Genomic DNA, 144,179 nt, shown 5'->3' on the forward strand with positions numbered 1-144,179 from the left:
GGTGGTAAAAGTGTCCGAATCGGTCAAAAATTGCCAAAGTTACAAGCGTTTTAATTTGTGGGTACCCGGGTACCCTTGTCGAGCACTTAAAGGTGTTTTTTTTTTGTCGAACACATAACGGTTAATCTTATTCATTCGCGGGTTAAACTTTTTAAGCGTGTAGGCGTTGTTCACAAAGGACGTCCGATATTTTTCGGCGTTTAAGGGTACCGTCAGAACAGGCAGGTCAGAGTACACGCGACAGCGACGCGACACGACTTCGCTCTCATGTTGCTAAATGCACAGTCCTGCATCAGGCGAAACAGGGCTGCGCGTATAACTACAGCAAAAAATGTCGCGTCGCGTCGCATGTCGCTTGCACTCTGGCGGTACCCTTAAGGAAATGTCAAAAATGCTGTTTAAATATTACGAACATGTCCGCCATTATGGCTCGTAAAAAGCTGGATACAATTTTGACATTCAAGTTGTCACACAACCCAATCAGCGAACACCCAATTAACGAACCGCCCAATTAATGAAACTTTGCTGTATATAGAATGCCAGTGTCGCTGCAGTGCGCGTGGTAAACATCACACATGTTCAGATTATGTATTTACATTATATATGCAAATGTGTGTGTGCCTGAGATTCACCAATCTTTGACAACCAGTTTAAAATTTCAACAATGGCTGCCAAGTAATGTGATCGGTGCAAATGGGCGTAGTTTTGGGATTCTATTCATCCGGACGAAAAGAAAAAGAACGTTTAAAACCATTTCACTGGCATAAAAACACAGCGGAGAGCGCACTGATGACAGCACCAACCAGCGCACAGATAAAGAACAGATAAATAACAATGCGCAACTTTGAAAATGAAATTCCCGATGCACAGACTTGATACAGATTGTTAGCATCATGTTTACCACAATGAGTCCTGTAGGAAAACAGCGACACTGGCATTCTATATATATTGATTCTACTCCTTTGTCACAATCTTGAGTAGCATTTATATATTCGCCATCATTACAAATCAATTCGCTGAATACCATTTTGCCGAACACCAACTCTCGGTTGACCATAACGCGGAATATAGAGTTTCTCAGAATACCATTTCGTGAAAATCCTTACGGGGATGTACCATTTCACGGAAAATCTTTTCGCCGAAAGTACCATTTCGTAGGGGTGACCCAACTGAAGGAAAGTAATAGAGGTCAGTAGATCTAGGTAAATAAATAAACCTAGAGCCCACCGCAGTGGCCGGCGCTTCCGACGGCAGGTCGCCGGCAACACTCACGGCCTGTGGCCGTCTCGCGCTGAATTATCTAATGTTACTATCGATAGTGTCTGGTGGTCTAGTTATTGACTAATGTTTTATGAAAGAGTCTAAAATTTCTCGAGTTCGATTAGTTTTTGAGTTACGCAAAAATTTCTGTTTTATTTGTATGAGAGTCCCTATCCTCCTACCACAGGAGTCTCAAATCATCATTAAAAAAATTGCTACCTCCAAAACCCACCACATGCCAAATTTGGTTCTATTTGCTTGATTACTTCTCGAGTTATGAGGAAATTTGTATTTCATTTGTATGGGAGCCCCTCCTCCTAAAAAGGTAAGGGGTCTTAATTCATCATAGAAAAAATTTATGCCTCCAAAAACACCCACATGCCAAATATGGTTCCATTTGATTAATTAGTTTTTGAGTTTTGAGGAAATTTGTATTTCATTTGTATGGACTCACCCCACTCAGGGTCTTTTGCCATCGAGAGAACCTTCCCTGGCTTCAAAAACCCCTACATGCAAATTTTCACGCCGATCGGTTCAGTAGTTTTCGATTCTATAAGGAACATAGGGACAGACAGATAGACAGACAGAAATCCATTTTTATAAGTATAGATTGCACATTTCTCTATCGGCCCTTGCCACCCCATTGCGAGAGTTGCTAATTCGCGACCAAGTCCGCGACTATACTATGAAGTATTTTGCGGTTCCGCCACTAAACGAGTACACTGACACTGACGTCGCTTTTACGCGAATTTCGCGGTTTGTTTTTTAAACGACTATTTTTACGCGAATTTCGGTATTTACGCGTTTTCGCGACCATGATCGTGATTCATAACTGTGGGTTATTCACAATTGTGGGGTGACTGTGCTATGCTCGTTTTCTCTGTGGATAAAAGCTGGCATCTCTTCTGCACGAGCCGACGAATGACACCCGAAGTCGTGTAGAGAAGGAAAACGTCAACATCGGCTCGGCTTGGTAGAACGCAACCGAAGCCGGACGTTTTAAAAATGGATGTGTGGTTTTGCGGATCGGACGTTCGATTGAAGTTTTTTCCATTTTTGTATAAATTTATTGCAAAAATTTGCAAAACGGAGTTTTCCTAAGTTAGCTAGTGAAAGCAATTGCAACGCTATAGTGTGTGCAGATGAAAACCGCAAGTTATTGAAGTTTTAAATCGAATTAGTGTATTCAACTAACCGGCCAAAGTTTTGCATTCTGCCCCGTGAAAAGTTTTTCCCAACCCATAACCAATGAAAATGTGGCATGAGGCACGCAAGCAAGAGAAAAAGATCCGGGGCATGCTGGTGGACTACCGGAAGCGGGCCGAGCGGCGACAGGATTTTTACGAGCGAATAGTGCGTTTGTAGACGGAACCAGTTTATTTTTTGCATTACATTTTTGTTTTGGATTCTGCCGGCTGCACAGTGGGCTCATATTGATTAGTGAAGAGATGCGTGGTTGCAGTGCAGAGCGTTGTGTGAGTTAAAGGATATGGTTAATTACCTATTGTGCGGGAATTGATTTTTCAGAAGGCAACAATTCCAAATTATTTCTCCTTTTACTGACAGTATAACAATGCTTAATATGCTATCTCCGTAGGAATAGTTTCTACTTTAGTTTCAATGAAATTTATTAGGCCTAAAATTTGCAATTTCTTTATTGGTTTATTCTCACCCCTAGCGCCGACTGCTCAACAACGCATCTCTTCTGCATGTGCGCCATAGGCGGATAAACGTTTGTTTGTTGCTTTAATGCTTGTTTTCTACTTCCTGCAGAAAGCTGACCCGACGCAGTTCCTGCAAGTTCACGGTCGCAAATGCAAGATCCACCTGGACCCGAGCGTGGCGGCAGCTGCAGACAACCCAGCCATCATGCAAGTGATATTGCAAACAAGCAGAATTCAAAACCTGCTTGCCCTTCTACTACATTACCCATTCTTATTGTTTCCTGTTACGTTTACACAAATCCCCTCTTATAAGTGCTGTTCTTAAGAGGGGTCCATCCTCTTACAGGCCGGTTCCAAAAGAAAGGATTTGTGTTCAAAGGATGATTATTGCTGAATGAACTGTGTTGATTAATTGGTTCGGTTTGTTATCTCTTTCCTTCTATTTCTATCTTTTGTGTCCGACATGCGGTCAAACAGGATGCCATGGCAAGGTCACAAGGACAACCTGATTGATCGGTTCGATGTGCGGGCTCATCTGGACTATATTCCGATGATACCCAGCAAACCTGAGCAGCCGGCCGAGGATGATGTACTGGACGTTGAAGAACGAGCTATGAACTACGAGCGGTATCGCGTTCTTGCACAGAACGAGTTCCTCGGTGGGTAACTATGCATCCATGATTTGTCCATTATTCTATACAATTCGATTGCATATGGTGGTGCGACAAAGGGGCTTTCTGCAAAGGATAATTTCTTATTTTAGCAGACTGTATGAAATGGTTTTTTTTCTTTGGTAAAGACCAGTATAGGCACAGCATTGTTTCGATTTTATGAACTTCCGATTTTGCCTGTCGTGTTATCTCACAGTAAAGATTATTCCCATTATTTTGAGTTCTGCTATGTTTTAAACTTAACACAGGCATTTTTTAACACATTAAAGTTAGGCAGAAAAATACAGGAAAATAATATTTAAAAAATTCAAGGTCCTAAATTTTTCCAAAAAACCTTAAGGAAATGTTTTCTATTTTATTGACCATCGCTTATTTTAAAAAGTCATAATTTTTGAATCAATTATAAAACAAAAAGTTTTGTGTGCAAATGCTAGGAAATTTTCTGTACAATTCAGAAAAAAATCGCACGGATTTTTTTTTCATGACGGATAAACCCGCAGAGTAGTCGAGAAAGCTATGTTCTGCCTCATGCAAAATTTTCTATTTTTTCTCGCTCGTCAATTTATGCTGCTTTAGTGATAAAAATGTCGTATTTGTTGTTTCCGTTGTTCCTGTCGTGCTACCTACTACAAAAATTCATGTCTCATCAAGAATTAAGCATCGTAAAGAAGCCCTTCGGTTAACCCGCTCAAGCATGTGTCGGGAATAAACCAAATAAGACTTGAATAATAGCATAAGCAAACATGGTCATATATTAACCTCGTATTTTTGTCTTGACAATGAGGTCAATAAACCTTTATGACGGTAGTTTTTGACACTTAACGTAGGGGATAGTAGAATAATGTATTGAAACAAAAAAATATTGATAGTGTTCCTGACCTTTTTGTTAAGACCTTAATGTTAAGAAAGCACGAGGTTGGTCTATTTCATAGGAACGGAATCTTCCCCCACATGCGTTGAGAATCGCGGCTAACACACTAACGGACGAACAACGCATTGTGTAGTGCTTTTTGGTTTGGTTTGGTTTTTATTATAGAGCCTTTAACCTGAAGGGTCATTTAGCTCTTTACAACGTGCAGTAGGTACCTCGTATCGTAAATAGCATAGCAAGTACCTGCATAGTTTTTTCGTTCCGGTTAGTAAACAAGTTGGATTAAAACTTCTCGTCTGGCGGTGTTGGTGAAGTTTGAGGTACGCCGAACGCTTAACAAGGAAGATGTGGAATCTCTTCTTTGTTCGGTCCGCCGTGGAGTATCACTACCGGCGAGCCACGGGTCCTGAGAAGGAGTAGTTGCAGGTTTGAATGACCCTTCCTATCCTAATTTTCCGTTCTTTCATCTTCACGCCTTGTTCCTGTTCTGTTTGGAACTCTATCAATTTCTTTGTTTTATTATTTCTTCTACCGTCCTAAATTGTAAAAAACTACCGTTATAAATAATTGAAACATAATCAGCTTCTTGTGAGAGAGTAAATGTGTTTTTTTGTGGAGAACGAACATTGGAAGAACTGGAAAAAATGATACGCTTCTGAAAATACCAACTCTGCATACGATCTTTATCAACATTTCAATACATATAATTATCGATAATGTTTAAATGTGGCCATCATTCTATCCAATGGTATATTTCTGGCGTAATTTTGCACTCTATTTGTCTTTAGGAACGTTCATATTATTATCATTCATATCATATATGACGAATTATATCTGCTGGCGGGCAGGTCGCCCGATTTTTTAGATAATCGCTTATCCACTTCAGATTTATACCACCTATTCAATTGTTTGTAGGTCAAGATTTGGATTACGAAACGACTAACTAAGAAGTGGAAGTACGGATCTACAAAGACAAAGCTAGATTGTGAAAACTATCGAATGATCACTATTCTCAATGTCGTCTATGAAGTGCTTTTCCAAGTCATCTTCCATCAACTGTCATCGTTAGCCGGTAGATTTTTGGAAGGTTATCAATCAGAAGAATTGGTGTTCTGTACAGCATCAGTTTCGTTCGAATTTGCAAACTACGGGACTTAAACCGGCTACGCAATCTACAGAAAGCTCGATTTGCGGCTGCAATTCGTCGTTTTATTTCCGGTTTCATCGTTGTCACATGTTTCCAAGGTATATGATATTTTAAAATGGTGCAAAACAGAGGGCTTAAATGTAAATCCCTCCAAAACTGTTATAGTACCCTTTACTCAAAGGCTCAAACTAAATTTAACACGGCCCACTCTGAATGGAGTTCAAATTCAGTTTGCGGAAGAAGTTAAATACCTTGGTGTTATTTTGGATATAAAACTGAATTGGAACTCTCATCTAGATTAGGGCACAAATGCCCCATGGGTGTGTAGTAAAGCTGTGGGGAAAACATGGGGATTACGACCAAAAACGGTCCATTGGATCTATTTGGCAATAGTTCTTCCAAAAATTACATACGCTTCACTTGTATGGTGGCCCAAACTTAATGAGGTAACCGCTCAAAAGCTAAGTAAACTGCAGAGGCTTGCCTGCATATCAATAACTGGGGCAATGAAAAGTACACCATCAGTTGCTTTGGATGCCCTTCTTAACATGTTACCATTACATCAATTTGTAAAGCAACAGGCTGCAAAAAATGCTCTGCAATTCAAACGATATAACAAGATTTTAGACGGTAATCTGACAGGACATTTAAGTATCCTTAAGGATTCTGGGTTAAACTCTGATGTTACTACGATTGAAGATTGGATGACAGCAAGACAAACTATGACGTTTCCTTCAAAGTGGTTAAATCAAGCCGCTATGTTTGGGAGTCTGGTGGGCCTAGCTTGCGTCCAGGTTCTATTGTGTTTTACACCGATGGGTCGAAGATGGGTGAAAGTACTGGAGCTGGAGTTTTTGGCCCTGCTAGCAGTAAAGCTGTACCTATGGGCCACAGTCCAACAGTATTTCAAGCACAAATTCACGCCATTATTGAATGTGCGAATATCTGTTTAAATAGGAAGTATAGATTTGCAAATATCTGCATATTTTCAGATAGCCAAGTAGCTTTGAATGCGCTTAAAGCTTTTACATGTAAATCGAAGCTAGTGTGGGAATGCATTCTTTCTCTTAGAACATTGGCCAGTAGGAACGAAGTAACTTAACTGGGTGCCCGGCCATTGTGGTATTGAAGGAAACGAACAAGCCGACAGAAAATAGAGAAGGTTCTGCATAAAATTTTATTGGTCCGGAACCATTTTGTGGAGTCCCGGAGTGTGCTCTAAGGACCGAAATAAGAACATGGGAAACGTCCATGGTAGAATCAAATTGAAACGCCACGGATACATCCAGACAGGCAAAAAGATTCATAAGACCAAGTGCAGCAAAAGCCCGGATGTTATTAAATCTTAGTAAAAAAGACCTAATTACTGGTCTGTTTACTGGTCACTGCTCGAGCAGATATTACCTAAATAAAATGAGAAAAATGACACTGCTCAATGTCGTTTTTGTCAATTTGAAATGGAAACTGCTGAACTCTTTAACTGTGGAGTATTAATAAATCAAAGAATGTCAATATTTGGAAAGGGATTATTAGAGCCCCACGAAATTCGGCAAAGCGATCATGACAGGGTATTAGACTTTATAAAACGAGTCGTGCCTAACTGGGATCGTGTGCTATGTCAACCATTGTCCTTCACACCTTAATTGTGACAGGATATTTGACTAGCACCAAATCAAATATGGGTCATACAACAATAGTCCTTATAAATGGACGCAGTTGTGATATGGCTCTACAGGAAAGGAAAAAAAGGTATATGACACTGCTCTAAGGTTGATTCCGATGGTACTGACATCATCCGCAAAACCAAGAAGCATTTTGGAATTTCGTTCCCTTCCCCGTTTGTTCTTCGTACTGCATCTTGCAGGGTAATGATAAATAGCAGATTAGATAGTGCATGTCCTTGCTTCGGCCCCTACAACATCACGAAAGCAGTTAAGGTCTCACCCACTATTCTGACGCATGATTTCGACCCATCCAGTGTCGCACGAAGTACCTTAACTAGTTTCATCGGAAATCTATATTTTAGACAGCTTATTTTGTTTGAGCGTGAGCCGCCCTAAAATCTACAAACAGATGATGAGTCTGTAAGTCGTACTTCTGGAACTTGTCGAGTAACTGACGCAGAGTAAACATCTGATCCGTTATGGAACGACCCTCACGAAAACCAGCTTAATAGTCGCCGATGAAAGACTCCACTAATAGTCGTAGTCTACAGAACACCTTATAGGATATCACCTTATAGCTTATAGGCAGAATTGGGCAGTGTAATACCTCGATTGTTTTTGCACACGAGTTGATGTCCTTTTTAAAAAATAGGGCAAATGAGGCCATCTAATCACAGTTCTGGCATTTGTTCTTCCACCCAGATTCGGACAATAATCCGGCGGATTACTTAGTTTAGCAGCTCACTACCCACTTTCAGAAGTTCAGTTGGGATACCGTTCTTCCCAGCAGGTATCAGGTATCAGCATCTTTGGCTCGAGCAGCACGTTCCTCACAATCATAAAATTTAAGCTTGAAAAACAGTGCATAACTACCCAACGAATAAGATTCCTCCAATTCCAGCTCACGGCAGTAAACACCAGCACCCGCGCGACCTTCGTACAAGGAACCATCGGTATAACAGACCACATAGTCGGAAATTTTCCTTTCCATGTAGCCTGACATCCAATCCTCTCTAGGAGGAAAGTCACTTGAGAAAGTCCTATACGGGAAAGTACGCATGAGCGTTACATCGCTAGGAGCAAGGGCAAACTTGTCCTCAGCAACAATTTGCGACCACAATCGAGTATGACCAGTGGAACCGTCCACAGACTGCCAAAGGCCAATCGCGTGTAGTCGATAAGCACATATTAGTGCCTCTTGCTTCAGGTGGAAGTGTAGAGGTTTAATATTGAAAATAGCTTCTAGGGCGGCAGTAGGAGTTGTAGTAAATGCACCAGACATTGCCATTAAACACATCCTTTGAAGATGGTTTAGCTTTGTCTGGACAGTCACAACTTCCCCTCTCCGCCACCATACAAGACAACCATACACCAGTATTGGTCTGACAACGACCGTGTATAACCAGCGTATGTATTTGGGTTTAAGTCCCCAAGAGTTGCCAATTGCTCGTCTACATTGTCCAAAGGCCATGCACGCTTTTTAAATTCGGAAATCAATATTTGTGGACCAGTCAAGCTTGGATTTGAAGATCAACCCCAACGTACTTCACTTCATTCACAACATCAACATCCGAATCGTAAAAGCGCAGAGCGCGAGCTCCATTGGTATTTCTACGTATTGAAAATAAGACGATGGATGTTTTGCTCGGATTTACCGAAAGTGCAGTTTCTCGGCACCACGTTTCCACGACGCCTAGTGCCTGCTGCATTAAGTCAAATAATGTGCTTATGCACTTTTCAACTACTAGGATGAGATAGTCATCCGCAAAACCATATGACGGATAGCCTAGACCATTGAGTTTCCTCAGTAGGCCATCCGCCACAAGGTTCCATAAAAGAGGCGAGAGAACGCCACTTTGTGGACATCCACAAACACTTTGCTTCCAAATGCTTGCTTGCCGTAAGGACGAAAAAAGCAATCGGTTACTAAACATTTGTTCTATCCACTTTATGATTATTGAAGGCACATTATGATAACGAGCAGCCTCCAAAATGGAAGCGAAAGATACGTTATCAAACGCGCCTTCAATATTCAAAAAAGTTCCTAAGTAAGATTCCTTTTGTGAAAAAGCAACCTTAATTTTATCCACCACATCATGTAATAAAGTGGTTATAGGCTTGCCACTTTGATAAGCATGTTGTGCTGAATGCAGAGGAACTTCCACTAAGCTTGTTTCGCGGATGTCGTGATCAACAATCCACTCAAGTGATTTAAGCAAGAAAGACGTTAGACTGATTGGTCTAAAACTTTTTGCTCGCTCGTATGTCGCGCGTCCACCTTTAGGAATAAACTTAATGGTTATTTCACGCCATTGAGTTGGGATGTACTCAATGGCAATACTACACACAAACATCCTTCTCAGAATGTGTTTGAAGTACTTGAATCCTTTTTGCAGTAGAATAGGGTATGTTCCATCTGTTCCAGGAGATTTGTATGGAGAGAAGCTGTTCACGGCCCACTCAATCGCTTCAGTTGTGACAAGTCTCTGAGCAAAAACCCATGAGTCTAAGCCACCTAAAACGATTTCTGGATCGTTTCGAACTTCAGGTTCCACACAGCCCGGTAAGTGACTATAAAAGAGACATTCCAGGATTTCATTGTTATTCGAACAGTATTCACCGTTCGAACTTCGAATGTTATTAACCTGATAATCTTTCGATTTTGACAGTATTTTATTAAGTCGACTTGCCTCGCCGAAACTGGAAACGTTGCTGCAGAACCTGTGCCAGCTCGTGCGTGCTGAAGATCGTAGAGCCTTTGCATAGGCTTTCTGGGCCTGCTTGAAAGACTCCACGCCATCCCTACGACGTCTATTCCAGGCTCTCCTGCATCGTTTTTTTAGTTCCGCGAGATGAGAGTTCCACCACGGTGTTCCTCTAGTCGTTTAATAGTTTTTAGCGGGCAGGCCACTTCAAAAGCTTCCGCAATAAAAGATGTTGTGACATCTACAGCCACATCCAACTCGATCGATGGCTCAATCGCCGGTTCGAATCCTTGAAATTTCGTCACCAGTTCCTCCTCCAAGAGTTCCCAGTCGGAAAATCTCGGATTGCGAAATGTTGCAGCGTTGAAGGAGACCCACTTGGCGTAGAACCCATAAGGGAAATTGGGCAGGACTCCTTTATTGTTCCCACGAGACGCAAGGGACAACAAAGATCGACCGTACCAGAGCCCCGCATGGCACAGTAGGGGCAAGATGCCCAAAGCACTCCGTTCGCGACTGGAATGTTTTCACCCCTCCAGCCATTCAGTCTTCGGCACGGAGTTAGACCTTGTCTTAGAGGCTCCTGATTTGCTGACTCTCACGGCAGGATCACGTCCCGTGGCTCATTTTTTGCCCAACCGTACAATTCTGCTCCAACCGCCAAAGGGCATAACTGCATATTGTGTAAACAGACCGATTGAGAATCTCTCTCTCTGTGCTAAGCCAGCAGAGAAAATAACTCTCTCCCGCAGTCATGCCCTCCGAAAAACCGGCGCCGAACTGCATGATTAGGTAGCCGGAAACCACACGGCGAGTGTTCCACCTTCTCTGTCTGCGTACGACAACCAAGGTTGCGCACCACTAGGTGCGCAACTTTGGCTGCCGTACCCCAGCTGGCACTACGTACAGGTAGAGATAGGAGTTAGAAAACAGAGGTGATATATTTGCACATGTTCACTCATTTGCCAACCTAAAATCAATCGACTTCGCTACAGAATAGCGTCGTTTGTGTGCTGTTGACGAGGAGGCAGTAGACCGAGGTGTATGCTAGATTTATCATTTGGTCGGTAAATGGCGGTATGTCCGAAATATAAAGTCGATGGGTAGATTCTGGTCTAGGGCTTATTCAATTTTTAATAGACAGATCAAATTGTAAGAAACAAAAATCCACGTAATATCACAGCGTGAATTAGTGCCAATTTGCCGATTACGGAGCTAGACATAAAAACTTTCTGAATAGCATCTGTGAATGGATTTTCATGTTGAAGCTGCTTTTTGTTGGTATATTTAGTCAGAAATTGGCAGGGTCGTCGTACGTTTTGATCATTATGTCTGCAACAGATTTAGATGAGTTGTTGATTGTTATTAAAGTTGACTTGTTTTGCTCGTTTGAATTTTTTCTATAGTCGTCACTGAGTAAACGCTATCATAATTTAACTAATTATTTTTGTGCCTGTTTGCATTTGACGTGCATCAGAGCGACTGGCTGTTTCATGGCGGTTCATCGTGATATTGTAGCAGACCTGAGAATAAACCAATGCTCAAGTCACTCAACATCCACTAAGCATTATTCTACTAAGATACCAACCCACGACAATTGCTATAATCTACAACTGAATTTGATTGTTTGATGTTGTCGGGTAATGATACCTATTATAAATTGTTAAGCCAGATCACTTTATCAGTTATGCAATTTATATTAACCACAATGTCGCTATTGATTATAATATGTCCTTATTCAGTTCGAACCAATTCTAAAGTTTCATTCCTTGCAGGCATCAGCGAGGAAAAGTTTCTGCATCAGCTTTTCCTGGAGGAGCAGTTCGGTGTGAATGCACAGGTTGAAGCCGAACAGAAAGCATCCTCATCGAAAAAGAAAGCCGGCGGTGGAGTAGCGATTGGTTACACATACGAAGAAACGGAACCAACCGGCGTGGTTCCGTTTACACAAACCATCACGGCAATCGAACAGTCTGCGGCCGCGAACAAGTACGATGAGTGCATGAAGAGTGACTCGGACTCGGATTTGGACATGGATGTGTCCATCGACATCAATAAGGTGGGAAATGCCCAGGCCCATGAGATGAACGCTTGTGGGCGGCATTACGGAATGAAGAGCAACGATTTCTACTCCTACTTGACGAAGGATGCGGATGAAGCGGAAGCAATCCGCATGGCTCGTGAAGAAGAACAAGAGAAGATAATGTTTAGTGGAAGAAAAAGTAGGCGTGAACGAAGGGCGCAAAGAGAACGGAAGTTTGCTGGCAGACCAACTAGCCCCCCAAGCTATGCTGCTAAGGAAGAATTAGTTCCGAGGACTTACGATGATCCTAATGATAGTTCGAGATCTCCTTCACCTATCAATTCTGGGAAAATAACCTATATTACCTCATTCGGTGGTGAAGATGAACTCCAGCCACACTCAAAGATTTCGATTAGCTTTAACAAAGACAGTCAAGCCGGGAGCTCGAAAGGCGGTTCATATGCGGAGAAAGTAAAGCAAAATTTAGAGAAGTTGAAGAGCATGAGTTCTAAGCAGGAAGTACAAAAAATGCCGGCGCAATATCAGCGAAGGTCTCGAAGCTACAGCGATCGCAGCAGGAGTAGAAGCCGAAGTGGATCCCGATCCTGGCGGAGGCGAAGGAGTCGAAGCCGCTCGAAAGGAAAGCGCACCTATTCGAAGTACAGACGACACTCACGGTCGACTTCACGATCGTCCAGGTCAAGATCACACTCAAGAGGCCGACGTGGTGGCCGTCGTTCACCAGAGTACGGAACTCGCCATAGAAAGGCAAGATCATCCTCATCATCGTCTCCAGTTCGGAAACCTTCGCGAAAAACTTCCAGTTCGGATTCTAATTCCTCTCGTAGTCCCAGTCCAGTTGCGACGAAACCAAAGCGAACATCACCTCCATTTTCTCATAGAAAAGTCACAGTGAAAACAGAAGCGTCTGAAAAAGCTTCCGTTTTTGTCCCCGTCGAGCCGCCAAAGTTAGCTGCACCTTCAACCTCGATAGAACCGGCCGTTTCGGTCGTAAAAGAAGAAGCATCTACTAAAGTGCCTATACTGGTGGAACCGGAACCGGAAGTTCCTATTCGACGATATTACGGTCGGAAACGCGATGACCAAAGTTCTAGTGACAGTGAATTGAACACGGACAGTTCCGAAGATGACGAACCGAAAAAGGCGGGACCAACTGAGCAACAACCACCGCCGGCGATGGAATTTTCCACTATGTGAGTCCACAGACTGTAAATCGTTTTCAGTTCTAGTCTCCTCCTGCATATCTACCTTTAGGCCTACCGTGATTCGATGCAGTGTTGTCAGTTTAGCTGTTAAATAATAAATTTTGTTATCAAGAAAGCTGCCAGATCTGCATTGAATTTTGAAAAAATATAATCGTCTTTACCATCAGCACGCGCATCACATTTCTAACGATGTCTGTATTGCAGGGCGCCACAAACGCAATTGGAGAAATTCGGCGGAAGCTCACATTCCGGAACGTTCAGCTTCAAGCAGGAAAAGCCGGAATGCGCTCCGTACGGACCGTCCTCGTCGTCGGCAAGGTTTGGTAAATCAGCATCGGTCACTAGCGCCGGTGCTGGCAGCTCAATCGGCCCACCCGAGTCCAAAGTCAGTAAGAATAATTCAACTATCATAATTTTCCACAACAAAACTCAACTTCAACTTCACTTCTGCTACTACTGCTACTGCCTATGCTACCATCGTTGGTTTTTTGCAGTAGTGGACCTTTTTCGTGAGACTGGTTGGCATGATCAAAATTCGAAAAAGCAAAAAGCTCCAATTCACAAAGATTATTGGTCACTTCGTGTGTTTAGTGCACGTTCGTGGTTTAAGCGTCTTTCGGGAGATAGGTTTGAGCTGAATTAGGCATTTTGTAGAAATAACATTCAAAATTTTAGAAGTGGATTGACTAACATTTCGTAGGTTTTGTACCCAGAAAAACACCGTTTCGTGGCAATTATTGATATATACTTGATACTGCTGCTAGTAATGATTTAGCATGAATTTGTATTTTCAAGTGATTCTGAATATTATCGCCATGAAATCGTGTTTATGGAAATGTTGGGCATAATTAGAATAGAATTTAGATAGTCTCGAGTCGGTAGTACCTACATGAAAGCGTTTCCCAAAGCACTGGTCGAATGAGAGCTTTGTAACATTTTTTTTTCAACTGAAACCAACATTTTAACTTTGCAAAATGTAAATTTAAGCTGGAAAAAGTAATTCGACAAGTGCATATTAAACGTTACTCATAGCACATAGGCAGGCACGGCTGAGTTGTGGCCACTTTGCATCTAATCGTATTCATTCACGTATGTTTTCAGAGCGGCGATGGTGGTTCCGGTGCAGGTGGTGCACCCAAGTCACTTAATCCTAGAGATCGGTTAAAACGGAAAATGCAAATACTCTTGAATAAGCAGTGTAAGCAACACATTCGCATCTGGACATGCTTTTGACTAATAGATCGAATTTTTCCAGTTAAAGCAGACAAAAAGGCAGAAATCGAAAAGGTAGAACGTCAGATTCAGCAGCAGCAGGAACGAGAAGATGAAATGCGTGAGCTGGCGCTTAAACTAAGGCGCAGGTAGGATTTTCTTGTGAAACTAGCACTTTCTGGTCTTTGAACGAGCGTATTTTCAATTCTAGGCAACGTGAGCTGCGACACAAGTACGGCACGCCTGAAAGCGATAAGAGCCCGTCCAAATCCGCCGACAGTTCAGGGGAGGAGCATTACAAGGATACACGTTTGCCACCGGTCAAGGAGCCATCGCTTCCACCAAAGCCTCCCGCGGCACCACCGGCGACAAGTTCAACCAGTTTCAGTACTAGTGCAGTTATCGAACGTAAGCCGGTCCTCCGGCGAGTTGCGCAGGTGGAAACCTCGCGGTCTCCTAGTCTCGTTAGGAGCGTACAAAGGCGTTCGCGAAGCCGTAGCCGTTCACGTTCTTCGGCCACCGGTGGACGAAGCATTGTTGCCTCCAGCAGCGGTCGGCGTTACGACGATCGTCATTACAGGAGACGTTCTCCGCCATCTGCGCCACCTCCAGCACCAACCAGATCTCGATATCGATCACGCTCTCGTTCGCGGGATCGTGATCGTGACAGAGGACGTGAGCGACGCGGGGGAAGCAAAACTTATCGTGATTATGGGCGCGGTGGAAGCAGTCGTTACCATCGACGAAGATCGCGCTCGGTGTCCCGGGAACGACGCAGATCACGCTCGAGAACACGCCGATCGAGTTCGCGATCTAGAAGCAACGTAAGTGCCGGTAGTAACCGCAGGGATAGATCACCTAAGATAACGAAAAAGTTGGTTGACTATTAATATATCCGGTTTCCTATTGTGTATGGTTTACGTTAAGAAAATCAGTGTTTTGCCATATTATAGAGCGCGGTACCTACCTGAGTCTACCGCTTAACTCTTGTTATATCAGTAAGTGATACATTATGGGTTGTGCATGCTAAAATGTTGGCAAGCAATAGGATCATGGTAATAAAACCTACATTTCTCAGGACGATATGAATTTTTGTGGAACAACTCTGCTAAAACGGAAATAAAGTTGTAACGTTGAAGTGAAGGATTTGAATGGTCAAAAATGTTATTGTAACATTGAAATAAATTGAACCACTACCAAATATGTCTATGGGTGGCTGACATTTGCAATAATTTTATTATATATAGTAGGGAAAAGGCGGACATTTCGGGAAAGACGAACATGTGTCATCTTATAAACAATAATTTGTTAAAGTAAATTAATGATGGGCAATCTTTTTATAGAGTAAATGAACATTTTTGTATGAAACTGCTGATATTCAGTGAAAAGTTAAAGAAGCGTTCAGACCAAATACCGTACCAAAAAAGTAGACAGAGACAAATACCGATTCCGAAAATCTCCAACGCGTAGAGTACTGACGATTACTATAGGTGCGTCACTCTATGCTCGAGTCTGTTACAGTATACGGTCTATTCAAAAATTTTGCAAATCGTCTCAGAGAAGAAATTAATCTCATTCCAGCATACCAAATGGCGTTTCAAAACTAACGCAGTGCCCCAAACCAGATATTTGTTCTGCTAAGAATATTCGATGAAAGGTGGAGGAAAGGCGCTAGACCTAAAACAAGCGTTTGACAAGCTGGACATTTCAGAAGCAGGAATGAGTGCTTCAAAAGCACTAGTAAATCGAATCATCGCAGCGTGTCTTTATGAAAAAACTTCTGTCCGTGGTATGGACATAAAACTCCAATAATTCAAAAAACGAGAGGTGTGAGGCTGCCCGCGACTCTTCTTATTGATGCTGCATCATGTGCTTATGACAATAAAAAAACTCATGCCGGAACTGAAACTAACGCACGAAGCTACTACCATCAAACTTCCATTCCTGGTCTTGATTTGCAATGAGGTAGACGACATAGAAAAGTTACTGACGATTCTAGAACCGATGTTGCATTCGATAGGGCTTGAAATCAACGTTAAAAAACTACACTAATGTACAGGGATCCGGAATTTATTGATAATACCGACCCTGAGAAGATGGTAAAGATAGGTAAATACCACTGGTCACGACTCTAAGGTACTTCTGTGCGCAAATAACGAGCAAAAGGTGCCACCACATCGGGGAGAATTCAAATAACCTAGAAAGCTTTTCACCTTCTGTGCACATTCCTTAAGGAACATCCTATAAGGTGGTTAGTAGTTTCGAAACTCTATCACACCGGTGATCACATACTCTATGGAAGTAGCGATGTTCATTGAAAATAAAACAGGGATGCACTGCGGAGCATCGAGAACGAAATTCTCATCACCCTCCGGGGGCTTAGCGCAGGTCTGTGAATCAGAAGGAAGGAACGAAGGATCAAATGGAGCCACGAATAATGAAAACGAGGACAATTCACTAACAGCGCCGACGCCGCTGGGGGGCCACACAATCTACATCAAAATCCATGTAGTTAGGCTCAACTTCTATGGTCACATAATTAGAAGTGAGCACATGACACATTCCAGCGTTACAGGACACAATGTAACCATTTTTACTATGCAAATTTATTCTTGTTTCACCAAATTTTTAGCAAATAGATTGTAAAATTGTTGACTGAAGGGGACATTACTTTCCAGTTGTATGCCAGGGATTTGATTCAATAGGAACTGATTTGCGGGGTAGGGACAGTGTCCCGTAACGCTGGGATGTGTCACATGGGTATCTTAAAAACGGCTGTGGAGTTCAGAATTAATAAACCAAAGAAAACGGGAAGGCCAGCGCATACGTGGAGGACGTGTATTCGGCAGGACGTAGACAGGACTGGTGAACCTTTACATTATTGGCAAGAGATCACAACGGAGAAGTATAAAATAAAAGACCGCACAAAACGACTATATGCCGAAATGATCAAGTCGGAATATGAAGACGGCGGTGTTTCTGACTGGGACAGCGGCATTAACCCACAGTTCATTAACCCCACTCAGCGACGGCGTAGATACTTTTGTATGAACAGATAATATTTGATATGAAGAAATCAGTAAGAAGAAAAAGACAAGCAGAAATAAAGAAAAAGAACCAGGAAAAAAGAAAACGTATAATGAAGTTATGAAAACACCGACCCCCTCCAGTTTACCATATCATTAAGTATGTCAGTCATGCTTACCCCTCAATGCATTTGGACCTACACTAAGTTTATAATACCATCTCATTTTTCTTTTTTCTCTCCCTTTACATATATCCAATACCTATCCGGGGAGGAACGAGGGAGTATGGTTTAACGACCTATGCCAGAAGAGAAACTGAAGAACAACGACAAATTAAGGTAGGGTTAGGAGTCGCAGGAGTCTCAGGTAAACCCTACAAGTCCAAAGGTAAGAGAAGGTAAAGTGCTTCACTAGAACATTGAAGAGCAATATATGCAGGACCTTAAGTAAATTTTAATGGTGTTTATAAATTTTAATTTTTTGGAAAGTATTTCAAAATCAGTTAAGTACTACTAAGTTCAAAATTCAAATTTGTTGTCCTACCTGATTCTTAAGTTAGAAGGTAAAAACCTCGCACTACAGTCAATTTATTTTATTTTAGAATTGTGTTCAATTAGCCAACATAGGCTAGTCGGTTTGCTGATGCTGATATTCAGTAAAAAGTTGAAAAAATAGTATTCAAGAGAAAGACGGACTCAAAATGATTTAGAATTCAGTTAAACTATCTCACCGATTTAACTTTGTAGATACCGATATATTATATACTAGCTGACCTGACAAACTTCGTATTGCCACAAATTAAACTGTGCTGTTGCTTAGCCAGATAAATTAAAGCGGATAACACTTAAATATTCGCAGTGATTGTATAACATTTGGCCGAACACCATTTCGTGAAAAACCTTACGCGGAATGTACCATTTCACGGAAAACCTTTTTGTGGAATGTACCATTTTGCAGGGGTGATCCTCTTCTTACTCGATGTCGCTCGTTCGGACCCAACTGAAGGAAAGTAATAGAGGTTAGTAGACCTAGGAAAACAAATAAACCTAGACGGAGGTGATTTCTGCGGGAGGGCTGCCCCCGTTCGAGTTATCAAGAACTTTGTATTTCATTTGTGTGGGAGCCCCCCTCTTAAAGTGGGGAGGGGTCCTAATTCACCATAGAAAATATTTTTGCCTCCAGAAACCTTCACATGCCAAATTTGGTTCTATTTGCTTGATTAGTTCTCGAGTTATGAGGAAATTTGAATTTCATTTTTATAGGAGCCCCCCCTCCTAAAGTGGGTAGGGGTCCCAATTCATCATAGAAAAAATTTTTGTCTCCAAAAACACCCACGTGCCAAATTTGGTTCCATTTGCTTGATTAGCTCTCGAGTTATTAGGAAATTTGTATTTCATTTGTATAGGAGCCCCCCCTCCTAAAGTGAGGAGGGGTCCCAGTTCATCATAGAAAAAAATTTTGTCTCCAAAAACACCCACGTGTCAAATTTGGTTCCATTTGCTTGATTAGTTCTCGAGTTATGAGCAAATTTGTATTTCGTTTGTATAGGAGCCCCCCCCCCCTCTTAAAGTGGGGAGGGGTCCTTATTTACCATAGAAAATATTCTTGCCCTCGAAAACTTTCACATGCCAAATTTTGTTCTATTTGCTTGATTAGTTCTTCAGTTATGAGGAAATTTGTATTTCGTTTGTATAGGAGCCCCCCCTCTTAAAGTTGGGAGGGGTCCTAATTCACCATAGAAAATATTCTTGCCCTCGAAAACTTTCACATGCCAAATTTGGTTTCATTTGCTTGATTAGCTCTCGAGTTATTAGGAAATTTGTATTTCATTTGTATAGGAGCCCCCCCTCCTAAAGTGAGGAGGGGTCCCAGTTCATCATAGAAAAAATTTTTGTCTCCAAAAACACCCACGTGTCAAATTTGGTTCCATTTGCTTGATTAGTTCTCGAGTTATGAGGAAATTTGTATTTCGTTTGTATAGGAGCCCCCCCCTCTTAAAGTGGGGAGGGGTCCTTATTTACCATAGAAAATATTCTTGCCCTCGAAAACTTTCACATGCCAAATTTTGTTCCATTTGCTTGATTAGTTCTTCAGTTACGAGGAAATTTGTATTTCATGTGTATAGGATCCCCCCTCCTAAAACGGGGAGGGGTCCCAATTCATCATAGAAAAAAATTTTGTCTCCAAAAACACCCACATGCCAAATTTGGTTCCATTTGCTTAATTACTTCTCGAGTTATGAGGAAAATTGTGTTTCTTTGGTACAGGAGCCCCCCCTCTTAAAGTGGGGAGAGGTCCTAATTTACTATAGAAAGAATTCTTGCCCTCGAAAACCTTCATATGCCAAATTTGGTTCCATTTGCTTGATTAGTTCTCGAGTTATGAGGAAATTTGTATGGAAGCCCCCCTTTTAAAGAGGAGAGGAGTTATAATTCCCCTTATAAAGAGGGGAGGGGTCTCAATTTACCATAGAATAAATTCTTGTCACCGAAAACACCCACATGCCAAATTTTGTTCTATTTGCTTGATTAGTTGTCGAGTTATGCAGAAATTTGTGTTTCATTTGTATGGGAGCCCCCCCTCTTAGTGGGGGGAGGGGTTTCTAACCATCACTAAAAACTTTTCTGGTCCCAGAAAACCTCTACATGCATATTTTCATGCCGATTGGTTCAGTAGTTTTCGATTCTATAAGGAACATACGGACAGACAGACAGACAGACAAACAGAAATCCTTCTTTATAGGTATAGATTAGTTTCATAGATTTGGTTCCATTTGTTCCATTTGCTTGATTAGTTCTCGAGTTATGAAGAAATTAGTGTTTCATTTGTATAGGAGCCCCCCCCTTGTTAAAGAACGGAGGGGTCTCAGTACACCATAGAAAAAAATCCTGTCTCCTAAAACCCTCACATGCCAAATTCGGTTCCATTTCATTTGTATTTCATTTGTATGGGAACCCCGCTTCTTAAAAAGGCAGGGATCCTAATTCACCATAGAAAAAATCCCTGCCTCCTAAAACCCCTACATGCCAAATTTGGTTCCATTTGCTTGATTAGTTCTCGAGTTATGAGGAAATTGGTATTTCAGTTGTATGGGAGCCCCCCCATCCTCTTTGAAGAAGGGGTCTCAGTACATCATAGAAAAAATTCTTGCCTCCAAAAACCCTCTCATGCCAAATTTGGTTCCAGTTGCTTGATTACTTCTCGAGTTATGCAGAAATTTGTGTTTCATTTATATGGGAGCCCCCCTCTTATTGGAGGAAGCTTAATAAGAACCTTCTCTCCAAAAATCTCTACATGCAAGTTTTCACGCCGATCGGTTCAGTACTTTTTAATTCTATAAGGAAGAGAGAGAGAGAGAGAGAGAGAGAGAGAGAGAGAGAGAGAGAGACTGATGACCAGGCCAGGAGTCGTATGCTCACTGCGCTCAAAGAGCCCAAGTGCGGAGGGGCACGAGCGATTCGCACGACACGGAGTTTCTACAAAACGGCCAGATGCAAGAATTTCGCCATGTCTGTGATGTGTAATGATAGTGCTGGCAACCTGCTTAGGGGCCGTGCACTAATTACGTAAGGCATAATGGGGGGAGGGGGTTTCGCGAAATCTTACAAAATCTTATTAGGGGGGATCATTTTCCCAATCATTTCTTACGTAAGATTTTCACACACGAAAAATTTCATATTTTTAATAGCAACTCATGTTACTTGTTACATTTTTTTTAAATTGAAGAGTTAAGTTGTGAAGTGTCAAAATCCTTCATGCTGCAAGAAAATGTGTAGTAACCTGCTGAGTAGTTTAGCTGGGAACGCATTTCGATCTAATAATCATCTTGAGAAATCCTGTGATTTTAAATCCCATTTGAAATATTTCATAACCAAAACCAATAACCAATTTCGTGTTCCAGTAAAACCGATAACGTATACTCCAGAGGATCCAAGTTGACTAAAAATGTGTCTATATCAGTGATGGCCAAACTGCGGCTCTTTAATATGGTCGTTGCTGCCCGCGAGCTGGTTTGATGGATGGTGGACGGGAACTGTAGGTTGAATTTATTAACGTCAGGAAAACATATTGTCAGCAGTCATTTCGGGCCACGGATCTATGGAGGAGATCTGATTTATCCCGCATTATGCTTATACCGTGGCCACCAATGGTCTATATGTTTACATCTGTTGTTGTAATGAGTGTTCTGCTTAAAGGCTTCCGGAACAATAGAAAATGTCGTTTTTCAAGCCACAAGTACTGTTAGCTTACAGATATTTCTAAGCGAAGGTCCACAGTTTTATATGTTTGAAAATGTCTGTCACCTACCTTTAATGATTGTGAGGAACGTGCTGCTCGAACCAAAGATGCTGATACCTGATACCTTTAACCTGCTTCGTAGTCAAAAGTCTCGCTCGTTTTTCAGTACAGAACACTCCCAGTTTGCGACATCTCGGAGTGATTGCGGTTTTTGATTGTTTTAAGATCTTTTAATTGAGCAAAAAAAATGTTTTTAAGCATTTTGTCTTAAAGTCAGGCAAAAAAAAATTTTTTTTGCGTGGAAAATAATAATAAAAGCAAGAATACAATATTGGTTTACGTTCAAACCAATATTGTATTCTTGCTTTTATTATTTTCCATGCAAAAAAAAAAAATTTTTTTTTGCCTGAGTTGAGTTTCAAGCTTTTAAAAATAATTTGTAATGTCCTATTTGAGAATGAATGATATTATGATTTAAAATAAATTCTAGACTAATGTATCTAACTAATAGGTCTTGACATTATAATGAAATTTGTACAAGATAAAATTTTTTGTAGCTATTATCAGGATCACAAGATATTTCATGTTAGGATCAATTGCATAGGAAGACTTCAATGCCAAGGAAAAAGCGATGAACCTCAAAAAGCATACACATTACACACATTATTCTCTAAGCTTCCGGTGCGACAACAATTTTGTCAACCGTTATTGTATAAAAAAGACCTGTTTTCCGCGTTGAACACAGAGCGCTTATGTTCGACGACTTGTCGCTCCACCCTTCTGCATGGTGAAAAGAGTCTACTAAATTAGACTAGACCAAATTTAAGACTTTTATTGACATTGAACTGTACGCTGCTTAATTCAACTCAACGCTGAATAAATAGAGGCAGTTCCGAATGTCGATATGGGAAAACAGGTAGTTCGACGTCCTTCCTCTTCCATTGTTTTCTAACTTTGCTTATTAAGACGCTAACATTAGAACCAACTGACCATCAAAATTCCTTCGCCATTCGTAGCATTTGGATTCACGACGTCATTTGTGTACAAGTTTTATATCAAATTTCGCTAGAGCTGCTCTCATGCGTTGAACAATCGTACATCATTCCGTGAGTAGGGAGGCTTGAAAAACAAAGGCGCTTAGGTCCATCATAAATTATAATATTTTCGCCCCGGTTAGTTTGTTTTGATTAGAGCTGTCCAGCGGCGGTTTATCTTCTTGGGCTTGGGTTTGCCAGCTTATTCGTTCTATTGTCCACGATTTACGTTGAATTCCATAGCGCTTGCCGTGCCGCCGGACGGCGCTTGAGATCTTCTCTTTTCTTTCTTCTGTACCCGATGACCTTGACTTGCATACCTTGTACGGAGCTTATTTCATAATTATACGCATAGTAAACGCGGATGTCAGAGTTTTATTGCCCAGAACCGTGGACGGGTTGGGTTATCCGAACTAAGGCTACGATAAATAAAGCCATTCGATTTCGCCTTCGCAAAGTGCAATAAAATCATGCATGCGATGCGCGAAGAAGCAGAGTCTGGAAATTGCAGTTTTTCAGATGATCAATCTATGCGTGGGATTACTTCGACCTCTTGCCTCGCTGCGTGATGCCATTCATCCCTTTTTTCCTTAACTTAAATTATTAAATTGTCTTTAACACCAAGGTTTTATGCCATAAAGTGATTATCGCATGCTATCGGTCTTCTGAACGTTTCATTGTTCTCTCCTATCAGTTTATGATACATCATTTATTAAGGAATCAATTTAGTTAATAGTTAGTTGATAGATAACAATCTCCGAAATAAAGAATAACAAAAATCAGTCGTGTAACCAAAAATTCTCATACTTGTTTCCAGTATCAAGACAAAAACCTGAAATTGAAACCTGTTTGTAGCTTTGTCATAGCTTAAGCACCTTCACTGAAAAAGGGATGGTTGCACGTTGATCCCATTGATCCCTATCGTCGCTCATCACCAAAGTCATCGATATCCCACAATTGTTTGTACACGACTTGTTTAAACCATTGTAGACTCTTGGGCGACACGAGAGCGTTAAGCAATGACTGCTTGACAGATGACATATTTATGTTGGTTTGTAATAGAACTGTTACACTAGAAGTAGAGTGTTAGTAAAATCTTTTGGAACTTGCCAACGAAACTAAGGACTGTACTGGCGACAATCTGTCTCTAGTGGTTGTCTTCTACACTTTTGGGAACTCCCTCTAAGAGCAGATGGTAATCATTTCGTCGTTCCCAGCGCGAACGATCGCGCTGCCAGCTGTAAAATGATGAATGAGCCAAATGCTAAACGTGATTGAAGCGAAAGCATGGTGAATACGTATATCTCGATTTTCATTGAGGTGAATACATATTTTCATCCTGAAGTCTGTTATGTAATACTAAAATTTACGTAATTCATTTTTTTTCTAAGTTCTTATTTACTACAGCTGAAACGTTTCAAAAAGTGGCCTTTACATACTTTGGAATAAACTATTCCATGAATGGCTCTCTACTTCCTGCTGTGCTGGTGCGGTGCCTGGTAAGCATGTCATCGATCCAGCAAACGATCGATCAGGTTGGTCGAGTCGTCAATCATTGATGTGAGGACACTCAAATATCTATTGTAAAACGAACAAGTACCTGCGAATTATTATGGTGATTTTTTCATCTAACAAGTTTAGTTTATCTTGACGATCCTGTATATATGAAGAGCTAGCTATCAGAGCTAAGTGCATGATAAGTCGCGTATTTTTAGTGCTTTTGTTGTTCGATTAATCTGTACGATATCGCTTCACTTCGATAACTTGATGTTTTATATCATTTTGGCCAACTATTTTTAAAGGTAAAGGGCTCTTTATTCATATGAAGGTTCTTCAAATCACGTTACGTTACGTTACATTACGTTAAACTCATAAATTTGGCTGCCAATGCGAAGTCACATTCCTTGAAAGCCTTCTTGAGTGAGGATATTCCGGTTTGATAGTTGGCATCCTATCTTTTAGCAGATCAAATAAAATGTAAACCCATTTCCCCTGGGAACTTTTTTTTAAATATTCCCACAGTGCTAGAATGCTTTCAAGAACAGTTGGATAAATAACTCTCTAGAACACTACGAATACGTAAAATATTACTAGAAGAGGTTAAGGGTAAAAAACTTTTTATATGGATTTGTCCACAATTGTGCATTTGTGCCTGTGATAAAGTAATTTGTATTGACATTCACTGCAATTTTGTCGAAGCCACCAAACCTGTCACTTTGGGGGAACTTTTAATAGTAAGAAATTTTCCTAAAGACACCACATGTGAAAAATCACAAACGCCCAAGGAAGCTTTACGAGAATCTTCTGATGAAATACGATTGCGTCATGATGGACGATGAAACGTGCTGCAAGGCTGTTTCTAAATTCCATGACAAGAATGTCATACATCGTTATAAAGGCACTCCGCGAAAGATTGCAAAATAAAGAATAGGTCGAAGCTCCCAATAAAGTTCGGCGTTTGGCAATAAATCTGCAGCTACGGACCAAAGAAAAAGTTTTTTTAAGACTCGATCCTGTCCTGTCCTGTTTGTTGAGATAGATAAAGGGTGTCCCACATCAAATTGCACCACGGAAGAAACGCTGTAGAAAATTACCTATCGGGTATTCTCTGTGAGAGTGTATTGTTTACACGATATTTTTATCGCGGTCGGTTTTTCGAAAATTGGAAAAAATGGCGTCACCTGAAAAGCAACGTTGCGAATTTATTTTGCGCAAGTACACGGAAAATCCTCAACTCTCATAACAAATGATAAGAATTACGTCAAGGCGGACTTCCGGCAGCTTCCGGGACTACTGTACTTCATCGCCTAGCACAAGTTTGATGTTCCGGAAGAAGTAAGGATGCAGGAAATTTCAAAGTTTGCCAAGAAATACATGATTTGGCAAGCGATCTGCTCATGTGGCAAACGGAGTGCACCATTCGTGACTACCAGGACTGTAAACTGGCAGATCTACCTCAAGGAGTATATACAGAAGCGTCTGCTTCCTCTGTTGACGCAACATAAGGGCCCTATGATCTTCTGGTCGGATCTAGCTTCGTACCACTGTTCAAAAGATGTCCGGGAGTGGTACGAAGCCAACGGGGTCACTTTCGTTCCCAAGAACATGAACCCCCTCCCCCTCCCAATACACCGGGATTAAGGCCCATCAAAAAATACTAGGCTATTATCAAGCAGACATTACGAAAATACCCCAAGGAGGTCAAATCTGAGGAAGACATGAAGAAAAAGTGGGTTTCCGTACAGATGAAGCTGCAGCTAGGTTGTATAAAACTTTTTGAGTTAACCGTAAGGAGCGAGTATACGCCTATGGTACTAAAGTTAAATGAAACAAATGTGCCAAAAGCTTACTAACGAGTTATATTTTGTGGTTTGAAAGTTTGAAAAGGATCGGTCAATTAGGTAATTTTCTACAGCGTTTCTTCTGTGATACTATTTGATGTGGGACACCCTTTATATCAGCCTAAAGTCAGAGTCAACACCGCAGTGCTGAGAACAACAGATAGACCTTAATGCTGCCTCATGATAATCCCGATGGGTAGAACATAAACTTCTAACAGTCAAACCAAAATGAGCATGTCTAAATAATGACTCTATCCGCACAATTAACGATTTTCTGAATGAACAAAACACTCTGTTGCCAGTAGCAACATTATTACCATTACTTTAAACAAGCAAAAAATACGAGTAGCTATCTGTCAAACTTGGCGTATTTAGAGTCGAACTTTACGCGGAGGAATGGCTCCTTCCCACATGCGCGGTTCGGTTAGACGCCGGCAGAGGAACGTGGAAGTCCTGGAGAGGAAAGTCAAACAAAGCGTGCGAAAAAAGTAATGAACCACCGCGTCGCGTCGACGAGTGGCAATCAAGAAGCTCCTGCCGGAGCCCCGGCTCGAACGAACGCGCTATATGCACTACACTGCAAATCCATCGGTGGCGCGGTGGTCCCAAAGTAGCAGCAAAAGAGAGTGCACGACGAGGCGACGAGATGAATGCCATTGAAGAAATGGTGATTTAAATTTATGCTGCATGCTACAGCTACTATACAGCAGCATCATTAAACGGCAGGATGGGCCTCGGTGGCCGGCTCGATCATGAAGTGTTTACCTATCCGTGGTGCCAAATTGAAACTATACTGACGGCTTACGATCGTGCGCATCATGCTCAAAGGGGCAGAAAGGAAACCGTAGGCCGTAGGGGGTAATGTCAAGGTGAAAAGATTATGGGACATGCGACGTCTTACTAACACCGATTACCAAATACCCTGCTCATCAGGCGGCATGTTTGGGAGGATGCCTCAAGGGTGCATGGGCGCATTCGCAAGAATCGGTCGGGCTCAGTGACCGACACCGCGCGACCACAAGACCGTCCGCTTACAATTGCACCTTTATTGGCCCCATCATTGCAGTTGAAACGAGAGATCGTGATCGTTTCACCCGTAAGGCCATGCATGGTGAATCGTTACTGAGATATATTGCTAGCCGATCGTTAACGACGGCCGATAAGCAAAACGATGCGAATTAATGGTGACGTGGTTGCATAAAAAGTAACCATTTTCATTCTTTAGTTGCTAACGGGACTAGAGGTGACAATAGTGCAACTGCCTACTCCATAAATAAATCTAAGATTGGGTTATTTTTAAGAACACAGAAATACTTCTAACGACAGTCATTTCAAACAATGGAATTTTAATTTGCACCCCATTCAATCCACAAATTTAAAGAAAAAAAAAAACACTTCCGCAGTGCTGAGAACCATGAAAAGGTGATTAATGATTCAAATCTTCTTTGTTATACACATTTAAAAATGTTTGCGCATCACAGCATCAGCAAGTAATACAGTAAAACAGTCATGTTTTGTCAATTATCTACTTCTTAACTTTGTGTTACTAAGCAAAAAACATCCGAAAGATCAGCTGGACCTAGCCCGAAACTTGAGTTGCAGAAGTTGTATTACCATAAATGCGAGATAGTTAGACTCACGCTTGCCAGTTGGTTGAATCAAGATGAAACTCGCTTTCTATCATAGGTATGATTGAACTTTTAACTTGTTGATAAATCTCGTCGTTTCCACCCGTGGATTTGCATAGGCATGATCTAAGATTCGAGTATAAAGTAACATGGGAATTCTTTTTGCTGGATGCAGTAAGTTTAAATTGGCCAATGTTTCAAAAATGAATCTGACTTTTCGAGTAATGCAGTAGGTGCATAGGGTTTCCACATGCACCTGCCCCTTTTTTTGAAAAGGTTATTTTAGAGCTGAATTTAACCTTTTGCGTAATCGCTTTGAACTAGCAGCCAAAGCTAACATGTTCTATCTTATGAGACGAGGAAAAAGTCTATTAAATAAGACATCGGGCACATCGAAATTAAGTTCAAAATTTTCAATTCAAAACTAGCCTGAGTGTATGCGCTGATCGTCACGATTTCCTGAGCGTGTAGGGCATATCTCTACATATTTGCGTTGGTAAGAGGAAGTGCTTAGTAACTTAGTAACTAGTGTCAAGTATTGTGAACCAATTAGCAATGTGTTTTAGTCTAATTTCATTCTAATACGGCTATTCACGTAGTACTTGCTATGTTGCGTAAATGGTGTATTCCGTGTATATACTGCCGCAATTCGCATTACAGTTCCAGTTTATATAGAGATGGAACTGTAATGCGAGTAGCGGCATTATATATATGGAATACACCGTTTAGCGTTTACGCAACATTGGCAGCGCTACGTGAATACCCGTAATAATATATCAGGCCAAATTATTATTATCAGTTTTTGTTAGTGTTACTGAGGTGTTTGATTTCTGACTATTTTATTGTAAGGGAGTTCAGCATCGCTTGCTTTCGCGCCTCGTTCATTGTAAAAATATGGCACACCAATGAAAATTGATCTTATTACGGTTGCTTGTCAAATTGCTATAAATCTGTTACAGTAACACCCTCACCAATTAGTTTTATAGCTGCTAAAACTTGCTTCATTTAGAATCGGAACAAACTTTTACTCATATTGTGGCGCTCTTGGTGGACAGATTTGGAAGTTCCTGACGCCCACGCGTCGGACATTTTGTTAGCTTTACCTATGTATTATTAACATTCCGCGAAACGACTGTATTTTGTGCACAAACAACATGGAGGCCGAAAGGAGGGAAATATTTGTGCACAGTTATTTGGAAAATCCATTGTAGTCTGCATCTAGGCTAGCTAAACAGCTGAAATTGCCCAGAAATACCGTAAGGCGCGTTATCAAACGGGCTGGTAAAGGGTGAACATGTGCATTCCATAACCTTTGTTCGCTAACTCCCACTCGTACTTCGACCTGGTGCCGGCTGGGGTGCGCAACCTCGTTTGTCGTAAGCTAACAGGAAAGGGGGCACAGTAGGCCCACAGACTAACAGACGTAACACTTCGAACAAATTTTCTAACAAAACATCGTTTCAGTGACACCCCTAAAACTTGGAAAAAACATTAGCATCACCTGGTGCAGTCTTCGCGCTACGCAAAACAGTTTGCTATAAATTTGGCAATGCTATAACTTTACTTGTATATTATCTGACAACAGCGCCAGCGCAACGGAGCGGCGTTCTCGCGCAGCGACTGTTGTTTGAGTCTTAGCTTAGGTGAACATTTGAAATGATCGTTTTTATTGGCGATGGAATGAGGCTTCAGTGTTACGTCTGTTAGTCTGCGGCACAGTGGCTCCCGCCCACATTAAGTTGGCAGCCCCATCAGCGGGATAAGCACCTTAGGTTAACAGCCTGCTGTACCGGAACACATAAAGAAAATTCGGTGCTGCCCATAGTACCGTGAGGAGAATTCGACTCCGGGAAGGAATCAAGTCGTATCGAGCTAGCAAACAACCAAACCGAACCATAAAACCGAATAGTGTGGCCGAAATCCGTGCTCGAAAGCTATACGACCGGGTGCTAACCAAGTTCGACGGGTGTCTTCTGAGGGACGATAAAACCTATGTCAAGGTTGAAAATGCCAGGCCAAAAATTTTACTTGGCAACAGCTCAGGGGGATGTTCCAAGCAAATTTAAATTTGTTTTTGCCGACAAATTTACACGAAAATTTATGATTTGGTAGGGCATTTGCAGCTGTGGCAGAAAAACGAAAGTTTTCGTTACACATAAGACAATGACGTCGAAACTGTATCAAAAGGAGTGTCTCCAAAAACGAATTTTGCCGTTCATTCGATCCCACCACCATCCCGTGATGTTTTGGCCAGATTTGGCAAGTTGGCGTTATAGTAAAGTTGTTCAAGAATGGTATGCAGAGAAAGGGGTTCAGTTTGTTCCGAAAGACCTTAACCCGCTCAATTGCCCCCAGTTCCGTCCTATTGAGAAATACTGGGCAATCATGGAGAGGAGACTCAAGGCAAAGGGAAAAGTCGTCAAAAACATCAATCAGATGAAGACCTGGTGCAATAAGATAGCCAAACGATGGACGAACAAAGCGTGCGCCGCCTAATGAGCCATATTACAGGAAAGTTCGAGAATTCCTTCGAAACCGTGACGAATAATTTTATCCGTATTTTTTCTTAAAAGCATGAAGAAAATGTTACATTTGTGTAAGAAAAGATCTTCAAAAAATGAAAATACAATATATTCTTTTCTGAGTCAATTTTTTTGAAGCAGTGTTTATTGAGAACCTTTATGACGTATTTGGTGGAAGCCCCCCCCCCCCTACTTTGTACTTTATGACGAGCTTGAGACGTTTCTCAAAAGAATCACATGCGGCACGCACTTGATCCATGGGCATCTCGTCTCATATTTTGGAAATTAGCTTCTTAAATTGGTCCATAGTGCTCACTTTATGTTCGTTATGCTTGGCCAGCATGTACGACCATACATAAAAGTCCAGGGGATTAAGATCCGGGGAGCTGGGAGGCCACAAAGTCTTATCGAGAAAATCAGTCAAATTCTCCCGACACCACGCTTGGAAGATATTCGCCGTGGGGGCCATCCTGTTGAAAGACCTTATGATCTTTCCCGTAGAGGTCACCAAGTGCCGGGGCCACAACCTTCTCCAGAACTTCGGTCTTATAGTACGCGGCGTTGATTTTCACGTTTTTCTCGATAGACACGAGCGGAGGCTTCGCACGCGTGGATACGGGCCCCTAAACCATCACCATATGGGACGGGGGGATGCTGGCCAACGTCGGTGCCCGGCGGCCGATCATTTTGGACATTGTGCGGTTGTTACAAGATGAAGAGTTTCTCATCGGAAAACACGAACTCCTGACTAGCGTGCCGCGAAAGTATCAGTTTTGCTCTGTCCAGCCTCTTCTTCGTTGTAGCCTCCCGTCAACCTTGCGTTTCTTGTACGGTTTGCATCCCAGCTCTTTCGCCATGATGGTGTGGGCAGTCCTGATCGACACCTCCAGGTCAACAGCGGTCTTCCGGATTGAGCGGTTCATTTTTCGACGAACCCTTGACTTACCACCTTGATGGCTGCTGGCTTCCTCGCCGAACGCGGCCGCCCGGATCTAGCACGGTCCTTGGCTGAGCCCGTCTTCCGCTTCACCCCGTGGGATTTCAACCGCCGAAATATGTCGCCGGGTCGTTCACCTCTTGCAAACAACTTTACTACGACGTTGCGGTACTCCTTCATCGCGCGCGGTAAACAAATAACGAATGACATCTAGTCGACACCTTGCGCGTCGATTAGCCTATCACCCTTATTCTGCGAGGCGAGTGACGTGACTATTTGGAGTCGCCGCGAATCAGGTGACAATTGTCACCTAGATGACTCGCTTTGTCACCTAGGTGACACGGTTTGTCACTTAGGTGACAGGGGTTTCTTACCTAAGTGACTCGGTTGTCACCTAGGTGACTCGACACGGCGAGGGACAATTGTCGTATTGAGTCTTGTGACTCGCAGAATAAGGGTGTATATGTAAGGCTAAAGCTGACACCAATACCAATACACAGAATGCACATGATGCGCACCTACACAACGATGAAAAGTTGTATTCGAACTTATTGAACACCCTGTACAATAATATAGCTCTAAGATGTTGTACATAAAAGAGTCATAGCCTGAAACTGAAACAAATAGCTTTTATGCTCGTATTGGGTTTTATTTAACTGAATAAAAACATCATCGCCACTGCGCTGATTCTATAGGTGGGCAAAAAGGCTTTTTTATGTCAGTGACTGTGAGCCGTCCATTTTCTGCCTCGGACCGATTCAAATAAGCGGTACATTGATATCGCGACGAGCAATCGAGTCGAGCAGGCGAGTAGAGCAGTCGGATCAAGCAGCTGAGTCGAGCAGTTGAGTCGAAAAGCAGAGTTGAGCAACCAAATCAAACAATCTAACCGAGAAGTTGAGTCGAGCTGTCAAGTTGAGTAGTTTAGTCGAGCAGTCGGGTCGAGTAGTGAGTTTAGCAGTTGTTTTGAGCAGCCGATCCGAATAGCCTAATCGAGCAGTCAAGTCGATCTGTCAAGTCGAGCAGTTGGATTGAGCAGTTGAATCGAGTAGTCTAGTCGAGCAGCCGGGTCGAGTAGTAAGTTGAGCAGCCGATTCGAGCAGCTGAGTCGAGCAGTCGAATCTAACAGTTTAGTCAAGCAGCCGGATCAAGCGGTTAAGTCGAGCAGTTGAGTCGAGTTGTCAAGTCGAGCAGTCAAGCTAAACAGTCCAGCCGAGCAGTAAGTCAAGATCAAGTTGAGTAGCTAAGTCTAACAATTGAATAGAGCAGTTGGGTCGAGTGGTCTAGCTGAGCAGTTTAACCGATTAGTTTACTCAAGTAGTTGAAACCACCAGTCAAGACGAGCAGTTGAGTCGATCAGTCGAATCGAACAGTCTAGTCAATCAGTTAACTCGAACAGTCGGGTCAAGTAGTAAGTCGAGTAGTCGAATCAAGCATTCGGGTCGAGTAGTAAGCCGAGCAGTACAATCAAGTGGTCCAGTCGAGCAGCCCAATCGAACGGTCCAGTCGAGCAGCCCTGTCGGGCAATCAAATCGAGCAGTCTAGTCGACCGGTTGAGCAATCGAGCAGCCCAGCCTGTCAGGGGCCTGTTTTGAGTTACCGATAAACCTCTTATGACGTCCTCACCCATATTCTGTATTTCGAACGAGTTGAAATATTTCGATCGACTTGGCAAATATTTCGTTCGAGTTGTTTTTTCATATGAAGATTTTTCGTTCGAGCCGCTGCTTTTTCGAACGAAATGTCAGTTTCGAACGAAACATAAACCCGTTCGACATACAGAATAGGGTTGCCTGTCAGATACCTCGTTTTGGCTACAGACAAGCCTGTTATATATAGAAGATTATAGATTATTTTGACAGAGGTACCTTTTTTGTCTCTGACTTGTTTCATCAAGGAACTGCTTTATTGAAAATTCAAACAAATATAGACAATTTTCTAGAGAAATATACTACCTGTAAAATATTTTAAATGTTTTTGTCTAAATTGCTGAAAAATCTTTTCCTTTTTCATAAAAAAGTTCTTTTATACGATGATATTTGTAGCCAGAATACAGGCCAGTTGTGATTCCAATCTACGATGTTAGCGTTGTACCTCAAGGCCAACTGAGAGGCATATTCATGAGCTATGATTTTTTTACATAAGCGATGTCTCAGAAATTGAAAAATTTCTCTTGAATTCTTTTAGGAAACTTGGGAACCAAATTTAAATTTATTCTAATTTTTAAAATATTATTTTCGCTTATAAGTCCAATTTGGGGTCTTTGAAAACCCCGAATCAACGTCAAACACAGTACAGCAGTCATGCAAGTTTAAACAGAAAGTGGAGCATGTGCTCCAGTGTACCCCAGGCTAGGCACGCCACATGTGAGTGTTTGAACGAATCGAAGAATCGGTCGATTACAATTTTTTCATTATTTGCTGTTGACCATTGACGGTTGACGACTTTATAAAATTATTCTTATAAACAACTGCTCCTTAGTATAAAATTCTTTGCAACTGTTTTTGTATGAAATTGATATTGACGATGTATATTTTTTCCAGCTAACATTAATCATATAAAAGGTAATTAATTTCGTTGTGCCGCAAAACAAGAACTGCTTCGTGTTGAATCTTTTTTTTGGCAAACATCAAAATAATGCAATCGACACTTCAACCAGACAATTCAAGTGATTACCAAATTTGGTAACGAGGAAGACCGCTGAATGTCAGTTCAATCTGGTAACAGGTTTCGTTTATCATATTCGCACATCGTATAAGTATTTTGATGCCCCAAGAAACCAATACTAAATGCTGAACAAAAAACGTATCTTAGTTCGATTCGAACGTTAGCCGGAGCTTTTCACGTATGAACGGAGCACGGATAAAAATCTGTCTTCAAGGATGACAGCCACTTAGTAGTTAAGTTAACGCGTCATCTCCTAAATGCTCAAATTGTCGTTAAACATTTGTTCACAAAATTGATGCCTTAATGGGTTAGGCTGTAATTATTTCGACATTTTTAAAGCTAATTTTTCGTGATAATCCCAAACTATAGAAAATTGTGGATTAGTAAATTATGATGTGGTATTTTACCCATCTTAAATGACACATTTGTACAATTTCAGTACGATATTGTGATTCATCCAAATTAGCAAAATCCTACAAGAACATTTCATAAGAAACAGATAATCGCGACAAAGGCGGCGGCGAAACTAAAGCCCCCGTACCCACCTAATAAATTATGCTGAGAATAGCAAGCTTTTGCAGATGCTCACCTCTTGGCCGCAGATAACTTAACTCCTTCAAAAGAACAGCACGTATAAAGCACGTGTGTGTGTGACTCGGTGGTACACGCGGCGGTCATAAAGCGCGCCAATTTATGGTGGCGGTTAGTTTTGTGACGTTCGTCCGTTGGTTGGGCTCGCTGGGAAAGGCTTACTCTGGACTGGAGCTTAGAAAAACCACACACGAGCATCGATCACGCCCAAAAAGAAGTGCCTTTTTGGCAGCACGATGCTCATTACCATCATCCGTCATCATCGGAGCCGGCATGAAATGTCAAAAACGAAGTTGTTTGGCAATTTGACCCACTTTTCCGGTGCGCTATGGAGGCTAAACCGAGTGCACCTAGTTTGACCGCACGGGGGGCTGGTGAGGGTGATGAACTTCGGAATGCTCAAGCTGGAAGTAGGTGGTTCATGACTTAGGAAAGACGCTGATGAAGTTATTCCTCGAGTGAAGCATCTTCTCCAATGCATGGTTTGCGTGTTTTAAATGATGATTTAATTGATGGCCTTTGCACTCAACGTTCGGCCTTCGGACTTAGGTGCCCGGAGCCATGCGATGTAGCTTTACATGAATCGTGTGGTCAGACTCGTTGACATTCTGTGCGACATTTGATTCTATACCCATCGTTGTTGGGTCATATTAGCTGAGGGACGCCACCGAGGATGCGCTTGGAATCTTATGGGGTGTGATTGGTGAATAAACTGAAGAACAGTGTGTGATTTATTAGATGATTGATCGCACTGACACGCAGTGACGCAGGTTAGACAGAAGATTTAATATACTCGGTAAATTGAAAACGTGTCAGATGATTACGACACAATTGTTTGTTTCTAATGCTTATCAGAAGTAATCTATGGATTCACAATTTTTGCATAAAAAATTATCTTTTCATTTAATTGATAAAAGAATAACCACTAGATAGATAATCATAGAAGCAAAAATATGTTTATCACCAAAATGTTTTGTTAACGAACATCTATAAATATTTGAAAATCAAAATATGAATACAATCTGAATACTGACAAAAACTTTAAAAATAATTTGCAATGGCCTTATTCTGCCCATAAACGCATTACAGTCCCATATGACTTTTCACCATTTTTGAGATAAACCTGGGAATCATCTTTAAATTACTTATTCTTTCAATATTTCAAACAAAAAAGCTATGTTTGTTCCCAAAATGTTGAAAAAATATTAAACTATGTCAGTCCCATATTACAAATAAACGCATAACAGTCACAGTAGTGAAAATATATGAATAAGCATTTGATTTTAGAAATTCCTGAACCGATTTGACTGCAACTACTACCAAACGAAAATTTTATGGCCTACAAGAACACTATTGAAGAAAATTTGGAGCGGAGAGACGGTTCCGAAGCTATAGTCGGAACAAGTTCCGGAATATATGGAATTTGAACCACCTTGAATCACAATAATTCCATTATACGGCACCTCTGTTTGTTTGTTTGTAAACAAAGAGTATATTTGTGATCGGTACCGACGCTTGCTAATTTGTGATATTTCGCGATAATTGTGATACGTATGTGAATACTATTAATTGCTAACCATTCGCCATCTAATTTGACACCAGAGGAGTATCAAGTTTTGCTAGTGACCAGGAGTTATAACCGAAATCAACGATGGAGCATATTTGCAATGCCTGTGCTAACACCATCCCCGCCGATGCTAATATGGTTACCTGTCAAGGTTTTTGCAAGTCAACATTCCATATCGCTTGTTCTAAACTAAGCCCCGCGTTATGGTCGGAAATAAACTCAAGTGCCGCGATTTTTTGGATGTGCAAAGCTTGCAGAAAGCTCATGGGTAATGTGAGCTTCCGCGATGCTCTTAGTAATGCTAACGCTGGGATCCAAACTGTCTTGGGCGAGCAAACTAAAATGTTTGACGAGCTGAAAAGTGAAATAAAAAATAATGCCAATATGATTAATCGCATAGCACGCAAAATTCCGTTGACTCCTTTGTCTTCCCAGCTGGCTCAACCAGTTTCTGTGACGGAAAAAAGAGCATCTAAACGCCCTCGCATTCTAATTGATTCTCATCATGACGAAACAGACTCACCGCATGTGCTATGTGGAGATAAAGAACCCGAGCCCGGAATGTCCCTCCCTGTTATTCCACCAGCCGCACCGCGTGCGCAAATGTTCTGGCTGTTCCTATCTAGATTTTCGCCACAAGCCACTGTGGATGAAATTTCTAGATTGGTGCAGCAGAATCTCGAAACTGATGGTCCCGTCGAAGTAACTAAATTGGTTCGTAGGGATGCCGATTTGGATCGTATGACTTTTGTGTCATTCAAGGTTGGAGTTGACTTGCGCTATAAAGAAAAGGCGATGCAGCCCTCGAGCTGGCAAAAAGGTATCTATTTTCGCGAATTCATAAATAACACTGGAATACAGCCTTTTCGATTCGACGCCAAAGATAGCGATTCCAACACCGACAATTTTCTCACCCCGGTTGCCAGTCTTCAGTCAAGACAGTGATAACAGCTCTGTGAGTGTATCTGCAATAAGAATTGACTGTAATGAAATCTCTAAAAACAAAATCATAAAGGACGTACCTGAACCTAATCCCCGTATAAATGAAATTACCGCCGCTGAATGTATGTCGACACAGAGATCTACGAAAAGAAACAGAAAGATAGATATCTATTATCAAAACATGAATAGTGTAAAAGGAACCGAACGACAGAAATCTATCTTTTTATCTTCGATAGAATTGGATATAGATATTTATGCCTTTTCTGAAACTCACCTGGACCACAGTGTGATAGATTTATCACTATTCCCGCCTTGCTTCGCCGTCTATCGCTGCGACAGAAACATCTCCAATAGTGAAAAGGTATCCGGAGGAGGTGTATTAGTTGCCGTCCACAACCGTCTCACCAGCACTGAACATGCTAGGGCTGAAAACAATGAAGCAATTTGTGTAAAATTAGCAACAACGAATGGAGCTTTATTTTTGTGTTGTGGCTATATTCCACCTACCTCTAGTGTTGAACGGTATCGCTCGTTTTGTTTTTTTGTCGAATCCATCGTTGAATCAGCTGGTCCCGATGATGAGATAATTGTTGTCGGCGATTTGAACCTGCCGAATTTAAATTGGAATCAGCCGCACTGTGATTCGAATAATATATCTTACTTACCCGATCAAGTCAGCTCCCAGCGCGAGATGGTTATTGTAGATGGTTTTCTTTCTGCCGGCCTGTTGCAGATATGCAATATTCCTAACCACAATAACTGTTTTCTTGATTTGGTGTTCACCACAGCAGCAGATATCTGTCACGTAGCATTAACGGATCCATTGATAAAAAATGAGGTTCATCACAATGCGATGTTATTAACCGTCAGTGCAATCGAACCGGCAGAGTGCAAACAAGGGGTGCTCAAAAATCAACTAAATCTGAACGCAATGGATCTTGAGCGAGCTCGGTTAGACATTGAAAATATTGCGTGGGACGATTTGTTCATATCAGAAGACGTTTTTCAAGGTTGTGAGGAATATTATCGACAAGCGGAAAAAATGTCCGACTTTCTACGTTCAATAGACATTTTAAATGTTGATTGCGAAAGTGATGTAGTTGTTGAAAATTCAGTGGATTTTAATTCACTGCTATTTTATTATACCATTTTCGGCATATTTTCTCGATATTCTCCAACGATAACGGAACGGCGAAGTTCTACAAATAGCTACCCCGAATGGTTTACACCAGCGCTGGTCAATCTAATGAAAGAAAAGAGATCAGCTTTGAAACGGATGCGTCGTTCATCCTCAAGCGAAAACGTGGCAAACTACAAACAAATCCTAAGAGTATTTAAAGCGGTTCACAGAGAAGCGTATCAAGTTTACATCGCGGATATACAAACTCGCTTTAAGACTAACCCAAAATCATTCTGGAGATTCGTAAATGGCAGAAGAAAAGGATCTGGCGTTCCGGATTGTGTGAATTACAACGGTGTTACGTCTACTGATCTTCAATCGTCTTCAGAACTCTTCGCGGCGTATTTTAAAAGTGTGTTTACTGAGGTTACCGGTAATATCAGGGAATTGCTCAGCGATAATGATGAGGCGCCGTATCAACTGTCCGAAGCTTGTGTGGAACGCGGTATCTGCAAACTCGATGCCAATAAATCAGCAGGTCCAGATACGCTATCGAACAAAATTCTGAAAGAATTTCGGCAGGAATTTGTAACCCCTCTAAAAAGCTTGTTTAACGCGTCATTGGCTTCCGGTCACTTCCCAGGAATCTGGAAGATTTCGCACGTCATTCCGATACATAAAAAAGGGGCCAAAGGTGATGTAGAAAACTACCGTGGAGTTGCTATTCAATCGGCCATTCCGAAGCTTTTCGAGTCGCTGGTATATGGCCTTCTTTACGATAATGTAGCTAACCGTGTGTCTCCTGTACAGCACGGATTCTTGAAGAAGAAGTCAGTGGTCACGAATCTTTGCGAGTTCACCTCGGTGGTCACGGATTGCATCGCAAGTGGTTTACAAATGGATTGCATATACACCGATATGAGCAAAGCATTTGATGCTGTTAGTATTAATAGTATCTTAGAAGCAGTAGAAGACTTTGGCATCCGAGGCTCGCGATATAACTGGTTGAGGTCGTATCTTAAAAATAGAACTCAATTTGTAAAACTGCGCGGCAACAAGTCCGGTTCGTTTACAGTGCAATCAGGAGTACCGCAAGGTAGCCACTTAGGACCTTTATTATTTGTAATATTAATGAACAAATTACCTGAAGTTATTTCACACGCAACCGTTTTAATTTATGCCGATGACGTGAAAATCTTTTTTCCCATTAAGACAATGGATGACTGCCTGAAGTTGCAGCTTGATTTAGAGCATTTTGGGAGATTCTGTGACAGTTGCGGATTAAAAGTTAATACGAACAAGTGTTCAGTGATGACATTCACTAGGAAAGTTAGCCCTGTGATCTTCGACTACGTTCACCGAGGTAGTACTATCCCGCGTGTAGAATATGTACGTGACCTAGGGGTAACATTCGATAGGTCGCTTTCTTTTGTTAGACACATCGACAACGTGATTAACGAGAGCCTGAAACTTTTTGCGCTTGTAAGGAGGTTCGGCCGTGACCTCGATGATCCGTATGCAATACTGGCAATCTACAAAGGTCTCGTCAGAAGCAAACTGGATTTCGCTAGCGTTATTTGGCGTCCGCAGTATGTAACGCATATTCAACGCATCGAGAGAATCCAGAAGAGATTTGTAAGGTTTGCTCTCAGGAATCTTGGATGGAACGGAGAAGAGCTAGCACCTTACCATGACCTCTGTTGTTTGGTGGACATTGACACGATACACTCGAGGCATAAGACAGCAGATATCGTGTTCTTCACGAACATACTCTCAGGACGAACAGCTAGCCAACCATTGACCATGAGATTAATTTTCAACAATAGCCCAGTGACACTTCGACAACGTAGAATCTTCGATCCGCCGTTTCGTTCTAGGAACTACTCACAGCATGAACCCACTTCCCGTTTCATGAACGCCTTTAACGAGCTTCAGCAAATTATAACCATTGACATGAGCGCAAATACCATTAAACATAGGCTTAGGTTATACTACAGAGGACAACTGCTTTTGTGATTGTATTTTTATTTAATATTTAACTTGTTCCTATATGTAGAATTTGTCCAATAATTGTTCGTAAATTAGTCTTAAGAAAGGATAACGGGCTCATAGCCTATATATTCAAATACAAATACAAATACCTCTAAGTAGGTACTCGAATTTGCAAAACTAGACCATTGGTAGTTATATAAATTGTTCAAGACGTCATTGACCATATCTAACCACATATCCGGAAATGCTCCGGATACCCCTACGGGGATCAGTTTCTGAATAGAACTAAAATACAACGTTTGACATCTCTAAGTAAGCGAGAGTGCAAAACTAGCTCAAAATAGTTCATTTGTCGTCATATAATATGTCCAGGAACACATTGGTCACACTCGGACACGTTCTGGGAGTGTTCCTGACACAGGAAAGCGACCAGTTTCTGAGTTGAACAAAACCCCTTATGCGACCCCACGATGACAAATTACAAATAAAAGCAGAAAATGCCAGGAACTGGAAATTTATCTTCAGAGTTATCCTTACTCCCGTAAAATTTCAAATTGTTCTGTACAGATATTTGAAGCAGTTGAATTAAACGTGCACGTGAATTATCAAAACAACAACGGCACGTGGTCGTGAAAATACTCCACCGGCAGTCACCGGTTCACCGGCAACGCAAGGATCAAGGCATGCTGTGAGTGTGACTGTTATGCGTTTATTCTTGCTTATTCAAGCACAAATAAACGCATATCAGTAACTTCGGTAGTTTTTATAAGTTTTGGAACAAATTGTAGGTCACTTGTGAACAAATTGCTTGTAAAAGTATTCTATAGTGTACATTCAAGTAAGATTATGATGATTTGGACGATTTGTTTCCAAAATTTACTCAATATTAAAGAAAAAATGTAGCGGTTTCAAATGCGTTTTTCACCGCTGCAAGTTTTTGCATATGTGACTGTCTTCCATTTATGGGCAGTATTGGTGTCGACTAATGCACACTAATTTTTAACTCTACTACTAACTCTACTAATTTTTAGAGTCTTCAAATAACTTCTATTATTATTGACATTGAATTTTGGCTTGCTCTATTCATGGCATGGTATGAAGACTGACTTAGAAATAAGATAAGTGATAGCTTTCTAGAATGATGAATTTGATATTTTTCCTACCCTACTTATATGTAGCCAGCAAAAAAGTAGTGTTGGTTTATCCATGTTTATTTATACTACACTGATATGATCAAACCACGAAAGAACGGTAAAAAACGTAAATGTCGACGGAAACAGCGGAGGTGAATGTTATATATTTAAAGAATTTCCGGAGATTGCGATTAAGATTATGATGCGCGAGTTATTTCTCAACATTTTTAGTCTGTTTCTTTATAACTGGAGCTAAAATAAGGTCTCACACAGGTTCTGGAGAGTGCTCGGACCTGGTATCAGGAAAAAATCTCTCTGGGAAAGTGAACCATCGTATTTGAAACAGATGTATACGTGATATGCATTTAGGATAAGGCATCATCTTGATGACAGCCTGACACGACAAGGATCAGCTCACAGATTTATTGGTTCCGAGCCACGCCTCGGAATCTCTTCACACGCCGTACAAGAAAAATTATTGATATAGGAAGAGCTAAAAATAGCACTCCGTTTAATTCAAACAGAGGGACAGGCTAAATAGTTTATCTTGTAGTACAGTTTTTAAAATTAGTATAATATAACTCATAATAATTACGAGAGTTTTAACCGGACACTGTCCCGCTGCTGGCGAGTTCCTAACTTCAAATAACTGTTAATACCCAATAACCTTATGTCGTGATTTTAATAAGTGGCGGATGATGTTAAACAGAATACTTCAGTCCTTGTAATATGAACGCGTTTAGAACAGAAAGGTCTCATAGAAACAGCAAGCCTATTCGTATGTTATAGTAGTCGTATAGAATGCATGATAAAACAATTAAGGCGTTTGGAAAATGCATTCTGAAATCTAAAGTGGTGGACTGTAATCGAACAGAAACATTCTGAATTAGGAAGGGCTTACAGAAACAAAAAATCGATGTGCGATGTCATTATCCGATTTGAATTTTGTTCAATTACCTATAATGCCGCTACTCGCAAAACAGTCCCATTTTCTATGGAGTTTCCTATGTAAATGGGACCGATATGCGAGTAGCGGCAGTCTAGTCCGCTTTAAAATAACTATCCCTTCCAAAAATGTCCCTGTTTATTGACTCCTAAAATGTCTCAAATTATATGACTTAGTCGATGACCGGCTGGATAATGCGTAACGTCGGTGACGCGCATCCGGCTGTATAAAATAGTAGTCCGAAGCCCCTTATCTAGTAACTTCTATCGTTATATTCTTGTGGTGCCAGCCGAAATGTGAACAACCTTCGCGGAGATAGGGTAACGAGCCCCGTTGGAAACTAAGGTCGGATACCGACAGGGAAGGAGGTGAGCGTCTATTCCCATGCCAGGGGTGGCTCTTGACGATTTTTCTACCAAGTAAACGGTAGTAGGGGAACTGTGGGTAAGACGAACAGGTTAAGAAGAACAGCTAATATAATACAGAAAACTTATGATTTATGAAACCTAAATACAGTTTACTTTAGTTCAATATATTGTTTTCTTCTAAGATAAACAGGTATTCCAAATTGCCTCAACTGAGAGCATATTATTCTTTTAGACCCTTAACAAATTGAATACGTAAAATATGGTGGTGTAGCGTGTAAAAAATGAAGGGGGCAGTCCACCCCCTCCAGCTAGAGGCAGCCAATAGAAAATTGTTTGAGAGCGGCAATATGAACAAGCATTTCAAAAACTGTTTCATGCCTGGCCGCTACTAATTTGTTTGAAATTCACGTTTGCGGGTTAAATTTTCATTCATTTGCTTGAGATATCACTAAGAAGTAAAATCAACAATTTTGTTATAATATGTTCACTGACTATCTTACCCACACTAGCAGTTGTCCATTTCACCCCGTCATTATAAATTTTTTTAAAGCGTTCACAATTTTTCATACGCAAATGAAATTACGTATTATTTCAATGCAGACGTTACTTGAAAAGGTAATAAATTGAAATAATTCATGCTATGGGCAACATTTTGGAATTAAACCCCTCAAAAAGCTTAATTTCGATGGAAAAAAAGTTAAATCCAGACGCAGAATCATTTCCAATTTATAGTTTTTCTGTACTTTATCAAAATTGGAAAGTTCTAAATGATGATGAAAACGTTCAGACATCATGAGATACCAAGATGGTTGGATGCCCATCCAAATATTTACGAATTTTAATGCTTAACTGGTAGAATCAACCACCTGTCCGTCTTACCCACAGTTCCCCTACTCCAAATTAGGAGCAGCTCAATACAGCATTTGATCCTGAACCGGTGGTTGAATTAAGACATGTGTTGTCTAGGCACCACTAGCATTGAAGTTTTTGGAGCATCTTAGTAGTCATACTAAGAATTGAAAATAAACCTTCCAATTAAATTCTACTATGCATATTTATTCGCGACAGATGCGCATTTCGCCTACGACTTGCAGGTTTTATCAGTGTCTGTTTTCGAAAACTGGTCAGAAGGCAGTTTTATACCGGTCATCAGAAGATTCTAGTGGAGCTCACAGTTTGTCGCGGTTCGCTTTTATTCTTAGAGTAAGAAATGGAGGTATTTAACGATTCACAAAATGCACTTAAGTCTCAGGGTAACGTCCTGCCGAAAACAGCTTAGTAAAAAGAAATGACCAAGTGACAACTCACGGTTTCTAGTAATGATGTCGTCTGCAAAGGCTAGGAGTTGGCTACTCTGGCTGAAGATCGTTTCTCTTGTTTCGACGCCCGCTTGCCGGATCACACCTTTAAAAGCGATATTGAATAACATACAGGACAGTCCATCCCCTTGCCGTAACCCTCTGCGCGATTCCACAGGACTTGAGAGTGTTACTGAAACGCGTACGTAGCACATCACTTGTTCCAGAGTAGCTTTGATCAGCCGCGTCAGTTTGTCCGGAAAACCGTACTCGTGCATTATCTGCCATAGCTGTTCGCGTTCAACGGTATCGTATGCTGCTCTGAAATTCACGAAAATATGATGCGTGGGCACGTTGTACTCTCGACATTTCTGGAGGATTTGTCGGAGAGTAAAAATTTGATCCGTAGTAGCACGGGCCTCCATAAAGCCCGCCTAATACTTCTTACGAATTGTCTAGCTATTGGGGATAGACGACGCAACAAAATCTGGGAGAGCACCTTGTAGGCAGCGTTGACCAGCGTAGTTACAGCAGTCTAGCCGGTCGCCCTTTTTGTAGCTGGGACAGACTATGCCTTCCATCCACTCCTCCGGTAGTTTCTCTTCTTCCCTTAGCCTTGAAATCAGCCAGTGAAGTACCGTTGCTAAGGGTTCTTGGCCATTTTTGTAGAGTTCTGCCGGGAGTCGGTCCTTTCCGGCGGCTCTATTATTCTTCAGCACACCGATTTCTCGCCGGATCTCCTCGAGATCGGGGGCTGGTACGCTGTTGTCGTTTGTAGGTACTCCGAAGAACTGCTTCCACCTGTTGACCACCTCGCGGTCGTTTGTGATTAGATCCTCTCCCTCGTTCCTACACGTGTCAGGTTTTAGTGTGTGGGTCTTGCGAGTTTGGTTCACCTTCTCGTAAAACTTGCGGGTGTCATTAGCCCGGAATAGTTGTTCTAGCTCCTCATGATCTCTGTCCTCCTGGCGCTTTTTCCTCCTCAGGATCGTGGTCAACTCATTCCTCGTTCGTCGATACTTGGCCAAATTCTCTCTCGTGGATATCCTCAGATACTTTTCCCAAGCTCTTTTTTCCTCTCTATCGCTTCTAGGCATTCCCCGTCAAACCAATCATTTCGTGCACTCGAGGTTTCCACACCTAGCACCGCGGTTGCGGCCTCGTTGACGGCCGAGCGTATCCTACTCCATCCGTTTTCGAGGGTCGAAGCATCTAGCTCTACAGAGAAAGGCAGAGCTTCCTCCAGCACGCGGACGTAGTTTTCGGCAGTTTGCGGTTTGTCTAGTTGCCGAATGTTTAGCCGAGGAGGGCGACTTTGTCGCGAGGTACAAACCGTCGATAGTTTTGAGCGCACATGTACTGCTTCTAGGTAGTGGTCCGAGTCAATATCCACATTCCGTAGGGAGCGTACGTTGGTGACGTTGGTCAGGTGATCTCCAGGTAGCCTTTTGGATATCTTTGTGGGGAAAGAAGGTGCTTTTGATCACCAATCCTCGGGAAGCCGCAAAGTTGATGCATCGCTGGCCGTTAAACTTCGTGTCGATGTGCAGGCTATGGGGCCCGATCATCGGTTTATACATTGCTTCCTTGCCGACCTGGACGTTCATACCCCCGATGGCGATCTTGATGTTCCGTGGTGAGCAGCTGTCGTACGTTGTCTCCAGCTGCGCATAGAACCCTTCCTTCTCGTCGTCGGATCTACCTTCGTGTGGACAATGCACGTTTATGATGGTGTAGTTGAAGAAACGACCTTTTATCATCTACACGCACATCCTACCGTTGATCGTTTTCCAGTCCATTACGCGATCCTGCATTTTGCCCAACATTACGAAGCCCGTTCCCAGCTCGTTGGTCGCTCCACCACTCTCGAAAAATTGGGCTTTGCCGCCACGGATCCTCCACACCTTCTCGCCTTTGCCACAGATCTTCTGCAGTGCCACGATGCCAAACTTTCGGGGTTCTAACTGATCGAGTAGCACCCTGTCGCCACGAACGAGATTTAGCGATCTGCAGTTCCAGGTACCAAGTCTTTATTTCATGTCCTTATTTCGTCGCCTTGGTCCATGCCGAGCGTTCCGAAAAGATAATTCTTGACTCTTATTAGTTTTTTTGGGTTTAGATAGGAAGCCGAACTAGGGCTTACGCTACCGAGTCTCGGGATGGGGCTGCTATCTTACAGTGTCGAAACAACACTGTGCCTACTTCCCTGTTAGTATACGACTTTAGTTTCCACCGGGGTTGGTTACCTATCTCCGCTAAGGTTGCTCGTATTCCGGCTGCATGCAGCATCGGAGTAGGATCGGGGAGCTAGATAAGAGGCTAGGGACCACTATGGGGCAGTGTTGAAAAGTTCATAGCAGCAAAAAACTCAATGAGATTTCAAGCACATGAAATTTCAACCTTTGTCACAAGCGAGAAACTCACATATGAATTTCACTCGCTATTATACGCGATGTTTTTGTTGCTATGCGATGTGAACCAAATTCAGCTGTGAGCATTTTGTTTAATTCTTCCACAGCTGGCATTTCATGCAACCAACTATAGATCAAAAGAGAATCTACCGTCAGAAAAAACATCAGCAACGAGAAATGCAGCACACATTCATGAATTAAGATGGCAAACATATTGGCGGAATTTACGTTTTTCCTTCGCGGGAATCGGCACTAGTAACAACTAGTAACAATCCTAATAAGAATTAGATAAACATGTAATTTAAATGTGCGTTTTAGTTTAAGTTTGCGATTTATTTAGAGATTCATTCCCTCATGCTCACTCACAGCTACGTATCGCACGAGAGAATACAGTGGACCCTCGTTCGTTTGAACGATTCCTCATGCAAACTAACGGGGTTACTTTTTAATTTGAACAACTGGTAACCCGAAATATGCTGAAACCTGTGTGAACTGGCCGCCCTACTCTTTGTTATTGTTTTGGTGGTTTGTTTTAGTTGGCAGTTGCAAGTGCGAATATTGCATTTTCCGATCGGATTTCTATCTTAAACGTTAGGAAAACGAAATGTTAAACCGATTAAACACGCTAGGTCAGTACAAACAAATCGCTTATGTGCATTGTCTGCATAAACAAATGATGTCATGTTGAGAATGACGTTTGAACCATTTTTAATTTGCACGTCGTGCAAACTAACGGGGTTCAAATTAAAAAGTGTTCAGATTAAAAATGGTCAAACGAACGGGGGTCCACGGTACCTATGCTGTTCAAACAAGGAATTTGTATGTATATGTGCATAGCTCCAGGCAGCAGTTGAAGCAAAGCAGAATTTGATCAAGCGGGAAGAAATATGTGTGAGTTTTGTGCTTCTTGCTATGAAAACAGAAACACTCACGCGTGATTTTTTTATGCATAGGATCAAGCTGACATGATTCACAGCTGATTTTGATTTTTGATGAGTTTTGAGATTTTGAGTTTTTAACATCACTGCTATGGGGTTTGTTTTACGCATTATCCAACCATACACCAACCATATTTTCGAATCTTCGAATAAATTACGTCTCGCAAGAATTGGATACAGCTACATATTCAACTACATTGCATTATTGCGTAATTGCTCAAGAATTGTGTTTCATGTTAGCTAATTATGCTCTAAAAGTAATCTAATTTTGTTACGGTATTGTTGAATGAACCATTAGTAAAAACATGGTAAGTAAATGAGGTAAGTGGGACCTATCGCCATAATTTTGAAAATTCTCTGTAGATTCATTTCATGTAAATCGATAGCCCAATTTTGTAATTAAACCTTCAAAGTAATACCGCTGGAGAGTTTCTGTACTTCAAGAAATTTAAAATAATCACCGGTGTAGATTATACAGTCGAATAAACCCTAACTATGCAATTTTTAGGTACCACTTGTTCCGGGGTACCTTATATTTAGCATACGTTTGTCCGCGCTGACAATTATCCAAAAGTAAACTTGCCGTGCTGATGCCATTTAATTCTATTCTTTGTCATCTGAACATATTCGCTCTTGTCTGCTCTCTCATTCCGCGTTTGCAAACCGTCAAGGCACGAAAATAGATTTACATTAGCCAGTCCACGACTACATATGTCGCCTGTTTGCAGCGTTATGTAGCTAGCAAAAAGCCAATCGATAATGGCTTTGCTTTTCTTTTTACGTCATTTCAATAGTCTTTACATGTCACGAAGGCATTACGAATGCTCCTTCCCCGTTTGTTAAGGACGTTCTACATCATCCACCCTTGCTGGCTACTATCCGTCAACAAATACGTCATGACGTGACTATCCCCACTGATCGTCTACTATGATTTCGCCCGTGCAGACTTCAGGGAAGTCCAAAGAACCGTGACTAGTATCAATTGGGATGCAGTTTTGGACAAGGAAGATGTTAATTCTGCCGCAATGACATTCTCTAATATCCTGAACTACACTATCGTTCGACATGTCCCAAAAAGAACCATACCCTGGATAAATGCTACGCTACGACGTCTGAAATCCGAGAGGAAGACCGCTCTTAAGAAATTCTCCAAATATAGAACGTTGCCACTCCGTAACCACTACCTGTCGATCATCAGGCGTACAAACAATTGAGTCGCTCCTGCTTCCGGAACTACCTGAGCAACATCGAACACAGACTGAAAAGGAATCCAAAATCCTTTTGGAAGCACGTCAACGAACAGCGGAAGAACAACGGGCTTCCTTCGGTAATGTTACTGGGTAGTGAAACTGCCAGCAACATACAACAGATTTCCCAACTATTCGCGCGCAAATTCTCCAGTGTATTTACTGACGACAGGTTGACAAGAGAAGAAATTTCCGCAGCCGTCCAGTGCGTCCCCGTACTTAGCAATTGTTTAACTCACCTTTCCATCGATGACGCAATGGTTATATCAGCCGCCATGAAGCTAAAATCCTCTCGTTCTTCTGGACCGGATGGTATTCCGTCTCTTCTGCTTAAACAGTGTATCAACGCTTTGGCTGCTCCGATGAGCCACCTGTTCAGTTTATCAATCAGTACAGATGTTTTCCCAACAATATAAAAATCGACTTACATGTTTCCTGTTCATAAAAAGGGGAATAGGAGTAATGTGAATAACTATCGCGGCATCTCTGCACTAAACGCAATATTTATTTACCTTTATTTATTTATATTAATATCAAAACTCTTCGAGCTTGTCGTGTATGCACCTGTATTCGCATTCTTCAAGCAATACGTCGTAGACGATCAACACGGCTTTATGCCCAAGCGGTCCACGACAACCAATCTTTTAACTCTTACGTCCGACGTGATAAAACGTTTTGACGGCCAGTTGCAGACGGACGTTATTTACACGGACCTTTCCGTTGCTTTGGACAATAGGGATGGGAACTATCATTAAAAATCGTTACTGATAACTATCAGTAGTTTCAGTACGTTACTGATAACTATCAGTAAATATCAGTAATTTTACCCATCACGGCATTGTAGCAAAAAAAACAGGACATTGTTATACCGGTATTATTTTTTGTAACTTTACATTGTAATTTATCAGGTGGACTTCCTGGGGCCTCGCGCAACTACCGACCAGATTTTTATCATCCGACAGATTTTGCAGAAATGTTGAGGGTACATCGTGTCCTTGCATCACATCTTTATTGATTTCAAAGCAACATACGATACAGTCCATCGAGACCAGCTATGGCACATAATGCACGAAACCGGTTTTCCGGATAAACTGTCGCGACTAATCAGAGCTACATTAGAACGAGTAATGTGTTTCGCACGTCTCGGGGACACACTCGAGTCCCTTCGAGACGTGGCGCGGGTTGGGACAAGGTGACAGCTTATCCAGTATACTGTTCAACATTACTCTTGAGGCGGTGTTCCGACCAGCGGGTATCGAAGCGAGAGGCATGATTTGCATCAAGGGTAGAAGTATATGAATCACGACATACTTTTACTGCTTGAGAATCCCAGAGACTCTCATCTACATCTGACGAAGGTCGGTAGGCTACGGTGGGCCGGGCACGTCGTAAGGATGCCGGACGGCAGAGCAACGACAACAGTTCTTTTCAGCAACCTCACCGGCACCGGAAACACGAAGACTCAACATGCAAGATGGCATGACCAAGTCAAAAGTGATTTATGACTTTTGAGACGACTGTTAAATTTGTGACGAATGACCCTAGATCGAGTTGAATAGAGACGACTGCTTGAAACAGCACAAGCCACCCCAACTCGAAGCTGCTGACTACAACGACGACATACTGTGTCACTCTCGTCTATCGTACGCAACTATCGACCATTAACTTTAATCCAAATGATTTTTCTAACGGGACGACGTAACTGTATCAGTAAGCATCAATAGCTGCGAAACCTTACTGATACTTAGTGATATTATTGCTTACTGATAACTATCAGTAATTAATGATAGTTTTCCCATCCCTATTGGACAATTTGAACCTTCGAATCGCCATCGCCAAAGCGGACAAGCTCGGAATCGGAGGCTCGTTGCTACGTTGGTTGAATTCATACCTCTCGGACCGCCACCTAGAAGTTAGCATCGACGGTTTTACCTCCAGACCTTTCACTGCTAACTCTGGAATTCCACAAGGTAGCCATCTTGGACCTTTGGTCTTCCTCGTCTACTTCAACGATGTCAACTTCATGCTTAAACGCCCACGACTATCCTTTGCTGACGATCTGAAACTGTATACTAAAGTCGAAAACTGTGTCAAGGACTTAGGAATACTGTTGACAAGGCCTGCAGGAATTTGGGATTTATCATGCAGATCGCCAAGAACTTCAACGACATCTACTGCCTCGAAGTTCTCTACTGCGCTTTTGTCCGGTCCAATCTTGAGTACTGCGCTCCAGTGTGTAGTCCTTATTACCAGAATGGAGTTGATCGAATCGAGTCTGTGCAGCGCAGATTCATACGTTTCGCTCTTCGGAGATTGCAATACAACGACCACTTTCAGCTGCCTTGCTATGAACAATGCTGCAGACTCATCGATTTCGACCTTTTGAACATTCGTCGCGATATGATCAGAGCATTCACTCATAATCACGTCCTACGTAATGGTCCATTTTTACGTGTACCGCATCGGCGAATTAACTACAGCACCTTCAGCACAATCACCGGTCTTCCACGCCATTTTAATCGCCTTATACCTAGCTTCGACTTAAACGTTAGCCGCGAGGTACTGAAAACTAGATTCCTGGCAATAGCTGGCTTTACCTTGTTTTCACTGGCGGGACGACGACACTATGCAGGACCTTGCGACTTACAAGGTACTGGGCGTGATGCTGTTCGTCTGTCAGCGTGTTAGCCGCGATTCCTAGCGCGAGCTTTCGGGGAAAGGCTCCGTTCCTATGAAATAGACCAAACCTCGTGTTTTTAGTCTTGACCTTGAAATGCGGTCAAGCATATGTATTAATATTTTTTTTTTGAAACGGTGATTCTACAATTGATGAAGGGACGGTAGGGGAAAGTAATGAAAATTTTTGAAATGAAGGGGGAAGAGCGGATAGGATAGCGGAAATTGCTGAAAAACTTGAAAAAATTGGTGGCAATATAGTTGTCACTGCCCCTCTAGCGCAAAATGTTGGTGGCAATATGTTTGCCACTGCCTGTCTAGTGCAAAACGTTTTTGGCAATATAGTTGCCGCAGCCCGTTAAGCCAAAAAAACATGTTCTCGAATATTAGTTCTAAATTTTTGGATAAATCCGCATAATAATCTATCACAAAACACCGTAAACTGAATATTACCATCCAAAAAGTTTCCAATGTAATGGTTTTTCTACGAATTTTAACCAAATTTACTGTCGACACTCAAAAACCAAGATTTGTTTTTATAAAAGTGGTTCGTAAATTACCATTTTTACAAATTCAGCAATTTAAAAACATTGAGAATATTGCCAAAGGCTATCAGAACATATTGAGTACATAATATGCTAAAACGATATTGTTAGAAAAGCAAAAACAATATTTTTCGTTGGTGGCAATATAGTTGTCACTGCCTTGTAAAGGGTTACAACTATAATTTATTGAAGTGTTGAGTTGAAAAAGTCTTAAAATTTGTAGTCTTTTAGAAGACCTTCAATTTAAATGTGTAATTTGTAGTTCTAATTTAATTTTTTTTATTTAATGAGGGAAGTAATTAAATATAGATTTATTCATGCACATTGAATTTGAAATTCGAAAAATATTTGTAAATAAAAATAGATAAAAATAGAATTCATTGAATTTAAAAGCCCAATTGGCAATTCATTAGGTAGCGTAAAAAAGAACATAGCCAATTCACATACTATTTTTAGATCAATGTTTCCCAGGCTTACAGCTGATTGTTATTGTGCTAAATAATAAAATAGGGAAGATAGAGCAACGTCCATTACTTCCGAAATAATAAGCACCCTGGTCTAGTTCCCACCTAGCTATCATCGCACTTCGGTTGATCTGTCATTATCATATCACCGGTGCGTAAATTAAGAATTAAAAGTATCAATTTAAAACCGTAACAAATAGCCAATTTGCTGCCCTTGACGAAGTGTGTTCATTCTAAGGTTCACAAAATGGTTTGCATCAGCGTGAATCATGTAGCGAAGTAGGAACTAGACAGCTCAAATGCTGCATGTTGAATAATTCGTAAATATCAAACCACCCGGGCGTCTATCAAGATATAGTTCAAGCAGAAGGAATTTACTTCAATCAACAACAATGATCCCTTTGCCGGTGTGCGGTGGATCACTATTTGGTTACAAGCTAACGTCGGTCCGTCCGTCAGCACGGAAGCCACACTGGCCTTACCTTTGAATCTTCAATGGACTTCAGGTTCTGTGCTAGCCCACGTACCGGCCAAAGTGGCTATAAAGATGAAACATTACTTGACCTATCCGAAGCAGCTCGAAATGTTGAATGTTAAGCATCCATCAAAACAAAACGATGACTGCAGTGCAGTGTAAGGGCCAAGCGGCCAGTCTAAATACAGAGCACTCGATTACATGCTATTACACGTCAGATAGCCATTGGACAGGTATTATTATTAGCTCATTATTGGTTTTTGGAAAAATTTCCAACCGAACCAATCTTGTTTGACTTTATGCATTGTTGGTTCTTCTTACCGAAGATTAAATCCACTTTGCTCGGTGCTTGAACTGCAGCGAGCATGTAGTCTTGTCTCTAATAATAATTCAATCTTCCTGCAAGACCCTCGTGAGGTCAACATGGGAGGATTGCAGCATGCAATTATACTGCACCAACAGCGAGGAATGTCTGGTTAGGCGATGTTTTTCGCCAACACAATGTTGGTGGATGACTTCTAGCTGGGAAATTTTAGTAGTTTTGACTATTCGGTGAAACACTTATCTTTTTCTAAGCCACATGTAATAAACCCTCGTCTGGCGTCGTTGATTGTACTTAGAATGAACGATTCTCATTCTTGATTGGACATAAAATGATCATTGACAACGAAGACGGTAAAGGCACAGGTGTACTAGCAACAAAAACAGATAAAGGTTGGTTCAATAGCACCAAAATAATGGCATTTCCTAGTGATGACAAGTTCTTCACTTCACTTAACTTGTTACCCCGGGCTGCCTTGATCAGCAATTGCTTCTCACGGTGGTGGTGCGTCTCTGCTGTGGTTTTGTTTTGCTTATTTTTTGCAGAGAAACCGTGAGTGCGTGATTTCGGGTGGAAATTTAGCAGCGACCCAGCCGGCGTGCGCGCACGTTCGGGTGCTTCGCTCTCCGCTCCGCTCGGCTAAGGCGAGGTTCGTCGCTTTGCTGCTTCCTCGCCCAAATCTAAGAAGTCACCGCGCAAGAAATGCCACAAGATGAGCCGCTTTTCTCCGCGGAGAGGGAGAAATCAAGTCTGCGCGCGCCCGCGTTGGATTCAACGTTCTTTGCGGGATGCTCGGTGCGCTTTGTTTATTGTTGATGTTTTGCGTTTCGGTATAAAAGCATTTTCCCGTGCGCAAGAAGACACCATTCGTGCTGCTAAAGTAGCCTCAAACGGATTTGGGTCCCGTATTGTAGATTGTTTCGATTAAATCAATATTTTTAATCGGTTTTTGCTTTTGAGCAGGATTGAACAGTTTTCGAGAATATCGAAAGGATGAATCAGTTCGTGTTAAGTGTGTTCTGTGTTCTACTGTGTGGAAAAGTTCTTTCTGCACCAGCCCCGCAGAACCCGGAAGGAACAGCTCAGGATGTACAAACTGTTCGATATTATAGTGAGAATAATGGACTCGATGGATACAAATTTACGTAAGTGGTTTATCAGAAGTAGAGGAGATAAGCTGTCAGTAACACTTTCGGGGGGTCACAAATATGAACTAGCAAGTGAATATAAACAAGTGGTATTCCCAAAATAATAGTGCCTTCATGTTAAGAATAGTGCTACCAAGTTAAACTGACGGTTTACTGTAGTGATTTACCATAAACACCAAAGGGCTCTTTATTAGTGATGCTGGTCTAACAAAACTGTTACAAAATATTTTCTCTAATCAATTGGCAGTAAATTAGTGGTTTTCAAAATTGTTGTACAAATTGGCAGTTCCAAAATTTTATGAACCTTTATATGAGGGCTTAATATATGATGTATGCATGAAAACGACATTTAAAAGATTCAAAGATTCTAATTATTTATGCAAACTCTAATGAAGTTAGGTTTTCTTAGACATCACCTATTTTAAAAATTTAAAGCTCTTGAACCCAGGATCGTACAACAAAAAAGTTTTAGTTTGTAGTTTCCACCACAAGAAAAATTTCTGCAGCAAATTTCTCCCGGTAATATTTTATCAGCATTGACGAGAAAACTTTCTTTCACTCTCATAAAATGATTTGTGTTTTGCCTTAGTGGTTTGAGGAGTTATGTTTTTTTGAGTAAGTGGTTCCCGAGAAAATAGGAAAATTTGTATCAGTTTTTTTTGGGAAAATAAGGGACTTCGAATTTTTAAATTATTTCTTCATTTATGCAATCTCATTGTTTCAAGGATTTCAATTTAAAGACTGGTTATCAGTTTTCACATCTAGTTTCATTTAACTTATCATTTAAAATCATTCTTGCGTAATTTTTTTCCAAAAAGATCCTTGTGTTTGGAAAATTAATTTTGTAATTTATATGTGAAAAGGTAATAAAGGAGAAGACAACATAATTCATATTATGATGGCAAATGGCATCTTCAAACTTGGTAGGATGATTTATAGATATGAAGAGTAGAGCGAATGAGCTTGCACCGCTTCGTTTGTCTCAAAAGGTTTTCCGTGGGGCCGAATTTTCAGTTTGAAAAATATTGAAACGATTCATGAGCCACGTCTGATTTTGGATTTTAAGACCAATTTTGGTCTTAAATGCCATCGTAAGAGTGTAATAAAACCCAAAATGTTACTTGGGCTGCGTATAAGCTTCATTGGTCAGATTGTGATAAGATAAAAAGGCTAAATGCGTGAGCTATCCTGCAATAACTGTTCCCTTTTTCGATGTATATTCTTACGATATTTTTATTTGACGTACAATCACATCATAACCGGAAGAAAACGGAACCATATAGCAGACAAGTTTAGCATCATTAAGAATCTGAGGATGTTTCACTACCCAAGACCTACATATACTTCCAGTTATAGATGATTGCGAACCACTATATCTTCATTTATGGACATCTCCTCAAAACGATTTTTTTTATAACTGTTTTATCTCAACACGTCGCCTGGCACACGAACAAACGGACTTGACTTTTAAAAAAATTCTTTTAATAACAACGACAGATGTATTTTGTTTTCACATCAATAGAAGGTTCTATTTTGTATAACTGGAGTAAAGACGTGTCTAACATAAAAAATAAAAATAAAAATCCAACTTTTTCTCCGAATATCTCGAAAATGGCTGCATTTAGAAAAATAATTATTTTGACCAATTTTGTTGTAATGACATAAAGAATTGTTATTTGTATTACAAACTAGCTGATCCGACAAACTTCGTATTGCCACAAATTAAACTGTGTTGTACATAAATCGTGAATCTAGGATGACCTTTTTCACAATCTTGAGTTTTGCAAGTTTCTGGGGAGTTCATGGGTGTTTTAATATACAAATTTTCCTCACAGTAAAGAAGAAAACAACTCCTTCCATTGCTTAGCCTGATAAAATAAAGCGGACAGCATTTAAATATTCGTCATCATTACAAGCTATTTCGCCGAATACCATTTTGCGGAACACCAATTCTCGGTTGACCATAACGCGGAATATAGAGTTTCGCAGAATACCATTTCGCGAAAAACCTTACGCGGGATGTACCATTTCACGGAAAATCTTTTCATAGAAAGTACCATTTCGTAGGGGTGACCCATCTGAAGAAAAGTAATAGAGGTTAGTAGATCTAGGAAAATAAATAAACCTAGATAGAGGTGATCTCATCGGCGGGCTGCCCCCCGCAGTGCCCGGCGCTTCCGACGGCAGGTCGCCGGCAACACTCGCGACCTGTGGCAGTCTTACGCTGAATTATCTAATGTTACTATTGATAGTTTTTGGTGGTCTTGTTATTGGTTAATGTTTTATGAAAGAGTCTAAAATTTCTCGAGTTCGATTAGTTTTTGAGTTACGCAAAAATTTCTGTTTTATTTGTATGAGAGTCCTACCACAGGGGTGAGGGGTCTCAAACCATCATTAAAGAAATTCCTGCCTCCAAAACCCCTCACATGCCAAATTTGGTTCCATTTGTTTGCTTAGTGCTCCAGTTATGAGGAAATTTGTATTTCATTTGTATGGGAGCCCCCCCCCCTCTTAAAAAGGGAGAGGGGTCTTAATTCATTATACAAAAAATTCATGCCTCCGAAAACAACTATATGCCAAATATGGTTCCATTTGATTAATTAGTTCTCGAATTATGAGGAAATTTGAATTTCATTTGTATTGGAGCCCCCCTTCCTAAAGCGGGGAGAGGTTTCAATTCACCATAGAAAACATTCTTGTCTCCAAAAACACCCACACGTAAAATTTTGTTCCATTTGCTTGATTAGTTCTCGAGTTATGCAGAAATTTGTATTTCATTTGTATGGGAGCCCCTCCCCCCCGCCTAAAAAGGTAAGGGATCCTAATTCATCATAAAAAATTCATGCCTCAAAAAACACCCACATGCCAAATATGGTTTCATTTGATTAATTAGTTTTCGAGTTATGAGGAAATTTGTATTTCATTTTTATGGAAGCCATCCCTCTTAAAATAGAGAGGGGTCATAATTCCCCTTCTAAAGAGGGGAGTGGTCTCAATTCATCATAGAAAAAAAATTTGCCTGCAAAAACATCCACATGCTAAATTTGGTTCCATTTGCTTGATTAGTTGTGGAGTTATGAGGAAATTTGTATTGTATGAGAGCCCCCCCCTTCTAAAGTGGGGATGGGTTTCAATTCACCATAGAAAATAATCTTGTCTCCAAAACACCCACATGTAAAATTTTGTTCCATTTGTTTGATTAGTTCTCGAGTTATCCAGAAATTTGTGTTTCATTTGTATGGGAGCTCCCCCTCTTAGTGGGGGGAGGGGTTTCTAACCATCATATGAACCTTCCCTGGTCCCAAAAACCCCTATAAGCAAATTTTCACGCCGATAGGTTCAGTAGTTTTCGATTCTATAAGGAACATTCGGGCAGACAGACAGAAATCCATTTCTATAGGTATAGATTTGTATGGGAGCCTCCCGTCTTAGAGGGGGAGAGGTCTTTTGCCATCGAGAGAACCTTCCCTGGCCCCAAAAATCCCTACATGCAAATTTCCATGCCGATCGGTTCAGTAGTTTTTGATTCTATAAGGAACATACAGACAGACAGACAGAAATCCATTTTTATGGGTACATATAGATTTATATATTACTTGAAAAATCTCAAGTTGGAAAAAAAATAAAAGTCGTTGTACGAAGTCCGTCCATGAAAGTTGCTCCATCTCAGAATAACTTCAAATAGGTTGCAAATTACTTCTATTTTTTCCAAAAAAAAATAAAAATGTTCAAGAATGGTAAATTTTTGATATCTTGATTATGTTCAATTTTCAAATTTTTGAAAATATGGTAAAATATTTTTTTCAGGAATATTTTTTTCATGTTCAGAATTCAATTTTCTGCAACTTTTGCTTAGACATAATTTTTGTAAAATCGATAGTTTTCGAGATACAATCTTTCAAACATAATACACATGAAAACAAATACGCCCTTTTTAAAACCCTGTTTTGACCCTTCTTTATCGACAGACTTCGTAGCCAGTTATTAGAGTAAAGGACAATTACGGGCCTAGTGCATCGATCCTACTGCCTCTATAGCAGCACCTTTGAGCCGAGATTCGAACATACGACGACTGGCTTGTTAGGCCAGCATCTAGGCTCTAACTATCATAGGAAACTTTCCAGGCCCCAAAAACTTGCATGCAAATTTTCACGCCGATCGGTTCAGTAGTTTCCGAATCTATAAGGAACATACGGACAGCTAGACAAACAGACAGACAGAAATCCATTTTAATAGGCATAGATTGTTGTTTTTTATACGTGTCAGACTGTGTTCGTCGCACACGGTGATCTAATATGCTATGCGTGATGTATGAATTCTTGCAGTTTTCAGATACTAATTCAACACCCAAACACGATACGCTTAAAACTAAATTGCAACGAAACTAAAAGAGATAAGCGGTTCACATCAAAAAATGAATTGTAGAACAATACCTGAGCTTCAAATTGGTAAATAAAAGCAATCAGTTTTATCATACCGTTTCAGGAAAAAAAGAAGATAAAAATGACTTGAGTGACACTTATTTCAAAACTTTTTGCTTTTAAAATGTTTCTAAATTTCATGAAGTAGGAGGTTTAAGAACAATTTTCAGTACAAAATTTTCAAAGCTTTCGAATGAAAGTAACAGAATTGAGCTGAGTTAGCTAGCACAGTTTTTGTACCAGAGCTAATTTACTGAAACTTCCGAATCGAACCGAAAACTAAAAATGTTCAATAAAGCGGTAACGATTGAGATTTGACCATATGCGTAGAAAGATTCTTTTCGTCACATGTGGTCTTATATCACCCCCTGGAAATTTGTACTACAGGGTGTTCAATAAGTTCGAATACAACTTTTCATCGTTGTGTAAGTGCGCATCGTGTGCATTCTGTGTATTGGTATTGGTGTCAGCTTTAGCCTTACATATAGGCTAACCGACGCGCAAGGTGTCGACTTGATGTCATTTGTTATTTGTTTACGTCGTAGTAAAGTTGTTTGCGAGAGGTCAGCGACCCGGTGACATATTTCGGCGGTTGAAATCCCACGGGTTGAAGCGAAATTTCATCTATAACACCATCCGTCGGTACCGGGAGACGGGCTCGGCCAAGGACCGTGCTAGATCCGGGCGGCCGCGTTCGGCGAGGATACCAGCAGCCATCAAGGTGGTGAGGGAGCGGGTTCGTCGAAAACTGACCATCCAGAAGACCATAGTTGACCTCGATGTGTCCATCGAAACTGCCCACACTATCATGGCGAAGGACCTGGGATGCAAGCCGTACAAGAAACGCAAGGTTGACTGGGTAACGGAGGCTACAACGAAGAAGTGGCTGGACAGAGCAAAACTGATAGTTCCGCGGCACGCTGGTCAGGAGTTTCTCGTTTTCTGATGAGTAACTCTTCATTTTGCAGCAGCCGCACAATGTTCAAAATAATCGGCTGTGGGTGCCGACGTTGGCCGGCATCCCCCTGTCCCACATAAACATCCCGCGGTTCCAGAGCGCCGCGTTGGTGATGGTTTGGGGGGCCGTATCCAAGCGCGGGAAGCTTCCGCTGGTGTTTATCGAGGAAAACGTGAAAATCAACGCCGCGTACTATAAGTTCGGGGTTCTGGAGAAGGTTGTGACCCCGGCACTTCGTGACCTCTACGGGAAAGATCTTTACGTCTTTCAACAGGAAGGCGCACCGGCCCACACGGCGAATATCGTCCAAGCGTGGTGTCAGGAGAATTTGACTGATTTTCTCGATAAGAGTTTGTGGCCTCCCAGCTCCCGGATCTTTTTCCCCTGGACTTTTATATATGGTCTTATATACTGGCCAGGCATAGCGAACATAAAGTGAGCACTTTGGACCAATTTAAGAAGCTCATTTTCAAGATCTGGGACGAGATGCCAATGGACCAGGTGCGTGCCGCGTGTAATTCTTTTAAGAAACGTTTCAAGCTCGTCATTAAGCACAAAAGGGGGGTGCTTTCACCAAATATGTCGTAAAGATTCTCAATAAACACTGCTTCAATGAAAATTAATTCAGAAAAGGATATCTTGTATTTTCGTAAGCCGCCACACTCGTACAGTTATGTTTTTATGTTTCTTATAAACTGAAAATAAATGCATACTTAAGGTACTGGATTATGTTGGATCCACTAGCAGGCCTGTCTGTGGAGTTGACCGAAATGTGGTATTGACCAAAATGAAACGATTTGAAGAATGTTTCAATATTATCGATAAGAAATTACCTAACTAAACTAACCCAAAAATCCTGTGGCAGTGAATCTTTTTAAATGGAACCGGAAATTGCCATCGAGTAACGAGAGATGCCGCGAAAATGTCGGAAACTAGAAACGAAATGAGTTACGAATGACTGCTGACACACTGCATCGCTTCGCTAGCGATGATGAGGTGTAGGGGAAGGGCGGTAAAGACGGACACTGCGGGAAAGACGGACACTTGTCATATTTCATAAACAATAATTTTTTGAAGCAAATCAATGATGGGAAATGTTTCTATAGACTGAATTAACACTTTTGAATTGAACTGCTGATTTTTAGCAGCGCAGCATTCAAATTTATAAGCAAAACAAAGAAAAAATACGTATATACGCTAACCGATGTAATTTTGTGTGTGAAGAAAATAGCTAGTAAATCGTTAAAAAATAACATAATCGTGCTAAACAGACGACATTCCGTTAGTTTGATCCTTCACTGAATATCCATTGGAAACCTGGTAAATTTTTGAATATTCAGTAAAAAGTTATTGAAGTTTGAAAAAATGGTATCCAAGTCGGGAAAGACGGACACCCAAAGGTAGGGAAAGGCGGACACACAGATTTTGAACCCATTTTGCCCAACAACTATTTAACATTGCAAATACTTAAATATTTTGAATGTAAAAGTAATCAGAAGTCATATAGCAGTTGGAATAGGCCAACTTTTAGAAACGATTAATTCGTCACCAATTAAAATATTGAAGGGAACCATTTTATTTTCTCGCTCAAAGGGGGATCAGGAAGGGGGGTTTCCCAAACCAATTCTTTCCTAAATACATGATGATATATGTTAAACTTTCTTAATACTGATAATTCGACGACGCATGACACCTTTTTGCGAGTGTCCGTCTTTCCCATATCAAGTGTCCGTCTTTCCCGCCCTTGCGCAGAAACTCTGATTTATACATGATGTTTATAATATTAAAAAAAACATAAATTTTGGAAGAAATTTTCCAGCGCACGTTGTAACTTTATTAGACAGAGACTTAAAGGTTCAGTTTGTGCGAAAATTGCGATCAATACAGTTATATTTGAGTAGATATTGAGTGTTTACCTTAAGGTGTCCGTCTTTACCGCCCTTCCCCTACTGTAAGGTCATTTTGGACGTATTTCTGGACAAGAATTTTGAACCTCGTTCGATTGGCAGAGTATTTCCAACGACCGCAGTATAATAAAGCGGTCCAATTTCCCTAAAATAATTTCGTTTGCCAAGGAATTAACTGCTGCGTAAAAAATGCTAGTGAAAAATGCTAACTAGTTTATCAGAAAGAATCTTTCTGAATGTGGTTTTTGGCCTGACTCAGTTAACTTACTTAGCTGCCATTATTCAAACCCGATTGAACAAGGGGTACAGCGAAAATGGCGTCATCATGTATTAAAATTGTTTTCCTAGAGCTCAATTTTTTTATTCCAAAGCAAATAAAACTACTAAAAATTTGTTTGCTTGTTTATTTACTTATCCTCAAGTGACTCATTATCTTATTGAGGCGAATGGGAAAAACCAATTTGAGTTAATAGCATCATAACCTTTCTCAAATTGGCATAAAAAATAAAACCTCCATTGAATCTATTTTTTAATTTAATTGGGGTGGTTAAAGTGGAATATAAATATTTTTCGATTTATATTAATTTTTTGGAAAAAGCATTTCTTCGTACCGCTGGGCTAGACTCCATCTTTTGGTGTCAAAAGATGTTTTCATTTAGGGAAATGAAAGAGGCGTAAAATCTCAGAAGACTTATCTATTTGATCATTCAATAAAGTTAATTATTAGCGTCACCTTTAATACCGACAATATGTATCAGGTAAAGCATATTTGTCTCATATTAAAGTGTTTATTCAAAGGATCCGTCCAACGCATAATAATCTTTCAATATATTGTAAATGAATACTTTATATATCTTCAGCATAGATAAAGATATTCAGTTGATACGATTTCTTGTTTAGATCTGTTTACATGGGACATTTAATGTCAGCGTTTTTTTTCACAGTATTTTTAGCCCTAAAGCTTGAAACCCTTTTTAAGCTAAACTGTTCGGTAATATTATTTGTGTTCCATTGCACATTATGAATAAACAAGTTTGGTATGTTTCAAATCATCTTAAATTTGAGCCATCAGTGCAAATAGATCTAATCTATTTTTACAAACATTGTTGGTTTTTGGCCCAATCTCACCCCGTGGCCCAATGTCATCCCGGATGGTGGTAGCGCAACTATTGGTGCTACCACAACTATTGGAACAACTACCCTACCACAATTCTGTGACAATCTTCTTGGTTAATGTTGCAAAATTTTGGGCAAAATAATTTTTATTTGGTCAAAACTGCAAGAAAGAACTGAAGAAAAAAATAAATCTAGTCCAACGGAACCCAGAGACATTCACTTTATCAATGAAAACATTGAATAAAATGGAAAACATCAAAAAACGATCCTTTCCCTTATGCAAATATCCTGGTATCGGATTGGATATGAAAATAGCAATCTTATGGCGAAAAAGATCGTTTTTATAAAAGCGGAATCCAGAGATATCGACTTCTGCTAAAGTAATGCAGTAAAGCAAGTAATATTAGTATCAAGTAAAGTAGAGCCAAATATCTTTCATTTAGCTTAAATTACTAGAAAAAGACGAGTGCCGTTAACAAAAATCGCACCATTAGAATCCTTCTAAAAATATTGGTCTTTTCATTACAAAAGATTGATTGAACATATTTTTTTTTTGAAAAATCCCTACTGTAGTAGATGATTTTTTACGTATGACAGGCAGTGAATTTGCAATTAAATTCTAAATCTGAATCTTATTGTTTCTGTTGAATATCAATCAGTTTTAAATAATATTTCTTCTATTCAAACAGCTACGAGCTGAGCGATGGTCAGATCCGGTCGGAGGTGGGAACGTACCGTGATTCCAAGGACGCCGAGGGCAAGGACATCAAGGTACTGTTCGTGCAGGGTTCCTACTCGTTCGTCGGTCCCGATGGTAAAACGTACTGGGTGAACTACACTGCCGATGAGAACGGCTACCATCCGAAAGTTGGCACCGGTCCAACTGGAGGCATCCAACCCGGGCAGGATGCTCCGATCGAAAGCGCTTAGGAGGTGACATCGACAGATGTAGATAGTTTTCATGAGATTCCAAGCTAGTTAATACTTCGAGTCAAAAACGAACAATACTGCTTAGAGCTTAAGTGCAATGTAAATACAGTGAACTTCATCATAAAATGCGAGTGTAAGAGGGATGAAAAACGATGTGAAGAAAAAATAATTTGAAATTTGACTTATTATGTCGATGACAAACTCCAATAAATCTAACCTTGATAACTAAACAAGCTTTATTGTAAAACTTTCGAATAAGGATTGCACATTCACATGTCCACTATTCATTGATGTGACTTTCTCGCTGTTTTTTAAATAATCGAATGATTGATTTCCAATTCCAACAGTTTTACGACGGTTAAAAACATTTATTTTATTACGTAAAATGTGCCGCACGGTCTGCACTGACACGAAACGATGTCACCATCATTCTGATTACAAATATACCACTTTTTCCACTCGTACAGCCTTTGCTCGTTGAGATTTGTAGATGCTGGTAATCGAGTTTTTCTTCACCAACTCCCTTATTATCCGTTTGGCTGCGTCGGATTCTGTAATCGATGAAAGATTATTGCATGCAAGGTTTCACGCAACAAATTGAAGTTGGCTTGAAGCTTTCAATTGTGAGCTTTCACATGTTCACATGTTTGGTAGCCGATTATGATACAGCAGTAATTCGATTTGCTCGACGCTCGCGTAGGTACTTACTGTTGATCGTTTCCTCAAATCCTACCAGATAGATCATATCCTCTTCGGGGGCAAGGAAAACATACCGTCCGATAATCTTTAATTGTTCTGGGTTTACGTCGTAAGGTGTGATAGCGTGTTCGAGTATTCGGAGTGATATTCTGGAAAAGATAATTAACGGAATATTAACGGAAACAATTTTGATATACATGCTGGTAACGATGTGGGCTTTACCGATTATCTGTAACATTAGCGGCGAATTCTGGAATATCCGTAATTTTTTCAGTAAACACTGGTGGTGGATGAAAGAAGCAACTGCTTGCAGTTAAAAATACTGCTAGAGTTAAAAGGGTTGAAAATACTCTGGTCTGCATGTTTCCTTCCTGATCCCGGAGACACTAAAATTGGAATGCCCAAAAGTAGTCGTGGAGTTAGCATTTTATAGCCTTTTATAGGCTTGGCGAAAGCGAAAGTTCACGTATTATGCTTCCCGGAACCGCAAGTTTGACACAACAGGAGTATATCATTGGACAAGAATCGTCGTTGTGTAGCAATTTGTGCCAACTCTTTAACAGAGATCTGCAAATTGGATATTAATTCCTCCATTCTTTTAAAATCTTCTTGCAAAAATAACAGACTGGAGCCCAACAGCACACAAAACACAACGAATGCAGCGAGATTTTTGAACTTGTTAATGGCTTAAGAATGACGTAAATGTATTTCTCTTATTTATTAAGAAAAGACACATTTGCGTCATTCTGAAGCTGCTTTCACGAGACCGAAATTTTGGTTTTTAGGATCGCACGAGTTTATCTGATGATTCTCGAACTCTTAAAGGCGTTTCTTGACAGGCGAAGTTTATGGAACTGGTTCGTATTTTTTCTAATGAATTCAAGTTGAAATGTTCGATTATTTTTGGGCCTTTGTACGAGATTTGCATCTGTAAGTTTATTCTCTAATATCCAAATTACTGCTTTTGTACTACAAACTATTGCTCATCCACCTTTTTAGACCGAATGTTTTTCATAGAATTTACTGAAGCATTCTTTTTCATCCCCTCCCAGATAAACTAGTTTTTTTATCTATCGCAAACTGGCTCCTGTCCGCAAAAGGGACGATCCCTTCGAAGCACCGAAATCATCAAATTCACCCAAATTGCCTGCTGTTGATGTCCACTTACGAAACCGACACGAACAAAACGGACAGCACTTCGTTCGTTTCGATTACCTTCATTGAGCGGCAAAATAAACATACCTACTAAAAACTAAAAGTACGGGGAGATAATTTTTCCCTCCGCATTGATCGTCACCAGTTTATGACCAGTTTTTTTTTCTCTTCGTTGCAAAGCATGCACGATTTTCCCTGTACAGATCGTTACCGGTTCACCGGTCTCGAACTGCCGTTCAGGTATTCTTGCTACAGATTTGATCTTAATCGTTGTGTGAATTCAAATTAGCATTCAGGCGATGAGACTTGTCGGAGCCGGAGGGTAAACAGCATCCATTCGAGTGCTGATGCTCACCGGCGGCGGTGATGGGAGAAGTCAATTGACCTCTTGACACCTGGAATGATGTGTTGGACTGCTAGACAGGGTACTAAACGCAGCATCATCTTCCAGGTTCAGCGGTGGTCAATGTGGTCAGTCGGACCCTGATCTCTTTTACAAGATGTGTGACCATCGTAGGTTAGAAGGCACACACCATGTTAAGTAGGGAGTGATTTGTGAAACTTAGGGAAGTGAAACTGGACCAGTTTTGATCTTTTGTGTGGGGTTTATGATATTGTGGATGCTGCTCATTGTAATTAGAAAAACTTCATTAAAAGGGTCGCAACCTTTTGATAAAGTGGTTTGGCTTTATTTAAATTTACTAGTTAAATAAAATAATATAAATAAGGAAGAACAGTTAGAAACATTTTTTCGACAGTCTTGATTCCTCGCAACATTAAAATCATTCGTTAGCCTTTACCAACCAGTGATATCAGAACTTTTGTCGGCAGCATAGAGTCTTCAATGGAAGTAGACACATTTGTTACTGTAAAAAATGAAACAAATGTTAGGAAAATTTATTTTAAACAACTGAAGGATAATATTACCTGTGCTTCTGGCTTGATATCCATTTTCATCGGAAATGTAGTACACTTTGTGGATTAAATTGTCCGTTCCCACGAAGGAGTAAGAGCCTTCCTGAACGATGATCTCCGTTCCGTCCACAATTTTTGAGTAAGTTCTTTGAAGAACCATCGTTCCATCTGATAAGACATGTCTGAAAAAATGAAAACTTGTTTTATAAGTAAAGAATGCAGAAACAGAAGAAATTTATAGATTTTAATAAAAGAGTTTTGACTTTTTCTGTCTTTTTGATGTAACATATTCATCGACTTCAAGGCAGCATACGATATAATCGATCGAGATCATATAAGACATGCTTACTTTTCATTACTTTATTGGCGACGGTGCGTTATTCATCCATCGCTGAACGAATTATGGTCCTCCACTACTATCGAAGCTGGTCTGCCGTTCTCCAATTCCTTCGAAACCCAGCTGACCGTGCGTTGTCCTCGACAGCGCACATCCATCGGGTGCGGAATCTGCCCCAAAGTTTACGACCGCTCCCCGGTTGTCTGCTGAAAATAGTTTTGGCTACTCTTTCGTTGGGCATTCTGGCCATGTATCCAGCCCTCCATTTTTTTCCATGTGTGGACTCATTACTGCGACCAGTATAGTTGATCTATTGTAATATCGCCCGGGTGTTTGCTGTATGACCTGCACTGTATTTCTTTTTGCTATAATCGCTATTGAGTGAGCGATATGCCTATTAAATTTATGCGTGCTTGTGTGTATTGGGGATTACCCTTCCTTCAAAGCTTGAACTACTTTACCCACTTATTCCTCGCTGCCAGCGCTATCCCATATTATAGCCGTCCCTGGCGAGGACTCATTCGTACCTCTGACCAGTACACTTAAATATGGGAGGGACATTTGCACTGTCTGGAGGCTTCAGTGGGTAAATATGTAGAATTCAGCATGAAGGAAGGGTATATGGAGGGGCCTGAGAATTAATCCATGCTAAAGTCACTTGACATCGAATGGCTTGATTCTACTAAGATTTGAACCGATCCTTTTTTTCTACCGCAGTCACACCAAAGCGCATTCAAGTTCACACCGTCCGTTTAGAGGTGGAATACGAACGCTATGCATAACACAACTGGCAGTTTGCTCAGTCAAACGCCGATTGCACGCAGCAGAACGAACGCGTTCTAAATTTTTTTGACATTTTCGTTTCGTTTTGCGCTCAAAACCCCCAAGCACTCGTTGATCATCCTCTTTTAGCGCCCATGATGCATGTCCGTACAGGCTGGGCGGCTGCGTAATCCGTAGAAAGCCCGATTTGCGGATGCAATTTATTGTTTTACTTCACGGCTTACATCGTTGTCACATGTTACGTGTATACCAAGGTATATGAGTTCTTCCACTACTTCATATTGTTTTCCATCCAGCTACATCTCAGTACCAATATCGTTTAAACTACGTTTCCTGTCAGCAACTAGGTACTTCCCAATCTCGCTGCTTCCTGTTTAAAAGATCTAAAGGCCTCTACCACTGTTCGATGGTTAATACCAATAATATCGACGCTATCTGCAAAATCAAGAACGTGCTGATAGTCCAGTTTCTTTCCACGTTTGCTCTTTGTATTGTACCTTCCAAAGCAATATTGACTGGCAGGTTAGAGAGTGCACCTCCTTGCGTTAGTCTATCCGACGTATCGAAAGCGGCTTAGGTCGCATCCGCTATTCTGGGCATGATTTTGAGCTATTTAGCATCGTATCAATCAGCGTAATTGGCTTTGTAGGAAGACCACCCAAGCAACAATGTGAGTTTTATTGAACTCTTATGGCGGTATTCAAGACTAACTTTGGTCTTGAATGCCATCATAAGAGTGCAATAAAACCCAAAATGTTACTTGGGCATGTTTTAGTATTATCTACCACAGCTCATTGCATTTCACAGAATCGTACGCCGCCCTCCAAATAGAGTCCAACAGCAAACAGATGATGAGTCTACAAATTGTTCTCCAGGAACTTTTTCAATAACTGACGTAGGGTAAACATCTGCACCGGCGTGAAAATGCTTTTCATATTCGCGTTATTAGACGGTCGGTTCTTTTGACCGCAGCTTTATTCTCTCGATACGATTATTTGTTCTGACGTGGAGCCGCAGTGAGCATGCTGGCATGACTCATGGACTTCTGGCCTGATTATTGTCATCTGTCAATGCCACAGAATGCACCAGGTATTACGCGCTCTTCCACGCGTCGTGTCTCGTTCGTAATCGTTTCAATGGCACCGTGAAGGCTCCTCCACAGCATACTTACATCTGCCCTTTATATCTACTGTTCTGCGATTCGTTGATCAAGCTTGCTGAAATATGCCACTGCCACGCCATCTTCCGTCAGCCGCTGGAAAAGTGTTGACCGACAATCAAGACATGATCGATCTGAGAGCTAGAGTCCCCATTTGGATGCCTCCAGGTGTATTTACAAATATTCAGACGTGGAAAGTAGGTCCTACAGATGGCCTCTAAGCCATGCAAGATGCTCGAATACGGATATCAGGATAAACTGGCACGACTAATCAAATTTATGCGAGATCGAGTGGCGCATTTTGTGCAGGCCTCGGAAACATTTTCAAGTCCATATCCAAACGCAAATCCACATCCGCATCCACATCCACATCCACATCCACATCCACATCCATATCCACATCCACATCCACATCCACATCCACATCCACATCCACATCCACATCCACATCCACATCCACATCCACATCCACATCCACATCCACATCCAGATCCACATCCACATCCACATCCACATCCACATCCACATCCACATCCACATCCACATCCACATCCACATCCACATCCACATCCACATCCACATCCACATCCACATCCACATCCACATCCACATCCACATCCACATCCACATCCACATCCACATCCACATCCACATCCACATCCACATCCACATCCACATCCACATCCACATCCACATCCACATCCACATCCACATCCACATCCACATCCACATCCACATCCACATCCACATCCACATCCACATCCACATCCACATCCACATCCACATCCACATCCACATCCACATCCACATCCACATCCACATCCACATCCACATCCACATCCACATCCGCATCCACATCTACATCCAAGTCCACATCCACATTCACATCTAGATCTACATCAATATCCACGTGTGGCAGGCTGCTGTTGCTACAGAATTAGCTTAGCTGAGAATCCATAGCGAAGGTGAATGTCCGCGAGTTTTTCTCGAGCAGAAATGGAAAATCAATGATTTTGATCGAATCTGCGAGTTATCGTTACACGCACAGATCACGATCTGTACAGCTCACGACAAACAGTGAATCTTTAACTTTAATTACAAGATTTTGTTCGCTTAACCTTCTCAGCAGTCGATGCTAAAGGGTGTCTTTCATCAAATTGCATCACGGAAGAAACGCTGTAGAAAATTACCTAGTTGACCGATCCGTTTAAAACTTTCAGACAATAAAATATAACCCATTAGTAAGGTTTGGCATATTTATTTCATTCAACTTCAATACCATAACCGTACGCTCGCACGTTACGCTTAACTCGACTCAAAAAGTTTTGTATAACATCTGGCCGCAGCTTCTTCTGTACGGAAACCCGCTTTTTCTGCATGTCTTCCTCAGATTTGACCTTTTCGGCATGCTTCCATAGTGCCTGCTTCTTAATAGCCCAGTATTTTTCAATGGGCCTTAGTTCCGGTGCGTTGGGGGGAGTTCATATCCTTGGGTACTAAAGTAATCCCGTTGGCTTCGTACCACTCCAGGATATCCATTGAATAGTGGCACGAATCTAGATACGGCCAGAAGATCGAGATACGGCCGCCCTCGAGTTGCTTCAATAGAGGAAGCAGACGCTTCTGTAGACACTCCTTGACGTGGATCTGTCTGTTTACAGTCCCGGTAGTCACGAACGGCGCACCCTGTTTGCCTCATTAGCAGATCGCTTGCCAAATCACGTATTTCTTGGCAAACATTGAAAGTTTCGGCATCCTTACTTCCTCTAGAACATCAAACTTGTGCTGGGCAGTGAAGTACAGTAACCCCGGAAGCTGCCGGAAGTCCACCTTGACGTAATTCTCGTCATCCGTGATGAGAGATTTGATAAATTCGCGACACCCGCTTTTTGGGTGACGCAATTTTTTCCAATTTGCGAAAAACTGACCGCGATAAAAATGCAGTGTAAACAATACACTCCAAACTACTTCTACCCAAATTTTCAAGAGAAAATACCCAATGGGCAATTTTCTACAGCGTTTCTTCCGTGATGTAATTTGATGTGGAACACCCCTTATGTTCTTAATCGCTAGAAGCGATTTTTTGCCATCCCTGTTCCGGAGAATATATTTTGATACTGCAATCGTTTTCAGAAACGTCTTACACTCTTAAATGATTCTACCTGTAAATAGATCAGATTTAGTAAAAACTTGGTAGAAACTACTCAAAATGCCTTTTAAGTGTACAAACTCAAATTTTGGGTAAAAAATTCAACCAATTTTGGTTACTTGCTACCGATAATTGAATTGTTCTCTGTGACAAATAACGCACTTCCAAGTTCCTACTACCAATTTTTTGGTTGAAAAACTACTCAAAATCTGAGTTTGTACACTTTAATGGCATTTTGAGTAGTTTTCACCAAGTTTTAGCTAGACCCAACCAACTGACGGGTAAACTGATTGAACTCTTAAAGAGTGTAGAGAAACACAAGTCTCTTTTCTTGTTGTTTTCTATACCGGTAAGACCGTGTCCGTCGCACACGGTGATCTAATGTGCTATGCGTGATGTATGAATTCGTGCCAGTTTTCAGATACTAATTCAACATCTGACGCGATACGTTTGACTGAAGTTTTTAGAGCGTGTTTGTAGAATACTAAGAATCTTTAATTTCATGATACGTTTGAGAGGAAATGGCAACGAGACTAAAATAGAAAGGCGTTTCACGTCAAAGAACGACTTGTAGAACGGTATCAGAGCTTTAAATCGGTAGATAGAAGTAATCTACTTTATCACGCATTTTTGGGATGAAAATGATGAAAATGCCGTAAAAATACGTATTTTAAAGCATTTTACACCTAAAAAGTTACTAATTTTTTTGAAGTAGAAAGTTAATGATAGTTAATCGTGTGATCGCCGTTCTGAATGCTGCGTACAAAGTGCTCACCCAAATCATTTTTCGCCGAATCTCACTGATTTGTTGGAATTTACCAAGTCGATTTCACTGAAGAATGATGAACGGCAACTGTTAAATGACTCTGAATGCAGAATTCCCACGCATCATTTCTTCGAAGACTTCAGAGCTGCATATGATACCATCGACCGAAAAGAGCTATGGAGAATTGTAGACGAGAATTGCTTTCCCGGGAAGCTGATCAGGCTGATTAAATCTACGATGAATGCTACTGTGTTTTGACTTCGGGTGGAGTGTCGAGTTTATTAGAATCACACTGAGGGCTTCGTCAAAGTGATGGTCTCTCTAAGGATCATCATTACCGGTAAGCTTCAGGGCCTGGGAAGGAGCAGTGGGTTCGAATCCGGTTGTAATGCTCCGATTACGGTTCGGTTCGATTGACAAAAACGAACGGTATACAACTTCTTAAGCGTTGCTTCAATGATCCTCTCTTACCTAATTTTTCACTCTTTCCCTTTCCCATTTTATTCCCGTTCTGTTTGGAACATTATCAATATGTTTATGCAGTTACTTTCTTCTACCGTTCCTTCATCGTTTGTGAAAAAAACTATCGCTATAAAGAATTTGGGAGTCCCTCTCACTACATCCATCAAGATCAGGACAACCGTTGCTTGCTGGAAGGATTGGCGTGATTCTGTGTGGCCGACAGTGCCTGGAGTTGAGAACTGCGACATGCGGGTCAGAATTGTCCTAGTGAAACTTCTCCAATTTACTCGTCTGTGGGCTGCCCTTTTTCAATTCCTTGGACACCGTGTACTGACCGCCGGATCTCGCTCAACCAAACCAACTTGCGCTGGTCGCCTTGTTCCTAACGGATTTGAGGCAACTCCATCTTCGCAGGGTAATTGATAATAGTCTGGCATTCTTGCAATATGCTGTCCAACATACTATATATATTACATTTGTAAAAAATTAATTTTATGCCTGAGCCCATCCAAGATCAAGGTAAAACACAAGGTAAGTCTATCTCAACATTCAGCGTTTTTGTCAAGCGTGATATTTCCTTTAGCAAGGCTACTATTGACATGTGTCCCACTTCCAGCTTCATGCCGGATCCAGTGCAGAAGTCGTTCAAGCCACTATTGATCTACTACCAGAACGTGCGTGGATTCTGAACTAAATTTCATGTTTTCTTACTGCTGTGCAGATTAGAACTTCGGTATGATCGTCTTAAGAGGACATAAACGACCAAAAATTTTGAAAAAATCATAATTTTTTTATTTCAGATTTTGATTTTGCAGTCTTTTCCGCTTATTTTGATATTAAATTTGTAATGATCCTACCACGGGAAGTGACCGAAAAACGATCATACACATAAGCATTCTAGTGCGGCGTGGAACAACCTCGGTGGAATAAAACGCCGCTCCTGAAAAACTATGATTTTAAAACTTAATGTACCTTTTTCTCAGAAACTGCACAACGTATTGGAACAAACTTTTTTTTGTTTTGTTGGTAGTAGCTTGGCAAAGGCTTTTATAACTTTTCAGTTTCGCAAACAAAACACAGCTTGAATGGTCCCTAATTTGCCCTGTTCCAATCGAAAAAACAAACCGTGTAAAAAGTACTTGAGTGTAATTCTTTTGATTTGAGGGTCAATGTGTAAATACATAAGCTTGTATTGAGGGCAATTTTAACCACTAAATCATAAGCCATAGGCAAGAAAGTGTAGCAAATAATCGCTTGCTGGCAGGTCGTGACTGTAAGGTAGAGGGAATTTTCCCAACCAAGCTTCTTGATCGTTAGTGTGTGTTGCTCGGCTTTGTCTTGATGGAGCACAATTCCTCTCCTTTTCGCCAGAGCTGAGCGCTTTTGGCTGATGAATTCCTTTAGATGGTCCAATTGCAAACAGTACAGGTTCGGATTTAGAATTTGGTTGTAGAGAAATAGTCCAGAGTGAATCATTCACTGTCAATTTGATTAACGGGAAATTTGCAATCATTAGCTTTTCGTCGGAGAGCCCAATTTCGGAAGCAGTTTTTGGGCCCAACAGCGGGGTTCTATTTGTACAAATGTAAATACTGCATTCTTCTTGCCAATCTGAACACAGCGAATATACTTTCATGAACAGAATTTTCGTTTCTAACAAAAAAAACTGCTTTTGAAATTGACAGAATCGATGACTGCTAGTTTCACTTTAAACACACAGTTAAACCATCCTGACGATTAGTCGCAGTTTGGCATTCGTTTGCCTTGGCGGCTCACCGCAATTCGACCGCGATCGTTTTTGTTTAACGTCATCGTCACATTTGATTACCAGTTTAAAGCGGATAGAAATGGGTCAACTTTGTTGCGATTCGGCATCCTGTTCGCACATTAAAATCCGGTACATGAACTTTTATCAATAAGATGTGTGGCACTTTTGATATCAATTTCAAAATTACCGGAAAAGGATCGACATAACTAAATACATGTGGATGAATAATTGTAATAGTAGCTGACCGTTAAATCATAACTACCGTTTCAGCTTGCTTGTAAATTATACTTTTATTATACAAGTAGTTTTCAGGTTATGACTTTTCAAAGATCAGATTACTGACTTAATGCACGCTTTTGACAAGAACTATATTGCTACTATTTTGGCTGGCATCAGGGGGATTGGCAGAATAGATTGACGATTTTGCGTGGGATTTCTCTGAACACATTTATTACGAAGATATTGAGTGTCAATGAATTATAATTTATTAAAAATAATAATATATATTAGAGACTATAATTTACTACGAAGACTGCAATCATCTAGATGTGAGAAAATATCCGATTTAATCAGGTTTTAACTCACTGCTATCATGCAAAAAAAAAAAAAAAAACAATTTGATGCATATATAAACAACGATGCTGTGATACAGAAATCTGGTTTGAAACAAAAGAAGCTAGCGTAGAATACAGAATACAGCAACGTCCTAAGTGATTGAATGAATAAAAAAAATGCTAAAATGGTGTGATCGCAACATGGGTTGCATTTTATAGCAAAATTTGAATTTCTAAATATAACACCCTTGGGGCGTTTGAATTGCATTTAGCCATAGTTTACGGTTTGATAGATTTTAGTGTTAAGATGAGTAATCTTGTTCGGTTTATGGCGTGGCGATAAAGAATTACCGAATTTTTCGTTTAAGATCCCCAATGGTAGGAGTAATAAAAAGAGGTTTGCGAATGTTTACGATAGTTTCAAGGTGAAATTAGTCGTCATCGATTCTGCAAATTTCAAAAGCAGTTTTTTTGTTTGAAACAACAATTTTGTTCACGAAAATGTATTCGCTGTGTTCACATTGGCAAGAAAAATGCAGTCAATACATTTCTATAAACAGAACCCCGCTTTTGGGCCCAAAAACTTCCTCCGAAATTGGGCTCTCCGACGAAAAGTTAATGACTGCTAGTTGACTGCTTCGTTAGAAAATAATATAAATCTAAGGTGTGCGTCTGTGAAGCGACTCCGGAAATGCTAAATAATTCCACATACCGAAGCAATATAAATTATTTCAGCGTCATTCGGAAAACACAATCAACATAGCAGAACATGATGCACCAACGTTTATTGTAATTAATTATTCAATCAATTGATCTGATCGTCCCATTTATCAGCTAAAAATGTAGACCAACGACGTACTAATCGTAGTTTGTTGTCAGATAAATCGTTGCCGGTTAGAATAAATTATATCGGCCTTGACAGATTCCACGCTAGAGAGCGATAATAAGAAACCGGCTTTATACAGTTTCTAGTCACGAGATTCGGATTTGGTATGTACCACTTACGCGTAAATAGTTCCATTCCCTTCCTTGTCGTTGAGAACTGACACAATTTCCACGGGTTGATCCTCCTTAGCTGCGGGTCTGGGAAGTACCTCCCAAATGGCCATCACCAAAAAGCAACAGCATACTAGCGAGTTTCTCATTGTTTCGATAAGCTTCGGGCTCGTCCTTTAAAGGTCACTATTGTAGATATGAGAATACGATTGCAAGCCGCACAAGTGCTACACGTTGGTTCAATTGACAAGTTGTTTCACAAGCTACACTCGCGGGCGCTAATTAATGTTTCCGACCGCTTCGTCACGATGTTGATCTAAGACTGTTGGATGAAACACAATGTACACTCGAGGCGGGTTCGGCCGGATCGGATTGTAGCCATGACCATGTTCGGATAAAACCACAAACATAAAACCTGGCAGCTTTCATGGTTTCGCTAGGATCATCCGCCTCCGGCGCGGAGGGTTGCCGTCTGACGCGCATCCAAGAAATATGCGGCAAAGGTGGGTTTTCGTTGGACACACATTGATAGTCTGCGTTAGAACAGGTTTTGCTACTGATTCGGTGGATTGAGGAGATTGTCCAAAGTACTCACGATGACGACAAAAAGTGTTGAATCCGCATCAATAGACACTGCTATTAGGCAGGTGATTCATTGATAATAACTCCGGCCTTAGTGGAAGTGCTATGCATTTGACGTCATAGTTTTAAGTTCAAGCTAAGACTGGTCTCGATATTTTTAACTGTTTTGCTCCATCTCACTAGTCTTGTTGAATGAACACAAATAATAAACTGAATGTTATTCTTATCTTTTTACTAATTAATATTACTAACTATAGTTGCAGTTCACGTAGATAATGGTCATAAATAGGAACTTGCACTCCATAGAGATTGCAAAACCGGATTTTTAAATTCAACATTCACCTGTATTCTCCAGGTTAAAAATTTTGTGCATCATTTTCGGTTAAGCATCTCGATTGTTCATACGTAATCGCGCATCTTCTTTCCACAAGCTTATATTTTAATTGGAAGCTTGCTTATTCGTATATATTATAATGAAGTTGCTACTAGTTGCAATTTTGGTTCTAAAATTAAAAATATACGCAATTTATGGTTTTCCATTATCTAGTACTGATCAGCAACCTGAAGTTATCTATCAATTCGACAATCATGACACGGATACATTTAGTTGGGGGTAAGTCACCTTTCAACATAGCGTTTGACTGGAAGGTCGTTTTGACCAACTGTGAGATTAAATTTTAGTTACCAGTTGAGTGATGGTCGTTCAGTGTCTCAAAATGGTTATTTTAAAGAATTGGAAGATGGTAGCAAAGCGTTGGTGATCACCGGTTCATATAGTTACATTGGTCCCGATGGTACAAAATATATGGTTAAGTATCGTGCTGATGAAAACGGCTATCATCCGAAGGTGACCGGTAAGAGCAACTCGATCTAAGGTCTACGTTTAAAACACTAATATGTATAATTTAATTCGTTTTAGTCGGAGAAGTTCCTCCACCAACCGTTGGATTGGATCCAAAAGTTCTGATATCTCTTGTGGGATAGACTTTGAGCGTTGTTAGTTTAAAATCGCAGAGATTAGTACTAATTTGAGCACGCATTGCTGTGCTGAGCTGTCCGACATTCAGTATAAATGAAAACATTGCCGTATATTATGAGATTATCCATTTATTAATATTACATTTTGTTATTTGATTGTAAATACTGTTCATTGATATTCACAATTGTTTTTTTTTGTTTGAAAGAAATTCATTTCAAGCTTTTAAATCACGCTCACTGCTTGACCTTGGCTTTTTGACCAACATAAGTAGGAAGAGTGAAAGGTAAAAAACTGGGTAAACTGAAAAATTTTGATATTGTGCTAAAAATGTTGACCGAGCGTAGGTGGAATCTCCCATTTAGATACTCTTCTTCAAGAAAGAAAAGTAAAACCTGACCGCTATGGTGTCAATGAAAGAGAAAGTTGAATATTGTGTAAGTCGAAGAATTACTGTGAAAATATCTTTTAGTTTGATTGTGAATAAATGTGTAAACCTTTCACAGACAGGCTACAACTTACCTTTAGCTGCGGTAAAAAACGTTCCAACGCTATATTTTCAATCAAAACATAGACATAGGGCAAAAAGCAATCAAATTGAATGGAAAGTTTGTTTGAATTGACTGCTTTAAATGAGACCTGCTTGTACATATTTTTCCACAAAAGTTTCTCATATTAGAGTAAATGTATTTTTGTGAAAAACAAAAATGGAATGAAATTAGATAACTGATCGCCAAATTGTGAACAATAACTAACTGTCCACTTAGGACTTTAACCCACAACTCTAAATCTCGCGTCGAGTGCGTTTCCACTTACACCACCATCCAGTTTTCTTTTCGCTCCTCCAATTCGTCTCCTCTTCACACATTTACTCAGCAACGAGTACTGTTTGAGTTACTATATTTTTGCCGCAGCACGGTACGTATTCATGTAGAATGAGAACGATAGAGGATTGTTTGTATTTGTATTTGTATTTGTATTTGAATATAGGCTATGAGTTATCCTTTCTTAAGACTAATTTACAAACAATTATTGGACAGATTCTACATATAGGAACAAGTTAAATATTAAATAAAAATACAATCACTAAAGCAGTTGTCCTCTGTAGTATAACCTAAGCCTATGTTTAATAGTGTTTGCGCTCATGTCAGTGGTTATAATTTGCTGAAGCTCGTTAAAGGCGTTCATGAAACGGGAAGTGGGTTCATGCTGTGAGTAATTCCTAGAACGAAACGGCGGATCGAAGATTCTACGTCGTCGAAGTGTAACTGGGCTATTGTTGAAAATTAATCTCATGGTCAATGGTTGGCTAACTATTCGTCCTGAGAGTATGTTTGTGAAGAACACGATATCTGCTGTCTTATGCCTCGAGTGTATCGTGTCAATGTACACCAAACAACAGAGGTCATGGTAAGGTGCTAGCTCTTCTCCGTTCCATCCAAGATTCCTGAGAGCAAACCTTACAAATCTCTTCTGGATTCTCTCGATGCGTTGAATATGCGTTACATACTGCGGACGCCAAATAACGCTAGCGAAATCCAGTTTGCTTCTGACGAGACCTTTGTAGATTGCCAGTACGGATCATCGAGGTCACGGCCGAACCTCCTTACAAGCGCAAAAAGTTTCAGGCTCTCGTTAATCACGTTGTCGATGTATCTAACAAAAGAAAGCGACCTATCGAAAGTTACCCCTAGGTCACGTACATATTCTACACGCAGGATAGTACTATCTCGGTGAACGTAGTCGAAGATCACAGGGCTAACTTTCCTAGTGAATGTCATCACTGAACACTTTTTCGTATTAACTTTTAATCCGCAACTTTCACAGAATCTCCCAAAATGCTCTAAATCAAGCTGCAACTTCAGGCAGTCATCCATGTTCTTAATGGGAAAAAAGATTGTCACGTCATCGGCATAGGTTAAAACGGTTGCGTGTGAAATAACTTCAGGCAATTTGTTCATTAATATTACAAACAATAAAGGTCTTAAGTGGTTACCTTGTGGTACTCCTGATTGCACTGTAAACGAACCGGATTTGTTGCCGCGCAGTTTTACAAATTGAGTTCTATTTTTAAGATGCGATCTCAACCAGTTATATCGCAAGCCTCGGATGCCAAAGTCTTCTACTGCTTTTAAGATACTATTGATACTAACAGCATCAAATGCTTTGCTCATATCGGTGTATATGCAATCCATTTGTAAACCACTTGCGATGCAATCCGTGACCACCGAGGTGAACTCGCAAAGATTCGTGACCACTGATTTCTTCTTCAAGAATCCGTGCTGTACAGGAGAAACACGGTAAGCTACATTATCGTAAAGAAGGCCATATACCAGCGACTCGAAAAGCTTCGGAATAGCCGATTGGATAGCAACTCCACGGTAGTTTTCTACATCACCTTTGGCCACTTTTTTATGTATCGGAATGACGTGCGAAATCTTCCAGATTCCTGGAAAGGGACCGGAAGCCAATGACGTGTTAAACAAGCTTTTTAGAGGGGTTACAAATTCCTGCCGAAATTCTTTCAGAATTTTGTCACCTGGACCTGCTGATTTATTGGCATCGAGTTTGCAGATACCGCGTTCCACACAAGCTTCGGACAATTGATACGGCGCCTCATCATTATCGCTGAGCAATTCCCTGATATTACCGGTAACCTCAGTAAACACACTTTTAAAATACGCCGCGAAGAGTTCTGAAGACGATTGAAGATCAGTAGACGTAACACCGTTGTAATTCACACAATCCGGAACGCCAGATCCTTTTCTTCTGCCATTTACGAATCTCCACAATGATTTTGGGTTAGTCTTAAAGCGAGTTTGTATATCCGCGATGTAAACTTGATACGCTTCTCTGTGAACCGCTTTAAATACTCTTAGGATTTGTTTGTAGTTTGCCACGTTTTCGCTTGAGGGCGAACGACGCATCCGTTTCAAAGCTGATCTCTTTTCTTTCATCAGATTGACCAGCGCTGGTGTAAACCATTCGGGGTAGCTATTTGTAGAACTTCGCCGTTCCGTTATCGTTGGAGAATATCGAGAAAATATTCCGAAAATTGTATAATAAAATAGCAGGGAATTAAAATCCACTGAATTTTCAACAACTACATCACTTTCGCAATCAACATTTAAAATGTCTATTGAACGTAGAAAGTCGGACATTATTTCCGCTTGTCGATAATATTCCTCACAACCTTGAAAACGTCTTCTGATATGAACAAATCGTCCCACGCAATATTTTCAATGTCTAACCGAGCTCGCTCAAGATCCATTGCGTTCAGATTTAGTTGATTTTTGAGCACCCCTTGTTTGCGCTCTGCCGGTTCAATTGCACTGACGGTTAATAACATCGCATTGTGATGAACCTCATTTTTTATCAATGGATCCGTTAATGCTACGTGACAGATATCTGCTGCTGTGGTGAACTCCAAATCAAGAAAACAGTTATTGTGGTTAGGAATATTACACATCTGCAACAGGCCGGCAGAAAGAAAACCATCTACAATAACAAGGGTGAGGGAATAGTAGCTGGGAAGTTTTATTCCATCCGCCATACTCACTAGAATTGGCACCGTCCAACTACGATTTGTTTCTTGTCTTCTAGAAAATCTTTGGTAAAAGTATTGAATTGTCATTTTGGGTGTAGCACAATGGCTTTGAGCAAAATGAAGCACAGTAGATCCCAAGATGATATTGTATTGAAATAAAAAAATTTATAATCCTTTTCCCTAAGCGTTGATAGCCAAAGATGTACTTAAAAAATAATTGATTTTGATGACAGGTAGATGACAGCTAAGTGACCGAACAGATAAAAACAGTGTTCAAAACCTGATTAAATTTGGAAAATCTATGACATCGAACTTTTTTTTCTTGGGGAAGAGTAAGTGTTTGATACGAAAAATATAAATTTAAACGAACTGAAAAACTTTTGATATTAAACTAAAAAATATAGACCTAGCGAAGGTGAGAGTCGAACTCAGAGTTCTCAATCTCTAGTTAAGCGTATTGTTTAACCAAGAATCAGGAACATTACAGTCACAAGAATATAGGGTAAAGTGGTGCAGAACGCACCGCTTAAGTAAACCATCATTTTGCAGAGCACCGGTGTGCTTGTTCCACGTTTTTCAACTTCTAGAAGATTTTGGCATGTTGTATTTGTGTTTGAATATAGGCTATTGTGCCCGTTACCCAATTTTAACCTATTTACAAAATATAAAAAATACGTTCATGAGTCACTTTTCTTAAAATACACATTAAAACTAAACAATAGAAACATTAATATAATTGTCTTTTAAAATATATCTAAGCCTACTTCTTATTGCATCTGGGCTTATGTCGATGGCTATTATTTCCTGAAGTGCATTGAAACTATTCATGAAGCGTGTAGTTGGTTCATTCTGTGAGTAATTTCTGGTCCGCAACGGTGGTTCAAAAGTTCTGCTTCGTCGAAGCGAGACTGGGTTATCGTTTAGTACTAATCGACTGGAAAGTGGCTGACTGATCGTTCGCCCTGCAAGGATGTTCGTGAAGAATACGCTATCAGCTATCTTATACCTCGAGTGGACCGAGTCGAGGTCGACCAAACAACACAGATCATGATAAGGTGGTAGCTGTTCTCTGTTCCATTCGAGATTTCTAAGAGCAAATCTAATAAATCTCTTTTGTATTCCTTCTACTCGCTGAATGTGGGTAACGTACTGCGGGCGCCTCGCGATATCCAGTTTGCTCCTAACAAGGCCTTTGTAGATTGCCAATATAGCGTGTGGATCATTGAGGTCACGGCCAAACCTCCTAACGAGTGAGAACAGCTTCAAGCTCTCTTTGATCACGTTGTCATTGTGTCTATCGAAGGAGAGTGTGCGGTCAAATGTTACTCCCAAGTCGCGAACATATTCTGTACGCGGTACTGCTCTATTCCGGTAAGCGTAGTCGAAGATCACGGGGCTAACTTTTCTGCTAAATGTCATTACTGAACACTTGTCTGTTCACTTTATATCCACGATTTTCATAGTACATTCCAAAGTGTCCTAGGTCGAGCTGTAATTTCAAGCAATCGGTCATGGACTTGATAGGTAAAAATATTTTTACATCGTCGGCGTAAATTAGAATACTTGAGTGGGAGATACCATCAGGCAATTTGTTCATTAGAATCACGAATAACAGCGGTCCTAAGTGACTGCCTTGCGGTACTCCTTATTTTTGACGAGTTTTAGCAAGAGTTAAAATCATTATGTGGGGAAAAACGCCAAAACCCGTGGGCAAAACGCACCAAGTTTGCACAGCCAGGCGTTAAACGCAACCAGCAAATTTACATATAATCACGTGTTGTACAAACTTCTAAAACTAGGCTGCTAAAAAGGTGGGAGGTGTTTGTTACAGCGTTTGTTGGGGTTCATATCTCAATATAATTGGCAATAAAATTTATTCATTTATTTTTCTCCAACTGATGTGTGATGAAATATTCTAAGTTAAACAATGGCCATTCAACCTTTAATTTGTCGGGTGTGCCTCAAGGCAGCAACATGGGACCTCTACTGTTTGTGCTGTTTTTCAACGATATCGCCCCGCTGGCGCTGCTTGGAATTGGATGCAAGCTAATATACGCTGATGATTTGAAAATGCATTCACCAGTTCGTTCTACAGATGATTGCATGCGGCTTCAGAGGCTTTTGGATATATTCGCTGACTGGTGCAGGAAAAACTGGCTGGTCATCAGCATCCCGAAGTGCCAAGTAATGGCCTTTCATCGCATCGCTACTCCAATCTTCTTCAACTACCAAATAAATGAAGGGGTAATTTCGAGAGTTGACCAAGTCTATGACCTCGGAGTACTGCTTGATGCCAAGCTGACGTTCAATTTACATCGCACCACTGCAATATCGTAAGCTTCCCGACAGCTTGGCTTTATCGCTAAGATTTCTCGTGATTTATGTGATCCTCATTGTCTGAAGGCGCTACACTGTTCCCTGGTACGTCCACTGATCGATCGATAGTTTGGTGTCCTTATCAACTGGCATGGAATCTGCGTATGTAACGGGTACAAAAACGTTTTGTCCGGCTTGCGCTACTAGACTTACTTTGGCGTGATCCAGCAAATCTACTGCTGTATCCCGAACGTTGTCGTCTTCTGGGTCTTCAAACACTCGAGTGGCGTAGGAAGGTTCAGCAAGCTGCATGTATAGCAAAGATCCTAAATGGTGAGATCGAATCACCGACAATTCTATCTGATTTGAGCTTCCGTGCGGTGCACGGAAGTGTCCGACGAACCGAACTTCTACAGCCGAGCTTTCATCGAACAACTTTTGGATGCAACGAACCATTCGAACTTTCTCTGCAGTTGAAACCCTTTTTGAGTTCGGCGAACCTTCACATAAGTTTGCACAGAAATTATCTAATAGCAGTTTTTTATAAGCATGACTACAATATTCAATAAGATAACAGTGTCAGTTGAATTTCACAATCATATAAACAAATAAACAAATCTCATCCATTCCATACTCTGCGAAATGCAAGAATATGTTATTTTTGCCCATTGTGCGTTGGTTCAATTGACAAGTTGTTCCACAGGCTACACTGGCGGGCGCTAATTAGTGTTTCCGATCGCTTCGTCACGATGTAATCCTAGACTGCTGGTCCGATTAAGATCAGGTTCGGATAAAACCACAAGCATAAAACCTGGCAACGTTTAATGGTCTCACTAGGATTATCCGCCTCCGGCGGAGGGTTGCCGCCTGGAGGGCATCCAAGAAAAATGCGGCGAAGGTGGGCTTTCGATGGACACAATGATGCTCTGCGCTAGAACATGTTTTGCAACTTATTCGGTAGACTGATGAGAGTATCTAAAGTATTCACGATGACGTCAAAAAGTCTCGACTTTGGCTCAATAGACACTGCCAATAGTCACCTGCCTATTCATTGATAATAGTTCCGGCCTTAGTGGAAGTTTTATGCATTTGACTACGTCAGAGTTTTAAGTTCAAGCGAAGGCTCGTCTCGTGATTTTGAACTTTTATGCTCCATTCACTGGTACTGTTGAATGAAGACAAATAATAAAATGAATGTGCCTCTTATCTTTTATCGTAAGATATAATCTACCTTGGAAGCTGGTATTACTAGACTAACGTTCCATTTTACGCAGATAATGGTCCTAAATGGGAACTTGTACTCCATAGAGATTGCTAAACCGGATTTTTAAATTCAACGTTCATTTATATTCTTCAGGTAAAAGATTTTGTGCAACATTTTCGGTTAAGCATCTCGAGTGTTAATACGTTGTTGCGTATCTTCTTTCCACAAGCATATATTTGTATTGAAAACTTGATCATTCATACATATTATAATGAAGTTGCTACTAGTTGCGATTTTGGTTTTAAAACTAAAAATACACTATATTTCTAGTGTTCCATTATCTAGTTCTGACCAACAACTCAAAGTTGTTGATCAGTTCGCGAATCATGAAACGGATAAATTTAGTTGGGGGTAAGCTATCATTTCAGCTAGCGTTTGACTGGAAGGTCGTTTTGATTCGCTGTGTGATTAAATTTTAGTTACGAGTTGAGTGATGGTCGTGCAGTGTCTCAAAATGGTTTTATTAAGGAGCTGGGAGATGGTATTCAAGCGTTGGTGATCACCGGTTCCTATAGTTACATTGCTCCCGATGGAACAAAGTATGTGGTTACCTATCAGGCTGATGAAAATGGCTACCATCCGGAGGCCAGGGGTAAGAACCGTTCGATTTTAGGTTTGCAGGTATATAAAATTTCATTCTTTTTAGTCGGAGGAGTTACACCACCACCCGTTGGATTAGATCCAAAAGTTTTAATATCTCTTGTGGGATAGACGTTGAGTATGGCGTAAAATCGCAGAGATGGGTGCTGTCCGATATTTAGTAAATATGCGCAAAATGATAAGGCTGCCGTATATAACGAGATTATACATTTCTTATTAGATAGTAAATACTACTCACCGATCACTGATATTTATGGTTTTTTTTGTTAAAAAGAAATTCATTTAAAACTTTTGAATCACGCTTGCTTGTAAAATGATATCTTTTGATCATCATAAGCAACTCTAAAACGTGAAATACCTTGCTTTCTTGGGGTAGAGTAAAATGCTTGATGTGCAAGTTTGATATTGGTTTACTCTATTGATATTGGGCTAGAAATATTGACTAAGCAACGGTTGGATCCTCTATTTACTCTTCCCTAAGAAAGAAAAGTTATGCCTGACCGCTATAGTGTCAATAAAAGAAAATTTCAATATTTTGTAGGCCGAAGAATAGCTGTAATAATTTCTTTTAGTTTGTTTGTGAATAAATGTGTAAACCTTTCAGAGATAGGCCACAACTTTCCTATAGCTGCAATTAAATGTGCTAATTCTGCTGCGGCCAATAACTGCAAATAATGTTTTTAATCGGTAAAAAAGCAATCAATCAGTTTTGATTTTACTACATTTAATGAGAGCTGATATTAATTTTTTTCTCATAATGTTAATTGGATAAGTCCAGGTTGTGGTTTGAAAACTATGTGGAGTTGGTTCGCCGTAGGGGACTGTACGTAAGGGAGTTAATCGCTTCCCTGTATTCGTTTCAAAAAGTTGGTAACATCAGTGCTGCTCTTACTATGGAGATTTAGTCGAATGCTCACCTCTGCAGCTAAACAGCTAGGCGAATCAGGTCTGGAAGATTTTACTGGAACTCCATTTTTCATGGAGACGAAACTCGGACATTTTACTTGCCACCTCGCTCGCTGTGCCCCTTTTCGTGTTGTTCCTACCGGATTCGATGCGAAGACCGTTTTTGCAGGATAGTTGTCCGGCATTCTAGCAACATGCCCTTCCCAACGTATTCGTCCAGCTTTAACTACTTTCTGTATAGTGGGTTCGCAGAGACGCGCGAGCTCGTGATTCATTCTTCGCCTCCATACACCGTTCTCTTACACGCTGCCAAAGATAGTTCTTAGCATCTGCCGTTCGAAAATTCCGAGTGCTCGTTGTAAAATATTGCATAATTTATTAGCTATTGGTAGTTTTCAAACCCACTCTACAACGATCATCAGCTTAACTGATGACCGCGAGAAAGGAACTCACTCTCGGCTTACCATATATTAGTCTCAGCCGATCTCCAACATTCGGAAATAGGAGAGTAGGGACAGCAGATATCAGCATCTGATAGCTCTGATAACTAATGACCTGCATGAGTTGAGTCAGTTGTCTCCAAGTACGTACATAAGGAAGGTGCAATATACAACCACTTTGTCGTCTCACAATAAATGTGTTATCTCTTCAACAAGCGTCGGCCCGTTCTGTGCAGTGAAAGAAAACCCCTCGACTGTGCATCGTGAAGATTACGATTTGAACCAAGTGCGCGAAGGTCGAAGACGGAAAAATTTACACTGGTCCTTCGAACCGGATTCGATCGAAGCGACAAGGGACCACGGTGAGCCGGAGTGAATAATTCTAATCGCTGTGCGACGGTGTGGATCGGCTATTGTGCGGAGAATCTAAGGCGGCATTGTGCTGCTTTCTGCTGCTTGCTTGCTGCTCGGTGTGGTTGCGGCTGATATACGAAAACGTGGTTGCGTTGCTGATTGGACACGGATTTACAGCGGTGACTGTTAATTGTTCCCTGCCGCATACGGTTTCTACAAAGAAATCCAAGCTAAGTACCTAATAATAAGGAGAAAGTCAAGGGTGGCGTTAAGAACGCATGATCTTACGCTGATTAATTGCATGTGGCGAAAAAGAAAAATCGAAAAATAAAATACTCAATTATTGCATGACTGTGTTTCACTTGATTTGGGTACAGATTTGGTTCGCTGGTTTAAGATCACCGTGGGTAGTTGGTTTTTTTCTGAATGAATTAAAGTCCCTGATAGCCTGTCAATCTGTGGGTTCTGTCAAGCGCGAAAACGTTCGATTACGCGGCGTGAATTTGTGTGAAGTGCAGTGGTTAGAATCCATTTTGTAGCTAATATGACTCGCTCCGACTTGCGAAAGCTGACGAAAAGGGAACGTCAATTGCTAGATGTGATAGAATCCATTGAAGAATTTGTGCAACAATATCAAGATGAGCGTGACAAAGGATCGGTCCTGGCGAGATTGAAAAAGTTGGAACAAGTATATGATGAGTATTGTGACGTGCGCGGTGATATAGAAATTGTACTGGAAGAATGCGATACCGATGACGATACCGGCAAGGATGAGGCAGCTGCAACATTGTCGGCCGTAACTAAGGCTCAGCGAACTGCGGCTAAAATAGCAGATAGGAGAGCGCAGAATTCAAAGATTCTGAAAGCATTTGTAAACCGCTACTTCAAGTTAAAGCAATCACTAGAAATGGTTTTGCACGAGGCTAGTTCAGGTGTTCAGAATACTTTATCTACACCGACTAACACTCCGGCAACAGCATCTGCCTTGCGAGTCAAGCTACCGGAACTGACGATACCGACCTTCCGAGGAGCTCATATGGAGTGGATCACCTTTAGAGACACCTTTAAAAACCTGATAGGTGACAATCCGCATCTATCTGACATCGACCGGTTCACTTACCTTCGCACTTCGCTAGCAGGAGAGGCACTCCAGCAAATCGCATCGATTGATCTCACTGCAAACAATTACTCTGTAGCGTGGAATTCGCTTGAGTCACGTTACGAAAACAAAAAGCTGCTGGTTAAATCCCACCTAGATGCTCTCTTTGCAGTCAATTCAATGAAGAAGGAATCATTCGAAGCACTCAATTATGTCATTGGAGAGTTTGAAAAACATCTCCAGATGTTAAAGAAACTCGGAGAAAACACGAACGCTTGGAGCACGCTTTTGGCATACATGCTCGCAAGCAAGCTTGATTCAACAACGCTACGTTTATGGGAAACAGAGCATCGATCCACCGATGTTGCCACATACGATGATATGATCAAATTCCTGTCGAACCACAGGACAGTGTTGCTGTCGATTTCGGGCGAAAATCGGGTATCAGCAGAACCAAAGAGACAATTCAAGGTCAGCAGCAGTTATTCGGTCCAGCAGCAATCGTGCCCTTTCTGCGACGATGAACAACATTTCGCGTACCAATGCAAACGGTTTAAAGCAATGAGGGTGGATGAACGAAGAAATGCAGTGAACAGTAACAACTTGTGCTTCAATTGTCTTGCTCACGGCCACACTTCCAAATTTTGTTCGCGAGGCACATGTCGTGTTTGCGGACAGCGGCATCATTCATTGTTGCATATCAACATTCGCACTAATGAACAGCAATCATTGGAATCGAATAAGCGCTCGCAACAAAATGAACAGAACCCACAATCAAATCAGACACTCTCAATCGCACAACAACAGAAGCCAACTCTACCCAGTTCCCAGCAATCCTTTTACCAATCTCCCGAACCTTACGTTCCTGTTACAGGCCCAAACATGCAAACGCCACCCCATACTGACTCTCCTAATGTTGTACTCACTGCCCAAGAAATCAAGTCATCGCGATCAGTCTTGCTGGCAACTGCGGTCTTGATTCTTGAAGATAATTTTGGAAATACTATGCAAGCTAGAGCACTACTTGACAGCGGCTCTCAGCTCTGCTTTGTTTCAGAACGCGCAGCGCAACGATTGAAATTCAAGCGTTCGCGTGAAACACTCTCGATAAGCGGCATTGGTCAAGTTTCAAAACAATGTAAACAATCCATCTTTGCTCGGATTCGGTCTCGTATTTCATCGTTCATTGGAGAGGAGATTTTCTATGTGCTTCCACAAGTTACGTTGAACCTTCCCATCCGGAGGATAGATTCCACTAGTCTACAACTTCCGGACGGCATCGCCCTTGCAGACCCACACTTTATGGAACCTGGCGGCATTGATGTTATCATCGGGGCAGGTTTATTCTTCGATCTGTTACACCACGAAAAGATTAGATTGGGTGAGGATGGACCAATCGCACAAAACACAACGCTTGGTTGGATTGTTTGCGGAAACCTTCCTGTCGAGACCGACGCTCGCAGACCACATGTCGCAAACGCATGCACCGAGCGACTAGATGATTTATTGACACGATTCTGGGAATTAGAGTCATGTAAAACGAATAGTATATTGTCTCTGGAGGAATACGCTTGTGAAAAACTGTTTGACCGCACGACAGTGCGTGACGCAACTGGGCGGTTCATTGTTACGCTTCCCAAGAAGGATTTTCTTATTCGTCAACTTGGAGATTCAAAATCTTCGGCGTTGCGACGCTTTTTGTCTCTGGAACGCCGCCTAGATCTAAATCCCGAACTAAAGCTGATGTATAGTGAGTTCATCCATGAATATCTTCGCATGGGACATATGGAGGAGGTAGTTGCTGATGAAGAGGACGCTGCGTTGCCACAGTACTTCATCCCGCATCATTGCGTTATTAAGGCCGATAGTACTACCACAAAACTGCGAGTCGTTTTCGACGCATCGTGCATCACGTCGACCGGGGTATCCCTCAATAATGCGTTAATGGTTGGACCTACGGTTCAGGACGACATCATCTCGATCGTTCTTCGTTTCCGACTCCATCGGATTGCCATCGTAGCGGACGCCGAAAAAATGTATCGCATGGTATTGCAACAATGGGCGGACCGAAAATTGCATAAAATCTTCTGGCGAGACCATCGAAGCGATGACATTCGAGTGTTTCAGTTAAATACCGTCACATACGGGACAGCGTCGGCACCCTACTTGGCAACAAAATGTCTCAAGCGACTAGCAGAACTGGACGGACATAAATATCCTAACGCAGCGAGAATCTTAGCCAAGGACTTTTATGTCGACGACATGATGACCGGCGTTGATTGCGTTGAAGATGGGGTCAAGCTGTGTAGTGATATGCAACAACTGATGAAAGGTGGAGGGTTTAATTTGCGAAAATGGAGTAGCAATTGCCCCGCCGTTCTGGTAAAGATACCTGCGGAGTTACACGACGACCGCGTCTCTTTCGAACTCGATGATTCAAGTGCCACTATAAAAACCCTAGGACTGATCTGGGAGCCCAGAATAGATGTATTTCGTTTTAAAGCTCCGGAATGGACTTCATCGGCAATATGCAAACGAACGGTCATTTCCGACTTAGCAAAAATATTCGATCCTATCGGACTTATTGCTGTCGTGATCGTTTCTGCTAAAATATTCGTCCAAACTCTCTGGAAGCAGAAAGTTTCTTGGGACGAACCTCTGCAGGGCGATCTCCAAACCCAATGGATCGAGTTTCGAACCAGTTTATCAAAACTAGAAATGTTGCAGATTCCAAGATGGATCGAATTTCGGAAGGATTGTCTCTCGCTAGAACTCCACGGCTTTTGTGATGCGTCAACGAAAGCCTATGGAGCATGTATATATGTACGATGTAGACATACTGATGGAACAATCACGTCTAATCTGTTGGTAGCCAAATCACGAGTTGCCCCACTCGCAGAACTGGAAAAGAAGAGGAAACAACTGACAATTCCTCGATTGGAACTGTCTTCCGCCGTTTTATTAGCTCACCTTTACGAGAAAACGGCTGCAAGTATTTCGGTGTCTGCTCAAGCATATTTCCACACCGATTCTATGATCGTGAGGTATTGGTTGTCATCAAACCCATCCCGCTACCAAATGTTCGTCGCTAACAGGATTTCTGAAGTGCAACATCTCACTAAAAACGGAACATGGAGACACATAGCCGGCACAGATAATCCCGCAGATTTTCTATCACGCGGAGTTTCACCTTCTGATCTAGTACATAGTTCATTGTGGTGGGAAGGTCCCAATTGGTTAAAACAGGAGAAACTCTACTGGCCACAGGCGCAAGAAGTAGTATTGGAAGAGTTGAATCGACCCGACCTCGAAGAAGATTCCACAGTGTCATCTGTATGCACAGTCTCCCCACCAAGTGACATTTTTAGTTTGAGATCTACACTTCATCGCTTGGAAAGGCTGGTCGCATTATTGATGAGATTCAAGCACAATGCCCTTCATGTACGCGAAACGAACTGCAAGATGTCGGGTCCGGTGACACTTGGGGAAAGGGAAACCGCCCTTCTGCATCTAGTGAAGCTTTCGCAACAGGAATGCTTCGCCCAGGAGCTTGAAGATCTTGCGAGAAACAAAGAAGTGAAACTGACATCTCGCATCAGAACACTACATCCTAGGTTGGTTGACGGCGTGTTGCGAGTTGGTGGTCGGTTAGAAAATGCGGATATTACAACGGACAGAAAGCACCCGATACTATTGGATAAGAATCATCCGTTGACGACCATGATAATGCGTCGTTATCATTTCGAACATCTCCACGCCGGACCGCAGCTGTTGGTAGCTAGCGTTCGCGAACGGTTTTGGCCTCTCAGCGCTAAAAGTCTGGCTCGCAGTATCGTTCATAAATGTATCACCTGTTTTCGGAGCAAGCCTACCGTGCACGAGCAGCTCATGGCAGACCTTCCCGCGGAGAGAGTCACTCCGGCGCCGCCATTTCTGCGTGTTGGCGTTGACTACTGCGGTCCTTTTTTGATTAACTATCCCAATCGAAGGAAAATCCCCATCAAGCATTACGCCGCAATCTTTGTCTGCTTGGTGACGAAAGCAGTGCATATTGAAATGGTTGCTGATCTCACCACTCAAGGTTTTTTGGCCGCTCTAAGACGGTTCGTGGCAAGACGTGGAAAACCCGCTCTCATTATGTGTGACAACGGTACCAACCTCGTTGGAGCAAGACGACAGCTGGATGAACTGACTGCACTATTTAGGAATCAAGAGAGTCAACATTCCATTTCCTCTGGAGCAGCGGACGATGGAATAGCATTCAAATTCATACCTGCCAACTCCCCCAATTTCGGAGGTTTGTGGGAGGCGGCGGTCAAATCAATGAAACAGCATTTGCAGAAGGTGATTGGTCTACGGACGGTTGCACCCGACGAACTGAATACAGTTTTGACGCAAATCGAAGCGTGTCTTAATTCCAGACCGCTTACGCAAATGAGCAACGACCCTAGTGACCTTGATGTGTTAACACCAGGCCACTTTCTGGTTCAACGACCACTAACGGCAGTGGCAGGACCGTGGTTGCAGCATATCTCTGAGAACAGACTCGCCAGGTGGCAGCAGACTGAGGATTTCGTACAACGAGTGTGGACAAGGTGGTCCACGCAATATTTGTCCGACCTTCATAACAGGACTAAGTGGACAAAACAAAGGAATAACCTAGCCGTAGGCGCCATGGTACTGATCAGGGAAGATAATCTTCCACCCCTCAAGTGGCTTCTGGGGCGGGTGACGCAGGTCCTTCCAGGAGCTGACGGAAACGTCAGAGTTGCTAGAGTCAGAACCAAACATGGGGAGATCGTACGTGCTATCTCCAAAATATGCATTCTACCCATCAGCGACAATGAGCAACCACCATCTGGGGAGAACTAGGCCTCCCCCAACGAAGGCGCAGGGCGCCTGCGGGAGCCAGGAGGCTCCCGCATACCACCACCTTCTACCACGGCGGTCGGCCGATCCACGATGTCTTCTGTGAAACCTGCCAGCGCCAGCGTACTTCAACCATGTCTATATCCGGGTGAATCCTGGGTCGGTTCTGTGATCAACACCACGTGAGTCACGGGATCTGGTACTATTCATTAGTACCAAAGTTTATTTACGTCCGCCTCGTCACTACCAGAGCATCCATCAGTCTACAGCGGTTCAAAGAACTACACAACGTTCATTGCCATTAAACCTTCATTCATCTCAACGGATCAATGAGTCTAGTAGAATGATGGAACCACGTTCAACACCATCGGCGCAGGAGCGTCCGCGGAGGCGCGCAAGCCTCCGCGACAGGGAAGTCGTTTTAGATTTGTTTTTGACTCGTAAAAAATCGCTTTTCATCGTTACAGTCATCCATCCCCCACGTTGCCGGGCGGCAACCTGGGTACGCAACCAAGCAGAATTCGATGCGTTCGATCTTGGGTGGTCATGCATGTCCAACTCTGACGATTCCAAGATATGACGATAAAGAGGGCTTCAATTCACACCATTAAGACATCCAGTGACAGCATTCCACGCAGCGGGCCTCGAGTTGATTCGCATCCCATACACCAGAGAATTCCACGTGTTGTTGACAATACCATTAATTGCAGAAAATCATTAGTTGTAGCATATAAGCGTAGAATTTAAATTGTAGATTAATTCGTTCGAAATACCGCGTATTCCAAGGCGGCCGGTATGTAAAATATTGCATAATTTATTAGCTATTGGTAGTTTTCAAACCCACTCTACAACGATCATCAGCTTAACTGATGACCGCGAGAAAGGAACTCACTCTCGGCTTACCATATATTAGTCTCAGCCGATCTCCAACATTCGGAAATAGGAGAGTAGGGACAGCAGATATCAGCAGCTGATAGCTCTGATAACTAATGACCTGCATGAGTTGAGTCAGTTGTCTCCAAGTACGTACATAAGGAAGGTGCAATATACAACCACTTTGTCGTCTCACAATAAATGTGTTATCTCTTCAACAAGCGTCGGCCCGTTCTGTGCAGTGAAAGAAAACCCCTCGACTGTGCATCGTGAAGATTACGATTTGAACCAAGTGCGCGAAGGTCGAAGACGGAAAAATTTACACTCGTAGTTCTAGCAGTGTCCACGTTTCATGTCCGTAGAGGACAACCGGTCTAATAAGCGTTTCGTACAGTGTGCACTTTGTAAGTTTGTACGGGGGCTCAGATTGCTCGAACGCAAGTGTTTGTGGAGTCCGTAGTAGGCCCGATTTCCGCTGATAATACGTCTTTTAATCTCACGGCTGGTATTGTTGTCCTCTGTTGCCAGTGAGTCAAGGTATACGAACTCGTCGATTACCTCAAACTCATCCCTGTTGATTACAATGGTACTGCTCAAGTGGGCCCTGTCGCGCTCGGTCCCGCACGCCAGCATGTACTTCGTTTTCGACGTATTTTTCTTCAATCCAATCTTCTCTGCTACGCATTTTAGTCTGGTGTATTGATCTTCCACAATTGACTGGATTTATTGAAAACCGTGCCCCTTATTTCGATCGCCGCTCGTGTTATAATACCTTCAAGCGCAATGTTGAATAGCAGGCAGAAAAGGCCATCTCCTTGTCGAAGTCCCCTGCGAGATTCGAATGGGTCCGACAATCCACCCGAGATTCTCGCACAGCACTGGATCCCATCTATCGTAGCCATGACAAGTCTAGTAAGTTTACCCGGAAAGCTGTTTTCGTCCAAAATTTTCCACAGCTCTTGTCGGTTTACACTATCATATGCGGCTTTAAAATCGATGAACAAGTGATGCGTGTGGACTCGGAATTCGCGGCACTTCTGGAGGATTGGCCACAGGGTGAAGATTTGGTCCGTTGTAGACCGACCCTCCTTGAAGCCGGCCTGATAACTTCCCACAAATCTATTGACTATTAGCGATAGTCGATGGAAAATGACTTGGAACAGCACTTTATAGGCGGCATTCAGGATAATGATCGTTCGGTAGTTCCCACAATCCAGCTTATCGCATTTCTTGTAGATAATCAAATAACCCCGTCTTTTCACTCCTCCGGTAGTCGTTCCGTATTCCAAATCTTGACAATCAGTTGATGCAGACATCCAGCTAACTTGTCCGGGCCCATTTTAATAAGTTCCGCTCCAATGTCATCCTTTCCCGCTGCTTTGTTGTTGTTCAGCCGCTGGATGGCTTCTTTAACTTCCCTTATCGATGGGGGTGGCACATCTTCGTTGCTTGCTACACCAATGTGGTCACTTTCTCCGCTATCATGGTCTTCTGCCTGCACGCCATTCAGGTGTTCACCGTAGTGCTGCTTCCACCTTTCGATAACCGCACGGTCGTCAGTCAAGATACCTTCATTTTTATTTCTGCACATTTCGGCCCGCGGCAGATAGCCTTTGCGAAGTCCGTTGTGTCTCTGATAGAACTTCCGTATGTCGTGAAAGCGGTACAGCTGTTCGAGTTCTTCGCACTTCTTCTCCTCTTGGTGGCGCTTCTCCTCCTTGAAGAGTCGGGTTTGCTGCCTCCGCTTCTGTTTGTATATCTCTACGCTCTACGCAGCATTTGTAACCGCGCTGCGTTCAGCTCAGCCAATATCTGCTGGCATTCCTCGTCAAACCATTCGTTACGTCGATTCGGTGCCACACGGCCTAGGACGTTCTCCGCTACGCTGTTAATGGTTGTTTTCACGGCATTCCAACAGTCCTCAAGACGGGCTTCATCCAGCTAACCCTCTTCCGGCAGCGCGGTTTCGAGAGATGACGCGTAGTTTTCGGCGACCTCCGCTTGCTTCAGTCACGCTAGATTATACCGTGGTGGGCGCCGGTATCGTATGTTGTTCACAACAGATAGTTTTTGACCTATCCTTACCATCACTAGGTAGTGATCCGAATCAATTTTAGCGCCCGGATAGGTTCTGACGTCGATAATGTCTGAAAAGTGCCGACCATCCATCAGAATGTGGTCGATTTGTGATTCTGTCTGGTTGGGTGATCTCCAGGTGTACCGGTGGTAGTGGTTATGTTGGAAGAAGGTACTACGTATAGCCATGTTCTTGGAGGCGGCGACGTCGACATGTCTTAGGCCGCTTTTGTTCGTTTGCGGGTGTGCGCTGAACCGCCCAATAACCGGTTTAAATTCCTCCTCCTGACCAACCTTAGCATTACAGTCCCCGATGATGCTTTTGACATCATGTCTTGGGCAGCGGCCTCATTCGTGCTCCAGTTGCGCATTAAATTCGTCTTTGTTATCATCGGTACTTCCGAGGTGAGGGCTGTGCTAATATTAAAGAATCGGCCCTTAATTCTTAATCTGCGCATTCGTGGGTTGATCGGCATTGGCGTAGCTAGGAAATTTCCCTGGAGGGGACCTAGGGGGTGCCTTCCAAAAAAATTTTGATTATGATCTTGTTTCTCTGGCTGTCATCGATAGCACAAGCACGAACACGGTTTTCCGAATAAACTGACACAACTGTTCAGAGCTACATTGGAGAGAGTGTTGTGTTTCGTGTGCATCTCGGAGATACTTTCGAGTTACTTTGAGACGCGGCGAAAGTGGGAAAAGGTTACGGCTTGTTTTGTATGCTATTCAACATCGCACTTGAAGGGGTGATCCGACGAAATCGGAATCTAGGACGAGTTTTCTAAACTTAAATGCGGCCAAGACCAAACACTCAAAGGAACCAAACGCGTGCGTCTCGCGGACGGAAACTGTTGATGACGACGAACTATAAGTGACAGATGGGTTCGTGTATTTGGGATTGCTGGTGCACACGGACAACAACACTAGTAACGGGATCTAGTTACGCATTTAAGCGGGAAATTAGGCTTCCTTAGCCCTTCGCAAAACGCTACGCATACGCAATGTTCGAGCGGAAGGTGCTACGAACGATATTTGGTGGAGTACAAACTGAAAGCGGAGAGCAACGGAGATGTATGAAAGTCAGTAGGCTACAGTGGGACGAAAATAGTTCTCTTTAACAACTGTACCAGCATCAGGAACAGGGTGGCTCAACGTGCAAGATGGCTCGACCACGTTGAAAGTGATTTGCGACTTCTGTGACTGGGAAATTTGCGACGAGTGGCCCATGATGTAGTTAAATGGAGACGAACACTTGAAATAGCATGAGCCGGAGTGGCTACTAAGCCACTGACGACGACGACAACTACGCTTTTTTTCTTTAATTCTATATTAGAGAGGTTTTCAGCCTGTGGCTGGTTCGCCTCTTCACTACGCTTTTATGGTGCCTAGTGAAAAATAAAATATCTGCACAGCGGGAACATATACACTGAGTTTTTTTTCCCAGTTTCCAATTCCAATGAGGAAAATTTCTGGAGGGGGCCTGCAGAATTCTGGAGGGGGCCTGGTACCCCAGGCACCCCCTCTAGCTACGCCAATGTTGATCGGCCTCCACTCGAATACCCGCTTCTGCATCTCGCCAATCACCATAAAAGCTGTGTCCAGCTCGTGTGTATTGCTGCAGTTCTGGTATACCATCTATAGATGGTATAATCAGCTTTATACGTACGTACCATATCGTTCCTTTCCAGCATACCTTCTGCAGCGCTACGATGTTGAACTTGTGGTGTGGTTCTTTACTTCTTTAGAAAGCACGTGGGTACTTAAGAGGAAATTTAGAGATCGATAGTTCCATGTTTCTAATTTCCGAATGTTAGTCCGTTTCTGTGTTCAAATATTTATTTAAAAGAGTTAGATCAATTATAATATTGGGGAACATCGTATTTGGTAAATGGTTTTATCCAAATACACCATAAAGCGCTAATCAAACTAATATTTGTGACACAAAGCTAAGATTTTTTTTGAAGAGGGCGATAAGTTCATCTTTACTCATCGTATTCTTGAAGAAGACAAGCTTCGCTTGAATAAATTTTGTTTGAATTACTTGAAGTAATCTAATTTGGATGGGGAACTGCTTAGTAATGCGTTACATCGGCGTGCCTGTAAGTATAAAATATACCGCGACGGACTACCGACCGTAACTTTACTTACGGAAGACATGCGTGCAGTCAGTTTGCCAATGAAATGTTTCGATACGTATTTCGATTTTTTTCATTTTTATTCCTTTTTTAAACGATCATTCACTTTGAAGTTATCTTTTCCGGTGTAAACTCCGGTTCTGGGATTTGTTGGAAATCTGCTTTGACGTATGTTTACCCAAGTAACCAAAATTTCAGCCAACGAAATGATCATGAATAGAACTCTATTCAGCTCAATTTTTAAGTAATTAACCGTACTTTCAAGTTCGTATTTGATGATTAAACTTCGAATGGAATACAAAGCAATTTCTGACAGAACTAAAAAGTTCGCTAAAAGTTCACTTAAGTCGCAATATAGAACATTGGTCAGCTCAAAAAGAAACTCCAATAAGCTTAAAAACAAAAAACAGTGGGGGAATTTTCTCACTTCTTTCCGACTTTACAGCAGTTAGAAGGAGGCGGAGGTAGAAAATAGAAAAGTATAAAAATAGAACTTATAGTGCTATTTTATAAATTTTTGACAAAGTTTCTTTAGAAGCTACTTAGCGCTCTAAGCAGCGAGCTGAAGGCAGCCTCGAAGTTCGGTTAATTACAGGTAAAGCTGCTTAACAAGTTATAGGTCCATAGACATAAAGCTTGTTAACCTTCCTTAGACACCATTATCCGAACTCTTAATTACTTTTAAGCTGCGTGCTGAACTTTCAAGCTGCACGCTGAACTTTCAAGTTGCTACAGATATTAACGGTACTTTATTGGGAATAAAGTTCGGTTTATAAATGTAGTGTCTGGTTGTTCAGTAAGAAAGTTCTGGGGAACTATATTTGAACCAAATAAGAACTTCCAAGTTCGTTCCTTAAGTCAAATTCGAACTTTTGGTTGCTTGGGTAGTTATTCATCACGCAACAGTTGTTCCGTGAACCTCCGCTAATATAAATGGGACCACATTCAGATTAGGCGAGTTCATTTCTAATAACACGTGTCGTGGATTCTTCTCGATGAAAAAAAGACTCTTTACCTTTCCTGTGTACAGCGAAGCTGAATCGTAAATTCAAAGCACAGTGTAACTTAAGGGCCATCCATATACCACGTGAACAGCTTAGAGAGTGGTGAGGGTCTGAAAATGTCCACGCTTGCCCACGGAAGGGGGGAGGGGGTATGGAAAATGTCCACGTGGATAATTTTTTTTTCCACTCAAAAAATAGAAATTAGAAACAGAAATATTGAATTAGTTATACATATTAGTATTAACCGTCAGTGACTGTTTTTGGGCTCAAATAACGTTTTCTCTTCTAAGGCATATATTGACCTAAACACATGAACCGACCATTACGAGAGCACATATCTGGCATAAACCTTGTTGAAAAGATTAAGCCTGCGCTAGTACTCATAGGTGTTGATTGCCTAGCCTGGCATTCGATGAAATGCTATAATAAAGATTGTTATTTTTTACAACCCTTGCCTCCTTTGGGAAATGATAAAGGTAACGGAAGAATCAACGAATATTCACCAGTTACGTGTCTCATTTATCATTTAGGTCGCGCTTGCACCGAATTTTGATTGCATTTGCATCCATGGGTAACGTATTTCCAAAAGGATTCGCCTTCAGAAAATTTTACGAAGCACATCGCTTCGGGAAGGTGTCTTGTAGTGTTGAAGTAGACGGCCAAGCTGAAGTGCTCCGGTTAGACAAAGATACTCTGTACAGAGAAGAATCGTACGTTGTACTGGAATATCTTAATTACGTGACAGTTGTTTGAGTGTTAGTAGTTTACATTCGACAATCTAACAATATTTTTTTTTTCGTTTGTATAGATTCCCAAAAAAAAAAGTTTGATTTATATGTCAGCTTATGTGCTTCAACTAAGTAGACTAAGTTGACTGTACAGTTGACTCGAGGAATCCTTTTTCCTTCATGGTCGGTAGCATCTATTAACACGTAACATTGAGTCATAATTAAAGATTTCTGATGCATGTTCAGAGTCTGGCTGCAAATATTGTCTCTCAAATTGGATTTTATCTCATCGAAGTCGCAACCCGGTAAGAATTATCGGTCAGACGTCGTTCGACACAAGTGAACTTATTGCTTGCATCTGTCCGACATCGTCGGTGACATTCTTACTGAGGTGGTTCTCCAGCTTCGGGTGGAACTACACTCAAAAAAATCAGCACGTCAAGTTTACGTGAAAACATACGTAATTCTCATCCATCACCCTTTTCATGTAATTTTCACGTAAATTATTGGTAACACGAACTCATACTAACTAACTTACTCATACTAGTTTACGTGCGATTCTGGTAAATTTTATCAACTTTCTCATTAACTAGTACATGAAGTTCACGTAAGTTGCTGTACAGAAGTTTACATGATTTTTTACATGGAAGCGACGTGTCGATTTTTTTGAGTCTAAACTTCTCGTTTTTGCTCGTGAATCGCTTCCGACCTGGAGACTGAATTATTGCTACTCCGATAAGGTAGGCTGGTTGACCGTTTCCAGACATGGTTCGAATTTCAGGATTACCTGTTTCTGTTTAAGCTTTTATTCTTATAATATACCGTTAGAATTCGAAAAGGGCTATATTCCTGAACAGGATCATAATTTTGCAAATCTACCACATAGTAGCATCAAGTTTCATATGATTTCGCTTTGTTTTAACAACCATTCAATGTTTGAAACCGTGCAAATTGGCGTTCTGATAGTGCATCTTATCCCACCAGTGAAATTAGCAACTTAGGATCGACGTATGCCACCTCAGGAGGAGCTATTTCGCCAACTGAAAATAAAAATACATTTGATTAATTACCATAAACGAGAAATCCCCAGAGAAGCTAAACACCAGTCACGTCTGCGTGGTATCCATTTTCATCCGCATAATAGGTCACTGAGTATTTTTGTCCATCGGGTCCTGTGTAGCTGTAGAAGCCATTGAACACTAACACTTCTGTTCCATCTTCTAACTTCTTTTTATATGCATTCTGCCGTACTTGACGACCATCACTTAGTGTGTACCTTAAATCATCCAAAAGTTTTATACGCAAAAGTTTCTGGGTTCGAATGAGTCTACTTACTCCCAGTCAAATTCATCTGTTTTGTAGTTATTGGACTGATGAACTACCTCCAACTGTGCATCCGATTTATCCACTGGAGCGCTTCTGACAGTCACTCCTAGCAGTACGAGGCTCAGTACACTCACCCACAAAACTAGCATTATAATTGCTTATTCAACAAAAACAGTTGCAGTGTGTCAACTTTTAAGCTAAACTAAATCTAGAAAAAAAGACTAGTTCAGCCGAACACACTGAGAGATACTTTTTAATTGGCTGCTAAAAAGTTGAAAACAACACCCTTCAAGGCAACCGGCGGCACGGCGCGCGGTAGAGATGAATTAGTGTAGCAACCGGTTATATCCGTTGTGGTCGTGAAGATGCTTAGTATGTTAACCCTGGAAATTATATGTTTCGGTTTTGCCGTGCACTCTAGAGTCTAGACGATCGTAAGCAGCTGTCATCGCTTGGAATCGTTTTATTTTTCTCATTTATTCTAGAGGCTATTCACCTATTCACGGTTTTAATCCTTTTCCCAATGATCCATGCTCAATTCGTCGCCCGTGCGGTCGCCCCTAATTTTTAGCATATTCACCTAGCAATAACACTTACCTCAACCTGGGACGGGATAATTCGATTTATGCATGCATCCGCCGGGCCGTTGCTTTACGTTCAAATGCACATTTTTTTTTGGGGTAAAAAATATAATTATGAACCCTTCCCGTTTTGTTACTGTACTTCCGCTACTGCTTGGGCAGAGCCCAACCGTAAAAGTACGCTCGAATACGCAAATCAATATCCTGATCAATATGTCACGCACATCTGCTGCTATCTGTGGCCACGTTGGGTGGTGTGTGGAAAGCAAAATAGAAACATAAATCGAACGGCTTTAGTTTGTACTGAAAGTCGTGAAAAATAACTGTAAGTAGGTATACCGTTTTAAGTAAAACAAACTAAAAAAATTCCATCTTGAGTCACACTGAATGTCACCATGAACAAGTTCTTGGAATCTTTTGAATTATTGTTTAAAACATGATTTAAATCTAATTTTAGAATCCCAACTAGGAACAAATATATTTTGACTTAGTTTGATTGTCATGACATTCAACTTCACCGGAACCGAAGCACTCGTCATTCAGTACTACCTGTTTGTTTGGTTTATCCCACTATTTCTAACGTCACCACTACTGACAATAACTATCTGGTGCTGGTCGGCGGGATAGGAACTAATTGAAAACATAACTACCATTAGAGCTGTTCTATTCTTGCCTACAGCTATCGCTACTGAATGGCAGGCAAAGGTAACTACTTCCTGGGCAGTAACGGGTTTTCAAACGGTGACAGCTCCAAAATAGGATATTGTTCGAACCGAAGGGAAATCATTTCATTTTAATTTAAACTGAAAATAAACAATTGCTGTTTCGCTCGTACGCAGAAGAAAATAGACTTCCTTCGTAATCGATGAGGATCCGGGGAAAATAGCCAGATAAGCAAACAATGATAGAGGAAAGCGAAATGGTGGGGCGGTAATGTCGTGGTGGTCTCACCGGTGGTGGTGATCTTACAGAACAGAAGGATGCTGGCTGATACAATAATGGTTGAGCAAGGGAATGGGAGCAACGCAAGCACAAACACAGTCCGGAAACCAAACATGGACATAAAAAGATGTCTGGCTAGGTTCGGTCGAAATGTTGCATCCTCTTTTGCTTCCTTCTTGCTGCGGTTAAGCATGTTCTCGTAAATGTTTGCCAAGCAGGATTTACCCATGGTCCAGCGCATGATAGGAAAGAAGGGAAAATATTGATCCATGGTTACTGACCAATACACAAGGAGGACTGTTTTTATACCCGTGGCCGGATGATGATTCACTGCATAAATTGCTGTAAAAATATTGTAATTCTTGTGTTCTTTCAGGAATAAAAAACAGTATTATAATTTTTAGGATAGACTGTAGAAGATGTGGTCTGTGTACAATAACAATTGTGCAAATTTTACGCCGAATCGAAGAAGATAAATTTTAAATTTAATGTTTAGTCGGGACGAGGTAAATATTTTTCCCCTGGAAGGTCTCGCCATGATTCGAATTTTCCCTCTGCACTTTGGGCATTTACCCCCTCCGGTGAGTGCCCGCTCGTTACGTTGACCACTGTGATTGGAATTCCTAATGAAGTACCAATTTATCCTCTGGTAGTGAGATGATAATAAAAAGCCGTCTGGCCAACAGGGCGAATTATTTAGATCTGCTGGTCATGTTTGCTGACCGAGAAACCTGCCCCGGCGGCGTAGCGTTCCTTCTGCGGGAGGGCCAACGTGATGTGTGTCGGTCGGTTAGCCGATTTAATTTCATCTATTTGAAGAAATTCAATTTTACTTGGCTTCGAAGTCGGTATGTAGTGGTCTCCTTCTCTACCAATTTTCTTTCGACTTGCTATTATAAGAACCGTTTGCAATGGTGGACGAAGCGGGTAGAGTAGCTCTAGAAGACTTTCTGATCCCAGTCAGTGTCGGCTCGAGTTTTACCTATATTGAAAAATCTTCGTTCTGCCTTTGTCCCTTCTTTGTATTACGGTAGAGAAATTGCTGGTCCATACCTTTATGTTGCTTTCGCCAGAGAGAACATTCAGTGCGTAGTTTGGGAACTACTTCACGAAGTCGGTGCGGAGCGGTAGACAACGATATCTAATCGGTTGTGGAGCATCATGCAGCAGAATAAGGAAACCGACAGCAGGCAGGGACCAGCAGGGGAATTTTCGGCTTGTTGTTGCTTCAAAGAAACACGAGTTCATTTGTGTGTGGAGAATGGAATTTTGTTATAACAAGTTCCTCATTCTGTCCGCCTGAGCTTGGCGCTGCAGGGATCTTTGGTTCAGCAGCCGAAGTTTGCCCTGGTAAGCCAGAAGCGGAAGAGACGAATGCAGGGCAACAACGATGGGCTGATTTCCGGCGGAAAAAAGAACCACTAGCTAACGGGTGATCGGGCGGGCGAGGCAAGACTTTACGCTTGCCTCCTGCAACGCGGGTGGAGAAAGGATTTATCTCTGGGAAATTTTTGTATAATAATATGATGCATTGAGGCACAAGAGGATTATGTTTATGAATTGATTAAATCTGCTTACCTTCATATGAAGCCGGACGCAAAGCAGTGAGTTTCGTTCGAGAATATGATATAGCATTTCCCAGCAGAATTCGGTTGAGGAAAATAATGGACGAGAAGTTCGTCGAAGTTTGCCCAACAAGGTCGATATATTGACGGAAAATAGTAGATGATATATATCGGTGTAGATTATTATGATTGTCAATGGTAGAATGGTGTTCGAAATAATCGTTTGCTTTGGTAGTCGGAATGGTTTCGGAAATTGGTTTGGAAATTTTCGATCAAATGCGGTGTTATTCGAAATCTTGAATCTTGAATTGTAAAATCTTTTAGGCGCATTTTGTGCGGTTCTCACGCAACATGGACTGGAAAACTGGTTTACTGGTTTACTACTGGTTTACTAGTTTACTGTTTACTGTTAAAAAGCTAAGTTAATTCAACAAGAACAAGAACAAGAACAAGAACAAGAACAAGAACAAGAACAAGAACAAGAACAAGAACAAGAACAAGAACAAGAACAAGAACAAGAACAAGAACAAGAACAAGAACAAGAACAAGAACAAGAACAAGAACAAGAACAAGAACAAGAACCAAGAACCAAGAACCAAGAACCAAGAACCAAGAACCAAGAACCAAGAACCAAGAACCAAGAACCAAGAACCAAGAACCAAGAACCAAGAACCAAGAACCAAGAACCAAGAACCAAGAACCAAGAACCAAGAACCAAGAACCAAGAACCAAGAACCAAGAACCAAGAACCAAGAACCAAGAACCAAGAACCAAGAACCAAGAACCAAGAACCAAGAACCAAGAACCAAGAACCAAGAACCAAGAACCAAGAACCAAGAACCAAGAACCAAGAACCAAGAACCAAGAACCAAGAACCAAGAACCAAGAACCAAGAACCAAGAACCAAGAACCAAGAACCAAGAACCAAGAACCAAGAACCAAGAACCAAGAACCAAGAACCAAGAACCAAGAACCAAGAACCAAGAACCAAGAACCAAGAACCAAGAACCAAGAACCAAGAACCAAGAACCAAGAACCAAGAACCAAGAACCAAGAACCAAGAACCAAGAACCAAGAACCAAGAACCAAGAACCAAGAACCAAGAACCAAGAACCAAGAACCAAGAACCAAGAACCAAGAACCAAGAACCAAGAACCAAGAACCAAGAACCAAGAACCAAGAACCAAGAACCAAGAACCAAGAACCAAGAACCAAGAACCAAGAACCAAGAACCAAGAACCAAGAACCAAGAACCAAGAACCAAGAACCAAGAACCAAGAACCAAGAACCAAGAACCAGGAACCAAGAACCAAGAACCAAGAACCAAGAACCAAGAACCAAGAACCAAGAACCAAGAACCAAGAACCAAGAACCAAGAACCAAGAACCAAGAACCAAGAACCAAGAACCAAGAACCAAGAACCAAGAACCAAGAACCAAGAACCAAGAACCAAGAACCAAGAACCAAGAACCAAGAACCAAGAACCAAGAACCAAGAACCAAGAACCAAGAACCAAGAACCAAGAACCAAGAACCAAGAACAAGAGCAATGTTAAATACTAAATTTCAACAAATTATCTGATCAATAATGTTTTTTATCTTTATGAAATACAGTTAAATTTATCAAATTTATAGAGCAAAATAGCAGGAAGCAGTTTTTGGGTCCAAAAGCGGGGTTCTGTTTATAGAAATGTACACAGCGAATATATTTTCAAGAACAAAATTTTGGTTTCAAACAAAAAAACTGCATTTGAAATTTGCAGAATCGCTGACGACTAGTTTCACCTTAAATAAAAGCAAAAAAGAGAATAGGAAAAAAGTTTCGCTTTTCACCCTATTTGGGCCACTGTGCAATGTTCTAAAATTATCGTAAATAACTCTTAACAAATTTGAAATTGTACCTAAAGCTTAATAAAGTGCACTCAAGTTAAATTTCATTCGTATATAATGATAATAACTGACACATATACGATTTTCAGCACAGAATCATGTAGCAGTACGTAGAGAGTCGCGCTCAATCTATACCTATAAAGAAGGATTTCTGTCTGTCTGTCTGTCTGTCCGTATGTTCCTTATAGAATCGAAAACTACTGAACCAATCGGCATGAAAATATGCATGTAGAGGTTTTTTGGGGCCAGGAAGAGGAAAGGTTTTAGTGATGGTTAGAAACCCCTCCCCCCACTAAGAGGGGGGGCTCCCATATAAATGAAACACAAATTTCTGCATAACTCGACAACTAATCAAGCAAATAGAACAAAATTTGGCATGTGGGTGTTTTCGGTGACAAGTATTTATTCTATGGTAAATTAAGACCCCTCCCCTCTTTATAAGGGGAATTATAACTCCTCTCCTCTTTAAAAGGGGGGGCTTCCATACAAATTTCCTCATAACTCGAGAACTAATCGAGCAAATGGAACCAAATTTGGCATGTGGGTGTTTTTGGAAACAAAAATGTTTTCTATGATGAATTGGGACCCTCCCCGTTTTAGGAGGGGAGGATCCTATACACATGAAATACAAATTTCCCCATAACTGAAGAAATAATCAAGCAAATGGAACAAAATTTGGCATATGAAAGTTTTCGAGGGCAAGAATATTTTATATGGTAAATAAGGACCCCTCCCCACTTTAAGAGGGGGGGCTCCTATACAAACGAAATCCAAATTTCCTCATAACTCGAGAACTAATCAAGCAAATGGAACCAAATTTGACACGTGGGTGTTTTTGGAGACAAAAATTTTTTCTATGATGAACTGGGACCCCTTCTCACTTTAGGAGGGGGGGCTCCTATACAAATGAAATACAAATTTCCTCCTAACTCGAGAGCTAATCAAGCAAATGGAACCAAATTTGGCATGTGGGAGATTTTGGAACCTTAAATTTATTTTACGATAGTTAGAGACCTCTCACCCCTGTGGTAGGGGGATATGGACAAATATCATACAAATAAAACAGAAATTTTTGCGAAACTCAAAAACTAATCGAACTCGAGAAATTCGAGACTCTTCCATAAAACATTAGTCAATACAAGACTACAAAAACTATCTATAGTAACACTAGATCATTCAGGACGAGACGGTCGCGAGTGTTGCCGGTGACCCGCCGTCGGAAGCGCCGCCAACTGGGGGGCTTGCCAAACTCGAGATTGTGACAAAGATCATCCGAGATTCATGATCTATGTACAACACAGGTTAATTTGTGGCAATACGAAGTTTGTCGGGTCAGCTAGTACTTATATAGATGAAATGCGTAATTATTCTTAATCACGTATGCCGCCTCCAAAATAGTACGGATATGCTAGTTTTGCGCATCAAATACGATTTATTAGCGTGCATATCTGTACGTAATGCTGATTTTTAACTTTTATTCTTATATATAAAAATGGATTTCTGTCTGTCTGTCTGTCTGTAGGGATGTTCCTTATAGAATCGAAAACTACTGAACCAATCGGTATAAAAATTTGCATGTAGAGGTTTTTGGGGCTATGGAAGGTTATCATGATGGTTAGAGACCCCTCGCCCTACTAAGAGGCTCCCATACAAATGAAACACAAATTTCTGCATAATTCGAGAACTAATCAAGCAAATGGAACAAAATTTGGCATGTAGGGGTTTTTGGAGGCAAGAATTTTTTCTATGGTGAATTAAGACCCCTCCCCACTTTAGGAGGGGGGGGGGACTCCTGTACACATGAAAAACAAATTTCCTCATAACTCGAGAACTAATCAATCAAATGGAACCAAATTTGGAATGTGGGGGTTTTTGGAGGCCATATTTTTTTCTGTGATGAATTAGGACCCCTCCCCTTTTTAGGAGGGGGGCTCCTATACAAATGAAATACAAATTTCCTCATAACTTTAGAACTAATCAAGCGAATGAAACTAAACTTGGCATGTGGGTGTTTTGGGAGGCAAATTCTTTTTCTATGGTGCATTGAGACCTCTCCCCTCTTCAGGAGGTAAATTATGACCCCTCCCATACAAATGATATATGTATAAATTTCCTCATAACTAGAGAACTAATCAACTAAATGGAACCAAATTTAGCATGTGGGTGGTTTTGGAGGCAAGAATTTTTTTTTATAATGGTTTTAGTGGCCTTACCCATGTGGTAGGGGGATGAGGACTCTTATGCAAATAAAACAGAAATTTTTGCGACAGCAAGTAAGGAGAGAATAACCCCCGCGAAATGGTACTTTCCACGAAAACATTTTCCGTGAAATGGTCCATCCCGCGAAAGGTTTTTCACGAAATGGTATTCCGCGAAACTCTATATTCCGCGTTATGGTCAACTGAGAAGTGGTGTTCTGCAAAACGGTATGCGGCGAAATGTTATATAATCATGGTGAATCTTTTAATGCTATCCGCTTTATTTTATCAGGCTTAGCAATGAGGGGAGTTGCTTTCTACTTTACTGTGAGGAAAATTTGTATATTAAACCACCCATGAACTCCTCAGAAACTTGCAAAACTCGAGATTGTGACAAAGGGCATCCGAGATTCACGATTTATGTACAACACAGTTTGTTTTACATATAAAAATTACTAGTTTACATATAAAAATGCCAGCTGGGTATATAGCGTGGTATAGTTGAATATAACTGGACTCGATTTTTGAGCAAACGAAATTGCACAACACTTTTGGATACTGACGCTTAGTAGATTTCTGGAACACCACTGCATAAAACGTCCACTAAACGCTGTCTGTCTGTCAGTCTGTCTGTGGTACTTCTAAAAATCTTGAATAGTTTGATATCGTCTGCAAACAGCCTCCGACAATTCCTGTGAATTGCACAACATTTGTAGCAATAGAGCGTTTTGGATAAAATACGTATTGACCTAGTGAGACGTAGTGTCTACTGCAAATGTTATGTTTCATTGTATGCAAAAATGTCTCAACTTTTTAGCTGCAAAACTGTGATTTCGTTTGACCATATTAAAATTGAGTTTCAAAATTTCACATCACTGATTTTTACCAAAACCGACACATCAAGCTATTGTGGAGATTAACAAGGCCAATTGCTTAAATGCAGCACCTCCCTCGTTCGATATCCTTCCGGGCGCTATTTATGTCACAGATGAGTAGCTACCGAATGGCATAGAAGCATAGTGATGATACCGGATTTGGAAAACGATAGCAACTCACGTCGGCGGCTTTAGCTTTAGGATCCGAGCCTGCCTTTGTACCTACTGGTTCAATCCACTCCTTACATGATACCGACGACATCGCCATCGACTGACATCATCATCATTGTATTGTGCTGATGTCTGACGATGTCGGACGAAACATTCTTTAGTATTTTTTTCCCTGCCATTCCGCCTCGTGTGCACGTTTCCATGGTAAGGAGTCAGCCAATATTCCCTACCAATCTGGTCACAGTAAGGAACGGTGGCCAGGCAGGATGTGTTCGTCTGATTGGAATTGGCATTCGGTTTTTATGTTCCCTATAACATTGGGATTTCGGTGGGCGCGATATTATAGCAAAGATAGTAGCCAACTTGGCGACCCCTCTCCCCGGTTGCGCCTGAATGGACAGTGAGCATATAAATATATATCAAAAGATAAGTACGTGGATTTATTTTTATTATCCCTGGCGTATTTTCCATCTTCGATTTTCCATTTTTGTGCAATACGAAAGTCCAGGATGGCCGTGATTTCCCCTGTCGATTGGCTTTCGAGTGTGTACGGTCGCAGAAGGAACGAGTACGCCGGCCGGTGCTTGCTGTAACCTGATGACAGCGAGCGACCAGCTCAAAGGAGACACGCCGAGGGAGACGTACTTGTACGGAAACACACGTGCAGGGAAGCGTTCGATTTCAAAGCGGTAATTTCCAACCCATGATTGGCCTGTAGTCCGCTGAATACCACGGCTTTGCGAGTCCTTTTTATGGAGTTAATATATTTTGGGATTTGGTTTTATCATTCTAATTCAGGCGAGGCTCTTTTTCGTGGCTTTGCTGTGGCTTGTTGAATACGACATTTGCTCAGTAGCATTAGCATATAAGTCATAGGCGATGAATGACTAATATGATTGGTGAATGGCCATTTTTTGCTGTGTTCCTGTAACGTCACCAACCACTTCTCTGTCATGAATTTAAAAATACACAATAAAGAATGAGTAAGCTGTTATTTTATAAGAAACTAAAGATAACACCTACTTCTTGTATGAAAAATGCCGTTTCCCATCCCCCCTAACCATCACAATCGGTCCACAATAAATGTCACCAACAACGTTCCGGGAAAACTTGTTCTTTCGAGATACGTGTGTATACGAAAGGAGACGCCACCACTCTCTTATCCCAGCAGGCAGACGTGCTCGAATGTAAATAATGTCCTACTTAGAAGTGGCCTAGGAAAACATCGCTCGGTCTGACCCTTTAACGATAGCGAAACTGCCCTAAATCAAAGCCAGCTTGCCTGGTCATCAGGCATCCTTATAAATCATACAGCCAACAAACGGGCCCGGGCGAGGGTCGAGTCGGCACAAAGAGGCATCAGAATGAGAGAAAATAGTTTGCACAATGGCCCCCTTTGTCACAGTGAAATTCCGGCATCCGAACGTAACCATGCGCTAACAGTTTTGGTCATCTACATTATGTGTTCTGGATTGAACTTTGCATTTTTGAATATAAAATTGGCTCAATTCTGGTTGACGTAGAGCAGCCGCCGCGCCGATGCCGGTCGGCAAGAAAGTACAGGGGGACAAACAGAAGTGACAACGTCCAGAACGGTGACATCCGCCTCTGGTCCGGGAGAAGGATTAAGTGATCTTTCCCAAGCCCCCTTGACATGAGCGATAGCAATAAGGGTTGACATGGTCGAGAAATCAGAGCAATTAATATTCCTGATGCTTAAATCCCCTTCCTGCCGGAGGAAGTAAGTAGGAAACCTAGGCAGAAGCCACGCTCGACATATTTAAGACTTCAAGTGATGCCTCTCGGAAGGGAATTAGAGACCTTTCAACCATGCGACAGCAGGAACGCGCACGTAAATCCAAGCAGAATCGGAAAAATCGCTGGCTTTTATCATTCGAATGAGTTCAAATAATGAGCGCTTGAGGAGTGTGGTAAAGAGAAGTTTTTCTTTTTACCAATGGTATAGTGTAAACCAAAATTTTAACATTTTGTCATCTAAAATAACCTACAGCAAATATCGAGCAAGCCGACCAGAAAGCAAAGACAAACGTGGTAGGCAAACTTAGAGTGGGTTGGAAATGTCAGATTCTCTCGTACGATAATAATTTTAAAGTACGGTCAAGTTAGTTCAGTCACGAATAAATTTACTATTATTAATTTTATTCAATTAAGTTTCTCGTGCGTTGTGGGTGATGTTTGCCGTGAAAGCCGCACATTCAGCCCGATGCCCGACAGTGTTCAGGTGTGATGGAGGGGTAAAATTTTCACGCTGGCCACCGCCAAACTTCTGTCGAGGACCAATGTTTATTATAGCTGCCGCTCGGTGGAGTTCGACCTACCGGAATATGTTTCTTTGGAGTAAGAAAGGGAAGAGGACCCACAGATCAACGGCATTCTTAATTACAGAAATGGGTAGATTAATGGGCATCGGTCGGAAAACTGACAACCTTTGTCAGATTTCCAAAATAGATAGAGGGTGTGGAAAGTCAGCGAAGAAGCGTTTTAGTGTCAAGTAAGGTACCGGTACTAACATTGTTTACCGCAATAAATTTTAATTGGATTTGTTTGATGAACCGACACCGGTATCAAATAATTATATATTTTCCCAGATTTTAAAACTAACTTTATTAAATTGACTAAAAACTTGATTCAATTATACTGCATAATAAAATCTTATAATCTTTACAAGTTTAACCAGTTTTAACGGCCAAAACAAGAAAATATTGTGATTTGGTTTGACTAGGCACTAGCAGCTGAAGTCAAAAAGAATGATTATAATAGGGTCCGATAGATCACTGAGAATTAGAAATTTCGAATACTTCATTATAAGAGTATTTTGAATTGCAATGAAATGGTAGGGTAGGGTTGCTACATCGTCGTAATTGCCTATTCCCGTCCTATCCAACACAAATTATTAAAAATATCAGCATTTTTATGACACACAATGCAAAACTAGTTATTCCCTAATATTTTAGTTAGTTGTCTATCATACGCAATCAATCAAAATGAGCTGAGATCTATTTAAATGCTTTTTATCAATAAAGAAGTCCTACCAGCCAAATTTCCTACGTTTTTTCGTGCGACGAAGAAGACAATGTCGACTAATCGTTTTAATTTCCCTCATTCATAAATGAAAACAACTCACGCAAGGCATTGTCGTTATTCTACAGCCAGAAAAACTTGCCTGACCTGCAGAAATTTTGTAGAATAACATTTGGCATGCCGTCCTACACAAATACATGCGCGTTAGCTTCGTAAACATTGTTGTGATTTTTAGTTCGGACGATGAAAAATTTTGTTGGACGGATTTTAAAACGGTACGACGAATTTTAGCAATAAAGTCAGTTGCGTAATTTCAATAATATGCTTTAATAGTCGCTTTTCAGTGATTTCAAAGTTCACGGATCGGAAGGTAAGTGTGTTAGAGTCAAATCAGTACAAGAACTTTTGGAGTATTCACTAAATCCATCCAGCAAATGATGAAAATTAGAAAGGCTTTTCTTATTACGACGGGAATTAGAAAAAGACCCTATATTCTGGGTAATCTAAGTGAAGAACAGCGTGCAAGCCAACAGATGTAAATATAAAAACCCGAATTAATCCACCTAGCGGCGTGACCTAGCCTTTCTACTGCCACAATAATCTTTATAAAATTTCTCAGGAACTTAATTGTAGATGTATCGATGTTATATTAGACTATATTTTTAAATATCCGTTCCTTATTCCTCAAAATCCTTATTTGCCAGTAAAATTCACAACGTATTGTGTAGAATAATTATATTTTCTTTCCTTGGGTGCGTAAATATGTAAGCGTCATTTATGTTACTTGATGAACACCTTATTTAGTTTTATAATATTTATTGAAAAATAATGTAAACACAAAAGATAATTTTTACAGACTTGAATGAATATGTATAGAAAATTAGAAATTAACCCTCTAACGGGTCTACAGATGGCCTTAACTTTCGGGCTTCAGAGCCACATACGAAACTTGTTTTGAATTGACAATATGAAGTATTTGTTCATAGCAGATTTTTTGATATTTTGATATTAATACCATGCATTCAAAAGTTAGCATCTTTGAAAAGTTGAAGAGTTCAGAAAAATTATTATTATATTTCGCTTTTGAAGAAAAAGGATATCTACAACAAAATGATTAATCTCAAAATTTTACTATTGGTTTGCTTGGCTTCAATTTTGCAATATATCTGAATTAGAAAAAAATTACTGAATAGAGCATTAGATATGAAAACGAGAAATGGAACTATTTCTTAGCTAGCGCTCCTTCAGATATTTATTTTTGCATGAAAATCAAAACTTAAGCTTCTTTTGAATGTACTTTCATGAAAAGATAGTCATTAGCTTGATCGCATCGTTTTTACAATGTTAGAGGGTTAGGAAAACAAGATGAGGTCGAAAAATAGTGCCAAAGCTGCGCCATAAACATGCTTGAGAATGGGAAATACGATCGATATGATTCCCAGTGCTTGTCTTTTTTTGATTTATTTATTAAAACATGATACATGACGATAGAATTTTTGTAAGATTTGTTTTCGTTAGTGATATTTTAAAGGACAGATGTCTTATGTCCTTTAAAATATCACTAACGAAAACAAATCTTACAAAAATTCTATCGTGCAACGTTTACTTCCTATTTTTCATATAACATTTCTAAGCTCTGGGAATGGGAAATACTATTGATTGAAAAGAGCATCTATTGATGCGCAGAATTTGTTTGGAATTTGTACAAATTTATTTGGAAAAATCAACTCACTAGTAATTTTGATTCTATACACCACTATACCTACATGCTTAAATAAACTGCTTTTCTTGTACAATTGTGAGTAACAGTAAGTGAAGAAAATGACAATTGAAAACTGAATTCAAAGAAAAGAAAAACTTTTCGATTGAATCCCACTATTTAATATTTATTTGCAACAGATACGTAGTTCCCCTACGACGTGCAGGCTTCTTCAGTGTCTTATTTCAAAGCGTATACGTATCTGTCGCGAATAAATATTAGGTAAATAGTGGAATTTAGTCGGTAAAAGTTTTTTCTTTTCTTTAATTTCAGAATTCGTATTCCACTAAGAGGCTTCAAAAACTTCAGACAATTGACATGTTTCTCACTTTTCTTGAATTTCATTGCAAATTTTAAAATTGCAAATTGTCATCACATACATACATACATACACACATACATACATACATACATACATACATACATACATACATACATACATACATACATACATACATACATACATACATACATACATACATACATACATACACACATACATCACACACATCTCATACATTGAATACAATCAACATTTGATTGACATGTTTTGATTTCACACGTTTTAACGGTTTAATATACGGTGCTTAAGGGTTAAAGTTTGAATAACTTTTGAATGAAGCGTTCGATTTTAAATAACTCGGTTTCGTTTAATAGATCTCAGCAGTAATTTTCAAATAATCATAAAATGTGTGATGTTTTTCATTAAATTAATGCTTATATGTTACATAAATATGTTTTAAATACTATTTTTTCACATTTCTTTATGTAACTTTCAAACTACAAGTCCAATCGTCATGAAATTTGGAAGTTAAGGGTTTGCAAGGCTCCTCTTTCATATGCAATCAATTTTGTTCAAATCGGTTAAGAGACTTATGAGATAATGAAGTCCCATATTTTTCGTATTTTTATACACAACTTTTGAACTAAAAGTCCGATCAGTATGAAATTCAATAGCGACCAATGGGACACCTAGACCTTTCATTTGACACTAAGAACATTAAAATCGGTCCAGCCATCTCCGAGAAAAGTGAGTGAGATTAAAAGCGTCACATACACACACACACACATACACACACACACACACATACATACACACACACAGAAAATGACACAGGACAGATACGGGGCTAGTGCAACAATCCTACCGACTCAATGCCGACCAGTCAATGTCGGTTTTAAGGCCCGAAAGTTTTTCATAGGGGTACATGACCTAAAGCTCTCTTCCATTGCTCTCAACGTAATTTTCATTGTCATTCGAGCTCTCGTGATGATACTTAATCATAATTTGTGAAAGTTCCACTCAATTTTGAGTGAAATGGCACTCATTTTTAAGTAAAATGTTACTCATTAGAGAACTTCTGCCTTGAATTTATAAAAGGAGTAAGAGTTATTCAAAGTAGTGTGTAGAAAATTACACATATTGGAGTTGTACCGCTTTTTGTGACAATGAATTAAATTTTTTAAGCGTGAAGCTAACGACATTCTCGAAATAAAATAAGAACCATTCCTTCATTATGAACTGCCAGTAACGGCAAACGAAATGACAATAAACGTAAATATTGCAACGAAGTTTAAATTAATTTCCTTTTTAAAAAGCAGGCGGTTTGAAAAACTAAACTTTGAAATCTAAAATGTCAGTCAAACGCAAGAAAATTGACTGACAGGTTAGTCGTGCAATCGTTCAGCACTGCAATTTTTAAATGCATTGTATTGAAGGATAAAAAACTGAGAAAGGTAAACACTGTCAGCAGTTCAGTAGTCATGTCCATGGGCGTATCAATAATCGGGTCAGGCAAGGCCAAATTCCTGTTCTTAACTGTTTTTTAGACAATCCCTGCGTCATTCTTGAAAAATCGTTCCTCTTCGCTGGCGAGCCCATGCTCATTGTTCTCGCGCATTTTTGAGCAGCTCTAGCTTCCCTGCACCTTTCTCGGTTCTGATGTCTAGCTACTACATTGAACGTGTGACTTCTGGCCTGGTTCTTGTCATTTGTCACTCTGCGGCATTCGGTATCAAATTAGCAAATTTGCACGAATCTTATTACAGGAAATCAAAATATCATTGTTCATATCTACAAATAAACGACAAAAACGAAGAGCGATAAACTAGTTATTCTCTGCCTATAAAACAAACATACGTAGCACTCAGAATGTATCACGAGAACAAAATAAAAGGACAAATAAATGCTTCACAGGTATGATCAGGATCACTTTCGGTGAGAATATATTTTAATACACACTCGCTTTCACAAGCGCTTGTTTTGGTGTTGCAGGTATACAATAGGATATATGTTAAAGACAATACTTTATCACTAACTTGAACAAAAGGGACAAACAGCAAAAAACTTAAGAAAAAGATTAGCTTGTTTTGATCCGGGGTCTGGCGTACAATGGTTACTACTGGTAAATTACCAATGTTATTCTGACCGCTGCCGACACAGTATGACATGATTAGGTTTGCTTTTGTTGCGTACAATACGTATTGTATACAACAGTGTGTCTCTTTCGCAAGTAAAAGCATGGTTGTCATGAAATATCTGTAACCATGGTAAACAGCTACGATATCTTGTTGATTTCTCAACTCATAAGAATTATACTTTTGATACCTCGAAATAGTCGACCCCTCGTTCGCCAAGGGGCCTAACAGATTCAAAAAAAGTTGAATTTTGAGCAAACCTTGAGATCTATATCATGTGATATTTCATAAACCATTTCATGAAACCAGGGCTTTGATCGATCCTTTTTTTCTACCGCAGTCACACCAACGCGCATTCAAGTTCACACCGTCCGTTTAGAGGTGGAATACGAACGCTATGCATAACACAACTGGCAGTTTGCTCAGTCAAACGCCGATTGCACGCAGCAGAACGAACGGGTTCTGAAGCTTTTTGACATTTTCGTTTCGATCAAGTTGCCTTTACCGTTTGGAGCAGCGAATGACTGCAAAACAGTCAAATGACTGGCAATCACCACGCTAACGAAAAGTAACCGCACAATCGTATGATTTAATACTACAAAAAAAAACAACCACTACATGTGCATGGTAGAAGTCGGTCGGACTCCGTCCAATACAAACGAATATTTTGCTTGCGTCCGACCGACGTCCGGGTGATAAACTATTCCTGTGAGCAGCCGATTTGGAGACAAAAAGAGAAACGAAAAAAATACGTCACCGTATACTTTCAGTCAGTTTCAGGTTTATATTCTCAAAGCGCAAAGCAACACGGGAGATCGACTGTTTGCTCTTGCTGAGATGCCGCATGAATTGTAAGACGGCAGCAGCGCAAGCGGCAGATTGACTGGATTCAAAAAACAGTCAAATGATCGTTCAAAAAGCGGAGTTTGAATGCAGAAAGTTCGCATTCACGGCAGTCACATTCAACTTGCGATTCCTTTTCAAGCCCTGCATGAAACAACTAACAAATAGCCCGGTTCTGTAAAGAAGAAGAACAGGGCTTTCAAATGAAGTAAAAAAAATTTTGGGGCCATTTTGGATTTAGTCGCCATATTGGATTTTATCGAATCGCCGTTTTCACCACGAGCCCCCCCACCGATTTTCATTTTAAGACCACCAGCTGAGCTGACTGACAGGAAAAATGCTACAAGAAACATTCATAAAATTAGGTGTGCAATGGCATTAATTGAATAAAACAACCAGTTATTTGTAGTAAAGTTCATATTTTCATATAATTATTATTGTTTGCTATGAAACAAACTATAAACGACATGGTTTTGTAAAAAGGCGAGATAGCGTTTATAAACGAAGTGAAAAAAAAATCGGCGGCCATCTTGGATTTGGCCACCCAGTTGGATTTTATAAAAAATCGCTGTTTTGGCCATGATCCTTCCAACCGATTTTTATTCTAAGACCACCATCGGAAAGCTGACAAAAAATGCTATAAGGAACATTCATCAAATCACTTGTGTATTGGCATTAAATAAACGAAATAATCCAAGATGGCCGCCAATTTTTTTTCTCTTTCTTTATAAGCCCTATCTCTCCCCTTTACATAACCGGGTCGTTTGTAGTTTGTTTGATAGCAAATTTTGGAAATTTCACAATAATTATATTAAAATTGTGAACCTTGCTACAAATAACTGGTTGTTTTATTCAGTTAATGCTATTGCACACCTAATTTTATAAATGTTTCGTGTAGCATTTTTTTACCGCCCGCCCAGTTAGCTTCGAGGTACGACGCTGGTCTAACAAGCCAGTCGTCGTATGGTCGAAACTCGGCTAGGCGGTGCTTGCTAGATAGAGTTAGTAGGATCGTTGCACTGGCCCCGTGACTTTCCTGTACTCTAACAGCCGGCTGCGAAGTCTGTCGATAAACAAGGATAATGTCTAAAGACGGCCCAAGGCTTTGCTCTGCTTTGGGGAACGGCAATTCGGTGTTATTCGATACCGCAATTGAAGGCGTGATCCGGCGAGCGAGAATCGAAACGAGAGGAACGAACTTCAGCAAGAGTAGCCAACTTCTAACGTTTCCACACGACCTCGACATCATTACTAGAAACTTTGGGACAACGGAGGCAATCTACGCTAGTCTAATGACGGAGGCTAGGAGGATTGGGTTACAAATCAATGCGTCGAAAACCAAATATATGGTAGGAAAAGGCTTTAGAGAAAACAATATTTGGTCTATTTTCACAGGAACAGGGCCTTCCCCCGAAAACCCGCGCTGAGAACCGCGGCTAACACGCTGGCAGACGAACAGCGTTCACACGCAGTACTTTGTAAGTCGCAAGGGCCTGCATAGTGTCGTCGTTCTGCCAAGAAACACAAAGTTAGATTTAACTTCTCGGTCGGTGGTTTCTACAGTAGGTGGAGGAAGAGACACAATTTGTGTCTAAAAATAGCCCAACCCATGTCGCTACATTAATAAGAGGGGTTGTGCAGTCTCCTTTTGTCCAGCGCCTCTGTTGTTCATAGGTACACGGGTACCAGCGACCCGTGCCCTGGCGGGTGCTGTGGGTTCGAATCCGGTTATAATCTTAGATTATAGCTTGGTTCGACCCATGCACCTTCCAGCATTGGACAAAATATAGGAGTCACAACGACTACTTGTTAAGCGTAGCTACCAATAACCCCCCCTCACCTTCTCGCTCTTTCTCCACCACTCCAAAAATAAAAAAATTCATTGCTTTCCCCTACCGTCCCTCCACCAATTGTAGAATCACCGTTTCAAAAAACCGCATTTCAAGGTCAAAGATTAAAAACACGAGTTTGGATGGTAGTTTAAGGTAAAATAGCAAATCGGAAGATGTTTTTTAACAAACTTTCTTTACTGTGTCTAAAAGTAAATTCTACACATCTGTACTTGTGTAACTATTATTGGTGTTATTATTCATTTTAGGGAACGAGCTGTATTCCTTCCATAAACAACCCCAACCGGATATTTGCCGGGAAGTCGAACCACAACAAAGGAATTGTTTTTCAAACATCCGCCCAGATATGGCCCCAAAACCATTTTCTACTGTCCTTTAACTTCGATGGGATAGGACACGCCGAAAGAAGAAGGGAACCGAAGAAAAAAATACATAAATATAAATTTTTCTGTAAATATTTCATTTTGGGCTACCTCCTGTGTTGCTGTTTCAACGGAAACACTGCCCAGCTAGTGTCTACGTCAGGCGGACGAACGATTTTGGGCAAAAGGGAGAAAATTGACCAAACTTTTTTCTCTATCCAGTTTTCCCGGGTTGTTTGAGGCATAACACAATGCCCAATTTTGGTTGAATTTTTTTTCCTTGCCGGAATGCTTTTCACCACATGGTTTGATAAATTTATATATGCGCAAGAGATGAAGACGGTCAGAGGAAACGATTTTGCTGGGTCGATGTAATGTGGAAAGCGAACGCAAAAATAAACGAATCGGAAAGGGACTGTGGAAAAGGTATATCATCCTATGACCAGGGGAGGAAAAGGATATTTTTCTTGTAAAATTAATAGAAAATGTGTGTGTGTGTTTGGATAGATGTGGTTTGAGACGCCCGCCGGCCAGGTCAGATGCAAAATGGCACTGTGGGGATTCCCAGTATCCGCCCGTCCTGTGGATATGCTAGGGAAAAAAGGGCAGCAAACGTTGTTAGCGTTCGACCGGCAATTGCGAACCGAAGAGCACCAGAAAAAAAGGTATTCTTCATCTTGAACAGATTGGATTGAGCAGAACTAACCAATCCCCCCATGTCTTTTATTTTCCGAATACAATAACGAGGACGAAGAAAAGAAAGGACCTTTCTCACACATGCCCGAATAGACAATGGGATGTGACGAAGAGTTGAATGAAGTGAAAGAGTGAAATTTATATGTTTAGAGTAGGATAATCAGGGGCTAAGTCCCGCCGTAAGCCGCTCAGACTAAATGGAACGGTGAAAAGTTAAAGGATTGGAAAAATTGACTGTCAGTTTATAGTGAATCATTTGATGTATGGTTTAAGTTTGGAAAGTAAATTAAGCTTTTTTTCATAATAGTGCAGAAGCAGTCGCTAAGGCCTTTTGCGGAAGCTCCAGAAATTGCAAAATTTCGCTAGTGTAACACTAGTAGTTACACTTTAGTTACAATAGAAATAAATGTTACTGCGGTTGTATTTTATGAAAAACAATACTTCTACCAATTAGTAATTATGGTTCTAGTGCAGCACTCATATTGGCTCAGAAGACATTGAAGGCTTTGGCCTTAAAACTCACGGGAATAATTCTCTGCTGTTCTCTCACTCTATATCAGTACTGAGAATAGTTATTGAAACCTAACACAGCAAATGCTTTTGTTACGGTAAAATGTTATATCTAGATCTATGATGGTCTATATTCGGTGCAGATCAGTGCATCACATCGAGTAATTGAAGATGATGCGTTGTCATGTGAATGGTACGACGCGGCACCCTTTATTCCATTTCTTTTACTCCATTCAAGAAACAGGGTCAATGTATTCCTAGAATGTAATACCTGTACAGTTTAATGCGTTTTCAGCAAATTATTTGTATTAGCAGATGTAAAAGTTTGACGAAACTTTATACCGATCCTTTCGTATAAATTGGAAGGAATTTTTTCCCTGTTGCGTAGAAACTTGACAACTTGACTGCAATCTGAGCTTTTTCCAGACTCCAACACTATCGATTTCCTCAGTTGGACCATTGCGAGAACCAATCACCGCATCGGGACGGCGGAAGCAGCGGTTACGTTTGATTGCCACATATTTACAATAGTAGCGCTCGCTGGACGCGAAGACGTGACAATCTCCGGGGAATACACATATATCGGCCGCAGGCACGGGGCTCATCTTCTATGCATAGAAAACAGCGCAGAAACACATCGCATCGGTGTGTGGTGTCACCGCACCGTCACCGCCCGCACTCCTGGCGAACACGTGTGCTCCTTTGTCCATGGCGGGCCATCGTTCGATGTCATCGCGGTTGTAGTGCGTGTCGATATATGCGTTCGCAGCCCATTGCCACCGCGGAAGTCCCCAGTGGCGACCGGGGTTTTTACGTTCCGCAGTTCCACCCTCTTGTGCGGTGGAATTTTCCGACTGCGTACCGGGTCGAGGGTCGCATGTGGATTTTTGCGTTTTATGGCTCTCGGACAAATTTGATTTTTATTTTTTTATTACTTTTTGCTGTTCGTGGTGTCACTGGAAATAGAACGCGGTCTGGGTATTGACTTCCGAGTGGTGGAAATAAAAATGGATTTTCTTCAAAACATAGTATTGAAAGTTGTAGTTAAAAAGTTCTTACAGTTCAATCTATATTTTCGCAATAAGTAGAAAATATTTGAAAAATGTTTTGGAAATTTTTTAAACTGTTGTCCAAGCATAATAAAATAAACTAAAATAAAAATAAATAAAGGGTTAATCGATTAACTGGAAACCAGGGGGCTCCGGAACCTTTAGGTTACCGAGTCTGCCTTGACAAGTGAGTGGTCGTGGGTTCGAATCTTAGTAGGATCAGGCCATTCGATGTCAAGTGACTTTAGCATGCGTTTATTCTCAGGCCTTCATACTAAATTCTATATGACCCCCATAAAAGCACTCTTGACAGTGCAAAAAGTTACTCTTATAGTTAAATGTACTGGTCAGCCTCGCCAGCGATGGCTGTAATTGGAGATAGTACTGGCTTTGAGGAGCAAGGTGGGTAACGTAGAGCTAGCATTGAAGGAAGGGTAAACCGCACTACTCGCAAGCACGCATAAAAATTTAATAAGCATATCGCTCATTCAATTGCGATTATAGCAAAAAATGCAGTGCCTCTTATACAGCAAACACTCGGGCGATATCACAATAGATCAACGATGCTGGTCGCAGTGATGAGTTCATACAGGAAAAACAAACTGGAAACTGGATGACATCTTTTCCACTTATCATATGCAAAATAACGAATTTCTAAAGCCGGTTTGTTTTGAGAATTGATAAAGGGACAGAATCAAACTTCGGAACAGACCCTGATGAAGTCTGCATGTCAGAGGTAAAATGCGTATCTGTCAGAATAATAAGCATACATAAATTTAACAGCTCCACTTTTGATTTCTTATACTAACCATAAAAAGATTTGCAAGTATCCTTGGTAATCATAGATTCATGGATTCATGCATCATGTATTCGACATCGAGGAATTAAAACATAAAACGAATCAATTTCGCACCGCCAACGATATGTCTGCGGTTCATGCAAAGCTGCTCTTTTCCGAAAGCACCCTGCACCCACACCCGCACGTTCGCGTTTGTCAATGTTTACCGAAAATAAACCATTTTGTTGATAAATAACGCCAATATGACGCAAATTATGATGAAAATCACCCCCTTTCCGATCGAGCCGAATCGAGCCGGGATCGGCGCACAAAAACATCATTTAGGGCATATGTGACACTCATCAATTCGTGTATTGGCAAGGGCCATCACCGTGCCGCCGTGTGTGATCTGACTCGATTCCTCCGCGGTCGCCGAACGCCCAGCAACGTCGCCATTTATTGGCGGCAATTCCCGCTCGCGTGCGTGCGTGCGTTGCTATCCTCATCCAGAGGACGACAGAAAAAAAGGAACGAAATCCTTTTGCTGAAAAACGAAGCCAATTCGCGGACGTTGAGCACAAGCAAGGGGGTGAATTTGTGCGTCGGATGTTGTAGGGCGCAGAACAAAGACTCGGCTCGGCTGGAATTGAGAAACAAGTCCAAAATCCACAACATAACCCGTACGACGGAAGGGAGGGGTGTAATGTGCGTTCGAGCGTGGAATTGGTAAAGGTTCGCAGAAATCGATGGCCATAAGTAGGATTATGAACTCACCCACTCAATTTGGCAGCGACCGTGGGGTGGAGTTGAAACAATTCCAACGTGGGGTGGCGTTTTTTCCAGAATCATGGCTGGTAACGCTGGTTTGGTTCGACGATGGCCACGCGTGGTCAGTTGCTGGCGTGGTTGCAAATGGCGAAATATAGGACAATGCGCCTTGATAATAATGAGAGAAAACGTTTTAGAGAAAATTGTTCAACATGGTGTATGCAAACAGAAGCAGGAAAGACTGCCAAATAATTATTTTTAATCTGTATTCACGAATGTAACGGGCAACCGACCAAAATCAAATACAGAAAAAACTCTCACGGCGCTTGATTTTCAAAAAACCGGGCCTTTCCATAACTTGACTGCTATCAGAAATCAGTTGCATTTTAAATTTCTGTATGATCTGTTATATTGGATTTACTAGATGAAACTTTTTCTTTGATACAACTGTTCGATAACGGTGAGTACATTAATGAAGATGACGCATGTTAGTTGTCAGAACGCATGTTGCCTTCGCACGTTTCTTTCGAAAAAATACGTCGTTTATTGAAAAGAAAAGAGAATCTCAAGAATAAATGGTATTCACTTACAGTTCTTGATGTTTGACCAAATTATAAACTAACAAAAAGGCCAGCTGTAGTTACCGCGGCATTACGCTGATCAACGACGCCTATAAGGTGCTCTTCCAGATATCTTGTCTTCTATTCCCAATAGACTGAGGATTTGTAAAACGATTACTGTCGAATCGCGCCAATAATTGCGCAGCAAGGAGCTGGAGTGTCTTGAATATTATTCAACATTGTTATAGTATCCCAAGCAACAATATAAGATTTATTGAACTCTTATGGCGGTCTTCATGATTGTTCCGGATAGGCAGAGTAAAACGCCAGATTCTGAAAGGTTTATTATAATCATATGCTGAAAGGTTTATTATAATCATATAATATTTCGTAGTGATATATTAGTTTTACTCACAAATTCTGTGCGCGATTATATTTAGCTTCCCGAAACAATGGGTGAAGCGGAGACGATAATCACTCTGTAGTTGAAAATATATGCGTAAATTTTATGGAGCTTTTAATGTAATGTTGAACTACAACCTCCTATATAGTACAATTACTTAATTGAAAACTAGTTTAACTAGCAATTGGTGATCGTAGCTTATTCCGCGTTCAACGCGGTCTCGCGGGTTTATAGCTATTAATATAAAGAAATTCGGTCATTTGCCTCGAGAATATTATTTGTAACTCTTACCGATCTACTATTACTGTGAACTTAGTATAATATAAATTTATAAAAAACAACTATTTAAGAAAATTGATCGCGATCATTTCTGTACTTGGATTTCGCGCTATTTATGGAGTGATTTTTTTTTCTCTTTGCACTTCACGTATCGAGTTAGACTTCCATTCGATTGATAACGGCCGTTTTATCTCTTCTCCTCGGCTCACTATAATCAAGGGTTGCATTCGTTGATCAAGGTTGCCAGATGAGCTGCTGTAGTGGCAACAATGATCAATTTTGGTCTTAAATACCATCATAAGAGTGTAAGAAAACCCTAAATGTGTTAACCGACGAGCGAGCATTGAAACAAGAGGCAGGGTCTTCGGCAAAAGTTGCCAACTTTTAGGTTTCGTAAACGACTTTGATGCCATTACATGAAAATTTGAAAAGGTAAAGGTAATCTACGTCGGACTAAAAACAGAGGCTAGAAGAATTAGGCTAAGAAACAATCCGTCCGCCGGTTAACCTGTCCGTCAATTGTCCTCATCCCCCAAACATTGATTATTCATGGTGACAAACTAGTAGTAGCTGCTGGGTGCATATATTTGAGATCTCTGATCATCGCTGATCACAACGCGCAACGTTTTACGAGAAGATGATCAAACACACCGCAGCTGAAATGTGCAGGGACTAGGGATGTTGAACTAATCACGATCGAATCAAAAAACGAGCGCGAGATGGTCGACAGGTGGAAGCAATTCTACGAGGACCACAGCAATGGTGAAGTTACAGAAGGAGGCGGAACGGAAGTTAACCAAGGAATGCCCATTGAAGATAGTAATGTCCCAGCACCTGATATCCAAAAAGTCATACGAGAAATCGGGTTGATGATGATCAACAACTAAAAAACTAACAACATTCAAGCATATACGGAGCGGAATATTCGGCATCGACCTAGGCGACGGAATAAGGACGACGAATGGAGACTCGGGACTTGGAACTGCAGATCGCTAAATTTCGCAGGTTGCGAGCGGGTGCTGATTGAACAGCTGGAACCCCGCAAACTCGGCATCGTAGCTCTGCAGGAAATCTGTCGCAAAGGAGAGAAGGTATGGAAGATCCGTGGCGGAAAGGCCCAGTTTTACCAGAGCGGTGGCGCTACCAACGAACTGGGGACGGGCTTTGTAGTGCTGGGCGGAATGCAGGATCGCGTGATTGATTGGAAGGCGATCAACGAGAGAATGTGTGTATTGAGGAAAAAGGGCCGTTTCTTCAATTATAGCATCATTAACGTGCACTACCCGCACGAAGGTAGACCCGACGATGAGAAAGAAGCGTTCTACGCGAGGCTGGAGGCAACGTACGACAGCTCACGGGATCGTCACGGCATATCAAGATCGTCATCGGGGATATGAACGCCCAGGTCGGTAGGGAAGAAATGTATAGACCGGTGGTAGGACCCCATAGCCTGCACACCGACACAAACGATAACGGCCTACGATGTATAAACTTCGCAGCTTCCCGAGGCCTGGTGATCCGAAGCACCTTTTTCCCGCGCAAGGATATCCACAAAGCCACCTAGAGATCACCTGACCAACGTACAATGAACCAAATTGACCACGTTCTCATAGAGGGCCGGTTCTTCTCTAACATCACGAACGAACGCTTCCGTCGGGGTGCGGATATTGGATATTACCTAGTAGCAGTACATGTGCGCTCAAAGCTGTCCACCGTATACCGGACACGTCAAAGCCGCCCTCCTCGGCTGAACATCAGGCAGCTAGACAACCCACAAGCTGCCGAGAACTACGCGCGAGTACTGAATGAGGCACTGCCTTCTTCCGAGGAGTTAGGTGCTTCAAACCTCGAAGACGGTTGGGGCAGAATATGCTCGGCCATCGGAGAGGCCGCTACCGCGGCACTAGCTATTGAGCCTCGGAGTACACAAAATGATTGGTTTGATGGGGAATGCCAACAAGCGGTGGAAGAGAAAAAAATATGCTTGGAGCAGGGCTTAAAAAGGGATCGCAAGTTGAATGTGACTGCCGTGAATGCGAACTTTCCGCATTCAAACTCCGCTTTTTGAACGATCATTTGACTGTTTTTTCAATTCAGTCAAGCTGCCGCTTGCGCTGCTGCCGTCTTACAATTCATGCGGCATCTCTGCAAAAGCAAACAGTCGATCTCCCGTTTTGCTTTGCGCTTTGAGAATATAAACTGCAAACTGACTGGAAGCATACGGTGACGTATTTTTTCGTTTCTCTTTTTGTCTCCAAATCGGCTGCTCACAGTAATAGTTTGTCACCCGTACGTCGGTCCGACGCAAGCAAAATATTCGTTTGTATTGGACGGAGTCCGACCGACTTCTTCCATGCACATGTAGTGGTTGTTTTTTTTGTAGTATTGAATCATACGATTGTGCGGTTGCTTTTCGTAAGCGTGGTGACTGCCAGTCATTTGACTGTTTTGCAGTCATTCGCTGCTCCAAACGGTAAAGGCAACTTGATCGAAACGAAAATGTTAAAAAGCTTTAGAATCCGTTCATACTACTGCGTGCCATCGGCGTTTGACTGAGCAAACTGCCAGTTGTGTTATGCATAGCGTTCGTATTCCATCACTAAACGGACGGTGTGAACTTGAATGCGCGTTGGTGGGACTGCGGTAGAAAAAAAGGATCGGTCGAAGCCCTGGCTTGGAGAAATTATCTAAGTATTGTCACTAGAGAGAACCTGGCCAAGTACCGACGAGCTAGGAACCAGTTGACCACGATCCTGAGGAGAAAAAAGCGCCAAAAGGAGGACAGAGATCGTGAAGAATTATAGCAACTATTCCGAGCTAATGACACGCGCAAGTTTTATGAGAAGGTGAACCAAACTCGGAAGGGCTACCGAAACCTGACATGTGTAGGGACGAGGGAGGGAATCTAATTACAAACGAGCGCGAGGTGGTCGACAGGTGGAAGCAGTTCTTCGATGAACACCTCAATGGCGAAGTCGCAGAAGGAGGCGGAACGGAAATTAACCTAGGAGCGCCCATGGAAGATAGTGATGTCCTAGCACCTGATCTCCAACAAGTCAAACGAGAAATCAGGCTACTGAAGACCAATAAAGCCGCTGGGAAGGACCGCTTACCGGCAGAGCTTTATAAACATGGCGGAGAAACGCTAGCAAAGGCTCTACACTGGGTTATTTCTAGGATTTGGGAGGAGGAAAAGCTACCGGAGGAATGGATGGAAGGAGTGGTTTGTCCCATCTACAAAAAGGGTGATCGGCTAGACTGTTGCAACTATCGTGGTATAACGCTGGTAAACGCCGCCTACAAGGTACTCTCCCAGATCCTGTTACGCCGGCTGTCACCGATAGCACAAGGTTTCGTAGGGAATTATCAGGCGGGTTTCATGGGGGCTCGCGCAACTGCGGACCAAATTTTTACTATCCGACAGATCTTGCAGAAATGTCGGGAATACAACGTGCCCACGCATCACATCTTTATTGATTTCAAAGCAGCATACGATACAGTCGATCGAGACAAGCTATGGCAGATAATGCACGAATACGGTTTTCCGGACAAACTGACGCGACTGATCAGAGCTACATTGGATCGAGTGATGTGTTTCGTACGCATCTCTGGGACACTCTCGAGTCCCTTCGAGACGCGACGAGGGTTGAGACAAGGTGACGGTCTATCCTGCATGCTGTTCAACATCGCTCTTGAGGGGGTGATCCGACGAGCGGGCATCGAAACGAGAGACACGATTTTTACCAAGAGTATCCAACTTCTAGGCTTTGCAGATGACTTCGATATCATTGTCAGGAACTTTGCGACGGCGGAGGCAATCTACGCCAGACTGAAAGTGGAGTCTAGGAGAATAAAAATAAATGCGTCGAAGACCAAATACATGAAAGGAAGAGGCTCAAAGGAAACAAATGCGTGCCTCCCACGGACGGTAACCGTTGACGGCGACGAACTAGAAGTGGTAGAGGAGTTCGTGTCTTTGGGATCGCTGGTGACCGCGGACAACAACACTAGTAAGGAGATCCAGCGGCGAATCCAAGCGGGAAATCGGGCCTACTTTGCCCTTCGTAAAACGCTACGATCAGAAAGCATACGCCGCCGCACGAAGCTAACAATGTACAAAACCATTATTAGACCGGTAGTTCTTTACGGACTTGAAGCCGTCGCGCTGCTTACGGAGGACATACGCGCCCTTGCCGTGTTTGAGCGGAAAGTGCTGCGGACGATATTTGGCGGAGTACAAACTGAAAGCGGAGAGTGGCGGAGGCGTATGAATCACGAGCTACAGGCACTGCTTGGGGAGACTCCCATCGTACATCTAGCGAAAGTTAGCAGGCTACGGTGGGCCGGACACGTCGTAAGGATGCCGGGCGACAGTGCGACGAAAATAGTCCCCTTCAACAACCCCACCGGCACCAGGAATAGGGGGGCCCAACGTGCACGATGGCTCGACCAGGTCGAAAGCAATTTGCGACTTCTGAGACGACTAGGAAATTGGCGACGAGTGGCCCAAGACCGAGTTGAATGGAGACGAAAACAGCTTGAAACAGCACGAGCCACCCCGGTTCTATGCTGCTGAAGAAGAAGAAGATGATCAACAAGTCCATGGCCGAGAAACGTTTGCAACTGTTCTACACTGGGTTATTTCCAAGATTTGGGAGAAGGAGAAGCCATGGAATGGATGGAAGGAATGATTTGTCCCATCTACAAAAAGGGTGATCGGCTCGACTGCTGCAACTATCATGCCATAACGCTGGTAGACGCCGTCTACAAGGCACTCTCTCAGATCCTGTTACGCCGGCTGTCACTGAGTACAACGTGTCAGGAGTACAACGTACCCACGTGCATTATATTCTCGTAGATTTCAGAGCAGCATATGATACGGTTGAACGTGAACAGCTATGGCAGATAATGCACGAGTATGGATTTCCGGACAAACTGACGCTGCTGATCAAAGCTACCCTGGAACGAGTGATGTGCTGTATGCGCATTTTGGGGACACTATTGAGTCCTTTCGAATCGTGCAAAGGGTTACGGCAAGGGGATGGACTATCTTGTATGTTATTCAATATCGTTATTGAAGGTTTGATTCGGCGAGCCGCCATCGAAACGAGAGAAATGATCGTCTACAAGAGTAGCCAACTGCTAGCCTTCGCAGACGACCTCGATATCATTACTAGAAACCTTGGGACGGCGGGGGCAGTCTGCGCCAGACTAAAAACGGAGGCTAGAAGGATTGGGTTACAAATCAATGCGTCGAAAACCATATATATGGTAAGAAGAGGCTCCAGAGAAAGCAACGGTTGCCTCCCAAGCTCCTCAAGCTCGAAATCGAGCATACTTTTCCCTCCGCAAGACGCTTCGATCAAGTAGCATACGCCGCCGCACAAAGCTGACGATGTACAAAACGCTAATCAGACCGGTAGTCCTCTACGGACTTGAGACAGTAACTTTACTTACGGAAGACATACGTGCAATTGCCGTTCTTGAACGAAAGATGTTGCAGACTATTTTTGGCGGAGTACAAACGGAAAGTGGAGAGTGGTGGAGGTGTATGAATCACGAGCTACAGGCACTGCTTGGAGAGATTTCCATCGTACACCTGGCGAAAGTTGGGAGATTACGGTGGGCCGGCCACGTCGCAAGGATACTATCGCAGCCAGACGACTGCGCAGTAAATTCCGTACTCTTCAAGAGCTCCACCGACACCGGGAATAGAGGTGCCTAACTAGGGTTGCCAAGTGGCCGGTTTTTGGCCGGCCCGACCGGTTTTTCACTTGCAAAGCCGGTGGCCGGTCAATCCAGCAAAAAGGCCGGTTTTCCGACGTATGAAGCCGGATTTGTACTTTTTGCCTGGTTTGTTAAATTTTCTGATAAATTTATTACAAATCCTGAACAGTGGATCATTAAAGATAGCTAGTTTTGCAGTGATAATATCTTACTTCTGGCGGTAATATACATTAAATTGTCCACTAGCGCCAGAAGCAAGCAGTTGTCACTCAAAAACTAGCTATCTTCAATGATTTACACGGGAAACTGTCTAATGCACATTACACATTACAGGCAAATCCTCTAATATGCTGCTACCACCCCCCCCCGCATTTTTTGATGGCTGGACCGACCGGCCGGTTTTTGTAATTTTCAGACTTGGCAACCCTATGCCTAACGTGCCTACGCTTCACATATTTATTGATTTCGCAGCGTACGATACAGTCGATCGAAACCAGCAATGGTGTTCCAAAATAGCACTATGTCAAATGACAGCTTAGGTATCACAACAAAACTTTTATATGGCGTCAACATAAACTTTAACCTTTGAGTGTGGTGAATAACTCGAAATGATAACACTGCATGAATTTTCATGTAATACGCGTGCAAAGTTTTCTTTTAGTATACTGTTTAGAAATTATTATTTTACCGAAGACTTGTTCAAAAAAAGTTGACATGGACCAACAATTTCAAAATCATCGTCATCTTTTAAACATACAACAAAGAATAAAAGCTATCGATTCACAATCAGCAAGATAAATGTGAAATTGTATTATATTCTCATTTCAAATGTATTGCAAGATGAGCTTTTGCTTCCATAATTGATGCTACAAAAGTGAACGTTTTCCTATAAAAATAATGAATCACTAATTATGGACGGCCCAGGGGTGTGAAATTGTCAAAATTTTGCGGAGCAAACATCCATGGATGGCGACAATTTGGAACCAGCCAGCTTACCGAAAATAACAGCTAATATTAGTTAAATTATAGCTAAGAGGCTGTGTTTAACTTATTTCTAACTAGTTTCATTTGTTTTAAAATGAATCAACCTTTAAGTAGGCACCAGAAACAAAAGTACCAAAACCAATGAGTGGGACATGTACAATGTATATACAGCAGTCCCCCGAATAACGCGGTTTCGAATAAGAACGTTTCCAATAAGGACGGTCTGGAGTGATTCCATTAACGCGGTCGAACGTCCTTATTGGAGTCTACGAAGTATATGGGAATTGAATCAATTGGTTCCAACATGGAATAACTTGTGATCCTGACCGTATAGAAGGTTGGTATCTTCGACAGAGTTGTTCAGTACATGCACTATTTTTCTTGCCATCTTGAAGGTGGCAATCATTTAAGCAACCTTCCCAAAGACCGAAACTTTCTAGATAGTCAGCAGCGCAAGATATAGCCTATACAAAAATATTACATATACGCTAGCGCCACGTAAGGAGGCAATTCTGAAATACTACAATCCAACGAAAAGCCCTCGATCTGCTGAACAACTTTGTCGAAGACACCAACGTTCTATACGGTCAAGATGACAAGTTATTCCATGTTGCACCAATTAAGTCAATTCCCATATGCTACGTAGACTCCATTAACACGGTTTCCATTAACGCGGTCCCTATTAGCGTTCTTATTGGGGGATTACTGTAGTTTGACAGCCACACGACCCCGCTGGGAGGGCCTGAAAACGCAATTGCAGCGCCGCTCACAACACTGGTAGCAGTTACGGGAAACATGCCCTGAACTGTCATTATGTTAGGGGGTTGTATTAGACCGGTAGTTTTTTATGAAGTTTTTTCTTGAAGCTGTGACGCTGCTCACGGAGGACATATGCACCCTTTCCGTGTTCGAACGAAAGGTGCTGCGAACGATATTTGGTGGAGTAAAAACTGAAAGTGAAGAGTAGTGGAGGCATATGAATTACGAGCTACAAGCACTACGTGGAAAGATTCTTATCGTACATCTGGCGAAGATCGGTGGGCTACAGAGGGCCGAACCCGTCGTAAGGATGCCGGACGACAGAGCGACGAAAAAGAGGGGCTCAACGTGCAAGATGGCTCGACCAGGTCAAAAGTGATTTGCGATTTCTAAGACGACTGGGAAATCGGTGACGAGTGGCCCAAGATAGAGTTGAATGGAGATGACTGCTTGAAACCGAACGAGCCACTCCGGCTCTATGCTGCTGACTACGACACTTTGTTTTCAACTGTTAGAGTTGATAAGGTCAACAATTTCCTGTACTCAAACAGTTGCATGGAAGTCTATCGCATAAAGGGCCAAAAACAATTGTCCTTCGACGTTATTCTGACAGTTTTCCCGTAGGTTACTTGTCAAATTAACGGTGACGGATGTGTTGACACAGCTTTTTCTTAAGTCCTTAACAACTGAAGGTAAAATTTCGAAAATGGAATGTTTTTCCATTTGTTTACTTAATTTTTACCATCCAGTTAGCCTCGAGGTACCATTCTGGCCTAACGGATCGTGGCATATCCGAATCTCGACCGGGCTGTTTGTCAGAAGATAAAAGCACAATTTCTTCAAATATCTTGCGAAATTTATCGAATGAAAGCAGGTTAGGTTCCGAAAACGGTAGGTATAACTTTGCTTTGTTTTATATGTTTTTCAATACTGAAACATTGTTATGGTAAAAAAATATTTTGAATTAAATTTTCGCACATTCTTATCTCTACTATTCAAATGCATTTTATCTTAATCGATCGCATAAGTTGTTGATCAGATTATTGAAAGAACATTCGAAACATTGTTTAACAAAGAAATCAGTATCAACTCTTCACGTTCTACGCTAACCTCGCTGACATTGCTAACCCCATCGGGGGCACAAGAGTCAGCTTCGATAGTCAATTACAATCCTAACCAACGAGTACTAACGACATGTAATCGCTTGAATCAATAAAGCTAAAAACTACACTTGCACTAAATCAAATTTATGACGTATTTTGATGCTTCTGTTTTGTGACAGCAAAACAAATCATTCTGCGCTCACAATGTGTATTGCACCCTTATGTTTTCGGAAATTCTACCCCCTACCTGCCAATTTTGGGATCATTTTCGAAAAAAAGCAAAACAAACGAACTGCACCAAATACCCTAGCAAAATGCTCTGCTCAGTTTTTTTTTTGAAAATTGTGGTGATACCCCGACACCTCTTGGTAGCACTCCGTTCGGTGGCTAGTGGTAGTGAGAAAGTCGAATGCTGTTTTTTTGTGCATTGGCTTTGGGTGCTATTTTGGAAAATACAAGGGGATTTTCGATTTCATGATCTGTATTTTTTTTCTGGGACTTCATGCTGCTACTGTAGCCTGTAGCCTGTTGAGTGTGTTTTGACTTTTCGTTCTGGTGATAATCTGTATCGTATTATGTCAAGTGGTTAATTAGGACTGTGGAAAGCGGTGAAATTGGATGGGAGATCAATTGCTTGTAGGCCGAGAGCCGGTGGCAAAACTTTCGGAGCGAGTTTCGATGACAAAGCGAGGAGATTGTGAATTTTGTAAACACTACGAGGTTGTTGTAACAGGACTTGGACTCTACCTGGCTCTACCTGGAAAATTGGACTACCTTTCGAAGGGTGCCGTAAGGATATTTAATTGAAGCACAAAAGGAAGTAAATTATGAGGACGTTCGGGAATGTGATTTTTTTTCGTATGGTTAAGATTCCCTTTTGGTTTCAGAAATATTTCTGCTGCTGTGTGATTTTCTTTGTGTGAAGAATTCACTGTTGCGTAATTAAAGATATTTTTGAACCGTAGGGATGCGATCCTTTTTACCTGCACCGGATCTTAAACTTGAAGGGTCATGTGCGAAAAGATGAAGGGGTTAAAAGTTCCCATCGTACGTTCTGTAACGGATTCTTTTTCCGGACAGATGGTCGTTAGACTTTGGTGCACTGCAACGGTTCTTCTATCTTGGGAATCTTCCAATATCTTCCGATAGAAGGTTCCGTTCTCCTGCCCGGCAACACAATTGCAATTTATTTTGCACTTCATAACGACACAGATAATCCGTATTGATCTGGGTGGCGTCGAACGCTGCAACAGGAACCGTTCAAAAACGTTCAATTGAAGGGATGATTTTCTGCCTGAAATGCGGCAAGGGATTACTCGAAGAATCCTTTTGTGATGGACTCGTTGTCTGGCGTGGTACACACACATAAAAATCGATAATGGGGATTATGTTTTGTCTCTGTTGACTGAAGCCGGCCACAATCCTTTCCGGGGAATGCTTCAAACTGACAGGATGCACAAATGGATTCGGTTCTGCTCGTTCGGAGCGACAGTTCGCAACTGACTAAAAAATCGAAACGTTGCATAATTTTCGAACCAATCGTGCATATCCCAGCCGGATTTTAATTTCATTGGAACCCCTATCTCGGAAGCGGACCTCGCGGTGCATCTGCCGGGTGCCTTATGTTAATTTATTTAATATGGAAAGCAAGGGGTTTTAGGTTCTATACCTGCTTGATAGTTGTACCCTTCGGCGTTACCGTGCCGCATTCAAATCATTAGATTTTTTACGATGAATAAATATCCTAATTCCGGATTGGGACCCTTTCGTCCCCGGGGCTGGGAGGAAATATTCGTTTTCATTTGAATGCACATGTCTGCTGGGCGCACCTCCGGGGTGCCGTGGTGTCATTTTCTCGTCGATGCGATGGCAACCTTTAGGTAATTTTTGGCATGTGCTGCATACAGATTTAGTCAGCCACTACTGTTGTCGTCATGTTTTGGGAGAAGGGACAGTTTTCAGCTGTCCAAAAACGAAGCTTTCGAATATACGCGGTCGATCCCTTCCGTACTTTTGATAGTATGGGCTATTGTCAATGTTTCGAGAAGCTACCGAACCAGTGCGTTCGGTAAACAAGGTTCAAACATTAAAGGTTTGCTAGACGAAAACTGGTGTTTGAGCCGGGTCAAACTTGAAGTAAATTTAATAGCCATTGGTTATTGAATAGTAAAGTTTGCAAGTGATTTCAATTTTATAGATGTTTATTTCATTATCTTATTTGTCTATTTAATCTTCAATGTTGGGAATTCTTCTTACTTTAAAAATAATTTGCGAATAATAAATTAATTAATAAAAAGAAATATATAAAAATAATAATATTTTTATATAATAAGTTCTTTTCGGATTTTAAATAGTCTGTTATATTCGTTTGCTTTTGTTCTTTCGTAGTATTTCGCGCACACGTTCTGTCCCATTCTGTTCCCTCTTTTTTTTATTGAGATTCCATCTGAGCTTGCGTTTCCAGCATGTTATCAAAAATCCTGAAGTATCTTGAACTATCTACCCATGTCAACCAAGTGATTGGCAAAAGGTTTTAATTTAATTTCAATTAGCCCAAAAATCGAAAAATAAAATAGGAAGGAACGCTTGGAGAACGAGTGAATACAAACTTTCAGAATTGTTAAGGAAAACATTAAATTTTTGAAGCGTTGCACATGAACTGATATTCGCTTAACTTTTTCGTATACTCATTTTTCTGAGAGATAACTTTTCCGAGAGTCCACAACAGAATAGTATTTCATAAACAATTTTTATTTGATCTGTCTCTAAGTGACATTTTTCAATTTTGCTCTGTTTTTTAAATTATTATTTTAGTGTCCTCGTTTTAGATTCAATTTTACTTACGTTTATTACCTATTCCTTTGTTATTCATGTTTGTTGTTCAATTTTCTTGTCTCATATTTAGCTATTTCTACATGTTTCTTTTTGTTTGCTTTTACTTTTTCTTTTGGCCTTTTTTCTTTTGGTTTTTTATTCTTTGTTATTACTTTTCGTTTTGTTGCTATCCTTTTTCTCCTTCTTTTCTTATTTTTTTGCTTTCATTTCTATCGCCAATTTTACTTTAATTAAACTATTATTTTATTTATTTCTTTTTTCTCTGTTTCGATATTTATATTTTCTATTTCTTTGTTTTTTCTTTGGTTTTTGCTTTTTGTTTTAGTATTTTAGTTGCCCGTTTTCGTTTTTCTACCATGTACCTTTTTATTTTTTACCATCTTTTCAATTTTCTTATTTTTTATGGCTTTCACTTTTCGATTTTTAATTAATTGCCACTGTTTGGTTTTCTTTTTCTTCTTTCATTTGGTCTAGTCAATTTCTTTTTCTGTTTGTTTTTTTAATTTGTAACTTTTTTCATGGCTTCATCTTTTGGATTTAGTTTATCCTTTTTTCTCTTATCTTTTTTCTGTTGTTTTCCTGGTCTTCCGTACCTTTCATCGTTGTTTGTCTTCATTTTTTTCTCTGTTTGATTTCCTTTCACATTTACAATTAGTCTCACTTGTTTGTTTTTTAATTTTTCTTAATTTTCTTACTTCTTTTTTGTTTCATTTTTCATAACAATTTTTTAATTTTGGTTTCTTTTGCTTTTTTCTTGTTTCTCTGTGTGTCTCCGATTTTTTCACTAAAGGTTTTACTCTGGATTATTCTTAACATTTTGGTCTGTTTTGTTGTTCTCTTCTTTTTTACAGTTTTCATTTATTTCGGCTTATAATACCTTTACTTTTGAATTCTCTTATTCTGGATATTTTTTATTTCCATGTTTCTTCTCTTTTCTCTTTATCAAGCACATTTTCTTTTTTATGTTTTTCAAATTTTACTGCTTTTTGCTGCTTTTTCTGTACTTGTTTGCTCCTTTTTTTCTAACTTCTCTCATTTCATCTTTTTGTTGTCCCATTTCTTTGTTTTTTCGTTTTCTTTTATTTTTCAAATTAATTTTTTTTTCTCTTCCCTTCACCACCCTTAATCTAGTTTTTACGCTTTTCTCTTTTTTACTGTGTATATTTGGTGTATCATCGTGTTTCCTCTCGTATCTTCTATGTGCTTAGTCAGTTCTGCGGTCTTTTGTTTTAGTTGCTTTCCTCGTATATACATTTAACCTTTTCTTTTTTTCAATTTAGTTTAGTTTAGTTTTTTCAATTTTCTTTATTTTTTGTCTCGTCTTCTTCTCTCTTTTTTCTTCGTTATCCATTTCCTGTTTTTTTTTATTTAACGCTGTCCATTTCGTTTCCTGCTTGATTTTAAATTCAGTTTACTTAATTTAATTTAATTGTTATGTTTTAATTTTTTGGGTGTTGCTTTTCCTTATCTTTTTCTCTTTCTTTAATATTTTCTTTCAGCTTTGCCGTTTTCCTTTTATTATCCTTATGTTTTTTTTCTTTATTAGGCTATTACGAATAGACTAATCTCAAGTTTTTAGTCTTGACCTTGAAATGCGGTCATACATATATATTAATATATATTTTTTTTTTTGAAACGATGGTTCTACACCCCCCACCCTTCCTTTCCGCTCTTCCCCACCTTCACCAAAAAAATTTTCATTTCTTTCCCTACCGTCCCTTCATCAATTGTAGAACCATCGTTTCAAAAAAATATTACGAATATTTAAAAAAGTTTTTGTCACTCCGGTGTTGGACCACTGAAGGGGGAAGCAAAAAAAAAAAAACAAAGAGAATTTTTTAATCGAGCAAAAAAAATATGGATTTTAGGTATTTCTACTTAAAGTTAAAACGTGAAAACCAAATCTATTCTTGCTTTTAATAAATACGTTGTTATTTTCCATGCAAAAATCCACGAACAAAAAGACAAAAACGGAAGAAAATTTTTTTGGTCGTGTTTCGGAAATTCCACTGTTTGAACTTCCATTTCTATTTCGTGCTAGAAGCGTTAACTCACCACTCATTTTTCGAGTTTTTCAGGCTATAGAGCCCACAGACAATTGATTTTATAAAAAAATTTAACTCATATCCCACAAATTATTTTTTGCCCCTCGATTTTTCAAGCCAATTTTCAACGGAGGGGGGGGGGGGGGGAGGCAAATTTATCTTTGTGCCTCTTTAGTAAACTTTCATAGTTTACACGCTTTATTTTCCTTCTTTCTCTTAAGTTTATTTCACTTTAGCTATTCCATTCCTTCCTGCCTTTTCTTTCTGCTATTTTCCACGCTGTTTTGATTTATTGTCTTTGATTCTCTTTTATTTTTTCTTTCATTTGTCGTGTTTTTGTTCTTTTTTTGTCCGATCCTATTACTGTCAGTTTTTATTTCTGTTCATTCTTTCTTTCTGTTTACACTTGTTTTTTATTCTCGAAAGTAGGGAGGGGATAGGGATGTTATGAGAAATTAGGCTCGAATCTTTAAACTTTTAGTAAACTATAATACCTAACTATTCACTCTTCATAGTAAAAACTTGAATGTAATGTTTATTTGCATCATTTTAAAATGATTTCATGTAATAATTTGCATTTGATTTTAATAAGCTGACGTATAAAACCGGTCTAATGCCGCAGGTTATAGGCTAAACTGGTTCAACTAATTAAGCGTTTTCCTTCAGCTGCCCCCATGTAATTTAATCAACAGATGACTGTTGTGTACACGCGCTGTTCGTTTGTTTAATACCTACTGTAATTTAAATGTATGCTTGATTTAGATTTAGAAAAAAAAATTACTCCAGTTTGTGGCTCACTCGAATGAACTCCAACCGAAAACAAGAGTCGATTTCCGGGGTTGTGTTTGTCACACACCGGGCACATGCTTCTCGAAAGGAGTATGTTCTATTCAGTTTGTTTGTCGGCTAAAAAGGAAATGTCAACTTGTGTTTCAGAATGCTTGCGTTGGTTTCACTTTTGCTTGTTTAAGTTTTTTTTACCTTAACGACATTTTGTTATGAATCTATTGGTATTTTAATGATTGAAGTATGTTCAGTTGGTTGAAACTTGTAATAGTCCAGGTGCGGCGGAAAAAAATATTCTGCAATGCTCATAAATCTTCAAGCTGAAGCAACTAAAGCCGAGTGACGCGGGACAATCAAATATTGAATTACATCGGCGCATTGTTTTTTTTTTGTGTGTGCACCATATGGGTCTGTTCCAGTGCCGCTGTGTGTCTGATGTGATGGTCCTTTCTCAACCCATCAAAGGGTTGAAGAAAACAACATTTCCAGTGCATTTGCGATGTGTAGATATAAATAAATTCGCTGATCGTACCAGGTAGAATTTTTATTTACGTAATAATATTAATAGGAATGACAGGAAAAAAGGGGTTCCCGAAATACAAAAGAGCGCTGTTTAGTGCCGCGAATGAAATGCATTTAGCGCGGGGAACATTTTTTACCTGAAGCTCAAATCGGCATAAACTGAGTTCACGTTTTTCAGCTCCGACGTGTCTGCATTGCCGAGCAAACAGCTCGAGCTTCATTTGATCATCTGTTGCGGAACCGGCAAGGTAGCTGTCGTCCTTCTCGGGGGCAACGTGTTGCTTCCGGGCTTCTGAATACAAACAGAAAAGGTGTAAGAAAAGGGCGTTCGGAGGGTTGGCAGATAGAGTGCGGGCTAGAGCTCAGTGGTTCAGTGGTTCAGTACCTGCAGAATAGTTCTTCGATCGTTTTGTTTGATCGCAGGCAAACGCGACGGCCGCAATTGCAAATGCTCACCATGCGGTGGCCGGAGAGTGGCAGATCACTATCGGACGATAGATGAAGTGCAATCCAGCGATGATTTTTGACGCTCTTGAAAATAATTAAGTGAGGTTCGAGCTTTTTAAGATAGGAATCTGCTTAGATTGCTCGTTAGTTCACAAGTGTTCTTAGAGATTTCAATTAAACTGTTCAGATTATGGTCGTGTATTTCTGTATATCTGCTGAGACACTCAATTGGTTTTAGCGAAAAAGGGTTTTGTCAGCGGAAGTGGAATACGCCTAACTGTTTCAATGAATTTAAATACTTTGAAGGATATAAGGAATATTCAGTGCAAAATGCGGCTCCGGTTTCAAAATGCTAGGAACATCTATTTAAGTTGCAAAACGTGAAGTTTAGTGGTAGTTATTTAGGAAGTTTCTAGAAACGAGGTTCGTTTTCATTAATGCTTAATCTGGCATTGAAATCACCGATTGCATTCGGAAAATCTTTTACAAAAATATGTTTTTCGAAACATCAATGGCCTATTAACTTTTTACATATTTTCAATTAGCTGGAAATCCAATAGATAGTTTTGAAAATAAATGTGATGGATAAAACCTCCTATCATATGTATAAAACTTGTTGTTGTTGTTGAGTTTATTATAGAGTGGATACATACAAATTAAATTAAACGAAATCATCGTGAAGAGTGCTGTCAAAATTTTTCTTCTTTTCTTTCAAATATATTTTTTATATATTAGAGTGGTTTTAATCCTCTAATGAGTAGGGTATTGTCGTTATTGTCGGGCCACTGTTATGGTCGGGCCATCACGATTTTACAGTTTTAGTACCTAACTCATGATATCTATGAAACAACCATTGTAAAACTTCTTACTGTGATAGCTAACTTTTCACAATATTGTGAGTTTGAATCGTATATTCAAAACACCCGTACTGAATTCAGTGACTAAATCTTACACAAAAAGTTTTCCAGGCGCAATGAACTTTTCTTCAAGAAGCGATTCATGAAATGCAATTATCTAAATAAATTTTAAAAATGTATGAAGTGTGTTGTGCTGCACACGAAGACTATAAAAAAGCCCCTTCACTAAGGTGTTTGGGAAGGCTAAGGTGAAATACTAGAAAAGCGTATTTGTAAAGTTCGGGCCACATGAGTAGTCATGGTTGGGCCTCCATAATTTTAAGCGCAATAATCGCTAGAGAATGTCAGTCACGTAAAATGTGATGAAATACAGCAAAATTAATACGATAAAAACCTAGATTTTTGTTGTTTTTTCATAGTAGTTGTATATTTTGGAATTGTAGCAATATTGATTTTACAAGATCACCAAAATTTCGCAAAAATCTAATTAAAAATAGGGTATTTGTACCTATATGGCCGTTGTTCACGGAATTAATTTTTTTGATGTCTCTATATAGAATTTCAATACGTATATCTTAGATTTTATGCGGTGGCCCAGCCTGTACAGCATGGCTCGACTATGATTACATTTTTTGTCTTCACATTAATGCCTTTTTAATTTTTAAAGCAATCAGTTCAAAACTTTCCGGAAATAGACGTTATTCTTAGATCTTTGCAACGATGTATTTAGATTTCCTAAATTCCTTTTGAAACGAAAGTTAGGCTTATACAAATTTGGAAAAAAGTTTATGTCCTGGTCTCGAAATATTGTTCAAGGGGGGGGGGGGGGGGGGGGCAAGAAAAAAATAATTACCTCAAACCTTCAATAACTAAACAAAGGAGAAGAAACCAGTGTTTATTTTTCCAGATTAATAAAAGTTTAATACAAAGAAGTTGACAGTACTTAAATTTTAGTCCAAACCAAAACAACTTTCAAAATTTTTTGATCCAAGCACATAATGTATTCTGCTAGAGATAAATCAACTTGTAAATAGTGGAGTGCTAAAGGATCACCTTAGCGAGCCATAAACGTGTAACTTGACCTTCATTTGAATTTTTCTTTTTACTTGCATATCACTCGGATAGTTACCTTGTATTTTAGAATAATCCAAATCTGTGTCACTTACTAGTTCAGAACTCGGTAACCACGAAATAGTATCGGAATCTGATCTTCTCGTAAAAATGGCAATTTAGGTCCCTACAACTTTTTTACTTGGAACGCAGTGCAATGCTACCGACATTTTTTAAAGAAAAACAATCACTTACATCATTCACGTTTGAAACTGCTTGTTTCTTGGTCAACCTTTTAGTCATATGAATATCAGTCCATTCCTCAGCTGATGCTGGTTCTCAACAATAACGTGTTTATCTTTGATATATTAAGGATGCAAACGCACCACTATCAGAAGCGATTGCTTGAGTAATAGCATTAGTCCAGTCCGATGCTGCACTTCGGATGAGTTGTTTTTCAAATATCAGGGCTTCTAACAGCCCTCTGTCGAAGAACCTTGAACTTTAATTGAAAAATGCCGGACATCGGCATAACAGGTGTTTCGAGTCTTTTTTTCTGTGCCACAGAATCGACATATATCATCATGAAGTTTTCCCATTAGCTTTAGATGATAGTGGCTCGGACAATGTTCTGTTTTAAGACCAGTATAAATGATTAGATCTTTCTTCGAAAGCTCCAGGATTTTGCGAGTCATTAAAACGTTTGAAGAGATAAACTGTTTCGACTGCCTAGCAATGAAAGTGTTATTCCAATTTAATTCCACTTTCGCACATTTCCATACTAAAACTCATTTTTAAAGCAGAAGCAGATAATACTCAATATAAAAGCCATATAACTTAACATGACTTGATTTGATGTAATGGTCGGGGCCACCGTTAATCCCAATGGTAATCACAACATGACAATAGTCAGAAAAGTTTCGAACAGTTCAGTGACATCTTTCTGCGTGCGTCCAATGCATGGTAAAAAATTGAAGTTTTTCGTCCCTTACATCCAAAATTAGGGTAGGTACTTGGACACTACGGAATAAAACGATCAATTTGGAGCCCCGAAAGCACCGAAAGGTGATGTTCCGGAGTGTGTAATTTGTTGTATTTCTATTTTATTCTTATCTACTACCTATGACAGCAAAATATAATCCCACAGCAATTCGGAATATATCCGTCAAAAGTGGTAGCAAATTTCACTAATACAATGTTTAGTTGATTGATACCTCAATCTAATTCGGTTCTTTTGAAGCAAGTTGAATTAAAATGGAACAAAATTAAAAGCGAATGGAGTAAAAAGTCTTATTCCAAGCCCCCAATTTTCGGCGTCGGAACTTAAAGGTTAAGCACAATAGTAGCCTGTGACCTGTAGCCGGAATCAGAAAGCTTAGATGATGTAGGATAGTTGATCAAGACTAACGGGATAATTACTTCCACTTTGCATGGATTGGGTAATTTAGAGATGTAAACTCGTTGAATTGTAAAAATCTGCCTACCATTAAAGAATGCAACATCACTTTATTTTTTTGCCCCTTCAAATTTCGAAAATTTTTGAAGGAGGGGGTGACATAAACTTTTTTTCAAATTTGTATAAGCCTTATGGGTGGATTCCAAAACGTAGCCCAACTACGACGACACTCCCATAACTAATGATACGATTAAGATAATAAATACAAAAGTACACTCAAAAGAAATTCAAGTACAGTGCAGCCTGTTACTCAACAGTTAGTAGGCAGCGATTATTAGTTAATAAAATGATAATAGGACAACTTATTTTGAAAACGAAAAATTTTAGAATTTCAAAATAGTCGAAGTACAATATTGTGTGTTTTGCACCGTTTACAGTCTCTATCAACTAATGGTTAACAATTGAGAGATCGATATCGTTGGTTTGTGAAATTTTACATGTTGGATTAACACAACGTTGCATCGCTCTCCGGTACTGACTAAAGTTTTAACCTAGAATAATAAAGTTCAACATAACCCAATTTCAAGTTCAATTTCAATTCCAGTTTCAAGCAAAAATTCAAACATAGTTTTAAATCTATTTTCATATTTTCAAGTTAGAAGTCACGTCTAGGAATTTCAGCGGGCAAAACAATTTTTCCTGGAAGCATTTTCAATTTTCGATAAAACCGTACCATTTTTTACATTAGAGGAAGTAAACAAATATAACTGTGAAATTTGGCTGCCAATGAAAAATTGACCGTCCTGTGATATCCTGTCGTTCGCTTTTTCCATTTACGCAGTAAGCTGTCAACTAACTCCGACAGCTTCTATCTGCCCCCGTTATACGCTATCGGCAACTATTCGAATAATGTGTAAACAACACACAGTACATATTAATCCTCTAATCTACCGTATGGTCGCCATCTACCGCTCATTTAAAAACGATTCTATGTTAGTTTGTCCATAGCAAATCTAACTTGAGGTCCATCGAAACCCAATTTGTCTCATAAGATAGAGAAAACAATTGTGTTTACAAGAAAAATTTACTTGGTTTCTAAATATTTTATAATAGTGACTTTTTTTTAAAAAAAGTAATGCAATCTCATGACCCCTTTTACCGCTCACTTGAAATATGATGATCCATTCACCGCCCATATGGGTGCCATTTACCGATCATATTTTTTACTGTTACCAAAAAAAATACAACCCGCGTTTTGACCCTTGTTTTGGGTTTGGTATTTATAGCAGAATAGAACGCTAATATAAATACTGTTGACTTATTTCACGTTATCAAAATGTCGTTTTTCGCTCCTCACTATAAAGATTATTTATTTTGGAAATGAGCTTTTATGAATATAGTGGAAATTTATGTTGATTTCGTATCATTAAACATACAAAATTATTGTTTGTCAATAGTTTTTATAACTTCGAAATGCCTGGACGGTGATTCATCAAACTTGGCACGCATGTTCATTGACATAAGAGAATTAGCACTGAGGAGTTAACAAAAACGAGGGAAAGAGGTTCTCTGATAGGAGGGGATGGTCTCTAATAGGGTGGGGGGCATCACTCCGAAACGCCTTGACCGTTCTTTATCAAACTTGGCACACATGTTCCTTGACATCACGGAATTAGCACGGGGGTTGACATAGGGGGAAGGGGAACTAATAGAGGGTGGACCATAACCCCGAAATAAAAGTGGGAAGGGGTTCGTAACAGGGGAGAGGCCATAACTCCGAAATTCCCGGACGGTTATTCATCAAACTTGGCACAATTGTTCCTTGGCGTAAGAGAATCAGCACTGGGGGGTTATCAAAAACTAGGGAGAGAGGTTCCCTGATAGGGGGGAGGGTCCCTAATAGGGGGGGGGGAGGCATAGGTTATGCCGCATAACTCCGA

The 144,179-nt window shown here is 40.9% G+C and overlaps 5 protein-coding genes and 1 long non-coding RNA gene across 6 annotated transcripts; 4 read left to right on the forward strand and 2 right to left on the reverse strand.

Moving 5' to 3' along the window:
* Nucleotides 1–2,299: 2,299 nt before the first annotated feature.
* Nucleotides 2,300–15,569, forward strand: LOC128741503 (CLK4-associating serine/arginine rich protein). Its single transcript, XM_053837372.1, has 8 exons — nt 2,300–2,613; nt 3,034–3,131; nt 3,402–3,583; nt 11,758–13,219; nt 13,436–13,616; nt 14,333–14,429; nt 14,487–14,592; nt 14,655–15,569. Exons 1-8 carry the CDS (start codon nt 2,509–2,511, stop codon nt 15,331–15,333), a joined length of 2,910 nt encoding a protein of 969 aa, XP_053693347.1. The 5' UTR covers nt 2,300–2,508; the 3' UTR covers nt 15,334–15,569.
* Nucleotides 15,570–37,282: 21,713 nt separating this feature from the next.
* LOC128739198 (uncharacterized) lies at nt 37,283–37,715 on the reverse strand. The gene is made up of 3 exons (XR_008412186.1): nt 37,603–37,715; nt 37,445–37,544; nt 37,283–37,362 (listed from the first exon to the last, which is right to left on the reverse strand). It is a non-coding gene; the product is annotated as an uncharacterized LOC128739198 (long non-coding RNA).
* A 75-nt stretch (nt 37,716–37,790) lies between these two features.
* Nucleotides 37,791–39,165, forward strand: LOC128739656 (uncharacterized). Its single transcript, XM_053835152.1, has 2 exons — nt 37,791–38,996; nt 39,133–39,165. Exons 1-2 carry the CDS (start codon nt 37,791–37,793, stop codon nt 39,163–39,165), a joined length of 1,239 nt encoding a protein of 412 aa, XP_053691127.1.
* A 14,700-nt stretch (nt 39,166–53,865) lies between these two features.
* LOC128743713 (endocuticle structural glycoprotein ABD-5-like) lies at nt 53,866–63,352 on the forward strand. The gene is made up of 2 exons (XM_053840339.1): nt 53,866–54,017; nt 63,112–63,352. The coding sequence occupies exons 1-2, from the start codon at nt 53,866–53,868 to the stop codon at nt 63,350–63,352; spliced, it is 393 nt and encodes a 130-aa protein (XP_053696314.1).
* Nucleotides 63,353–63,787: 435 nt separating this feature from the next.
* On the reverse strand, nt 63,788–75,244 carry LOC128739657 (uncharacterized). The gene is made up of 6 exons (XM_053835153.1): nt 75,105–75,244; nt 66,134–66,303; nt 66,007–66,072; nt 64,274–64,376; nt 64,061–64,200; nt 63,788–63,903 (listed from the first exon to the last, which is right to left on the reverse strand). Exons 1-6 carry the CDS (start codon nt 75,242–75,244, stop codon nt 63,788–63,790), a joined length of 735 nt encoding a protein of 244 aa, XP_053691128.1.
* Nucleotides 75,245–86,624: 11,380 nt separating this feature from the next.
* LOC128739658 (uncharacterized) lies at nt 86,625–92,051 on the forward strand. The gene has a single exon (XM_053835154.1). The coding sequence runs from the start codon at nt 86,625–86,627 to the stop codon at nt 92,049–92,051; it is 5,427 nt and encodes a 1,808-aa protein (XP_053691129.1).
* The last annotated feature ends 52,128 nt before the right edge of the window (nt 92,052–144,179 follow it).

The sequence above is a fragment of the Sabethes cyaneus genome, chromosome 3 (genome assembly GCF_943734655.1).
Source record: "Sabethes cyaneus chromosome 3, idSabCyanKW18_F2, whole genome shotgun sequence".
Taxonomy (NCBI): Eukaryota; Metazoa; Arthropoda; class Insecta; order Diptera; family Culicidae; genus Sabethes; species Sabethes cyaneus.

Coding starts and splice junctions, on each gene's coding strand:
- LOC128741503 (XM_053837372.1), top strand. CDS start 2,509: ATGAAAATGTGGCATGAGGCACGCAAGCAAGAGAAAAAGATCCGGGGC. Junction 3,584..11,757: donor TGCACAGAACGAGTTCCTCG/GTGGGTAACTAT, acceptor CATTCCTTGCAG/GCATCAGCGAGGAAAAGTTT. Junction 13,220..13,435: donor GCGATGGAATTTTCCACTAT/GTGAGTCCACAG, acceptor TCTGTATTGCAG/GGCGCCACAAACGCAATTGG.
- LOC128739656 (XM_053835152.1), top strand. CDS start 37,791: ATGTTATTAACCGTCAGTGCAATCGAACCGGCAGAGTGCAAACAAGGG. Junction 38,997..39,132: donor TGAGCAAAGCATTTGATGCT/GTTAGTATTAAT, acceptor GTTCGTTTACAG/TGCAATCAGGAGTACCGCAA.
- LOC128743713 (XM_053840339.1), top strand. CDS start 53,866: ATGAATCAGTTCGTGTTAAGTGTGTTCTGTGTTCTACTGTGTGGAAAA. Junction 54,018..63,111: donor CTCGATGGATACAAATTTAC/GTAAGTGGTTTA, acceptor CTATTCAAACAG/CTACGAGCTGAGCGATGGTC.
- LOC128739657 (XM_053835153.1), bottom strand. CDS start 75,244: ATGAGAAACTCGCTAGTATGCTGTTGCTTTTTGGTGATGGCCATTTGG. Junction 66,304..75,104: donor GGGAATGGAACTATTTACGC/GTAAGTGGTACA, acceptor TCATTTTTTCAG/ACATGTCTTATCAGATGGAA. Junction 64,377..66,006: donor AGTTCTGATATCACTGGTTG/GTAAAGGCTAAC, acceptor TTTTAACTCTAG/CAGTATTTTTAACTGCAAGC.
- LOC128739658 (XM_053835154.1), top strand. CDS start 86,625: ATGACTCGCTCCGACTTGCGAAAGCTGACGAAAAGGGAACGTCAATTG.